The sequence below is a fragment of the Mchenga conophoros genome, linkage group LG4, assembly GCF_057382185.1.
Source record: "Mchenga conophoros isolate Kocher_MC1m ecotype Shallow Benthic linkage group LG4, M_conophoros_male_GT1.1, whole genome shotgun sequence".
NCBI classification, from domain to species: Eukaryota; Metazoa; Chordata; class Actinopteri; order Cichliformes; family Cichlidae; genus Mchenga; species Mchenga conophoros.
The window spans coordinates 25873396-25999860 of NC_140529.1; the positions used below are offsets into that span (position 1 = coordinate 25873396).

At 40.4% G+C, this 126465-nt stretch overlaps 4 protein-coding genes across 4 annotated transcripts; 2 read left to right on the plus strand and 2 right to left on the minus strand.

The window, feature by feature from the left end:
- Positions 1–17294: 17294 nt before the first annotated feature.
- LOC146576187 (dexamethasone-induced Ras-related protein 1-like) lies at positions 17295–18653 on the plus strand. The gene is made up of 2 exons (XM_085271267.1): positions 17295–17646; positions 17763–18653. The coding sequence occupies exons 1-2, from the start codon at positions 17376–17378 to the stop codon at positions 18284–18286; spliced, it is 795 nt and encodes a 264-aa protein (XP_085127393.1). The 5' UTR covers positions 17295–17375; the 3' UTR covers positions 18287–18653.
- A 257-nt stretch (positions 18654–18910) lies between these two features.
- On the minus strand, positions 18911–19710 carry med9 (mediator complex subunit 9). The gene is made up of 2 exons (XM_085271268.1): positions 19592–19710; positions 18911–19384 (listed from the first exon to the last, which is right to left on the minus strand). The coding sequence occupies exons 1-2, from the start codon at positions 19669–19671 to the stop codon at positions 19165–19167; spliced, it is 300 nt and encodes a 99-aa protein (XP_085127394.1). The 5' UTR covers positions 19672–19710; the 3' UTR covers positions 18911–19164.
- A 6940-nt stretch (positions 19711–26650) lies between these two features.
- Positions 26651–56143, plus strand: LOC146576189 (ubiquitin carboxyl-terminal hydrolase 22-like). Its single transcript, XM_085271269.1, has 13 exons — positions 26651–27121; positions 43292–43424; positions 44720–44833; positions 44931–45032; positions 46659–46825; positions 48334–48493; positions 48985–49087; positions 50237–50395; positions 51664–51790; positions 52889–52980; positions 53388–53450; positions 53851–54000; positions 54086–56143. The coding sequence occupies exons 1-13, from the start codon at positions 27002–27004 to the stop codon at positions 54126–54128; spliced, it is 1533 nt and encodes a 510-aa protein (XP_085127395.1). The 5' UTR covers positions 26651–27001; the 3' UTR covers positions 54129–56143.
- Positions 56144–57257: 1114 nt separating this feature from the next.
- LOC146576190 (somatostatin receptor type 2-like) lies at positions 57258–62482 on the minus strand. The gene is made up of 2 exons (XM_085271270.1): positions 62212–62482; positions 57258–60791 (listed from the first exon to the last, which is right to left on the minus strand). Exon 2 carries the CDS (start codon positions 60746–60748, stop codon positions 59636–59638), a length of 1113 nt encoding a protein of 370 aa, XP_085127396.1. The 5' UTR covers positions 60749–60791; positions 62212–62482; the 3' UTR covers positions 57258–59635.
- Between the last annotated feature and the right edge of the window lie 63983 nt (positions 62483–126465).

A 126465-nucleotide genomic window follows, 5' to 3' on the forward strand; every position in this document is an offset into this window, starting at 1 on the left:
TTCATGAAGTGTTCTTCTGACACAGGCTGAACATGGAGTAATATCACAGAACAATTTCTTTGAAATTACATTTCCATGTAAATGCAACTGAAAACTTAAGTTCAGTGCAAAAATGTGAGAGGTCTTTTTAAAAGAAAAACAAAAAGGTTTTAACTTTAAATTCTGAGTGCTTGTTGAGTGCTTGATGTTCAGTGAAAGCAACCTGAGTGACACATAACTATCTTAGGAAGAAGGTCGTTTTAGAGCTAATTAGCATTAAGAAGATTTTATGCATTGCTGTGGAAAATTAAGTTCATCTTTGAAGCTTCCATAGGAATGAAGACATTAAGTAGCAGACAGGTGCTGCTAATGAAATGTACTTGACATGAAAGAACAATTAGAAAAAGACTGAACAAGTATTTTCTCGGAAGGGTTGTTAGGAGAAAGCTTCTTCTCGCTAAAAAGAACATAGCAACACAGCTTAGGCTTGCAAAACTGCGCCACGAGACTTCTAAAACAAAGGCTTTTGGACATACACGACCAAAGCGGAGATGTTTGGCTACAACACATAGTGCCACTTTAGCACAAATACTTCACCCAACTAATAAGCATGATTGTTTTTGCAGTCACAAGACCAGGGCACCCTATAGTAACTGAAACAACCACAACCCCCCTTGTATATATCCAATCAACAGCAGAATGGCTCCAGAAGAAACAAATCAAAGTGTTGCAGTGGCCCAGTCAGTGGTCAGTCCAGACCACAACTTGACTGAAATGCTGTGGCAAGAGACCTGTGCATCAACAAATGCCCACCAAACTCAAAGAAATTAAGCAGTCTTGTAAAGAACAGTGGGAGAAAATTCCTCCACAGTAATGAAAGAGATTGAATAATTCATACATATACATATAGATGGTTCTAAAGGTTAGTGAGTTATGGGGTGGCTTTTTGGGGTTAAAGCATTTGGCAGGTGGGGGAAAATAATGACTTAGAAACAAGTCATTCTTTTCAAACATAATTTCTTTCTTTTGAGCTCCAATAGATGTCTCTTTGTGTGCAGGTGATGATCAGCTGACCTGTGCTGCTACACTGATGTCCAAGTATAACACACAGTGAAATGTAGCCTGACACGCTCCTCGGCATGTGCAAAAATGGGGGGGGGGGGTGTAGAGGAAGAACATTATATATATATATAGTATATACATTGGGTGAATGTGCAGTAGTAGCAGCAACCAGATGAATTCTGTACATTAATATGAATAGACATCTGACTATTTTACAGAATAGACAATATAAACATATTTAAAATTAAAGGAATTGAAATGTACATTGTGCCTTGGTTTAGAGTGTCTGGAAGAGTCCTGTCTCAGTCAATTATAGATGATGTGAGAGGGCGGGTGTGTGTGTTTAGGGCCCGGATGGCTTGGGGATAGAAGCTCCTCTTGAGTCTCTCTGTCCTTGCCCGGAGGATGCGGAACCTTCTACCAGATTGCAGAAGTTGGAACAGTTTGTTGCCAGGATGCGACGGGTCCTTCAGTATCTGCGCTGCTCTAGTCCGGCATCTCCTGGTGTAGGTGTCCTGAAGCGGGGGGAGAGCAATCCTGCAGCAGCGTTCTGCTGTACGGATTACTCTCTGGAGAGCTTTTTGGTCCTTCACACAGCTGTTCCCAAACCACGATGTCATGTTCTATGTGAGGATGCTCTCCACAGAAGGTGATACAGGCGCTGCCTAGCCTTTTTGGTCTGGACCTGAATGTGGGCAGCCCATGTCAGGTCTGAGGAGATGTGGACACCAAGATACTTGAAGGACTGCACCCTCTCCACTGGAGCTCCATTGATGATAATGTGCTTGTAGTCTCTGTGCTGACTCCTTCTGAAGTCCACCACCAGCTCCTTGGTCTTGCCGACGTTCAGCTGGAGGTGGTTGTCCTGGCACCATGATGCCAGATTCTTCACTTCATCCATGTAGGATGAAGTGTGGATTGTGGATTTAGCCAACTGAATTCAACAAACAATGAGCAGTGAGCTATATGGCTGGTTTGTAGTTAAACAGATATGAAACTAGTATAAAGGTAATCTAATCAGCACCAACACCTTGCATTTAAATTGATGTCTGATAATCTCGCTAGCTAGAGCACAAAATTGCCAACAAGAACAAGAACCTGCACTAGTCCATATGAATGCTGCCTAGTATGGATTTAAATGCAACTTTTGAGTAGCACAAAATGTGTACTCTTCAGTAAGCTTTTAAAGGGGTTTCACAAAAGTTCAATTCAGCAACAGACTATGTATAGCAGGGGTGGGGAACTCCAGACCCCCCCCACCCCCGCCCCGCCCCGCCCCGCCCCTGATGTATAGATTCAATATCTGATTAAAGCCTCTAAAATAGTAAGTTATAAGAATTAGTAGTAAGAATTAATGGTATAAAACATTTTTTGTGCGTTTTTGGGAAAATGATGAAAGGGTTAGAGCCCTACTGTAATACTCCATGGATTTCCATAAGGATATCCATAGAGCATCCATGGCTATTTTCTAATAAGCTAAACTCTGTTTAACTTTTCAAGTACTTTAAGAACTATCAAGAAAATAATAAAATTCCACTTTAAGCATTAATGAATTATATCCTTCTCATCACAGCCAGGAGAAGGTCTTTCCAGGTAATACATAGTTCAGCCAGATACACGCCTGTACAACTTGTCCTTGCTAAGGCTTAAGTAGCCAGGTTCCCTGAGGTCAGAGAAAAGCTGGGTGCACGGGATTGATCTTCTGGGATGCTGATCACTATCAGGCTCCATAAACATGGTGGGTCAATTTAAGATATGAAGAATAGCCTGAAAACAAGAGTCGCTATGATGCAGATCAGAATGAGATTGCTCTTGGGTTCAGGTGACAGCTCAGGTAGGCGAGTGCAGTGAAGGTCAGCATTTGCATGTGTGTATGAGTTCATGTAGAAATCTATGTGCATTTGTACATGAGTTATGTAAATCGCCCGTGTGTGTTTGCACCTGTTCAACTCTGAGTTCAGTCTCACATTACAGAACATCAGTTTCTCGATAACGTTCATCCCTGGAGTCATGGTGCCAGTAATGCACTCAAAGCAGTGAGGGCCAATTATACATAATTAGCTCGGTGCAGCAGCAAGGCTAACAGGCTGCCAGTATTGACCAAGTCTGTCATTTTCTCAGTACACCCTGTCCTCCTGCTGTTGGTAATGGCTCTTCAGGGCCCAAGAGGTGCAGCTAGGCACTGACACACAGATTGCAGGACATGACCTTGTGTTCTATTGTTGTGCAACTTGGTCCAGACATAGTTGCTAAATTTAACAACAAGAACATGAGAGGAAATTCTATTTTGGTCATTTCCACACAGACAATGGGGTTTGGACTTTTCACACCATTTAATCTGTTTGAATAATCACATCTTCACTGCAATCCCTCCCTAGATTTGTGTTGAAATATTGAATGGTACTGTATGTGTATCTGAGTGCTCGTTTCTCTCTTTATTGAGTTGTCCTTGCATTTATCATTAGACTGTGTGAATCAAGTGACAGAAGAAGGGCAGACAAGCAGAACTGTCCTTGCTTCTTTATTGCATAGCTCAGCAGCGTTATCCTCTCCTGGCTCCAGGGTCAAAAATTCAGAGGCCAGGTTTAGATGAATAAACTATGAGCTCCATAAGACAAACCGGGTGAAATACTCGACTTATTATAAATCATTTAAAAGTAGGCCTCTGTCTATATCAATCAAATCAATGATTCAATTACAGATACTCCTGATCTAAACTCATTATGTATATAAAACACACCTGCCCACAGAATCAGTTTCTGCAGTTGCAACCTCTCCACCATCATGGGCGATGTCACAGGACATCAGGGACAAGACCGTCATGTGGAAGCTTAGGTCTGCCAGCGTAACGATGACCTAAAACAAACCACCAAGGCAACAAAGGAGTGGTTAAAGAAGAAGCACATTAAGGTCATGGAGCAGCCGAGCCAATCTCCAGACCTCAATCCTATAGAAAGTTGGTGGAGGGAGCTGAAATTTTGAGTTGTCAAGCAGCAGCCAAGCATCCTGAAGGATCTAGGGAATTTCTGTAAAGAGGAGAGAAATGTGTGGAAACTTGGTGACCAGCTACAAGAAACATCTTATCGCTGTGCTTGTCAACAAGGGTTTTTCCACCAAGTACTAAGTCACATTTTGCTCTGAGATCAAATACTTTGTTCACTCAGTAACATGTAAATCAATTCAAAACTTTAATGTAATGTGTTTTTTCTGGATTTTTGATATTCTGTCTCTCTCCATTAAAATGAAACCACCATAATATTACAGATTGTTTGTTTCTTTTTTTAAGTGAGCAAAACTACAAATCAGCAGGCCATCAAACAATTATTTCTCCCACTGTATTAAAATTGTGAGAAAGGTCAAAGTTAATAATAGTTATAATAGCTCTTCAGGGTGGACAATGAATTTCCCATGAGAAACCAAAAAGTTTATTAAGAAATAAGGTTAATATTCTGAACTCAGTCCTGCTCAATATTAATTTTATCTCTTTATAAGCTAGTTGGCGCTGCCCTCTAACGCAGCCCCAGTTTCTCATTTTCATTTAGGTTGTAAAGTGTAGTTGCTTGAATAAATAAAGAATACATTTAAAATCAAACTACAGCACTTTCCGGTTTATTTTGTACTTTAAAAGATTTTAATGTACCAGTGAGAAAAGTGCTGGTGTGGTTTAACAAATTATGATCTCTGATGTCAGATAAGCTATTTCAGGCCTGGTGTTGCTCATGTTGGCTCAGTTACACAGTCAAGAGGACACTTAGGTTAGAATAGAGTTGCTATTAATATTTTTAGCAGCAATTGTGCTCGTCCTATTATGACAAGTTTGTCTGCTGTGCCAGTTGCACTGCAACAACTGGGGCATAGCAACCAAAATGTATTAACAGGCAGCCATGCATCAACAGCAGGTTGTCCTAATGGGGTTGACATGATCATGACCTAAATGTTGCTGCAATGTAATTGGCTGATTAGATATTTGTATTAACAAGCAATTGGACAGGAATACCTAACAAAGATGCTGGTGAATCTAAAATTTCATTATGTTTATATGGAGGATGCGAGTTCTTTAAACACTGTATGAACTAAAACATGAAATTATTTTCTGATTGACATTTGGCAGGAAACAGTGGCTACATGGTTAAGCCTTTCACACATAGTGGTCACTACAGTGGACAGCTATTCAAAGGCTGTTTTCTTGTATTTGTGTCAGTGTTGATGGTATTCTTGCACATAAACTGCTACATTGGACACTGATGGTATCACGTACCCTGCCACGCACTGGTCAGCCAATGAACTGACTACGTGGACATGTAAAAAAAAAAAAAAAACTCTTTGAAAAGTATGTTTAAAAAAATGAAGCTCAAAAATCGTTTTTTCATGGCTAAAGATAAACAAAAATACTTCAGAAAAAAAATCCAGATTGTTGGCTGTCATAATTCATGCATGAAAGAGTTCAAACTGAATGAGGTAAGAATTCAATATTCACTCTGCTTCTGCAATAAAAGAGGATCAAAGGTGAGAAGTCTGGTTGTGAACAGCAGGATACAAACTTGTCATGCTGTGGACTAATTAGCTGACTTGCAGCTGAGCTCTGAGGGCAAAACTTCCTGTAATGCTTTGTGCTCTCACTGACCTGCTGTCAGAAGCCACTGACATTTTCCTAAAGATGTTACTCAAATGAAATATGTCTTGCTCCAGTAACACTTTTGTATTTCAAATTCACTCCTACGCAAAATAATATGTAGCTGCAGTACCAGGCAAAACTCTGGATCATTCAAGACATTTCTTTTGCAGATATACAGTATTATATGATCTTAAGTGTCAGATATTTTAATGAAGAAAGACCAGAAAAGTAAGACACAGAATTACTTCTGCTGCAGAATACGAGTCCAATTCTTGCTATGCGAATTCCCAAAAGTGGCATCGCACTGATTTCCAGAGTTCAAGTAGCAAATCTAGCATTTCATCATCCACTGTTGGGAGATGGCTGCTTGAAATAAACCTTTCTGTTTGAACTGATGCAAAGAAACACTAGTGAGGAGCTCAAAACAAAGGTGAGAACTGCTTGGACTAAGTGAAGTTATTACATCAGTGCAAATTTGTATTTTGATGCTTTTTGGCTTCAGGAACCATGCACGTTTTTGTTGCTGGTCATCCTGTTTGACTTACTATTCAAGACACAATTATTTGGTATTTCTAAACTGCAACATTCTGAAGTGACCCAGTGTTGCCTTTACTGGGTCCATCACTTCCAAACTACACCTCCAAGTTATGGGCTAAGGGCTATTTTCACCTATCACCCAGCTTTAATATCCCCCTACATGATTTCTCATATGATTTCATAGTTTTGTTGTTTGTTGATTGTTTGTCTGCTATCACCATATCACCCCGAATAATCATAATATATATCCTCCACACAAATATATTAGAACTATGTGTTTTCAACTATTTTAAGTTTTTCACCCAGTCCAGGAGTAATTTGTTGGGTTAATCTTATAATCATTGGAGCATGCTGTACACGAAAGGACTACATATCCTTTTTTCATTAGCCTGCTGAGCCCCAAACTTCTTCAAGTGCCTTATGAAATCCAGCTAATACACAAGGTTCCACAATCAACTAGGATTACTCATACTTTGAGAGTGCCTTTCCTTTTTCCATTATGTGGGATAATTTCATATTGGTAATTCATCTAAATCAGCCACAAGAGACTGAAACCACAGTCTCTTTCCTGTGAGCCCAGGGCATTGTTTTTCATGGCACCTTTGTGTGTTAACTGTTCAAACACTTGTCAGGATTGATATATCTCTCCGGTGTCCTTTCTTCTATGGTTGCAGTATTTCTACCCTTGCATCTTAAAGTGAAGTTACATCAGAATTTGAAGTAACTTTGCAGTTGTTTTGTTGTAACATGTATTGACATTTTTCCGAGAAAGTAAACACAATTCACTTTCAAACTTAAAGTGTAGAGTGAATGTGTTTTACTGTAATTTATGTGTGCTTTGTGATGCGTTTGATGCCTTCTTATTTACACAGATAATCTCTCTCTCTCACACACACACACACATATCAGAGCTCATTAAGAAGGGTGAATTGTGTTCAACTTGAAGGCCACTATGCATGGCTGTGCATAATGCCTATGTAATTATTTGAAAAGAACATGCATATATGCCTGATTAGCTGAACAGTAGGAATATCCATGTTGGCTACTTAGTACTCGCCCTCTCACTAGCTTGTGAAATGGCATCATACAGAGTCCAAATGGGAGGCAATAAGACAGTGCAGGTGTAAACAAAAACAAAGAAGATGGCCAGAACAGACTGCTTAATCCAACCATCCATCCACACATTCATCCATCTTCTTCTGTTCAACCAGAAGGTAATAGAGGGGCTAAAGCCAGTCCCAGTTACCACAGGGCAAAGGGCGGGGTAAATGACACCTGTGATAGGTCATCGCTTATTGCAAGGTTAACACAGACAGACAAACAGCTAGACATTCATGCTCACATTCATGCCTGTGGTCAAAAAACCTAACCCATTCATGCCTGTGGATTAAATGGAAGCCAGGTTATTTCAATATATGTCAGCTTTTACACATAACCACTATGAATTCTTTTGGCTTTTGTTTAATAGTCAAAACTTTTATGTGATGATGGGGTTTTAATATTAACTGCAACTGAAAATCTAATATTACCATCACGAATGACTCTGACACAAATGTAATATCAGGCGCAGCATTCGATGAGTAGGCTTTTATCAGGCTAGATCGTGACAAGGTGTGTGTTAAATGATGATGAGCTCCGTGGCACACAACCTTTGGAGACTCACAGCTTAGTCAGCCTTGGAAAGCATTTAATAATCATTTAGGTGTTAATGTTATCAGTGACCATTTTAGGCAAATGTATGCAAATGTTGCTCTGGGGAAAAGCACATGGAGATAAAAATTAATAACCTTTTAAAATGAGTTGAACAAGAAAATATTTCATATTCCCTTACACACAAATCTGTTAATAAAGGCATACGGAAAGTAATGACATATAATAGCAAATTTTCATCTCTATAAAAAGAAATAGATTAGGAAACCTAGAGAAATGCAGTTAATCCCTGCAAATTAGGTTTGTGTGATTAAAAACTCCTCAAATTCAAAGCAACAGAGGGAATGTGTCCTTTTCAAACCTCTGGTGTTTAGGCTGTGGCATTCTCTGTTGTGTGGTGTTATCACACTCATTTGTAAAGAGCTGTGAGTCACGTAGAAAAAGGCTAAATTAGTATTGATCACACAAGGTATTTAAAGAGTTCTGCAAATTATTAGATATAACTCATTCCATGCAAAAAAAAAGAAAAGAAAAGAATTGTAATGTAATTTTACACGGAACCCAGGTTGTACACAACAGCAGCGCAGGTACCTGGTGGGAGTTTATGTAATATTTGCTGTGCGTACGTGTGTGTGCCTGTGGGTTTGGGCGCTCACAGAGGGGGTTAAATGTTGACATAACAACCTGGAGGGTGGCTCAACTGATTTTATTACTATTTGGTATTACAAGGGAGCCTACGTGAGTGTGTGAGGTGAGGTTAAATATATTAATCCTTGCTAAAGACTTGCTACCTTTCTCTCTTTCCTTTCTTCTACCTTCCTGCTCTTTAGAGAGAACTATTACAGTTACGTAAACAGTGCTGCAAAGGGCAGCAGCTCACTGACGTCTAAGGTTGAGCATTTATAAGATCACTTCGTGTAGACACATCCACTGACTGCACTGCTCATTGAAGTAATAACAATTTTGTAATGGACAGTTACCTCTGATACAAGTCGGTAGGATGCATCACGGAAAAACTCAAGTAGTACCTCAAGCCAATTTTCCAAAAGGTGCACTGAGCTCCTTTGTTTGCAGACAAAACTCACAAGAACAAATTAACTTATGTTAAGAATATCAAATTCAGCAAGGAATTGGAGTAGGATAGCTAGATACTACTCTTTCCCTAACAAACATTAAACTGTCAAATAAAACTTATATTCTCTTCTTTGTCATGATAAAGTAATCTTCTGCCCTGGTACCCCTGAAAGCCCACTGTGTTGTTTTACTTTGGGCAACGACCCAGCTAGTAAATACACAGATATATTGTGATTTTATTCAATTCAATTCAGTTTTGTTTAAAAGCACCAAATCACCACAACAATTTCCTCAAGAATCCCAAACAAGAAAATGACCCCATTTGAGCAAGCACTTGGCAACAGTAGGAAGGAAAAACTCCATTTTAACAGGAAGAAACCTCAGGCAGAATCAATATATATTTTAGCCATTTTATAGCTGAAATGGCTAAACATTTCACAAAGCTAAAGAAAGATTAGCATAGAAACCTTGTTTTTATTCCTTTTTGGTCTCCATCAACTTTATAACTAACCAAAATGCTAAGATGCTTTATATTGACCTATGGTTCCTAATTTTAGATAATAATTGGTGTTAATCAGAATCAGAATACTTTATTAATCCCGAAGGAAATTGTGGAATTTCCTTCATTAGGCAGCATGCAGAGCAGAGATGGGCAATTAATTTTCCCAAGGAGCAATAAGAGAAACTGTAACTGTTCTGGATGGACCCAGGACTATTCTGAACTGAATTCTGCTCAATATTATTTTTATCTCTTTATAAACTGCTACTGATAAGAGTATATGTTATAATTGGGCAATGAAAATGCGAAATCTGTCATAACCAGTGGAGCAAGCAGGATTCAAATGCTGGACTTATGGGAGAGGTTGCTGGTCCAAACACAGATATATTCTCTCAGAAACTCGTTTTTTCTGCGCAGAGAAGAAAACAGCTGAATACCAGTTCTCACAGAGTAATACAGAGCAAAAATATAAACACAAGGAACCGGCTTCACTAACCCTGTGAGTTTAATGCTCAGGTGATTATGGAAGGATTTCCACTCATCCATGACAAACAGGTGAGCTCTTCATCTTCAGGTGCACAGGAACAAAGGGTGGGGAGGCAGAAGGAATCCCGTCCCTGAAACACAAAGGCATGGTTAGGTCTTCGCACAAATACACATGAACACACACAGAGAGAAAGGGAGAGCAACAAAGAGAAGATGAAACAGCACAGGATGACAACCAAACACAGAAAAGGCCTCACAATTTCATCAAAATTCCTAAAATTAATTGTGAGCAAAATGTACATGCTTTTGCAAAAATTCTAAGAATTTCAACTTTATACAAAGTGCTATTGCAGTTTTATTTGTAGTTTATTTCTCAATCTTCAGTTTTTCAGGGTTTTTTCTTGTTCAGTTACAGAATTCCTGTTTGTTTCAGCTTGAGCAAGTGAATTGCAGTCAGGTTTAGTGTCTGAGGTGGAAATGAGCAGGGCGGCAGACGGGTGATCATCACAGGATCTGTATCTGGATTTAACTTTATAGTAGGATATCACAGCTCTTGTCCAGAACCAAGAAGAAAAAGTCAAGTCCTTGATCCATCATTGTTACCATTCTCCTGGAGAGGGATGCTCTAAAAGCGCTATACAAATACAGGCCATTTTTTCTCAGGTACTATTAGCGTGACAGAGTTCATCAAACACTCTTTGGTATACTCTCCAGAGAATGGCTCACTGTTTTTAGTGATTTGTTGGGAAATCACAAAGCTGGTGTTGACAGCTCCATCTCTGGATGTGTAAAGCTTGGATAAAAATAAGTCCTTGTTACTTTTTCAGGTTTGCTGGCAAAGGCTCAGATGTCACTATCGGTCAAGTTGTTGTATTTCTCTTCATGGGTAGTCTCATAATGGTGATTCAAACTGTTAAACACAGCAATCTCCACAGAATAAGCACTCAACCTTACTTCTAACTTCAGCAGATAAATATTTAGGAGTCTATGTCTTGATAAAAACTCCACATTGTGCTTCAGTCTGTCTTTATTTTTAGTGTGAGTTCATAGTTTTCAGGCCTACAAAACTCACATTTAATAAAAGTTATTTGTATTGCGTTTACACTGAAGTTGTAGTCACTTGTACAGATGTGCATGTGTAATCTTTTTTTCTTTGAAATCCACCTAATGTAGGCTGGTCAGGGACAACCAAAGGGTCAGATTTGGCCTGCAGTCTGGTGAAGAGTGTTTATCTGAGCTATTTTTAAGAAAATAACTGTCCACACACTCTGGAAACTGGGCTCAGGATAAGTGATACTGAATTAAAAAGGCAAAATTGGAATGCAAAGCATTGATGTGAACTTACTTAAAGACTGACTCTATATTCTCACCATTTTCTGTGTTTTATATCAGCTGATGAGCATTTGGGATTTATTCCAGGCTTTACTGTTTTCTAAAGGGAGTCATAATAATTGTGACCTGAGAGAGAGTCTAATGTTTTATGGTGTGTTCAGGTCTTTGGGTGCACATAATGAGATGTGGCTGTCTGTACATTTACTGCCATGAGGAAAATAACCACCAGACAAGACAATTTCCAGGTCAGATGGGTCAAAAAACACAAACCTTTTGAACCACTGTCTGTTCAGTGTATGTGAAATCATTAACGCCAAATCACTGATTACTCACAGAGAGAAGCTGAAGCTACATTGCTGATAGAACAAGTTGTTCCGTCCTCGTGGACATCTCTCAAAAGGATATAATTTTCTTGTTTTATTTCCCTCCTACTGTGATGCCCAGCAAAGTCCTTAAAACAGGTCACTAAATGCCATAAACACTGGCGTTTTCCTACCTATGACTGGCAGCCATATTATCATATAGGGAGATGTTTTGTTGTTTCATATTTACAACCGCGTGTTCTACGTCATGCAGAGAGCACGACATCAGCTTGCATGTTGTTGTAGATAATAATGTGGTTGACAGATTGTTAGATTGTTCAAACATGAAGGTGGCTGGCAAAGTAAACTTGCACTGAGTCCGGTGCTCTGATTGGCTCTGAAATATGAAGCTTTTGTACTGGAAATCACAGGCCCCTGTTTCATTCAACAGGTTTTCTCTGAGATAGCTTGGGCTGACACGCAACAGGCCCAAGCCTCACGCCATGTAAACACAGTTTGATTCTAGTATTTAAAAAAACAACCAAATGACCATCTTATAATCATCATCTTGTGATTGTCACTTATAGGATCATTAGCACATTGCTACATATTCATCTTTAGTAAACAGAGGCAAATTCCATGGATAAATACACAGTACTTTTATTGGAGTATGTAACCTATTATTTTGCAAAATGGAAGGTTTGAAATGGAGGGGGGAAAATTCATCAAATATATCTGATGGGTCTTTGAGGAGCATAAAGAGCTTCAGAAGCTTTTAAAAATAAAATTTAAAAAACCTGCAGGCCCAACCATCATAACTCATACCTGAGCTAAATCAACTGTTTTCCTGTAGTTCTTTTTCTGTTTTCAATAACCCTGTGCATAATGGAGTGTGCATGAACTGCCTTGTGTCTATACACAATTAAAACAAAAATGTTATCTAAATCTATATTTTGATGTCATCTCATCCAATATGTCCTGCTTGCAACAAATGTAGAAGCAGTAATAGGAAATTTTACTATGCATCCATCCATCCATTTTCTTCTGCTTATCCGGGGCCGGGTCACGGGGGCAACAGCCCAAGCAGAGAAGCCCAGACCTCCCTCTCCCCAGCCACCTCCTCCAGCTTATCCGGGGGAACACCAAGGTGGCCAGGCAAGGAGAGGCCAGGCACCCTTCGGAGGAAGCTCATTTCGCGATCTTGTTCTTTCGGTCACTACCCACAGCTCGTGACCATAGGTGAGGGTAGGGGCGTAGATCGACCGGTAAATTGAGATCTTCACTTTTACACTCAGCTCTCTCTTCACCACAACAGACCGGTACAGCGTTTGCATCACTGCAGCCGCTGCACCAATCCGTCTGTCGATCTCCCGCTCCCTTCTCCCATCACTCGTGAACAAGACCCCGAGATACTTAAACTCCTCCACTTGGGGCAGGAACTCATCCCCGACCCAGAAATTTAACTAACAATTTTTTCAAAAATGGCTTTATATTTTGGGGGGGGGGGGGAGGGGGGGGGTTGCTAGTGCTGTGCTGCAGTGATTTGAATCAAGGCTGACTGGGGCTCTGTGTGGGTGTTGCATGGTCTTCCTAAGCCTGTATGCTCTCCATGAAACAGACCTGCTTCGTGCCACAAGCTCATCAGGTCAACTTGGCATCCTAAATTAGCTACAAGTCTGTCCCTCTGTGTTAGCCCTCTGACAGATTGGCAACCTAGCCAGGGTAGACCTCGCCCCAGAGTTATTCCTAAACTTCTTAGGCTTCAAGGGCAGATTAGTCATACAAGTCAATATGAACCAACTCCATCTCTTTCCACCAACACACTCATTCACACAATTATGTGCACACACATTATGTGCACACATGCTCATATTCTTGTCAATTATTAATTAGTCACTAAGTAAATGTGTGTTATGCGTGTACGCTGCCATAGAAAAGAATGAGGATGATGACATAGTGCAGAAAATCTTAGTGTTCTGTGTAGTTTCTGGCGTAGGGAGTTTGATTCTACAGAAGTAGCTGCAGTTTGTGAAATCAGCGAGAGTGCTTAGGCTTCCTTTTATACATAACATCACAAATGAGGTCAAGCCACAAATCACAGTGAAAATTATCTGCAGCTCCTCTCAGCAAAAAGACTCAGACTGTGTCGCCACCGTCTGCCGCAGCTGTGTTGTCAGATTTTATGGTGCTGTCATTGACAAAAATAAGGACACTCGAGATTCTATTTTTCTTAAACTGGACTGGTTTCTTCACAATAAAGCATGCACTTAGTGCGCCTATTCAGATGCCCAAAATAACACCAAAACGTAGGTCTGTTGTGAAGAGTTCAGTCCTCTCACCAGACCAAAATAACACAGTTTTGTTTTTACATTGCCTATAAAGCATTCTGTCCTCATAGAGAATCACACTATCTCTTTTTTCCTTTTTCCTCTGTGTTCTCTTTACTAATTGATGAAGGCAAACATGGCTGAGAAGGAAATGAGCCTAATGTGTGTGACTGGCCGTGGTCTGAGTGGGCTGGAGCTGGTGTGTTTACTCTACCGACAGCCATGTAGACAGGTCAGTGCATGCGGCTCATGTTTTATGACAAGCGTAAAAACACATGCAGAGACATGGTGCCTGAAAAAACATGTTCTGTGTGTTAGTATGTTCTAGGACTGACCCTGAGCTAGCTCTTAGATGAGCAGCCTGGGTCTGTGTATCTGTCATTGAGCTTCAAGAAAATTCACTGTGAAAATGTTGATGTTTCTTTCCATCTGGCTAAGCAAATAAGCTCTGACCATGACCCATTCAATGTGAGGTTTTACCAAGAAATGAAATTATTTGTTAAATATCTATTATGAAAAACATATTTCATTATGAACTTGAATTTATTATGAACTTACTGAGTCGCTTAACAAAAACATTGGTTAATGCTTAAAGATAAATCCTTACTTATCATTTTTAAGGTAAAATCACATCTCTTACTTCTCACCCAGTGTCAGCTGGGAAAGTTTTTACCTGAGATCTGATGTGCACTTAAGAGAATCAGTGGATGAATGGGACAGCATCACAACTTCTAGAGAAACAGGGCTGTTTCAATTGAAATCACACGGCTCTTTCAGAGTCTGATCGTCAACAAATGCTTGATAAATATATCATGACATGAACAGAAGAGACGACTGCTGACCTCTGAAGAATGTGACCTATATCAGTCCGTATTCAGACAGAGTGTGTACAAACCCTGTACAAATGGAAAAAAATTCAATTACATTGCGCTCCAGGCATGACTGAGAGTGCATAGTCTGTGAGGTCACAGGGACCCAAGGTAACTTCTATAGAATGTCTCGCACAGGCTAATGTTCATATTCACCATTGTTATTCAGTGGTGTGCATGGCAGGGCTATAAGGAAACAGACACGCCTCTCACAAAAAACCCAACTACCCAACAGCAAATTCCAAGAAAGTGGGTCATAAAGTGAGATGCTGAGAACCCTCAGGAAAAATAATCATAAAAACAGATAGCCAAAGATAAATAAAGATTATATTTTTAAATAGCTGAGTCAAAGTCCCGATATGAGTCCAGCAGAAATGCAGTGGAAATACTCTGATAAAGTTCATCAGAAAAAAAACAACCGAAACCAAGAAACGTCAACATCTTTCAGTGTATTTACATTCTTCATACCATCTATTTTGGGATTATGTGGAACTATAATATGCAGAAATATTTTGATGCAACTGTAATTACTTAATCAGAACTCTCGAAAACAACAAGAATAATCCCCTGCGAATAAGAGTATTTAAAATCACCCATCAGATTTTCATGCACGTCTTTTTATTGAAGCCTAAGCCTGGACAAGCTATTCCTCACGTGTCATGTTATACACATCACTGAGAACACACTGGCTTAATTACTGACCAATAGTCAAGGGTCTAGCACTGTTCACTCCAGCCGGGTTACACAAACCCATCACTGAAGCACTGAACAACCAGGCTTAGCTACACCTATCTGATTTCGTTCCTGCTACCCCACAGAATGCTAACAAAGGTCATCAGTATTTGCAAGTTTTAGGATTTGTGTGAAATGAAGGTAAATATCCAGACTTGTACCTATAGGGTAAAATATAATTTATTATGTCAAGCATATTTAGCGTATTGGGCAACAAGACTGAATATATCAACACTGTGAACCCTGGTGGCAGCTGTGTTGCATCAGCTTAGTGAAGCTACACTCATACAAGAAATGAAAACTTAAGAGTTAAAAAAAAATCAGTTTATATATAAACTGAATTTCTGAATAAAATAAAGATTATAAATAGAAATATCATTATTTTTTAACGTTATGCAGAATTAGTTGGGGTTTTTTTTTTTACAACTTTTGTCATATCATATTACTACTTGCTTATAATTTATTGACTCTTTGAGTTTAACTTTTCAGGCTGCTATTGAAAAAAGTACATAAAATTGTTAATGTATTTAAAAAAACACACACACACACACACACACAACAGCAGCAACATTTGTAAGTTAGACAAATCAAAGAAAATTGTTTACACAGTAAATACCCAAGTGAATAGTGACGAGCAATTCCAGACAACACCCAATACTTTCTTCCTTTCTTTCTTGAATCCTCTCTACAATGATTCCCAGGTGAGAAGACAAGTGAAAGGTGATAAGGGATTAAACTGGTAAAGTGGAAAAGCAGAGTCTGAGTCACAAACCGAAGGCTCTATCTTGGGCTGCTTCGATTAATACCTAGCAAAAAATCAATAGAAATGGGTATCGATGGCTTGCAGCGCACCAGGTACACCCAGCTGCAGCCCACTTCAGCTGGGTACCTGATGAGTACGTGTGTTCCAAATCTTATGTAGCCTGAATTACTTGCATTTGTGATGATCTCACGACCTAAAGATATTTAGCAACACAAATAAACACGTAATCATCTTCTAAACAGGCTGACACACAAGGTGGTTCATGCGGAGGAATATACTGACTAAAATCCCCCCCCCCCCCCCAAAAAAAAAAAACAACAACAAACATTTTAGTCACCCCTTTGACATAAGCGTGTATCACTGCGCCCCTCTCAGTTTCCCTAACCTTGTTCCATCTGTTTTCTGCTGATGTACAGTCTGTTTACTCGCCAGTGGTAAAAGAGAACAAATAAAGCTTTTATTTGCAAGAAATTTGACTTATGTCTGAACTGCCCGAGCTTGGACTGTGTGGTTGAATACTCATATGAGGTTAATGCTTTAACCCTCTCAGGCTCAAATTAAACTTTTTGTTGCTAATGCACAACCAAGTCCTGCAGTGGTACTTCTGAGTAAAAAAAACTCATAAAATATGTATGTGGGGTAATCAGGTTGTTAGTTTTTAACTGTTGCAAATCGGCAACGCCTGCCTTGAGAGGGTTAAAGGCAGTAATGTTATTGCAGTCCCATGCCTCATTATAATGCACACACTGTGAATAAATGTGTGAATAATTTGATTGCCTTTTCTAGATTTGTATAAACAATGTGAAGAAAAAAGTAAACGAAATGTGTGAAATTAGGAATATTTGATGGCGAGACTTTGAAACAGTTAAGCATTATATCTGAAAACAAACTCGTGTTTTCTTTTGATGAGCGGTAGAAAGGGCTGACGCACAAAAACAGTACCAATTCCAGGTCTTGCTCCAGCTCTGAGAGCTGTAGGGTGACGCATGACGCACTGGAGGCGCGGCAAGCCTTCTCCATAAATTCTCAGCCTGCTCTCCTCTGGCTTCAGACAGAGAGCGAGGTTAGAGCCCTCACATCACTGACAGGATTTTTGAACGATCGCTTTGACAGAGCACCATTTGCCAACGGGTGCATCTGCTGCAATCATGATTAAAAAAATGTCACCGCCCGAAAACGAGTTCGACATCCCGGCCAAGAATTGCCATCGGATGGTGATTCTGGGCTCCACAAAAGTTGGGAAGACAGCCATAATTTCTCGGTTTCTCAACGAGAGGTTTGATGACCAGTACACGCCTACTATCGAGGACTTTCACAGGAAATTCTACAGTATCAAGGGAGACGTTTACCAGCTGGACATTCTGGACACATCTGGGAACCATCCCTTCCCAGCAATGAGGAGGCTTTCAATCCTTACTGGTGAGTTGAGTTTTGCAGACACATGAAGCTTTGACCATGCATTTAATTAATTACAGTCAAATATTGTTATTATAATTTTATTTGATATTCAAATATACCTTCTCTTGTATTTCCAGGTGATGTGTTCATCTTGGTTTTCAGTCTCGATAACCGAGACTCCTTCCAAGAGGTGCAGCGCCTGAAGCGCCAGATATACGAGACCAAGTCCTGCCTGCGAAACAAAACCAAGGAGAACGTGGACGTCCCGCTGGTCATCTGCGGCAACAAGTGTGACAGGGACTTTTACCGTGAGGTGCAAGACGACGAGATTGAGCAGCTGGTTGGCGGGGACGAACATTGCGCATACTTTGAAATCTCAGCAAAGAAAAACACCAACGTAGACCAAATGTTTCAGACTCTCTTCACCATGGCCAAGCTGCCAAACGAAATGAGCCCCGACCGACACTGCAAAGTTTCCCTCCAGTACTGCGAGGTTCTCCACAGGAAGTCGTTCAAAAACAAGAAGTGCAAGGACGGGAACGCATATGGAATAGTGGCGCCGTTTGCACGGAGACCAAGCGTGCACAGTGACTTGATGTACATAAAGGAGAAAGCTGTAGGCGGCAGCCAAGCCAAAGAGAAAGGCTGCATCATATGCTGACAGTTCATTTGCCAGTTTGTGAAAGACTTTTCTGTGAGGGTTAGGAGCCGTGGTGGATAGCCAGTTTACTGACAAGGAATATGTAAGCCCATAAACTGACACAGTGGTGCAGCCTGGGCTGAGACTTGTGAACTAGCTCGGCTCATAAATCTCTGTGTAGTGCAGTAGATGCTCTGAAAATGCTGTAAATCTGTCTCTATTTTAACTTTCTAAGAGCAGCATTTGAGGAAAGAAGAAACATGTTTACACTTCACTGTACTTTTTCAACCATGGTGAAACTTGATTGTTCCATTATGATCAAATTTAATGCTAAATGTGTATTTATTGTCTACCCAGACTTTTGCATAAGAAAATAAAACTTGTTACTTTTATAGTCTGCCTTCCCCTTCTTTTTCATTTCAAGCAAATCTCCAAGAAGTTGCATTAAAAACAAAGCTTCACACTCTTCACAGATCTCCGTTTCCCTTAACTAGAAAAATGTTGTCCATCTGTTAAAATGCACTTGTTGCGTCATCCTGACACGTCATTCACATGCAGATTAAAACTGCAAGAAGCCCTTATTAAGAAGCTCGCCGTGGTTCATAGTCTGTTTTATGTATTCCGAATAACCTTAAAGGACGAAGCTTATACAAAATACAATTTATTACAACGTATCAATATCATGGGACTCAAAAAAGCGAAAAATCCCAATTTAATACAAATATCATATAAACAAATTTGCGCTGTGGTAACACAAAACAAAGACAAGTTCAAAACATGTTGCAGTCCGACACAATTAAAGAAAAGACGGTTATTATTTCAATGTCCATCCGGTGTTCCTGAATCACGCCACCTCCATTTACTTCCTCCATACTGCGTGCATACCAAGTCTTTTAGTCTCACGATGCTTTTGGCACGTCAAACATGCACAGACTTTTATATTTCTGCAGCAGCTGGTTCTTGGTGCGAACCTGTTCCCGCAACGTGGCCAGCTGCTGCTGCTGCTCCAGCGGGCTGCTGTCTATCCCCGGCATGTTGGAGATCTGCTCTCGAGCCTCCTGGATCTTTGCCTTTAGTTTACCAAGTTCTTGGAGGACATCCTGGTTGTCTTTGTCCATGCTTTAAGCAAATGGGGGAAAAGAAGAGTGCGTCATCCGTCTGCTTTGTTATTGCAGACACTTAACGTAACATTTGTAGCTATCGGCATTAGCTTCAGCTAACACAGCAAACAACATAGCAACTCCACCAAGCGACTGAGACAAGCAAGTGTTGTCCCGTGCATACAGCACACAATGTGACAACACACGAACCAATAAATACTCTTACCATTTAATAATATCATGAACTAAAGGCAGCAGAGAGCAGTCATCGCTCTCTTTGTCGAGCTTCGCCTGAGCTGTCGCCATCTCTCTTCAGCTTCCCGGCGCAGATTGTTTACGTCAGCCACAAAGCTGATGACATCACTACATTCGAATTGTAAAAAACTAATAGAAATATTTATTTCTGTTCATTCGACCTTTTCGAGATATAGTGCTATACTTTGTAATTGCGTGGATACGCACTGTGTGCTGTACGTATTTTCTTCAGTTACCTGGAGCAGGGGTGTAAAACATAAGCCCCGCGGGGCAGAACCGGCTGGCAAAGACTGCAGTCCGGCCCACTGGATGCTATGTGTGAAAGAGTGCACAATTTTTTTGACTTTTAAATGAATTTTTAAAACTTTTGCATGCCTCCCTCCCATCCCCACCAGAATAAATAAATAGTGAGTGGTAATTCATAATTAGATAATTACAGGCCAGTCTGGGCAACTTTCTCTGTAATTTTACACATTTTTTTTCTTATAATTTAAGCCCAAACAATTCTGCTGATACATTTCTTTCATTTACTACAGCAGCATTTCTTTATCATGTGGAAAAACCGTTGAAGTCGCTCTCCTTTTTCTAATATTAAGATACCGCTGTGATTAAATGTGCAGTTAAAATTTAATTCACTGGCAGAAAGGCTCAACCCACTTAAGATAAAAGTGAGCTGTATGTGGGCCACAATGTCAAATAAGTTTTACATTCTTGACCTGCAGTAAAGTTCATAAACAAACAGACACACATACATTATTTACAGAATGTATTTTTGTGTTTTTGCTATACAAGTCCAGGTTGAGTGTAAAAACTCATGAAAATAAAGTAAAAAATAAATAAGTCTAACAAAACAAAACAAAAAACAAGAAAAAGAGCAATGAATGAATGAATGGACATGCAGACTATACAGGTAAAGTGAATCACACTGAAAGGCAAAATAGAGGAGATTAGTTTTTCATTCATTGCTAAAATGTTTGAAATAAATAAAAAAATAAAAAGGCACAATTAAAATTATGTAATTCCTTTTGCTGCCTTGGGTTCTCTTTTGAGCACCCAATGAACTATGAAAATGCAAAAGGGAATTATGACCTTAAGCAATATAGGCTGAAAAAAGCTGAGGGAGAAATGATGTCAACATCATTTACTTTAAAGTGTCATCATTGAATTCATTACACAGCATCAAGGAAACAAAGTTGCTGTCTTCTCATCTTGAGTCTAAGGTGTTAAAGTGGTGGTTAGCCTAAAGCTAACTGTATTTTAAGAGAAACCAATGAAACCTATTTTTTTCCTACTGTTTATGCTAATAACTTTCCCCAGGTGTTTTTTATTTTGAATGAAACCCACGGCAGCACACATTGGCCCTTAAATAAGCCCAGATAATCCATTAATACACCGAGCAAACAAAGCTGACCTGCAATGAGTGGGAAAATTTGCTTCACATCACAATACCTAGCAACCTGAAACATCTATTTCGGCAGTAAATGCAATCTATCCCTACAAGTGTAACACATGTCATGCATGTTGAGTGAAGCATGGCAACCCATATAAACTTTAACATGCACAAATATAATCTAATGGACTACAATGTATCCAACTATATTTATATATTATATTCAACTTATAGAGATTAATGCAGAATAGTGGCATACGATAAACCTAGAAAACAGGATGGAATCAATACCTTTTTAAAATGAATTCTCAGGAACAAATCACAGTATTGTCATAACTGTGCAAATATAAAACTAATCTGTCTTGTCTTCCCTTACATTGACCCATATTCCTGGGAGATCAGTCACCAGCAGGTCTCTATGTTGGCCTCATTAAATGTGAAGTTAAATCTCAGTAAAGATGATCTTAAATATTCATTGGCTGTGTCACAGAGGTGGTCTCATTGCTGCAGTGACTAATGAGAATGCTTCCTTATAGTGTTTGCTACGTGTGGGTAATGAGTGTGCCAGGTATGGGAAGAGGAAGGGAGCAGCTGCTGAAATTAAGCTTTGATGAAAACAAATAGCCATGAAAAAATATAGGTCAGCAGGAAACATTTTCTCTCATACCTCAGTGTGTGGCATCATTGAAGATCCTACCAGAAGCTCAGTCCTCACACTAATTTCCAGTATGACAGAGTGTTACATACTGCTCAAACTTACATGAGTTAGTACAGGTGACCTAGATTGAGTTTGTTGGGCATTATGTTCCCTAAGTGTTTTACCATTTGGGTCAGGGAAAGCTCTGACACCTTATATTAATACATTTTAAAAAGTGGGTCATTTTGTGACCCAGCATTATTAGAAAGGTATGAAAATATCCCAATGGCTAACACGCACAGTAGAGAGAATAAATATCCCATTATTATATGAACACAGGAATTTAGTTCATTGACTTTTATTTGACTGAACATTTTTTATTTGTGGTGTGGTCTGGTTTTTAGGCTTCGTGAACATTAGTGACATCTTTAGTCCTGTTCTTGATACTCAAGTGACTATTCATTCGGCGAAAGCAGTGACAGTGATAACATGAAGTTAAAAGTCTATGAAAAGCATTTAGAAATGTAACATTTTAATTATGACTTATATTTTGTTTTATTGTAAGTGGCCTGCTTTCATTACGGTTCTTTAAATTAGTTGTTCCATATATACAGTGACTGCAGAGCATGATAATTAACACATCTACTTACACTTGCTGTGTTAACGAAGCATGTTCTAGCATAAAACTGCAAAATCAAATACCTGTTGTCAACACCTTGTGATGCAACTGAAAGTAGAAAAATGTTGATAGATTTAAGGAAAATCCATGTTAATTATTTTTTTAATGGCTTCTGTAATCCATCTACTCTAGTCCGTTTTCTTCTATTTATCCAGTTTAAGACTGGAGCCTATCCAAGCTGCCAAAAGGTAAACTGTGGAGTACTCCCTGAATAGGTCACACTCTACTGCAGGGCAAACAGAACGATAACCAATGTGGCAAATTTAAAATCACCATTAATGTAACCCCTTGGACTGTGGGATCAGGCCAGAAAACCCATGCTGACGCAGGGAAAATGTGCAAACTGCACACAGAAAGGCTCCAGCCAGCCAGTGGATTCAAATCCAGGACTTACTTGCTGCCAACAGCACATACTAGTCAACAGTGCTGGGGCGTGCTGCTTATGCTTATATAATATTTAGTGAAAATGTCAGTGGCTCTACTTTCAAGTAAAGTGACTGAATGCCTGCAGAGGTAGTGAGGTTTTATTAAACATCACAGGTAGTCGTGAAGGAATAGTGATTTGTAGATGCAGTCACATGTGTTCTGTAAGCTCTAAACATCACTTTCAGCTCATAGATCTATTCACACTTGCATGATCCTTCATAGTTCTCAAAGATCACAGTTCTCACATCTAGTTCATCTCAACAGCAATAGGTAGAAGAAGGGAGAAGTCAATTTTCAGATGTGAGGTAGGCTGAGGTTGATATTTACAACTGTCCTCTGTGAATTTCACAGAGGACAATTGTAAATATCAACCTCAGCCTTCCTTTAATAAACATTACTGGGAAGGATATACACTATTTACAGTGTATATCCTTCCCAGTAATGTTTATTAAAATGGAGTATGCATTTACATATTTATGGTTAGCTATTCAACAGAAAAAACTCTTCTAAGTAGTTCTTCTGTTTTGTTTTCTGTTTGGTTGTTTGCTTTTTTTTTTTTACACAAAGCTCCTATTTCATTTCTTACTTAAAATTTCTTGAGAAGTAATCATTTCATCATACTTCATAACAAAATGTGATTTATTTATTTTCTAGCTCTCAATATAGATTTCTATGTAAGAACTCCAGCAGTAAAACTTTGCCCTGGAACATATCTCGTGTGGAGCCCAGACTAAACTTGTAACTTATAGCTAACAAGGGAATTATAGATATCTTTTAAGCCTGGGTGACTTTAGGACACTTCCAGTTGAACCCATATATAGGAGTCCCAGAGTGGCTTGCCTTTCCCCACTCAGCCTCTGTAATGACGTGAATGGGCAGCTGACAGTTTCCAACAGATGTGTCACCTCCCAGCATCTCTGACAGGATGCAGATGTCCTGTCTGCTAATCTGTGGTCTAATCTTAGCATGCATCTCTATATGAAAGACACAGTCACTGAAGCTGTGCATCATTAAAACAAATCGTTTCCCAATAAAATGAACCTTTCTTGTTATTTAGATTTAGGGCAAAGTGAAAGTTTTATTTGACAAGAGATTTGTTCCCATCATGTGAATCCTGGTTTCATAAAAGTTTCTAGGAAAGATGCTTTCACAAAGAGTCTTTATGTGCACCAAAGAGCTAGCCGGTCAGCTGCTGGTCATAATCCAATCCAAATTTGCATTTAATTTAATAAACACTACTTCACTGCCATGGATACTTGAGGATATGTGCATGAGATAGATCAGGGGTCAGGATTCAGTTGTACTAGTCAGCCTCTGTGGCATGTAACATGAAATGCACATTTGCACTCTGTCTGTTCTTAGTTGTTGGTCTATCCAAAACAGGAGAACATAATAAGCTGGTGCAGCTATTAATTGATTCCTGCACTTCATTTGACATTTTACTGTTCAACATCCTGATTATAACCAGAGTACGTTCATGCTCATCGTCTCTTATTTCCAAGAAATCTGAAGCTCGGTTCCACGAAGCTTTGGGTTTTTTTTAACAGGCCTCTTTGATTTCCATAATTGAATTACAGATGGAGTCATTGCTGCTGAGGACTCAGGCAAGGTTTGAACAAACAGTATATTTTCTGCCTGTTAAATGAAATAAATTGGGCACTGCGGGAAAAAGGTTTTGACTGTTTTCAAGATAAGAAGGGAATTTGTGCATGTCTGCATTTGAAAGAAAAAAAAATAAAAAGTCCAAATGACAGATAGGTAACTGGTAAGAAACTGGTAAGATTGATGAATGTCGTAAATATGAATAGTACAATGTGCCCGAGGCCTGTCTCAATATTGGACAGTAACATATTTTTCTCCGTTTGGTTGAGGATAAACAGCATCATCTGAACTGTTATGTCTTCAAGACAGCAGGTTACTGAAACTTAAAACAGGCATGCTGTGTCAGGTTCACTGCTGCATACTGAAAAGCTACTATTCGTGATTGAAAAGGACAGTCTCAGGCCCAGTGGTGCTCACCTTAATATTATGTATTTCTTTTAACTAATAAATGATTAATAACATGCATTCAGAAAACATTAACGTTTTGGAAAATGTCTTCAGGGAAGTAGGTGCAATTTCAAGAAGAGTTCATATTTAATTTGTTTCTACATGCAGAGAGTCCACCATCATGACATGCCCACAACGTAAAGCTCACAAAAGCATCATAAACCTTTCAGTGTAGATTTTTTGGAACCATACAGTACCATTTTATTCATGAAAAACAATTCCACTCCTGTGGAATGACCACTACTGGAATAGCAGTGCATTTTACTGTATAACTGGAATTAAAAATATTCCTCAGGAAATCCCAAATAGTGTAATACAGCCTTTGTTTGGTGTCAAGCAAAACATCTGGTGGGTAATAATGCTGATACAACACCTTTTCCTTTTCTGTGTGCTTATGATCAGACTTCAAAGTCTGTTTTAATTTAATGATACTGGGGAAAAAAGAGATGTTATAAGCAACAGGGGATGCAGAGCAATGACAAGCTTGAGGCTTGCACAGACTTCTCCAAAATGGGCTGTATTAAAAAGAAGAGATATTAAATGTGGGAATGAATTCATAGTTAGAAATCAGTATATAAAATCCAGAATTGTGGGCTTTGTTGCGCAAAATTAGCTAACACTGCCCCCAAGTGAAAAATGTAAGAAAGTAGCACTTTATGAATCAAAACAAACAAACAAAAACATTTTCTGTTCTTTTTCAACCCTCTCATAAATATTAAAAAATAAATCATAAAAATAAATCATGCAAATCATACACAGGCTTTCGGAACACAGCCTTGGGTTCATAATGTATAAAGGTAGTAATTAGTGTGATAGAGTAGGGCTGTACTGAGACCAGCTGCTTGATCTTGGTTGCCGTCATCTCAGGTGCAGATACACTCATTTACAACTTTCTCCACCACCTTTCCTAAACACAGCACGAGTATGAGAACATTATAAGTCACTATCCACTAAGCCACCTCCTTAATGCTGTGACTATTAGGTATTACCAACGCTTTTGAAGGTCCTCTGTTGCCTTTGGTGATCGTGGGTGACCAGGATGCTGTCAACAAGACCACTGGATCCTGTTGGTTGGCTTCCATACAAAGCTTATAAAAAATCTTAGGTCTTCCATATGGAGTTTGTCAAGGCTTTAAATGCTGACATACAGTGTACCATATAGTTATATTTAAAGATTAGCATTGCATTTTTGAGCCCTCAGCCAGGGGTAATTATTCCCTAACTGTCTTACTTTCATGTCAGTCATTTCGGCATAAACATTTTCAAATTTCCTTGCATCCTTTATGCCCATGCACAATTTATCCACTAGGTGGTAGGCTTCAATTGTTTAATTTAAAGGGGTTACACGTTTAATAGGACTGCACCTTCAAATATGTGCTGGAGATTTTTGCACATGTTCAAATAAACAAAAATCCACTTTACACTATTGCTATTATATCACACACTCAACTGCACTGCAATCATAAACTGAAACTTTTACATGAATAAAGAGTGACTATGTAAGAAAGAGGCATCGCCTCAATAGAACATCCTCTAACCGAGGCGGACATGATACAGGACAGCAACAAATAGGTTTTTCTTTTTTAATATTGCTTATTTCAGAAGCAACAAACCCTTCCACTCATGGATGTAGCGTGAACCATTCAGAATAACGTTCTTGTAAAATTTGGTTCAGTTATATACTCCACGTTATCCGGGACAGGAGGCGTTTGTCTCAAGCCTGTGTCATCGACGAAGTCAATGGTTACGGGACACTCTAGGTTATAAAACAAGCACACCATTCGAGTTCCAACACGAACGTAGTGACGTAATTTTTTGTGGCAAATCATAACGCAGGCTGGGCGGGCATTGTGAAGCTGTAGTTGAGTGTTAGCAGGCTAACTAGAGAAAGAAAGCTAACTAATCGTGAGAGTGGAAGTGGAGCTAAACGAAAAGCCAACTGTCAAAACAGCAAGGGGAACAGAATTTTAGTGAAGTGATAATTCTGTTTGATGACTACATGAAAAGATTTAGACCTAGTTAATCAAAGACCGTGTTTGTCAGATGCCCGAGGAGCATTTTGGATACTACATCGATTGTCCCATTTCCAAACGGAAACCATTTCTGGACAGACAATTCGTGCTAGCTAGCCTAGCTAAGTGAATAATCCAGGAGACTTTTCATTGTCACCTAAAAACCCATACTGAATGTTTTGTCTGTCATGAGTCCGGCCGGGTGCTCCCATGTGAACGGTTATAAGGTGGATAATTGGAAACAAAATCTTCGAGTCATATACCAATGCTTTGTTTGGAGTGGTACTGCTGAGACCAGGAGACGCAAGGTAAAAACAAAAAAACAAAAAACACAGGAACTGCAACGCTAGCCTCACAAACAGAAGTGAAATAATTTTTAATGTGGCACAGACAGACAAAGAACTGGAGTGCAAATGGTGTCCCACACGAAGCACAATCACAAAATCTTAATGAAAGTACTCTTGCAGCAGCAAATGTTGCCAGTACTATGGTTAGCCACCGGTAACTTAGCTAGCAGGACTCTGCCTGGTGAACTGCGGATACTGTAGGATCCTTAGCAGAATTAACTAAAACACTGAAATTGTCTTTAATAAGTGAAACAATGTTAATTCGAGAAAATCTGCTATTAGCTGAGCGTTTTGCTGGATGTCTAAACTTGGATTTTTTTTCTTTCCTTTTTTTGGAGTTGTGGTCACGGGTTAACAGTAACCACACCAATTGGGACCTATTGTGTCTTCGCACGAACACACAGAGTCCTTACGTTATTAGCGGGTTTCTGTTGGGCTTACTAGGTCATTGTTTTTTTGTGTGCGTGTTTCTTTTTTTTTTTTTATTTTGCTCTCTTCTCTACCCTGGCCATGTCGCTTTCAGGGGCTTCCGCTGATTGCTTTATTCCCAGTTTCTTTTTGGGCTCATCCCACACCTGCTTGGCCTACACAGCTACGAGTATCTCTCTACACTGATGTCATCACTGGACCGTGCTGCAGTTTCTGTTATTCCCACCCTTTCACTCCTTTTCTTTCTTCTTTTTCTTTCCTCTTGTTTTTTTGAGCCACTGTTTTCACATTGTCTAGCTTGGCTTTGTTTTCACCTTGCATTAGCAACAGTTTGATTGTTGCTTGCTTATAAGCCATCTATGCTTCACCTGCATGTTGTAATGCATATTTATGCCGTTGTGATAAAATAGGTACTTCACAGTGATGCAGGATGGGCAGAGCTGGTGAGTTGATGCTTTCCCCCCTCTCCTCATCTTCACTGACATAATGCAGGTAGTTCAGATGAATAAGAGCTGGCTTGCTTGCTTTCCTCCCGCTCACCCACCCGCTTCAGTGCCTCCTTCATTTAGTGGACATAATATTGGATGTAAACCAGTGTAGCAGGAGGCATCGGCCCCATCCTTTTATCGTTTGTGATGCACTGTTACAGCCAGAAATATTGCCTGTTGGGGAGGGTGGACCATGAGTAGAACAGCCAAAAGCATGGCTCAGTTACATTGCGGGTATGTTAGAGCAAATAGTGCTAAATGGCCAGTAACCCTTTTTTGCTTATACAGTGTTGAAATGACATGCTTTAACTTGAGCACAGCGCTCACCCTGTCTGTCTTAATTCTTTTTTCACCCACCCAAGACGACAGAATTATAAAGCAAAACTGTGAGAGAGCATCTGAAAATGTATACATGACGGTATAATGGGGGGCACTGCTACAATTTATTTTAAAAACCTGTTTGGTTTCTTTGGCACACTACAGACAAGAAAGCGCTCAACAGCAGCTCAAGTCCGTCGTAAAAGTATGACTTGTCATAGGTGTTGCTCACTTCTCAGTGATGTACAGAGTTATGGCTAAACTCCTGTTGTTGTGTTTAGTGGTGGCTAATCTGGTTTGTCCTATACATTTGGGAGGAATCTTTCCGTATCTGTTTTGCAGCGCTCTCTGTCTCAGCAACATTCCTGTCAGCTCCACACAACCATCTTTTTTGCAAGATAATATCTTCCAGAGTCTCTGAATCAGCAGCAAGCTCCGCTTTTCACATAAAAAGTACGTCTAATAAATCTTTCCATGTGTCTGCAATGTTGAGACAAACACAACAGCAGTTTATCAGAGGTATAGTGATGTTTCTTTTCCTATTTTTTTCCATCAATCCTGCGCCATCTGTGCTTGGTAGTATGCTGCATAAATAACAGTCATCCAGGCCCAATCCTGCTAGATGTTAAGTGCTCAAGGATAGATGACGGTTTTGCATTGAAAGTAGTGACAAGCAGGTTTCTGTACAGTTTAACATTTTCAGTTCCAGACTGGATTGCATTTTAATTCATGCTCTGTGCTCCACATTTCCATGTGCTTTATCAGTTCAGTTTTTCATTATAATGTATCCCCCTAGATTCTCTATCATGTCAAATTATCACAATACGCCTGTAGCCTTAGAGTCATGCAGGCTTTTTCCATGTTTCTTGCTTGCTATACCTTGTTATATTTCCTTCATCGAGCATATGACTATTTATTATATTGAAATAGTATGTTTACATACGGCTGAAAGCAGGTAGAAAAGAGAAGTTAAAGTTTCTGCATTTTACTTAGTTGATATATTTGTGCCTTACAACTTGTCACTGAGCCTGTTTAGCTTCTAACGAATGTAACATGCAGAGCACTACTGTGCTGGTTCATTGGTACAAAAGTAAAGTTGAGACCACTTTGTGTTTGTTCTTAAGATCATTAGATACCAGTATGACTTTATGTTGAATACTTATTGCATCAAAATGGTTTGATTAGATGACACTGACACTGATGGATGTTGTGAATGTCATATTCATTGACTAGATAAAAGCTTATCTGTGCAGTTCCTTTTGCATATTCATCTTACACTGGTGGGAAGCCCTGTAAATTAAGAGGCACCTTCTAGAAAGATGAGAGTGTGGTTTTGGTTTTAGAAGTGCCTTATAATCTTGTAATCTTGTATTGCATTTTTCCCATCTTCTTTTAGAAGGGACTGTCCTCAGCAGCCTTCCTGTAAGCTGTCACTCTTCCTACCTTAAGCCAATATCAATTCCCAGGTGATGCATTTACGCTGTCGCCTGTTCTGAATGTACAACCCTTCACTGGTAAAACCCGGTAGATTGAACATCAGGAATAGGACACTGCAGGAGAGATGTGGTGACCCAGTGTGGCCTGGGATTCTGTGTGTTTCATTTTGAGGACCTTAGGATTATTTATTTTTTGCATTATGGTTCTAGAGCAAATTCCCCATTCAGCTGGAATGACAAGTACTCTTATCTGCTGTGTAATGTTCTGCAATCTGCTACTGACACACAGTTGAAATATTAACCATAAACTCCACGTTTAATGTTGTTATTTTTTGTAGACTCTGTCACGCCTGAAGCCTGGTGTCATTTTGTTCTAAAAATGTAGCAACCGTCTTCTCTGCACAATCACAAATGGCCTCTAAATCATTTCGTAATTGGGACACAAACGGTCCATTGAGAAAACAATTAAATACAAATAAAGGGGCGTTTTGAAGATGCCCCGTGAAATGAAATGGCAAGAATAAACAAGTATGCAGTGTTGTTTGTCTTCGGGGTGGATTTATTCCAGATGAATAAGTCTGTGGTTCATTGTATTTAGCCTTGAACAAGAACCTAGATGCTGGTTAGTGGAAAGATCTTCTTTAGCCATACTGGGTAGCGAAAGGATTGGAAAGGAAAGACCATTGTTTTGGTTTGCTTTCCCTTCTGTCTTTCAAATCCCTTCTGTTTTTGATATGCTAAGCTAGTGTGCTTTAAATTCTGTGTGTGATTAAAATGGGTATGTCGTGTGGGACCTTTTCTGTGCTGTTTCCTGACATTTTATTTCTCTTAATTGCCAGATTTCCATTTAAGTGGACTTTGACAGAACGGTGTCAGAGCAGCTTTTGTGTCATTTGATTGAGGCTAATCTATTTCAGTTGTATTCAAAATTTATAGTTTGTGAATGGCCATGGTTGTGAGTGGTAATGCCTCTATTCATACTTATTTATCTTGACATTGCTTAATCCAGGACGATGAACTCTTATTTCATTTACTGGACTACTCCACAGTGAGGGTCTGTGCAATACAGTTAAACAAGAGATATTACCCTAGGTTGAGTGGAAACGGGGTAGGATGAAAGCAGAGTGGGGTGGGGTTGGCAGAATTTTTGCAACCATAACTACTTTGAAGATTGTGCTGTTACTTAGATTAAAGAGTAATGATTAGAGAGCTGACAGTAGTGAACTTGTATTTTCTAGTTTTGATAAATCATATATGATCTGAGAAACCACACCCCCTGCCCCCCAGCCTTCCTCTACCTTTCCCATAAGTGCAAACCCCCCTTTGTGCTTTTCTGCTTTTGATGAGAGAAGATGAGAAATAAATCATTTGCTAGATGCTGCTGGAAATTTCAGAAAACGGATATATTTTCAAGGCTTGACACAATTACGACGCCTGTCTCTCCCTCCTCTTCTTTCAGTTGGCATGCACACATGCACAAAATCACCGAGGCACGGCCCATCCCAGAGAGCGCCTGATTTCTGTGCTATGAGGAGATCTCTTTGTCAGATCTGCCTCCATCGCATCACAGGCCTGCTCCTTGACTCATCAGCATACGTTTCTAGCGCCAGGATCTATTCCTACAGTCTCTTCTTATCACGCTTTTTTCCTCTTCTGCGCCCACGCCGCTGCTGCCTGCTTTACCTTGACTTTATTTTATTTGTAAACCTTGCTAAGCCATGGTTCTTCTAAAGTCTAGCCTATTAAGTTTGTTTCAAATACTCTTTTGATTATTCATATTTTATTTAACTTTATTGGTGTGCAGTACTGTACAGAAATCTTCAGCAGCTACTCATTTCTTTAGGTCCAGCTATTTTTTTTAAACATCTACATACATGCCTGGAAATATAGTGTATATAAAGCAAAAATAGAATTTGTACAATTCTCAATAGGTTGAAGGACAATATTTTGTGTCATCGCTGTTTTTCCACACAGCCTGAACCAAAAATCGATTTCTTTTGTAGTTTGGCATACCCCAGCTTTTTCTTCCAGTTTCCCTTCCTTAAGAATGGCTTCTGACAGTCACTCTTCCACTGAGACCATTTCTGATGAGGCTTCAGTGAACAGTAGATGGATCAAAATAAGGGCCACATACATCTCTCAGGTCCGGTGTGAGGTCTTTGTGGGATCCCCCCCGTTTGTTAAGGGCATGGCTTTTAATACTATCCATCTTCCCTGGATAGTTTTTAAGTCTGTCACTTCGTTTTTTTCAAGCTTCAGTTGTCACGTCTTAAATTTTTAAGGACACATTGCACACCATGACAATATATGCCAAATCTTCCAAGTTTTCTTTTGGGAATCATCTTGTTGGTGTAAAAATGCTATTTTACACAATTTAAAGGGTTGTATTGTTATGTGTAGTTAGAGCACTGATTTATCCCTTGAGTCGGGTGCCTTTTTATACTTGATTGATACATAGGTCATTATGAAGTGGTTTAACAATCAAACGCACAAAAAAAATATATCACATTTCTTGGTCTGGTCAGATATAAGGACTGAAAAACCTTGGGAAGAACTGTTTTTCAAAACTACTTTAAAAATTAGAAGAAAATCTGGCTACTTGGAAATGGAACAAAGAAATGGTTGGGTTACTCAAGGCTTATGCTGAGTATTTATTGGAATTAAATAAAACATGGGTTGAATTATTATTTTTCGAATTATATCTTTATCTGAATTAATTTGATTTTGTGGATCCTGGGAAATGCATAATCAAATGGTCTATTTTTCTGTTAGTTATTTATTTATTTTTTTTCCTCTCATCCGATTGGCTTGCAGGCAACACTCTGTGGCTTTGGTGATGTCAGATTTTGGTTCCTGGGCCCCTGTCCAGGCCTGTTTTTTCCATGTCTGTATGCTCTCTGTCACTCCTTGGTTTCTTCTTATGTGGGTTTCGGTCTGTCAAGCACCATGGCTATGGCTCAGTGAGTCAGACTAAACAAATGGTCTGTAAACCCCTCCCAGAGTAATCATGGACCTGGTGTGTCACCTTGTGGTGCCCCTTTCACATGCTGTTTGCCTCCCAGTTTTTTAGTCATAGAAAGTCTTGCCTCATAAATACTCTGTGTCCTGAGGGAACTGTAACATACTCTGTGAACTTCTTTGTACTGTACCCCTAGGTGCATTTTATACTATTCTGGGTTTTTTCATTTCTGGTAAGACATACCAAAGGACAAATGTTAACAATCTTCCACTTGGAAGCAATTTTAAGTAAGTAGGTACAAAATTTACAAATAATAGCCACATATGTAAAGTGTTGGTTAAGCATATGGGTAGGATTTTGCATGAAAGTTTGCTCTTAGATAAACAATGGAGAGGAACATTAAAAAAAAAAATAGGTGTTTACAAAACAAAAGCTTTTGTGTTGTGGTATTATCTTTTGCAATGGCCTCATTGATCCTTACACCCGAATATTCAGATATGGGAGTCTGTGTAAGTGGAAAAAGAGCATGAGTTTGCAATTTCATTGGTCTCATTCCCCTTTGACTGATTCCCTCTTCCTCTCCCACAGACTGTTTCTTTTCATTGTCCTCCCTTCAACTACACTTCTCATTTGACTGTCCAGCAGGCTTTGGAAAGGCATCACTGCCACAAAGCATGCTGTTCGTGGCATGAGCCAGCCAATGAGGCTGCTGTCCAGCCCTCCCTTAGTACCACCATCTGGCTAATGAGCTGTCAGTCACTCTCCAGCGGCTGACCAGAACCAAGAGGCAATCAATCTCTTTTTTGTAGACACTTGGTCATTCCCTATAGTTAAAACCTTTCACTGAAGTGACAGCTTTTCTTGGGATTGACATTATGTCTACAAAACATTCTCTCTCCTTGTGAGAAAGACAATAGCATCAGACACTTGGATGACAATTACTTGGGTCTGTTCTGTAATATCACTTTTAAGGAAGCTATATTGCAATAGCTCCATTGTGGCTCTGTTCAGTGGTGCTTATAGATTTTCTCGCAAGTGATGGTTATGGCATATTGGTGCTGAAGGGAAAAACACGCAATTTGATGATTAGTCCAAGGGTGCCATTCAAAACAAGCTGCTCATCAATTTCTGATTAAATAAATAGTTGTCTTATTTTGGTAGAGCAGGCTTTGGGCATCTGATAGCTGCAATAACCATATAGCAATTTGTTAGCTTGGACAGTTAAACATCTCTGCAGCTTAACAAACTTGTTCATAAATTATTATTGTTTTTAAGAGGTGAATTGAATTAAAGTTGGCTTTGTGCTCTTGTGTGATGGAGCTTTTTGCATTGATTCACAATGACCTTTAAAGGGAGTATGGCTGGTTTCCAAGTATATGCATATTCCAGAAGACGATCTCTAAATACAGTATTACTAATTAAATACCATATTTCATCTTTCACTGCTGCATTCTGCTTCCTGTTTTCTCCCACATCACTTAATGTCTTAAATAAAAGAGTAAAAGAATAGAGAATGCAGACTGTCACTCCCTTATTCAGTGATCTTAATTACTTTCACATATTCATTATGTAGATTATCACGTGTTCAGCAGGCCTAAAAAATCTGCACAAATCCCCAGTATGGAGTTCTCCTTCATACACTGTTTATTCAGGTGTGTGTGTGTGTGTGTGTGTGTGTGTGTGTGTGTGTGTGTGTGTGTGTGTGTGTGTGTGTGTGTGTGTGTGTGTGTCTTTTTTTTTCATTTTCCTGGGAAAAGTAGACTCTGTACACTAAGGGCTTAGGGTTTAGCTTTGTGTCGTTATACCACTATATGTGACAGTATGAGGCTAAACTACACACTCTAACAATCCCTTATGTCTCCTACAAGTTAAAATTCATATGTATGAGGTGGGAATACATTCTCAAGCCAAGACTACACAGCATTCATATCACTTTCAACAGGCCATGCAATGAGCTGACGTGAAACCGTACAGATTCATGTTGTGTATCTCTAGGGCAGCTTACTGAAAGTGCATGTTGTGGGCCAGGCATTGTTATGTGAAAATAGTGGGGGTGGGGGGTTACAGCATCATTCTGCCAAGACAGTGTCAGGCAACAGCCCCATGAGGTCAGTCAGAAGCAGTGCGGTTCTGGAGCATCACCATCAGTTTCCTTCCATAGTCTCTTGTTGACTTGCTCCTGTTAAATATGGAGTCAAAGAAGACTCGGTATATGTGCACACTTGTGTCCAAGTATCACAGCAAATGTCTAACAATGTCTGTGTTTGCTGTGTGTGTTTTCAGGCGTATTTATAGTATGCACTTTTAATGTCAGTTACGGTTAATGTATGTGTGTGTGTTGAAAAGCATGCATGGGCTTATGAGTGCTAGGCAGCATGGTGAGTCACTGTTCTCATATAGCTTTGCTCTCTAGTCTGTATTGACTTTGTTGCCCCTCCCCTCCTTGCTCCTCTCTTTACAGCAGCAAGAAGGTTCTCCGTTGAGCCAGACCTTTGTCCACATCATAATTGTTGTCATCATTCTCTCTCCTCCTCAGTTACAGCTCATCACATTACTGGCTACGTTTGAATAACTGAATGCATTACCCTTAATGCTTGGAGTAAGTGTGACGTATTGATGGCACTTTTGTGAAGTTAGATCTAGAGCACTGGAGGATTCATATTTATTCCATCATAGTCATTTTTTGCTAGTAGCCCCACACAGCATCGGTGGACTCCACAAAGCATTATGCCCTCTTTTGCCCATGCTAATAATAGATTGGAGGTATAGTTGTTTAAATCGGTGGTTTTCTAAATCTGCTCTTCTATGAATCAGCAACTTTGCGCATCATTTCCCTTCACTCAGAGCACAGCCTAACCGCCCTCAAAGAGCGTGCATCCCAGGTGGGAGATGCAGCCTAGCGCAGCACGAACATGAGCTTGCTACCTGCCCGACACTTGTTCCAGTCATCTGAGCCAGCGGCTGATCAATAGCTGATCTAATAGAACATTAAAAGCTCCAGGTGCAGACAGAGATGCAGGACTGCTGACACTGAGGAGTAGACAGCCTGTGAACTATTGTAAGAGGCAGAGAACAGGGATAGATTTTCTGCCCAATACAGATGTATTGAGGTAGGGGAGGGTGAGGAGTAGGGTAAGGCGTGGCATTAGCAGGGTTTCTTGTTTTTGGTGCTATGGTGCAGTGGAGAAATGGGGATTAACATCACTGCTGGTGGGATGAGTTTGGACAGGCAGTTAAAAACATGTTATTAATATTAAGTACAGTGAGTAGCTTTTCTTACTGGTGTATTTAGGGCTTAATTTATACTCTAAAAACGGAACTGCTTCTTCACTCTATCTGTTCTACTACTACTGTCTCCCATTTTACCTTTTATATGTTTTACATGCGACCTTAAAGATTTAGAGTTTGTTGTAGATGTTAGTTTTAAGTGACGTAATTAGTTCATTTCCTTATTCACTCACCAAGCTCATAGAGCTTTTCTTTGGTGCTGCCCCTTCTGCCCATTCAAAGCTGGCTGCCTCACAGACCAATTTGAATAAAAACAGAGCTTAGTGCCTGCAACCGTGAATATCCCCTCCACTGCAATAGGGCTGCCACGATTTGTCGACTAGTCACGATTACGTCGACTATCAAAATCGTCGACGACTGATTTAATAGTCGACGTGTCGTTTGAAGCTTTGTAAGATCGCAAAAGACGCAGGAATAATAGCAGGATTTAAGAGTGTAATAACGGACTGAAACAGAAGATGGCAGCACAGCATGTACAAGGATGCCAGCTGCCGTTAAACCCCGAAGAAGAAGAAGCAGCTGTGTCCCAGAATTCATAGCGCGGCCCAGCTTAGTTTCCAACAATGGCGGTAGCTAGTTAGTTTTAATATTACTCTTATTATTCTTTCTGGGTCACAAAATAAACGTTTAACATATTTTCAGGCGAGAATGTAGCTGTGTAAACCTCAAATATCTGCTCAGTTTATCAGGACACCACATATTTTCAAAAGCGCTCCGACGTTTTCGGAGACGTCTGTTACCCACTAGCTCGATAGCTAGCCGGGGGCTAGGTCACTAGCGCCGTGAGAACACCAGACTCCCAGCAAATTGTTTTCAAACCCACCGCCGTCTTTCGCGACTCAGGTTAAATATATATGAGTCACTTAGATAAATTAAAAATGTTATTGTTTGGCTTTTTTTAGTATTTTATTTGTTCCTGAGTAAATCGGTTTGGCTGAGATTAAAGTTATAGTTTTTACACAGCTGAAGCAGACAGCTGATTATCAGAAGTGTGAGATGCTGGAGAATATCCTCCGGTGTCCTGTTATATTTTAGATAGCAAGGAGTTTATTAAACTTTACCGAAACAATCTGCAAATTTCATTAAAATTGAATAAACTATCATCTTGTCTTTATTTTTAGTTAGCACCTTAAAAGCTTAAAGCTGTAAGCTAATGATAGTTATATAAGAGCAGATGCTGCTGGTGCAATAAGCTGTAGTTTTATGTCCAGTGGATGATGATCTGATTAGTCGACTAATCGCATAAATAATCGGTGACTAGTCGACTATCAAAATAATCGTTTGTGGCAGCCCTACACTGCAATGTCATCACAATCTAGCCCATGCCTACTAATGCTTATCCAAAACATAGACCGCACTGGGAGTTCTGCTGGCTACCTCTGTGTCATTGCATGGTACTGTCCGCATTGATCACATCCTGACTAGCATATTTTGTTGCAAATCAGATAAGTGAATTTTGAATTCTTTTCTCTTCTGACAGAATTTTGCACAGGAATGGTATTTTTATCCTGCAACCACTGGCTCCTACACAATTTGTGACCATTTCTGCCCACTCCCACTGATAAATCATCTCTGCGGGGATTCAGGTCTCAGTCCAAATGTTTTTTTTCCTTCTAAAAAAACATAATGCCTCAAGTACAGTTAACAGCGGCATTTCTGTTATTGTTAACATATGAAATAGTTGTGTTAACTTCTGTTGTTAAAATTCTGTTGCAAGTAGCTGACAAGAGAAATGATAGAAATAGAGGGTATCAAGTATTAAATCTGGATATGTGCTATAGGTGGGAGAATCATTACACTGCCACCCAATATCAATATTTTTTATATAAATTATTGTGTATGTAGTCCAAACTGATTTTTTTTTCTTTAAATTGACCAATCCATCACTACTTTATAACTAGTCATGGTGGTATTCATTAAGCCAGATTAAGGTGAATAGAAGGTAACTAATCAGTGTTGGAGAAGGAGAAGAAAGTGACTCAGGTAATTCATTTGCCATTTAAACAATAAAAAAAAAGAAAAAGACACGTTACACATTTGATAATGCTACAGTGAATAAACCATCATTGTATCATCAGGATTATTTTTTCCCCATTCCCAGGTATACTTTAAAGTAAGAAAGAGCCTTTCATTAGAATGGAGGACTAGGTTCAACAAGAAAATAGGTCAGCTGATTACCTGAATATATTGAATAACCAGGTTTTTCCATCATTTAAATTTTTTTCTTCCCTAAGCTTATTTTGTGATGACAATGCTAAGATTCATCGGGCTCAGCCTGTGAAAGAGGGGTCCACATAGCATGAGTCATTTTGACACATGGGTTAGCCATTAGAATACAGACCTCAGCCCCACTGAAAAACCTTTGGATGTGCTAGAGAAGATGCTTTATCTGAGACTGTAGCAGCATAACTACTGGTTCAGAGGCACCTGATCTACCATTAACTATAAGCTAACAATAAGCAAAAAGGAAAGTTTATTGTACTGAAAATGTATGCTGCATCTAATAATAATGCCTAAAGGAAATATATAATGTAAATGGAGCAGACTGTCTCTAGGGGCGTTTGGCTTTTGAAAGTGACTTGCTGAATTTGTGGGCTTGTGGCTAATTCAGCTTGAGGTGTTTTCACCATATTGGTGATTGCGAATTTTTTTGTTTTCTCCAGTTGTTTCGAACAATGGTGCAGATGAGCTTCAAATCACCATTTGCAGGAGTTGTAAGGATTTTTTTTAAGTACCGTAATTGTCGGGCTATAAGCCGCTACTTTTTGCACAAGCTTTGAACCCTGCGGCTTTTAGTCAGGTGCGGCTTTTCTATGGATTGTCCAAGATTTTTGTGATATCGTAAGAGGATTTATTTTGTTTGTTCCGCTGTTGTACGGCACTACGTTGACTGGCAGGAGGGCATGTGATCAGACACACAGTATCGGGGTTCAAGAGTGGTATGTTGGTCACGTGTCCATCCGCCAGGCAACATAGTGCTGTACAAGTAGCGCGAAAAACAAACTTCAAATTAACGCTACGCGTTCAGCGGGAGTCGTGGATGACGAGCGGCAATAAACTTGCGAAAAGCAAGTTATGCTCAACTCCACCGGTGGAACCTGACAGCTTGGAAAAGTGTGAAAACATCCATGATCACCAACGGATTTCAAAGGGCTGGACTGCTGCATTATGGAGAGGAAGACACCGCCACGGCCCTTCAGAGGGTGTTCGACTCTGACACTGACAACGAGGATTTGTTTGGTTTTGAAAGTGACAACGAATGAAAGAAGCTGAGAGTGGATGACGTAGCCATCCTGAGCCTGTTCGTATCAGACACTGGAGGAGAGGACTTTGGTGGTTTTAGTGCGCAGGAAGAGAAAGATGGTGGTGAATGACTGACTTTTCTTCTTGTTAAAGCCGTGTCACTGCACCTGAGCCTAAAAGGTAGTCCGAATCTATTTTTCTGGTGTGCTGTAGGTTATTGTTATGTACTACATTTGTTACTCATTTATGAAGCACAGTACATGTTTCGTACTTGTAATTACCGCTACGTGCACATATACCTAAAAAGTTATGCAAATATGTACCCATAACTTGTTTTTCAAAATATTAATAAAAGTGATGTCTCCAAACAGCCATCTCTTTCCTGACAATTCCCTTTGTGCATATTCTCTTACATAAGTCAACATTGAAACACCTGCGGCTTTTGGTCAGGTGCAGCTAATGTATGTACAAAACAGGATTTTCCCCTGATTTTAGCTTGTGCGGCTAATATTCAGGTGCGCTTTGTAGTCCGGGGAAATACGGTATTTGTCTCAGGAAGTGAGGTCTAAATATACTTTCTGTCCAAATATCACATGACAGAAAGTTAATTTTTAAGGAAGCATAAAAATGTTGCATTTCACCTTTAGGGGCCACTGGAAACAAAATGCATAGCCATACCAAGCGGCGAGATGAGATTTTAGCAACTGTGCCTTGCTGAACGGCGTTGTTACTTGCAGCTATAATGTTAATTTCCTGAAACACAAAACCTGTACACAGACCTGAAACTAATGTGCCCGTAGGAGCCCAATTCAACGTCCCACTTCTTTGCCCAGTTCTTTGTCATGGGAACAAAGTTTCACTACAGAACATATTTACAATTGTAGTTAGTTATTTTAGGGATTGCATTATTAGTGGTATCTTTGATAATTGTGTAATAATACCATTTCATTGTTCACTGTTCTAATATGTGGTTTGTCCAGGAAGAAGAAGGCAAAACTGACTGGACCTCTTTTTAAATTCTTTTTTATTTCTATGGCACAATGATGGTTTATGTTTTTCAGAGTGTCTCAGGTTATGCTTTTGAATCCCAATTCAAAGTTAACAATAGGCAGACAACATAACGCGGGACCGCTGAGTTTATATGCAGTAGCATTAGTTATAAAGTAGAGGGTGAGGTTAGTTTCACACACTGTGCCTAAAAGTGTAAAACCGAAAGCTGTCTGGTCAGTACTTTTTCCTTTTATTTTCGGTATCTTCACCTACTTCACAGCTCTTTTTGTGCTATCTCCCCTCTAAGTGGGTGACTCATTGCATCAGGTCTGCACCCTGAAAGGCTTTGATTAGATTGCTTTCTTTCTCCTCCCTTTCCTTATTCAATTTCTCCCTTTCAAAAAGGCATGCTGACAACTTTCTGCTGTAGTGTCCTTTAGATTCCTAAATAAACAAACAAAGATCAGACAAAGCTCTGATTTTAATTAGATCATTAATACTGCATTTATATATTTATTAGGGGTGCAACGATACACAAAATTCACGGTTCGGTTCGGTTCGATACTTTGGTGTCACGGTTCGATATTTTTTCGATACAAAAAAATGTTCATGCCTTTTTAATTTGTCATTTATTAAAATTATAAATATATATTTTAACTCAAAAGTACAGTTTTTAAATTTAACCCTAACCCTTGTGCGTGTTTTTTATTTTGACAGCGAATGCGCACCTGCGGACCACTTATGTGCAGCCCTGGTTATTTAGCTCGTCATATTGCAGCCACAGAAATTATTTTGTCCATGAAACCATAAAGCTGCACTTTCTTTTTGCCTTATAGTCTGATTTGTCATAACTTCTCCGTTTTGTGGTAAGCTTTTCTTTGGCTGTCACGTCTTCACCCTGACCTGTCTTATTTGGCTCAGCAGAACTAAAATATATATCTGTCTGTGAAGGTTCTCAGTCATCCAGGTCATCGTAGTCAAATATATATCCTGCTGCTTTTACACACGCACTCACATAAGCTCAGCGATTCTCTGCGCGATCAACCTCTCACATGTTTAAGCTGCGGGAGATTTCACTTGTCATGTTTGCATAGTAAGCTAACGATTAATAAGACGATGTCAGAGGAATTGGTGCGCAAATTATCATCACTCACCAATCAGTGCTGTAGCTCTCTATACACAGTTCGCACGATTGCAAAGTGAAAGCAAAAAAGCAAGCGCAAATTCAAACGCGATTTCAATATGTCACATATTGACAGTGGCTCACCGATGCCAATTACATAATTACCCAGCTACATTTCTGAAAGAATGCAAAAGCATTGACATATATTTTTCCTTCCTACAATAGCCCGACGGGCAGGGCAGAGATAGATTTTGGTAGCCCGACTGGAAAAATCGCTAGCCCCGGGACGTCGGGCTAGCGATTTTGCGAGCCCTGTATCTGATTGAGGAATCACTCATCTTTGGAAAAGAGTTTATTACAGAGAAATGTCTCTTTCCAAAATAAAAGCTATACTATCCGCTTCTTCTGGGCTATATTCTCAGCAGCATATTAAACATATCAGGTCCCCATAAGGAGAATCATGTGCTAACAGCTGTCTAAATGACTCGGCTAAAGTTAATAGCATGCTTGCTTGTTTTTTTTCTGTTTCCACTTGTCTTTGCACTAGGATGATGTCGGCGTAAATGTGCAGTCATATTCGTTGTGTTCCCACTAGTGCTTTCAGGTTAATCTCGTTGAAATGACATTAACGCCACAACACGGCAAATCTCCGTTAATGAGCTACCGCCGATTGCCCCGTGCATGGGGCTAGATGGCCAACACGTTAACGAGCTAACTGCGCTAACACACTAGCTCCCACCCATGTAATTGAGCATTGCGTGGCACATCCAACATACTGTTTTACTTTAGTCCATGACTCACTTACCTTCAGGGTCATACGTCACATGAAAACCAAAATAATTCCAAACGCCAGATCTGAATGAGGGTGGGGGAGGTCCATGTTGCAAGGAGAGCTTAACTTCTGTCTCGCTAGCTTGCCCTGCGCTCTTCCTTCTGACGATGCTGTCTGTGTTGAGCGCTCAGTGGATCTGCATTCGACTACTCCGCCTAGGCTGCACTGTCGAGCCTAGGCGGAGTAGTCGAACGCAGATTCACTGAGCTCTCAACACAGACAGCATCGTCAGAAGGAAAGTTGATAAAATAAATTACAAATTTTGTATTGTTCGATACATATGCGTACCGAACCGAAAGCACTGTATCGAATGGTTCAATATCAATACGAATATCGTTGCACCCCTAATATTTATTTATAGTAGTTTCATGTTGACCTTTCACCCTTTTTAAATGCTTGACCTGCATGTCAAGCAGTTCTGTCCTACTCTATTGCTGATCACATTATTCAGGACTATAGTTCTACACATTGTGTTCATAGAACAGGTCCTTTATCCTCTGTGTCACTCATGCTCTTTAGCATTTTAGCTTTATAGTTGCTGCTTATTATTCTACATTGATTCCTTTAAGGAAGAGTTTTTTGCATGTTTGCCAGTTATGCCATGTTATGAATGAAATCACTGGCAACACACCTATTGCTGTTAGTGAGTTACCTGCACATTGTTTGCATCCTCTGGTGTGCCTGTCAAGCATCAACACCCTTTATGGCTTGCACATGTTTAATACAGAAAGATTCACTGTGAAATTAATTTGTCGCTGTGTTTGATTTGTCAGCAGGCCCAGCAGTCTTTAGTCTGTCCTCCTGTCAGGTTCATTCAAGCTTTGTGTCCTCAGAATTGTTTGTCTGACACTTGAAGATAGAACTTTATTTTTCTGCTCTTTATACTTTTACTAGGCCTCGAAGCTCTGTCCTGCTTCAGAGGATTTTCTCAAAATTATGGACTTGTCCTTTCCTGCCTTGATCTTAATTCCTTTTGTCCCCTGTTCTCTCCCAACCCCCGTAATCCCTTGGGTCCTTCTCCCCAGGCCAAGTCGTGTATCTGTCACATGTGTGGCGCCCACCTGAACCGACTCCACTCTTGTCTCTACTGCGTCTTTTTTGGCTGTTTTACAAAGAAACACATCCACGAACACGCAAAAAACAAGAGACACAATCTAGGTAAGTTGCTCACTCTCACGCACTCTAAGACCCTAGTTGGTTATATTTAAATTATTCTCACGACCAGTGGCAAAATAGATGCTGACTGCATTGCATTACAGTTCCTGTGGGAGTGCCTAGTCCCAGTCACATTTAAACTGGCAGTCTTCTTCAGCAAGGGGATGGTAGACTTTTGCTAATCTTGTGCTACCAAAAAGAGTAGCTTCAACATTACATACCAATTATGCTAAATAAGACAAAGGTATTAAAGAGCAAGATTTTGACATCACCCTGATGAGCACAATTAAATGTGGGAACAACAGAGACAATAGAACAGTTTTGTACACATCTTAATGGCTTTAATTGATTTAATCCATTTCAGCAGTTTGGTCACACACACACAGACACACACACTCCGTCCTGTGTGCGGGGATGCGGTCTTAATTAGCGTTGAGCTTTCCACAGGTGCCTCCCTGACACTGGCACTCTGTTCCTCTCTACCTCTAATCAAATTAATCCAAACTCCCTTGTCTGCTCCACTGCTAGATGTCAAGCTCCCTTCTCAGTGCTCTGTACCCATCATTTTCACTTCCCGTTCTTAGCAGGCTCACTCACAGGACTTTGCTCATGCCTTCTTTGTCTGCTTATTTTTCTATCAACCTCATTTCCCCACCTCTTCATCCTCTTACTGTTTTGCTCTTATGCTTTACTCATTTCAGCACGAGTGCTGAAATGCTTCTCATGCCTTATGCAGGACCTTGTCTTCCTCCTCTCTCTGCCACTTGTATTATTCTAATTTTTCTTCATTAACCGGGTGCTGTTGTATGCAGTGGAGCATCCTGTTTCTATATATATTTTACTGTCTTTTCTTATTTCACGCCCTTGCAAAACACTGAGCAGCACATATACACCGGTTGGTTTTTCTACATGATGCATTAGCTCACCTTCTTATTGTGAGTAGCGCCAAAAACAGAAAGATGTCCGGTTAATCTAAAAATAGGTTGTCACAGCAACAGAGCTGAAATACTGTTGCTGTGGAGTTTGAAAATGGAAGAAGTTGGGTTGTGTTAATGGGAAGCACAAGTGGGGGTGGTAGACAAATACACCTTTTCCATCACTGCCTGCCTCACATCTGTCATTTTTCTAGTGGAAGCAATAAGATGGTAACACTTGGTTTTATCAGTGGTTTTAGACAGCAAAGTAATCATTTTAAACCCCCCCCCCCCCCAAATGTCTATTACTGTACAAAAAAAAAATACTTATAATTTGATTGCAATCTAATACTCACTCTCTTTCCCCCTCCTTCCTTCCTACAGCAATAGACCTATTATATGGTGGAATATATTGTTTTGTGTGTCAAGACTACATTTATGACAAAGACATGGAGCAGATTGCCAAAGAGGAACAGAGGAAAGCATGGAAATTGCAAGGTATAGCATTCTGTTTTCATTAATACAGTTTTCTTTCTTTTCTCTTTTTTAAACTAAAGCAGCCTGGTAATCTCTGCCCCGTCACATTTGTCCACAGGCATAGGGGAGAAGTACACGACGTGGGAGCCGACCAAGAGGGAGCTAGAGTTATTACGACACAATCCAAAGCGGAGGAAAATCACTACAAACTGCACCATAGGTGGGCAATCGATTGCACTGTTTATTCTGCACGTCTTAATCTGCACAGCTTTTCTTCTCATCGTAGTTGTGATTGCTGTGGGTTTTCTCCATGGCTCTTTGTGTGTTTGTGTACGTGTGTGTGCGCGCAAGTGTGCTTGGAGTCACTCATGCATTTAGGTGTAATACTCAAGGTCAACCAGACTGGGCAGCCCCGCAGGCAGTGGACTGGGAGAGGCAGGACACAGTGTTCCCTCTCAGATATATGCACACTACATCAGAATGTGTGTCTATCTCTACCCAGAGCTTGTTTTCTCTTTGTTCCTTTTTTGGAGTTATCTCTTGCCATGCTTTTACCCCTCCTGTTGTTTCCATTGTGTCTCTAATTTTGTACATGTAGTAATTTACCCTTTTTCCCCGCCCCGTCTCCCACCAGCCTTCACTCTCTTTATACCTTCAAACAATTTGCTTGGTCAACCTGACTGGGCAGTGGAACTGGTGTCTTTATGTGTGTGTGCCCACCATGACCAGTCTAAATTGTTTAGGCGCTCACTGAGCACTCTTATCAAGAACCAAACCTTGGTCAGTTGGATTAGACCCAAGATCTAGCTGTGTCTCACCTGTTCTTCTGGCCATCATTTCTCACTCTAAATGAATTCATTCAAAGCTTTGGGAACACATCCAAGTTGCACACAGTGTTGCTGGCATACCTGACCCAACACCATATTAACTTTTCAGCCAAACAAAAATGGATCACAAAGCATTGGTGGCTTTTATGCATAACTTCATTATGTTTAAATACATGAACCAGCCTTTTATATATCAATCTAGTGTTAAAAACCAAATCTAACTCAATTTATTAAATGTAAAAGAAGTGTTCAAACCTTTTACTTGACTTTATATTCTTACAAGGTGCATTTGTTTCACAATTTACACTACATGCCAGTACAAAAGCGTGACATCCAATTAACTCTTCAGAGCTCTGTGATTAAAATTCTGTCGAGCCACAGCTCAGGTTAAAGGCATAAAAGCAACGCGTATTCCCAGTAGCATAGAATTTTGATGTGTGTCATCTTCAGAAGTCCTTTGTAGGGATATATCGCTCAGTAAAAGACACATGACAGCTCACAGAGTTTACCAAATGCCATTTAAAGGACTCTGAGATAAATATTTTACTTTCTGGAAAGAGCTCTTAGTGAACATGAAGCACTGCTCATCTTCTGGTCACACCTCCATGGTAGAGCATGGTAGTAGCAGTATGATACTATGGAATTAGTTCTTAATAACAGGCCCAGGGAAACCCAATGCAACTCAGTGAGTGATGAATAGTAAGTAATACACCTTTTAGCATGAAGATAACCCAAAGCTAACGGCTAAAACATTGCTGAATTGGGTTTGGAATAACTGTCTGGCTAAGTTGAGCGAAAGCTTAGACTTTAAAATGAGAGAGCATTGAAAAAAAGAAAAAGACTTGTAAATAGTTTATGTACTGAATTATTTTTTGAACAAGGAAGTTCACTGTAGTCCAAAGATAAATATGATTTAAAAATCTCTTCATCGTCACCAGTGCGAATTGGAGTCACTGCCGTGTTTAACCTTCAAAGCCCTGATGTTCTCCCTCTTCTTTTATTCCCTTTTTGTTCCGCAGGTTTACGAGGGCTAATAAATCTGGGCAACACGTGCTTCATGAACTGCATCGTTCAGGCTCTGACACACACACCACTGCTACGAGACTTCTTTCTCTCCGACAGACACAAGTGCGAGATGCAATCAAACTCCTGTCTGGTGTGTGAGATGTCGCAGCTCTTTCAGGAGGTACGACGCACAGTCGACATGTGCAAACTTGTTAGATAGGTTTGGTAAATGGCACAAAGAAAATGGGTTTGTGAATGTTTAGTTTTTTATCATCTTTTTTTTTTGTGTACACAGCTATAATTTTAGAGATTTTTAACAACCATGCAATACAGAATGTTTTCTCTGCCATAAAAGGCTGAGTCACTCTTGTGCTCTTTTGTCAAGTCCAAAGAGGGAGGCAGAGACAAGGGAAGAAATGCTGCCTGAAAGGAATGTAGAGTGCAACATACAATGCAGTAATTATACACCTTTATTGAATCTGCTCAGCCAGATTTAAATTACGTAGCCCTTAAAAAGTCTTAACTGTTTATTCTTCATGCAACAGAAAATAGGCATTTTACATCTAATAAACTCAACCCAGAGTCTTACGTAATGACTGCCTGCTCTGCTCCCACACTGTCTCACTTCCTTCTTACATCCTCTCATTTGCAGTGTATATGGGCACACAGTTGGCAAGTGGTGTTATAATATATAACGAGTTGAATCATCAGCCCCCCACCTCCGCAACACACACAGACATGTCTGTCCTGTCTCAGTTAGCTGAACTGTTCAGTTGTATTTCACATGAAGTGTCTTTGAGGCATAAAATTCAGGATTTTACATTTAAACAGTCCCGGGCACGTGAGCAGTCTTTTTTTTTTTTTTTTTTTTTTGTGCCTAAGCCTTGTTTCATAGGTTACATCCAGCTCCCCTCTGTATCTTCATCAAAAGTCATCTTGTGGCTCTGTAGGCACCTGCGTGATCTCAGGCAGCTTTTTTGGATTGAAAAGGGGAGGTGTGGCCTGCTTTGATCAGCGACTCTCTCCTCTTCCTCTCCCCTATTCTTGTCTTCGTGTTGTCGCGTAATTCGTTTGTCAGCCACCTTCAGACTGCCGAAAAGGAGAAGAGTCTGTAAGATTCAAAAAGAGACGTCAGCTCAGCATTTTTTTTTTTCTTTCACCGCTCAATCAGACTTCAGAGAAAACTGAGGAGTATAAAGCGACGTGCGCGCATTATCCGCACGTCGAGATGTGAGATCCTCTGGCATTAATGAGGTCTTGTTGGAACTTCGTTGCACTGTTTTTGCACCCTGCCTTGCCTTGTCACTTGCTTGTCCATCCTGACCTGCCCTGAATTCTCAGTCCAATTTCAACAGCAAGCCAGAGATCTCCAGCACATAACAGATGGATATTTTTGCTGCACACTCTCCCTGTTTTTCCCCCACCCATCTGCTTTGACTTGCCTCTGTTGTGTCTTACACTTTCCCTCTCTGTGGATTTGCTGTCATCAGAGCTGGTTCTGTTTTGTAACTTTTGTTAGAATTCATTTATATCTGGCAAGACCTGTTGAATGAAGTGCTTACAAAAGAGCCAAAAGAGACTGGAATGAAGTGGATAAAATAACACACCTAGTAACACCTGGAAAAATAGGCTAACCACCTTTCTTCTTCACCCTCACCCACCTGTCCCATCTTTCATCCCTTCTCCCAGTTCTACTCGGGCCACCGTTCGCCCCACATTCCATTCCGGCTGCTGCACCTGGTGTGGACTCATGCACGCCACCTCGCAGGCTACGAGCAGCAAGATGCCCATGAGTTCCTCATTGCAGCATTGGATGTACTGCATAGGCACTGCAAAGGAGACACTATCAGTAAGTCGTCCTTAAACACAATTAGTTTAATGGGTTTATTTATTTATTGAGTTTGTGGCCCATAAATACTTTAGTTTGAAATTCCAGTTCGACTTAAGTGAGTAAACGCAGGTAAAAACAGTGTCGGCTGAGATTGAGGGGAGTGTTAGGAGACAGAGCCACCTACTGTCTCTGATCTGGCATATCGAATTATACCTAAAATCTACCGACAGACAACAGTGCCTTACTTCACTGGAAACATACTGAAGGAGACTTACAATGTACCAACGGGACAGCAAGCAAGTAGTGTAAGGAATGTCAATAGGCCCTGCTGCAGTGCAATGACAGGTTGACTCAGTCATAGCCACAACGGAAAGGCTTACCCTGATTGGCTAGAGAGAATAAAGAGCTGTGAAGTGGGAGTGAGGCACTGTGAAGCTTTTAAATGTGCTAAAGAGGTGGGCAGTGTGCAGTCATGTGTGTTCATATTGTCTCCTCTCTCTGGTCAACAGACGACAATGGCAAGAAAGCCAACAATCCAAACCACTGTAACTGCATCATTGACCAAATCTTCACCGGGGGCCTGCAATCAGATGTTACCTGTCAAGTTTGCCAGTAAGTGTGTGTGTGTGTGTGTGTGTGTGTGTGTGTGTGTGTGTGTGTGTGTGGGGGGGGGGGGGGGGTCAGATAAAACCCCCGTCATGATGCAATGGAAAGGGACTGCTGAAAGACAATCCCACTCGAGATGTTCACTAAGCATTCATGTTGAAGCAGCATCACGCCTTCTGTCTTTTTTTCCCTCCAACATTTACTCATTCATGCATCCTCCACATATTCCTGTCATCTTCAAGTAGTGGGGGAACCATTGGTTTTTGCGCTCTTATTCAAAGACCCAGTCCCTGCAGAGCTGCTTTAATGGAGGTTGTCTAGACAGCAGCGCAACCCAAGCATTGCCTGCTTCCCCCTAGAGCTGTCCTGTCACATTAACACTAGCACGCTGCACTGAACTGGAAAGCACCTCACCCAGACTTGCAGGCAAGCCCAGCCCAGCTTACTGTGACATTACCTGCCTCCACTGTGAAAGTAGAGACTGCTGATGCAGAGCTGCTCATGACAGTGCATCACCGTGGCAGTAAATCACGCCCCTTCATAATCATTAAAATCACTTTTTGAATATAATGGGTAAGCTCTTAAGCAATAAAATGCATCAGCAAAGGCTTTCAAACTAAAGTAGTGCCATACTGGTGTCAAATTACTGCAGAGCTGATCTCCTATTGCCATAAATGCATGTCTGCTTGCCTTGCTAGCCACCCACTGGTTGCTCTGGGTATTGCAAAACCATGACTCATCTAACCAACATTGATAATGTTTGGCAGCCCACCCCTGTGCATATATATTTATGTATACTCTACACATTTTGCACTTGAGGCCTCTGTTTTGCCTGGGCTGCAGTCCATCACGCTTATTGGGCTGTAATAATACAAATTCTTTACGCAAAGCCATTTTCTTTGACGTAACACATCATTGAATTGCAGATGAACCCGGAACAACTGTGTAGACATTATTCACATGCGCACATTCAGTCTTCCATCAGCCTTAAACAAAGACATGATCAGAATCTCAAGGGGGCTGTGGGAGTTTAATCTTACTCGTTACCATCTATGTCATCATCCTGCCAAGTGACGCCAAACTACACAAAGCCACACACTAATAGTTAAACATTATAATTGAACTCCCTTCTTCTTCTTCTTTTTCCCCCTGTAGTGGGGTTTCCACAACGATAGACCCTTTCTGGGACATCAGTCTGGACCTTCCTGGCTCTTCCACGCCTTTTTGGCCCCTCAGCCCTGGAGGGGATGGAAGCACAGTTAATGGCGAAAGTCACCTGTCAGGATCCACCACGCTCACAGACTGCTTGCGCAGGTATATATTCATTCATTCATACATAAGGTTCAGTCCAGGTTCCCCAGGAGTGCTTTCTTTTGCTTTGTGTTTTTTAATGCAACACTTTAACATTTTGAAAAACTGTTTAAAGCCACTGAAAAAAAGGCCTGCTGGACAACTCCATATAAGGTGCAGATACTCCCTGTTTATGTCTAGACATGGAAAACTGATATTATGGATTATAGTGGCAGCGGCAGGGCCAACTGGCAGCATGGTGCTGGAATTAGTTATACTGTCACCTGCTGATTTTGCAGGCATTTTGCATTTTAAGTGTTTTTTGACATTTTTATGTAAATGAAGGTTTGTTTGTTTTGTGTTTTGTTTTTTAATAAATGTTTCTGTGGGCATTTTTTCTCTTTTGGAGAGTCAAAGAAGAACATTTTTTCTTGATTTTAAAAATACTTGTGGATGTGTCAGTGAGTGTGATGTAAAATACATAAACAAAAAGCAAAAGCAAACCAAAACCCTTCTCAGGTTGGATGCTACATGTTTATCGGGCTCCTAGTAGGCATATTAATCTGCGCTGATTTAAAAGGAAATAAGCTTTTATCAGTCCACCTGCATCTTTTCAGGAGCAGTCAGACATTCACCCCACCCCTGCACATGTACAGGGGGTCACATATAGTTTCTATTCAGGCACAACAGCCGTGTTATCCTTGAATCTCATCTTCTCCCATCACCAGGTTGACCAGGGAGTGTGACCTCTCATATCTCCTCTACTGCCTCTTCATTTTTTCAATTTGTTTTCCTCTTCTCCTTATCTTATTTCATTCTTTTCCCGTTTGCCCTCACTCTCTACCACTCACATTTGTCTCATCCTCCCCCTCTCTTTTTCTCACCTCCTCTCCTGCTGACTTTTTTTTTTTTACTGCAGCTTCTCACACATCTCTAGTTGCTGCAGCAAGTCTCTTAAAGCTACAGAACTGGTTGATGTTATTGCCATGGTGATAAAGGCGTTGACGACACCACATGGGCTTTTGCGTTAGGCAAACTGACATGCGTATGTGCTGCAGCAAAACCCTGCAAGCAGGCATATTATACAGACCTTCATGTTCTTCCACTGATACGGAGAACAGCTTAGTGCGCTCCACATTCAGAGGACATCTAACACAACCAGAAACACTCCACGCAGAAATCTTTCTTCCTGCTTCTCGCGTTTCATGCCTCCGTTCCATATCCATTTTCTGGCTGCACGTTTTAACACGTCATCTCTCCCCTCTCTCTTTATTGCATTCTTCACTCTGCAGGTTTACGCGACCTGAGCATCTAGGAAGCAGTGCCAAAATAAAATGTGGTGGTTGCCATAGTTACCAGGAGTCCACCAAACAGCTGACAATGAAGAAGCTTCCCATCGTAGCATGTTTCCATCTCAAAGTGAGTCACCCATGCGCTGCCAATTATCACTCGTTACATTGTCTGTCACTGTCTGACAGTTTGATTATTTAAGGCTAATCTGAGGATCTAACATTCGCACGTCTAATTTTGTCACCACTCCGAAATAGTTAAAAGAGCTGTGTGACTTAAAAGGAAAGTTCACCCTTAAAATCAAATGTGTGCATGTGTTGATGAGATTCCTGCATGCTTTTATATGTAATTGAGCTAATAAGTATTTCCTTATAATGCTAAGGTCTCATCCCCTAAAAACTTGAGCAGCAATTTGAGCAGTTTTATGTAGGAACTACTTTTCTTTCCATCGTGCTACCCATTTTTTTTTTTTTTTTAGCTTTTTTGCTGCACGGAGGAGAATCTTGAACCTGCCCTCGCTCGTGACAGGATGTAAACATTAATGCCAAGCTATAAGGTTGACTAGCTCTGTGTTTCCTTTAGTTAGAGACTGCACTGCAGGCCAGAGGAAAACAAATGCATTTGATCTTGACGTGAACTTTCCCTCCTTTCCGCCTTCATGCCAATGCATTCTGCTGTTCAATTATCTGTACTTGTTCTATATTGCAGTGGCATTAATATATGATTCATTTTGCTCTGTGTGTATGCAGCCTTTCATCTGATGTCAGCAAGGTTCACATTATGCAGTGCCTTAGCTGGCTGGTACATGTGCGTAGGTGTGTTCATAATTCAATTTAGCTGTTGTTGCCTCCTACAGTGTTGCACCTTTGTGCAGTGTCCCAGGACATTTATGATTTTTAATGACTCATATGGTGCTCCATTATCTTCATGTTTTATTTATTGCAATACTGGAGACCTATAATGTATTTGTAGGCTGCAGTAATGTTGTCTTAGATGGATATCAGCCTCACTTGTTATCTCATTACAAATATGGAAATGTTTGAGAGCCAGGGTGGAAAACATACATTTCACTCATGTTTTTTTTTTTGTTTTGTTTTGTTTTTTTGTAAAAATGATGCCTGTTAATTCTAAACATATAGTATTGGTTTCCCCACCCCCCGCCTCTCTCTCTTGCCACTTCTCCTTTTCCCGTCTCCCTTCTCATCAACCCTCTCTGGCCCTCTCCAGCGGTTTGAGCACTCTGCTAAACTACGGAGGAAGATCACCACGTATGTTTCCTTCCCCCTAGAGCTGGACATGACACCCTTCATGGCGTCCAGGTTAGATGATCGCTGAAGTCTACATGTTTCATTTCTACTACTAATGAGGCCCTCAGCTTTTCTTTTCATATATATTATAGTAAATATTTGGCAGCTAAGATCCAAATGGGGAAAAAATACTTTTCCTCGTATAGCCTTCACCTTCCCAATTCATTTATTACATTTCATGACATGCTTTGTGTAAATGCTCCCTAGTAATATACACTGTCACTAGAGCATGCAGCAGCAGTCTTGCCCCACCCCTGAATGTTGCATCCATTCAGCTCCGCTCATAGACTGAAACATCATTAGTGTTACAGGCAGAGAACCAACGTGCTTTCATTGATTGTAGTATTCTGCCACCTAGTGGATTTTTGAGGAAGTTTATACTTGCCTCAAACATTAACTGTCTTCTTTGTCTTTTACAGTAAAGAGAGCAGAATGAACGGGCAGTATCAACAGTCGGTTGATGTATTAAACAATGACAATAAGTGAGTACCTTGCATTAGCAAAATTCACGAAATATCACTAAATTATCAGCATTTGTTGCTGTATGACATCAAAGACTCTTACACAGTAGCACATGCTAATGACCCAAACCATCCGGCTGTGACTTCCCCTAATTAAATCAATTTGAAGCCTATTAAAAGCTGCTTAGTTTTCTTCATCCATTGCAGCTACAACTGCTTTAATTTTCCAGGACATTTATTGGGAAGATACTGTGTCGTTTGTGAAAATGTTTTTTCCTTAATATCTCTATAGTGTGAAAAATGACCTTAAAGTTTAATGGTACTGGGTTTTGAACCGAACGAGCTCATTTACTGGTGGGATGATGGGATATTCTTGCATTAAAAACTCAGTTTTTTCATTTCTTTTCTTTTTTCTTTTTAGGTATTCCTTGTTTGCTGTGGTCAACCACCAAGGCACATTAGAGAGTGGCCACTACACCAGCTTTATCCGCCAGCACAAGGATCAGTGGTTCAAATGTGATGATGCCATAATCACCAAGGCTAGCATTAAGGATGTACTCGATAGTGAAGGGTAAAAGTCAAAACACAACATTAGTGGTACACAGTCTGATACAGTGTGATACTGTAATTCATTTTGTTTTCTCTTTTCTTTCTAGGTATCTCTTATTCTACCATAAACAGTTCCTTGAGTATGAGTAGTCTTTGTGACCAATGACCATGAAGAACCACTTGCTTTTAAATGAGACAGTCATGTGACTGGCGACAGGATGAAACACACAAAGCTACCTGAAACTTTCTGACTACCAGTCTGCTCCTCCAGTTCTTGAGGATGAAAACAAACAAACAAACAAAAAGAGATGTGTAAAATTACACATACTTTCAAAAGAAAACAAAACAAGCACTGAGCTACTTCTTGGCATCTACTTGACAAAACTGAATAAAGAGGAGGAGGAGGAGGAAGGGTCAGGCACCGCCAGTTCCAGGCTTGGGCAGAGGGAAGAGGCTCCACACCCCGTCGCTCTCTCTCCCTTCCCCTTCCTGCTGCAGGGGCAGAGTCTGAGCGTGACCGACTGTCACGCCGATTGGTCATATCTGGATTTTTTTTTCTCTCACAGTATTCTGACCCCACACCCCACCCTCTGTCCCTCTCCACCTCCCACACACTCTCCATCTCTCTCCCATGGTGCTCTCATTTCAGCTGACCAAGCATTTAACTTAGTGATGATGGAGGACAGTATGTTGTCATATGCATAAAGGACTGAATGCAAAAAAAAAAAAAAAAAAAAAGGACAAAAAAGGAAATATATAAATCAGCGTATTATGAACTTTGCAAGAACATTTTTAAACTTATGGTTATGATTCTTATCATTTGTGAATTTAGTTATGAAATACTGTATGAATCTAGTATACATCTATTTTTTATGGGCAATGAAATAATGGGAGAGCTTGGAGACGCTGCCTTTGCCAGTAGCTGGGGAAGCGCTGCCATGGAAACTAAACAGATTTGGACCTGTGTGTTCTCATGTTTCATTATTTACTGTGTTGATTGTTTCATTTTTGTTTTTTAAAGTCTGGCTGAGGGCAGGGAATATCTTATTTTTTTAGCGACTCGTTGAATTTTTGTTTACTTGTTTTCTTTTCAGTGTCTTTAATTTTTTTTTAATTGTTATTTTCAGTACATTCATATGTTTCTTGCTGTCCTGGTACTGGAAATTTCTTTTTTTGTTTTGACGTATTATACTTTCATTCTTGTGGAATTGTTGGTATAATGATGGTGATGACTAATTGGCTCACCTTTTGCTGTTTAGAAAGTGTGTATGTTGAATGTGAGCTTTGGGTTTTTGTACTGTATGACAAGAAGATTCAATACACAAAACTACAGATCAGGTCCTGTAATATGTGAGGCTGATGTGTTCTCTTCGAGTTGAACACCTTGAATGTTTCTGTGCAAAGGAAAAAAAGAAGCCCTGTTAACAGCACTGCATGCGATTGGGCTCTCATGGTCTTATATGTGAAAAATTGCCCTTAGTAATGGCTCGAGGCTTGTTGCCCGTCATGATTTGTTTCTTCTGTACTTTTGGGTGAGAAGGCTGTTTGAGATTTCTAGTGGATTAAACACATTGCACATATATGGGCCCTGTGCGACCGCAGTCTGGCTCTGCATCCATCAGTATTAATCTTCTCCATGGCAACTGTGGATGGTGTAAACCAGTTTGGCTTACAGTATGTCTTGCCTCTGCAAACCTAGTGTTCTATTAAATTGTTTGTCAACTCAGACTTTAGGTAACACACATATGTGTCAGGGTTTTGTGGTCACTGATTGTGTGTATTAAAAAAAAATTGACGGATTGAAACTTGTATTTTAAAAAAAAAAAAAAAAAAGAAAAGAAAAGGGGGGGAAAAAAGAGGACCAGGGCCCTAACCAATCACAAAGTAATGCCACATAAAGAAGAAAAAAAGGAACCCCTGTTTGTTTAGCTGCTCTATTGAAAACCAACATGCATATCCTTTGGTCTCCTGCGTAACCTCAGCTCGTAGACAGTGAGGAATTTCTGAAGGGTGAAATTGAAGACTTCTGAAATGGTCACACTGTGGTTTTGTTCTGTGGTGGAGCAGTTGAGACCGCCCAAAGGACATTCAGGGACACAGCTGAAACGAAAAGGAAGAGGAGAGCTTCATTCGTTTCAGTGATTAAACTCAGAACAAAACTGGAATATGGATATGCTGTCTGTCTCATTTCTTTCTTTTTGTTTTTGTTTGCACATTAAAATATATTTTCAGAAGTGAAGCGCTGCCGTGCATGTACTGTTATAGAAGAACAAGGACAGAAACAAAAGTGGAGTCTCACTTTGTCAAAACTTAGACTGAACGCTGAAACACAGCTGATAGCTGATAATCACATGCCTAACTGATCAGATGTAGGCATGTGATTATGGCTCCACCTTGTGGTCACATTTAAAACCGCAACACAAAAAAAGAACAAGCCTGGTCATGGGCATTTAACCACATCCTGCACTAAAACAGCACATAAGATGAGGTTGTATCCCTTCACTACTTTACATTACTTCATTATTTATGACATAAGTGAAACTTGTCTCGTATTTATGATTTGCTAAGACAGTTATTTTGTGTTAATTTGTGTTAAGCGACTATAACTTCCGCCTAATTAAAACAGTTTAAAGTAAATTGGATTTTAATTTAACATTTTGTATCCTTAGAAAATTGGTTGAGAATTAAATGAGTGCACAAATCCCTCATCTCCATAAACACACATTAGGAAATAAGCCGTAGCCACCTTGTAACAATATTGAAACACAAGTCAGCGAGGTAGCGTATTAATAAAAATAAAGTCCGGTTATTACAACACCAAACGTGCTTAATTTTAGTGGGTATTGAGACCACTCACACATGCTTTGTGCAGTGTACTATAGTGGACTGAGCCAATGTGAGGTTCATGAGGGGGAGTTCAACTTTCAAAATAAATTATCTTCCAGTCTACATTTAAACTAATAGCTTTCATTGGGTTTAATAATATTTAACATGAAATAGTTATAATTTAAAGTGATAGCTTGATGATTGCAATGAGCGGTGCTATACCCCTTTAATTTCCACCCATGATTGCACTGACATGACCACATGTCAGTGCATGTCAGTGCAATGGACCCTCTCCCTCTCCAGGGAGGGAGAGGGTCCAATCAAATTTCCCCTTTAGCCACACCTCTGGATACCTTTGATATCTAAGTCCCAAACTCTTCATAAACAACCTCTGTGTTTACCTGCTCATTCATGCTGTGACAAAGGTCAGTTTTAAAAGACTGCACCAAATGATTTTTGAACATATTCTTTATTTAGTTTCAACACAACTATACGCAATCTCATCTCATCTCATTAGATAACTATTTCACTTTAATTTAACTAAACAGGAGCTGGGAGAACATATATATCCCAAAATACAGGAATGGTAACATTCACAAAACAAAGAAAAGTGAAATAAAACACCAATAGAACAGGCAATGTAACCAATTCAGATATTTTAAAGGAAAAAATGGATTTTAAGAAATCAGCATTAATAAACAGCAGTAACACAGCTCTCCCTTGATATCTGCTACCATGATACTTAATGCAAGGTGTTTATTTTGCTCACACATACTAATACAGACTATAAGCTTTCACATGTATATCTGATGTGTTTGGTTTCATAGCTCAGAGATGGTGAGTTTTTTTCTTCTTCTTCAGTCTTCTGAGCAACATCTAGTCATAATGTATTCCTGGAGTCATCTCTCTATTATTGTCCTGCTATAAATGTTTCTATGCAACCAATACCAACTGGTCACTGTTGCTATAGAAATATAGGACACTAGAGGTGCTCCATGTCTTTCAATGCTAATAAGAAGTTGCAATCCTGTTAACATATGCAGCAATAGTGCAGAGAGAGTGCCAGGCTGGATATGGAATTTGGTTAGTTATGGATGGGGTGTGACTAAGTGTGTGTGTGTGTGCACTTCTGCATATCATGTAAACACTCACACAAAGAAGTACATATTGAACTCGGCATGCTTAAGGCAGTAGTAACACGTATTTTACCTCTTGTTTGCTAGAGAGTGCTAGCTGACATGTTCACATCAACACATGGGCAGTCACGATTCTTCATGAATTAATTAAAATCTATCAGTAGCTTTGATGCTTTTGAAGAAACCTCCACATCTAATATAAATGTTTCATAAACACAAAGATAGTAATCCGACTATAGGAACAGAGCGGTCACGGGCTGCCAGAAGGAACTGTGGACTCCTGGAGCAGCACAGTGACGATTTAAAAAGGAACACCACAGCCTCTTTAGGATAAGTGTTCTAGCCCTTCACAAATTCACAACACGCAGACACAAAGTGTTAGAAACCACACTCAAAATGTAGCCCCAAGACGCCACGGGGGACGATGGGTCAGAGTCAAAGGATACAAAGTGTTAACTAATAATATGTGATGTGGAAGCTCAGCCTCCAGATACAGGAACTGATTTAAGATATAGATCAAGTCATCTGTACCCTTTGATGCGCACTGCAGTTCCTGGGAAACCGGTGGACAGAAAAAATTGCAGTAAAATAACTATAAATAAGAAATTATCTTAACAGGTTTCAGGTTTGGAAAAAACATAATAAAAAGACTCTGGATTCATTCTTGATCATTTAGAAACAGCTCCCCCAAATTTAAGCTAATTGGTAATTATTACTTTGCAAACAATGACAGCAAGATTATTATATGGTAGATGTCGTTAAATAATAAGCAGTGTTGTGAAAAATCCAGTAAAACAGGAAGGTAACATTGCTCTATTTAATACCACCATGGTACTACAACCCTACGAAATGTCTATACATCTTAGCAGCACTTTGGTTAGAAGCTTGCTTGATAAACTGTCAAGCCAATACCCTTTAATGGGACCTAAATTATATATGTACATAGTGTAATGCAGGGAAAAAGTGACACAGGACTAAATATTTGGTGGCCTACTGAACATTCATATTTACATGAGATACATTTGTCTTCCAAGGAAAATCACTCACAAAAATAAGAAAAAAGTAGCTATTTACAGAACATAACGACACACAACAGCAGTGACATTCGTTATGTTCTACAGCTGTTTTGTACAAGACAGGATCGAGAGATTCATATATTTATATACATTTTCTGACTTTCTTTAAATACAGTTTCTATTTTGTTTACTGTCAAAATACTTCCAGAAAAGAAGCAAATAATCTGCAGTTACACAATATCTTGAGCACACTGTTCTCTTGTTATTTTCAGCCAATACAAAAATGTGTAAACTTGGCACAGCCTCTCTGCTATAAACTCTGTACATAGTGCTGGGTCTCTACTACACTGGTTAATTGGGCACATTTGCAATTGGGTGTTGACGTCTGTTTAGTTACTTCAGAGTTAATACACTCGGGACTGAGGAGATTAAATTTGCATTTCATCCACAGCCTAAAGACAGCATTTATGAATTTGTGTTATTATGTTATAATAGATTTGCTTAGAACCTGATAATACATCAAGAGGGACACTGCAGTTTGGCATGCCTTTGATTTTTCCTCTGTGTTGGTTTTTAATAAGTTTAATATTTAATAATGTTCTTCCTGATGAAACCTTAGAGAGATTGGTAACTGATGACTGTTTCTGAGAGTGTGTACATGAGTCCAATCAGCCGCCCCTCAGATGCTTGTCTGCAGGTCCCCATTGAGGAGAGTACTCTGGGTCTCCGTCGGGTCATTCATCATGCGAGATTTGTCCTGTCGGCTATCACTTCGATCAACCTCGTCCAGCCCTCCCACATTTTTAAGACACAGGACATTTTGGAAACTCTTCTTGAAGTTCTCTGATAAGAAGGCATAAAGGATGGGGTTAGCACAGCTGTTGGCATATCCTAGAACCACCACGAATGCAAAGGTACTTCTCAGAATCGGGGTGGTGCTGATGGTGCCCGTCACTGATGTGACGTTGAAAACGTAGAAAGGCAGCCAGCAGAAAACAAACACTGCCACCACGATGGACACCATCCGGGTGACTTTCCTCTCTGAGCGCTTCCTCTTGGAGGAGCCCACACGGATGCCCGAGGACTTCACCTTGATGATGATGCACAGGTAGCAAAGGCAGATGACCATGAGGGGCAGGAAGAAGCCTAGAATGAATGTGTAGAACATGAATGCTGTGTAGTAAGCCTCTTGAGGTTCAGGCCATACGATGGTGCAGAAGCAGCCATCATGCTTTGTAATTACACCACTGTAAATAACAATTGGCAGGTTAACCATCAGCGACACCCCCCACACTGCCAGATTGATAGTCTTGGCCATGCGTGGCTTCCTCCACTTTGTGGATTTAATGGGATGCACCACAGCCAAGTAGCGGTCAATACTCATGACCATCAGGCAGAAGATAGAAGTGAACTGGTTGAGGGAGTCGACGGTCATCACAACCCTGCATAGCACAGGCCCAAAAGGCCAGTGGACCAGGGCCAACTGGATGGCAATGAACGGCAGGCCAAGCATGAAGAGCACGTCAGCCACCGCCAAGTTGAGGATGTAGATGTTAGTAACTGTCTTCATCTTGGCGTAGCGCAGAATGACATAGATGACGAGAGCGTTTCCACACAGCCCCATAGCACAAACCAGAAAGTACATGCAGGTGATGACCACCGTGCTGGTTCTGTTGAAGCTGTGGTCTGTGTAGTTCCCGTGGGGGATGGACTCATTGTCCTGCATGAAGCTGTCGTACATGAGGTGCTCCGACAGGTTCGGAGGGGATGACGGGAAGATCCACGAGTCCATGACACCTCAGTCTCTCTGTGTCGCACTGATTATGACATCCCACCTGGACACAAGCACAAGAGAAGCTATGTTGCGGACAGATGATATGAGTGGCTATTATATGGCAGAAAACTGTCCACATGCGAGCACACGCTGTAGTAATAAGAAAATTTGTATTTTTTCCACACGTATGGCCAGCAGTTTATATAGGGAATCTAATAGTCTACACCGTGATTATCTGTATCTCTGTTGAGAACAGACCTGAATAACAGCATGTCTTAGGAGGAATATCTTCTCATACAGAAGCTTAGATGCTGCTTTCTACCTGAGGTTAGACCTTTGCGCATTTATTCGGTCAGGCTTACTGCTACCGAGGGAAATCACTCCACACCCCCTAAAGCCATGAGCTCTCCCGGGGGAAATTCTTTCATTTCACACGCTGCAAAACGATCAGCTGTGACAAGCCACCTTGGATTGGTTGTTGACACATTTCCCCCCCACCCCCCAATTTATTAGGGGGAAAGCATGGATGTAAATTTATCTCAGCTTAAGTAATTGAATGGGGGGAATCACGGCACTGCCAATAGCCTTGTTGCAGTGAGACTGAAGTGCTTTTCACTGCCAGTACACAGGAGGCAAACGTGGTCTGACAACTTAGTTTGAAGCCAAAAAGATAAGAGGTTTTATTATGCCAGTGCATCATTTTCTCCATAGCAGCAGGAAAGGTTGGACTCTGCCTGCAGTCTTGTATTTTGGTAAACAGCCGACCACATGTTACTGTTGTTCGGGTGCTTACACTGTTGTATTACCTATCACTTGGAAAAAGCACATTCCCATCGCAAAGAATAAACAAGATTAGTGATTAGTTCTATAGAGGCAGAGCACAGACACGATTAACATGGTGCCCAAAGCACTTGTGTAGATGAAAAATGAATCACCACCTAAACACTGCAGGTGTCTGGTATATTGTGGAAAAAATGCTGTGTTTGAGGTACTGTGCAAACTGAGCAACAGGTATTCTCTATCTCTCCCTATAAAAATATACAGCCAAGAGCCAGCACAGGAAGAAAGGAGTCAGGAATGCAGTTTGCTTCCAGCAAAGATGGTAAAAAGAGTATTTTGTAGCTAAAAGCCTTCAGGAACCTGTTTTTGTTTTTTTTAGCAGAAGACAAGACAATGACACAAATCTGGTTCAGAAAAGACAAACTGAAAGAGTGAGGTTAAGTCATTCATTAACAATATTAGGAAACTCTGTATACAAACAGGATAGGATATTGTTTGGTTATGTGTGTTGTGAAATTGCGCCTGTGTAAACAGTTAACAAAATTACCACAGCCCACGGAAAACGGGCGAGACATTTCTTTGGCTCAAGCACATTCAATTTCCCGTTTTTAATTCATTAATCCGTAAATCTGACTTCTCCTTTATTTTCGTACATTTTTTAACACATCCCTATCAGTTGCTCTTGGAAGTTATTATCTTACCTGTAACTGGGCTTTTTTTTTCAGCATTCACAGAACACACCGCTTCTGTGTGGGTTCAAGTGTTTTAAGTGTCCACGGCAGGTTCATCTTTAAATATTCCCCAAGTTTGTCTCATGGGCGAGATGGAAAACCACTGCGTGATGCAAAATTTCGTTTTGCATTAAATCCGTACTGTATTGTGTGTTACGCAGCAAGAGAAAAGGAGACGGATGCCCTCGTGGTGTGGCGCGCGCAGTAACTGTCTCCGGCAGGCGGTCGCGGGGATGTTTAAGCAGTGCCGGGGAGGTGCTGAAGAGACTCACCTCTGAACGAAGAGGGACCGTCTACAATGATGCAGATAGCCAATCCCACATAAGATGGAGCTGATCTGCATGAAGCATGCTATAATTTAACGACTCTGGTGGCGAACGCCCTGCGCCACCGTGGATAGGATAGTTCTGGGATGTGACAATAAAGTTGACACCAAGACTTAAAGGAGGTCAGTTCATACCAGCTTATCATCCAGTTATCATTTGACTTTAACATTTTGGTTACAGGATCGAGGCACGAGTTCTTTTTCATGAAAAAGGTTATTTACTTATTTACTAAAGTTTATTTACCCGATCTACATTTTTTTTTTAATTTCAATTTTATGTAATTTCTGGGTAAAATATGTCAGAACGCATTTCCTTAAAGTCAGACTAGGATTGGCCAGGAGACGGTCTGTTGTCCCAAATTTTCCCGGAAGCTACAAACTCAGATTTTTGATTGCGCACAAAAAAAGGAGCTTACCTTTGTGGTGTAATTGCATTGTACAGTAGATGTTAATGCAGCCGGTCAGTGTAGTTAGGCTGATGGCAGCTAGAGGGCGAGACCGGTGTGTTTCTGTATAGAATGTTATGTTATGTGGGGCAGAGCAAGAACAAGAAAATAAAGTGTGGTTATGAATCGTACAGTGGACCCGCGTATAATTGAATAATACGACATGGTGTCAGAAGTCCTGTACTGATCCATATAACCTCGACTGAACGAACCTGTGTCTGGCGGAGCTCGCGGGATAACGAGGGGAGAATATGGCGGATGAGACTGCACAGAGAGCACCGGCGGGGCCGAGCGCGACATTCAGCATCCAGCCACCGGAATCCTTCGACTTTTCAAAACCGCAGGAGTGGTCCAAATGGATACGGAGGTTCGAGAGATTCCGTCTCGCCAGTAATTTGAACGTCAGCTCGGAGGAAAACCAAGTCAACACGTTGATTTACTGCATGGGAGATGAGGCGGACGATGTGCTTCGCGGTCTGAGTTTAACAGCGGAGCAAAGGACAACGTACGAGGGGGTACGTGATGGTTTCCAGGCTTTTTTCATTGTGAAGAAAAATGTGATCTATGAGCGCGCCAAATTCAATATGCGCCGACAGGGAGACAATGAGACAGTGGATGCTTTTGTGACAGCACTGTATGCGCTAGCAGAACATTGCAACTATGGAGTGCTACATGATGAGCTGATACGTGATAGGCTCGTTGTCGGTCTCACGGACAAACGGCTGTCAGAACGCATGCAGCTTGACCCAGATTTGACTTTGCAGAGGGCTATCAACATGGCGAGGCAAAGTGAAGAGGTAAAGCGACAACAATCCTCCTTGCGAGGTGACTCTAGAGGTGAGGCTAGCGATGCTAAGTCAGTAGATAGAGTGCATAAAATCAGTCGTAAGCCTGTTAGAACCAAACTGCTCCAGACTGATAGTCGTCAAGCTAAAACACGTGGATTCCGAGAAGATGGCAGAAAAGGGCCAACCTGTCAGAAATGTGGTGGCGCTCCATCCCATTCAAAGCAGGATTGTCCAGCGAATGAAGTGAAATGCCATGCATGTGGAAAGAAAGGACATTACAGGCGTGTATGCAGGGCACCAAAAACAGTGCATGAGGTTGAAGAGGATGAACATGGTTTGTTCCTGGGCAGTGTTAAGTGTGAGGGTGAGCCGTGGACTGTCGACTTAAGCATAAACAACAAAAACGTGTCATTTAAAATTGATACAGGAGCCGATGTGACAGTCCTACCCCTTAAGGTGTTTAAGGAGCTCTACAGACACAACCACCCCCCCAGTCTCCACAAATCAACCAAGGCTCTGCTGGGTCCCGGGAGGAGTCGTTTGGATGTCGTTGGTGTCAGTGAGCTTGCACTGAGGAAGGGAGACAAAGAAATACTTGAGGATGTCTTTGTCATCAGACACCTGCACACTGCTTTGCTGGGGAGACCTGCTATTAGCAAGCTGGAGCTTGTGGCTCGTCTGGAGAGCATAACTATAGAGACGCTTAAAAAGTGCTACCCAAAGCTGTGCAGTGGTCTCGGTGAAGTACGTCAGCCGTACGACATCAAACTGAAACCTGGAGCTCAACCTTTTTCCTTGAAGACGCCACGGAGAATCCCGTTGCCTCTGATGGACAAAGTTAAGCAGGAGCTGGCCCGTATGGAAGAACTAGGGGTGATCAGCAGGATTGAGGAGCCAACTGATTGGTGCTCAGGCATGATGGTGGTACCGAAGAAGACAGAAGATGTACGCATATGTGTCGACCTTACACACCTCAATGAGTCTGTGTGTCGAGAGAAGTACATACTGCCATCGGTGGAGGAAACATTGGGCAGATTGGCTGGTGCCAGCATATTCAGCAAGCTGGACGCTAACATGGGGTTTTGGCAGATACCTCTGACGGAAAACTCAGCCAAATACACCACTTTCATCACACCGTTTGGGCGTTATTACTTCAAGAGACTGCCCTTCGGGATTGCTTCAGCACCGGAGCATTTCCAGAACAGGATGGTCACAGAGGTCACAGATGGTATGGAAGGGGTGGTTTGCCACATGGACGACGTGCTGGTCTGGGGCAGAACGCAGGAAGAGCATGACTCTCGCCTACACGCTGTGCTGGGCAGGATCCAAAAAGCTGGCATCACCCTGAACATTAACAAGTGCGACATCGCGAAACAGCAGGTGACGTTTTTAGGGCATGTTCTCTCAGCCAGCGGTATCAGCCCTGACCCAAGCAAGACCCAGGCTGTGAGGGAGATGAAGGAGCCACAAAGTGTGAGTGAGTTAAGGAGCTTTCTGGGAATGGTTAACCAGCTTGGAAAGTTTATCCCACAGCTCGCAGAGAAGGACAAACCTCTAAGAGACTTACTGTCTAAGAAAAACTGCTGGAGATGGGACATTGACCAGGCTAGAGCATTTCAGAACCTGAAAGATGCGCTCACATCACCGCCAGTGTTGGCCATGTATGACCCAAGCCGTGACTGCAAGGTGTCAGCGGACGCATCATCGTATGGCTTAGGGGGTGTGCTGCTTCAAAGATGGGACGAGGAGTGGAGACCCGTTGCCTACGCGTCACGCTCCCTCACTGCAACAGAACAGAGATACGCTCAGGTTGAAAAGGAGGCTTTAGGTCTGACCTGGGCTTGTGAGCGGTTCCGCAACTTTCTTATTGGCAAACACTTTCAAATGGAGACAGACCATAAGCCGCTGCTAAGTCTGCTGGGGGCACAAACTCTGGATGCGCTCCCTCCCAGAATTCAACGCTTTAGGATGCGCCTCATGCGATATTCCTACTCGATTTCGCATGTACCAGGCAAACACCTGTGGACAGCTGACACGCTCTCACGATCTCCAGTGAAAGCAAAAGAAACACTTCAAGACAAGGAGTTGTTGGAGAGCACAAATATTTACGTGGACATGTTGATGGACAATCTGCCAGCTAGCAACAATTTCTTGGAGCAGCTGAGAGAAGAGCTGGAGAGGGACAGCGTATGTGCTCGCGTGATGCAGCTGTGTGAGGAAGGATGGCCCACACATTTCAACAGCGAACCAGCGCTAAGACTGTACTGGGCAGAACGGGCGTTCCTCACCGTACATGATGGTCTGCTAATCAAAGGGGACAGGTTGGTTATACCTGCAACTATGAGAATTGATGTGCTCACCAGACTGCACGAAGGTCACCAGGGAGTGGTTAAGTGCAGACAGCGAGCACGACAGTCGGTTTGGTGGCCAGGGCTAAGCCAGCAGATAAATGAGCTTGTCCTTAACTGTCGGACATGTTGCCAAGTGAGAGAAAACCACACAGAACCGCTGATGCCATCACAGTATCCGGGGCAGCCGTGGCAAAAGCTAGGAGCCGATCTGTTTATGCTGAGAGGGAAAACCTACCTTCTTGTCGTGGATTATGCCTCAAGATTTGTTGAGATTGCCCCTCTCACACCTTCAAGGTCAGAGGACGCGATCCATCATCTCAAAGTGATTTTTGCACGACATGGGATCCCCGAGCAGCTGGTAACAGATAATGGGCCACAGTTTTCAGGGGCAGCTTTTGAGACATTTGCAAAAGTGTATGGCTTCTGTCACATTACAAGCAGCCCGAAATATCCCCAAAGCAATGGCGAAGCCGAACGAGCAGTTAAGACTGTCAAGAATCTATTGCGGAAAGCTGTTGATCCACACTTGGCTCTGCTCGCTTACAGAGCCACCCCACTGCAGAATGGCTATAGTCCAGCCCAACTCTTGATGGGGAGACGGCTTCGCACCACAGTGCCAATACTGCCATCTCTGCTAGACCCCGCACTTCCTGATAGTGTGGTTGTCACCCGGAGGGAAAAGGAGAGGAGGACTAAAGAGGCACAGTCATATAACCTTCGTCATCGCGCACGCAGCCTCGACAGGCTCACTCCAGGCCAAGAAGTGTGGATAACAGACCAGAGAGCCAGCGGCACCGTTATTGGCAGCCACTCCACACCACGATCATATCTCGTGGAGGGACCTCGTGGGACAATTAGGCGGAATCGTCGGCATCTTGTTCCCATGAAACACTCTCCAGACCAAACTGAGAGCAATAATGGGGAGCCAGAATCTGCAGAAGCCGGGGAGCAGTGCTCCACGGACATGCCAGAGACAGTTTCTCCAGAGCTTCCATCTACACCCAGAACCAGATCCGGAAGAGTGGTTGTGAGACCAACCAGATTGGACTTATAACGGATAAGATGGAAAGGACTGTTTTATACAAAAATACCCCTCTTTCGTAGTATTGTTTGCACAATATGGGTAAAAGTGTAAAAGCTAAAAGGTTGTCATTTTCAAATATGCATGTTCAGAAGTTGGGAAATGCAGGGGGTGTGACAAGTTAGCATGTAAGAATTTGTGTTACTTAACGGGTTAATTAGAGTTAAGATTTTCATTATATAGTATTCCTTACAGGTAAGCGCAGGACCAGACCTTCCAGCCACAGAGGCAGAATAACCCTCTAAGGTCTGGTGAGTCAATGGTAGTCTACCCATTGATTCTAGAAAGGGGAGATGTGGTGTAATTGCATTGTACAGTAGATGTTAATGCAGCCGGTCAGTGTAGTTAGGCTGATGGCAGCTAGAGGGCGAGACCGGTGTGTTTCTGTATAGAATGTTATGTTATGTGGGGCAGAGCAAGAACAAGAAAATAAAGTGTGGTTATGAATCGTACAGTGGACCCGCGTATAATTGAATAATACGACAACCTTTAGCTGAAACCTTTAACGCATGCGCTTTACACGTGAAAACTCTGTGGTTCGAAACCAGGAGCTAACACAAATGGTACGACACCTGTCCCTCAAGCACAGATAAAAGGACGGGTTGCGTCAGGAAGGGCATCTGCCCTTAAATCTGTGCCAAATCAAACAATACGGATCCATCCGCTGTGGCAGCCCTTGGGAAATTAGAGCTAGCCGAATGAACCAAACTTTACAGTCTGAGCAATGCGGCATAGGCATTGCACAGTGAAAGTCAAACTGTCAAAAAGAAAAGAAAATGGAGTGACTGGAGTGAGACTTGGATGTCATCCACAAAGGAAAATATTACTTTCAGCCAAAAAAAAAAAGTGTCGTGCAAGTTCATGCCCATACTTTACCTTTAGTTCAGCTTTTACCCTTCAGGGGGCAGTAGTGAGCACAGAGCTGCAAAAACAATCAGGTGCTGCCGAAACCTCTAGCACTCATGCAAAGCTAATTTCATCTTGTTTCCCGAATGTGGTAAACACAATACATATCTAGCAGTCTCAACGATGCAGGATGTAGCTGAGCTGGTTGCAGAGTAGTGATGTGATTTCCGTCTCTTTTTAGAGAACCGGCTCTTTCGGCTCGGCTCACTAAAAAGTGCCGGCTCTTTCGGCTCCGAACCGGCTCTTCAGGCTGTTTTGTTGCTTTAATTAATTTATTATTAACAATAATATAAAATTATGCACAAAAGGAATTTAAAAAAGTGTTTTTATTTATATATGTTTATATATAAATATATGTGGTGGCCCCTAGAGACAAAACACGTACAAACTCCAAAACACATTTCTAGCTTGAACTGAACTTCCCAAACAGAACTACTAGATCACTTAAATTACACAATTGAAAGCATGAAAGCATATGTGTATTGCATAAATACACAAACATTCATATATATTCAAATAATTTAAAAAAAAGTTCATTTACCTGTTACTACCACACACTAAATCCAGTCGTTGGTACTTGCTGGCTTGTGTAGCCACTAGGTAACAAAAGCTCAACACTGCACCTAGCATTCTGGAGCACTTCTGTTGTGTTTTGTACGTGTTTTGGAGTTTTTACATGTTTTGGAGTTTTTACTGCTTCGGGGTTTGTACGTGTTTTGAAGTTTGTACGTTCTTTGTCTGTAGGGGCCACCGTAAATATACTTTTATTTATTCACTCCACATAAAATGTAATAAATAAATCCATAAATTAATACAAATACAAAAAAATACAAAAACCAACTATTCACATTTCAACCTTTATCTATTTAAATTTTCAGCTTTTTCCTTTTACAAATTTAAAGTGAAACAACACAAAACACTGCAAACCAAAACACAATTAAATATAAATTATAATATGAAAACAAAAAGAACATGCACATTCTCTGTCATATGGGCCTGCATGAATAAACTTTCTGAATCCTTTATCATCCGCAACTGAAAATAGTTGTGGATGATTACTATACCTTTCTAATGTGACGTTGTTGTCCCTGGCTCTTTCTCTCTCTCCCTCCCGCTTCCTGTGCTACTGAGTGTAACTACACCCCCCCCATCCCAGCATAAAGCACAAGGCTCGCATGCGGAGTGAAGCGGCAAAAAAGTGCGAGAGAGAGGGTGAGAGAAAAAAAAAAAAGAACAAAACCCACAGCTCGCGATAAGGAGCCGGCTCACGTTGTTCAAGTCAAAGACCCGGCTGTAAGAGCCGTTTCGTTCGCGACCGACACATCACTATTGCAGAGTGCTTCACTTCACATCTGTAATACCCAAGCGTTGGTTTTGAAGTTTTTTGATGTTCTTCAGCAGCTCTGCATGATGGGAGAGGGACAAATCCAGCATCCCAAACATCTACTCGTCAACCTGCGGGTGACAGTTCACAAGCCAATCAAATCATCCATCGCATTATGAGTGAGTCTTCTGCACAGTTAGAACACAGTATTAATGTTTCAGAAAATCATATTCTAATTGCAATTATATAGTCTATAAAAATTCAATGTTTAGTTTGTATAAAGTGGTTAAAGAGACATATATAATGATTTTTTTCCATCTTGCTGATAGTGACAGAGAAAGAGTACGGAGCCCCGCAAGGGACATGGCAAAACTTTTGCGAGATCCCGAGTTAGTTTTGCGAGATCTCGCAAAAGTTCATTGTAATTTTTTTTTCTCCCATGTCCCTTGCGGGGCTCCGTAAAAGAGAGACACACTTTTATCACTTTTATTTTTAAGCATTTTGTTTGTTAGTTGTGTTTTTAAGCACTTGTACCTTGTATCAATGGTACTGCAACCTCTGGTAAATGGTACGGTACTTGCTGTAATCTGCATGGGGTCAAAAGAAGAGCAAATGATACCCTGTAAGTAACAGGCTGGCATGAAAATTTGGGGGCATTATTCAATATGATAGCATAATACTAAGGTGCCACTTTCTTTGCAAATGGATGAATGTGGGTTTTTTGCCACAAAAGCCATGACTAGTAAGCTGACAGACCTGCACTTTCTGTCCTAACACTACTTGTATTACTCATGACACATGAAACAACAACCAATCTGGAAGATGTCAGACTACATCGGGTTTAAAATTGGACTTAATCTACTGTGTCTGCCTTGTTTTTCTTTTTCGTTTAAGAAAAGAACTTAGGGAAGTGCAATGTTTGTAACATTATTTTCAGATTTAGGGTGGCCGTTAATGGCTTAAAAGCATACTTTGTTTTACATAAATAGCAGTTCTGGGAAAATCTAGTACTGGGTGCACTTCATCGTCAATGCCTGTCTGCTAATCCTGCATTTAAAATTCGCATGAGTCCATTAAGCAGTTATTGATTGGATATTAGGCTTTCTTTTTTCTTCTTTTTGTGAAAGCCAGGAAACAAGCACATGTTGACTGTCCAGAAGAAAGACAAGGAAAAGGAAAAGGTCATGGGGGAATTTAAACTGTAATTTATTAGTAGGTACCTTGCCGTGACAAAGAATCAATGACCCATCAACTTGGTTTTGTGTACAATGCAATATAGTTAAATTAAAGTGATCTATTAACTTTTCTGTATGATTTTAACATTGATATTGTAGGTAAAGCTGTGGTGTCATTGAAACCTTGGCATTAGACAAGTGTCTTGGGATGTTATGGCAACTGAAGGAAAAAAAAAGATTTTTTCATGAGGCCTTTAGGCACTAACACTTATTACGGGTATTCCCTCTGCGAAAAATGCATGGCAGTACATAATAGCACTGAACGATGTGCAGAATGAAATCCTGACTTGGCTTTGCTGGGTAGTTCAGGTCTTTATTTGCTTTCTAATTACTGAGGCATGATGAAGTACCTCTCTGGTCCAGGCCCTGAACTGAAAACATTGATTATACATCGTACCATGGTGAATTGACAAGCAATTAGAAGCCCGAGGCAGCTGTAAAATATTTAATGAATACTACTGATGCTTTTGGCAATTATGTAATGACTGTACCACCAGTGACAAAAACTAAACAGGTGTTTTTGGAACCTGTTTATATAATAAGTTAGCAAACGTGGAGGAAATTAGGCTTCATTCAGAGACTGTTGACATATTTTGTCCTTTTTCTGTCTTTAGTGTTTTGTCACTTATAGTGCTGCAAATTGTAAAAGAAAAAAAAGGTTACTACTGGACTGTGTAAAAGTCTGGCGCCACCTCTCATTCCTATATTTTGCTAGAAAAATGGGAAATATGGGCAGAAATTTATTGCAACACCTGCAAACATACATGGAAATACAGTATATAAGCCAAAAACAGTCTAATGAATGAATTTAATGAAGCCACCTTTATTGTTCACCACAGCCTGAACTCTCTTAGACCAGTTTTCTTGTCATTTTCAGGAATAGTTCTCCTGCCTTCTTGGGAGACATTGAATGTTGGCTACCTTTTGTTGGACTCTGGGGAGGCCAGTCCACGAATGATGGTGTTCTACTGTGTGATTTTCTATCCAGATATGCTTCTGCTGCATTGGCAGTGTAAATCATTGTCCAGATTTTTTCCAGATAATATTGCTTTTTGGACCAAAATCTCAAGATATTTTTTATGATATGTTCATAATTCCATTGATTTTAGGCTTCTTGAAAAAATGAAATACATTTTGTGAGGGTTTTTTTTGATAAAGTTTCTGTGTTTACATGTTTTGGATCTTTAAGTGTTAAGTTGCTTAAAAAACAACATTCCCCTAAAAATAGTCAGATACAAGGTTTAGACTGGCAATGAATAAAAAAGACGCCAATGCCCAAAGAGATCTTTGAAAGACATTTATAACCTGCTAAAATTATTTTTAACTGATTTTAAAGCATTAAATAAAAAGGACTAAATTAATTTCTCAGACATTCATGAACAACTTTGCAACACACAACTGTGTATGGAACAAAACAAATGAGATGAGTTATTTATTTATCAAACCAAAGACTTTGTGTTTAAGGCATTATAAGTCTTTTCTGTGACTAAGGCACTCTCAGCCATACGCCTTGCCCGGTCTGTGCCAACGGCTCTATCAGTAGTCTTAACACACTGCGATTTATTTACAGAAAATGACTCTGCCTGCTGCAACAAACTAACTCCTGTGAGACACAGTTGTGGTGACTAAGGTGATTCTGAAGGATAATGATCTGCTTCATGTTGCTCCACATAGTCTATTACAACAAACTGAGCACTAAGAAATACAGACGTTACCTTGAAACACACCTGTTGGGACATTTAGAACACAGTAGTCGGATTTGAGCACCAAGGTTCACAGTTGACATTGGAAGGCTTCAATCATATTGAGTATACTTTTTCAGCTGTATCCAGAGTGGTTTCAGTGGGATCTCACTGTCCCCATCTTCATTTGTTAAAGAGTATTTAACACAGATAAGATTTGGTATTAGATGCCGTGACTGTTAATAAAAACTGAGACAAACCTCTGATTGCTATTCAGCTGAATTTTGCTGTCAGAGGTATCTTTTATTTTGCTGGCATGATGTCACCGGACTGTTCATCTTTGTAGCAGGAAGCACAGGTTGTAATCAAGCTGGGAATAAACAGTGTGGGTTGATGCGCTCCACAAAATGATGGATGATTAGGAATCATTTAAAAGTCAGCGCAAATCACTGCGCTTGACAGACGTTTTAAGTGCTAGCCATTTCCCATAATAGCTGTACCAATGACATTTGACAAAACGCGATGTAAAATCCAAATTAATTACTATGTAATTCCTCTTGTATAATTCATTTATGAATGCTTTTTGTGATTGAAATAGCTGGTTAAGTTGAAATGATAAGTTCCTGATGTGGCTGTAAATGTGCTTTTAGAGCTTTGTCAAAGGATGTTATCTGGCATGCAAACCAGTCACTGCTCTCTTTTCTGTTGATGGAACAGAGCTAAAGAACTGCTTGTTTCAGAGCTGTGTAGTGCGATTGATTATCTTTGCTGGAGACTGTTCCACTGGATTTTTAGTGCTCTCAGGTTCAGTCCAGAATTTTCTTTAATTGCTTTCTTATGAGTTACAGATAGCATACCTTTTTCCATCTTATCCATTTGCACACAAATACCAAACACAATTAAGGATGTCATTTGTGTAACATGATAAAAACTAAAAAAGAGCTAAAGCTAACGTTTGTGACTATTGTTTATTGTGCAGGGTAATCTTCTCCATAGTCACATTGTTCAGTCAACACCATGTGAGACTGTCAATACCCAATATCAATGATCTGGAAGGAGGGCTGTTGCTACAGTGTTTCCCTTCGGTCGATTGCTTTGGAGCATGGCAGCTGTGATGGTACTAGCAGGGGACTTTGTACCACTGTCACCACATTCATGTGGCCTTACTTTCACATGTTTGATGTAAGTGTCCTTCCATCTTTGGCTCTAGAGTGATAAATACAGAAGGTTTTATTGCACTCACTGTCACCGTCATTAATTCAAGTAATGTTTTCTACATCTGTCTCTCTTCCTTTTCACACCTTGCCCTCCTTAGATAAGGAGTAGACCCTATTTCACTGACACACACACAAGGAGAAAGACACGGGAAAGGAGCCAGCTCACAACCTTTAGAAGTACAGTGGTACATCGTGCTGATATGGGACCAGGCCCCCTTTTACTTTCAGAACTGCTTTAATTCTTCATGGCATATATTCAACAAGAGGCTGTAAACATGGAGCCATGTTTTCAAGTTGTTTACAGCTAAAATCTGACCCTATCATCTGAATGTCGAAGCAGAAACTGAGACAATGTTTTTCTAACCTTCTTTATTCACTGTGACTGTGTGAAATGTAAACTTACTTTAAAAAAAAAGATGTTTAAAGTTCAAAAAACACAGAATGCTGGAAAGCAGAACCAGAGCCATGACACTGAAATGCGTTAGCAATGCATTTTAAACAAGAAAAGATTGTCTGTAAACTCCAGAGATGCTTGTGTGGGAAGTAAATCATCAGTTTCTGAAATACTCAGACTAGCCCAACAAAGATTGAAAAATTCAGAGTCATTTAAATTTTCTTTGAATTCTGATGCTTGTTTTAAACGTAACAGTTTGTTTTGACCATGCCTACATGGCTAAATGCAGTAATTTGCTGCCATGGGCAGTTGACCCAAACACCTAATGAAGTTAGCGTTCCAAAATAAAGGCTGGATTCTTTATAGAGCACTGAAAGCTTGCTTAAAGACACATTTTCTTTTCATGTTCTGAGTATTTTCTGTTCCTCTCGAAGGTCCTTGGAATTGTTTTCTTCCACTTTTCAAACCAGTCTTCAGACAGAATTGTATGCCCTTCACAGCTGTAACTTTGTGACTCATATTCTCTTTCAAGTGTTGCCTGGTTGTGTGCTTACATGTTTGGGAAGCAGAAGAAACTTGCTGTGAGTTAAACGATAAAATGAAAACTAGAGGAAATATATTTTGAAATGATCAAATATAATTTTTAACTTCAGCAGGTAGTTATAGAGTCAAGCATTACACTTTTGTGGGCTTTATTTTAAACACAGAGGCGTTTAATGAATCTCTTGAGCCTTCCATCCACAAAAAGCCAGTTAACAGTTTTCAATCAATCTTGCAATCTTCTAATAAACCTTTTTTTTTTCGACACACTTTTCTGCTTCACAGCTGTGTGTGAGGGTAAAAGCTGAGAGATGGAGCACCTGGTGGTCGTGTGGTACTTTCTAATCTTATGAAACCAATTGGTTTTCACTCTACTTTTCAGAGCCCAGAGATGAGAGATAAAATAGCTCATGGAGGGAGACAGGTGTTGGATAAGATTTCTCAGGTAAGCTCTGTCTGAATAAGCTGTCAGTGCTGCTTTTGTTGCATTTCTGTGGCGCGCTGCTCAGTGTCTGACTTTCCCACTTTAAAATTATAATCGTAGCATCAGTGCTGCTTATTGCAGATAAACAGTGCCTCTTGATTTAAAATGTAGCTTTGATTTTTATTTCAGGTGTCATTTTCTGCCTGATTCCTGGGGCATTATGTGGTGTGCAAAGCTTCTATTAAGGGTTGAAAATTTCTGCTGTAACTGTGCTGTCCCATTTTTTGACATCTAAAGTAAAGTCTTTAACCCTTTAAATCCCAAACCATGAAATAATTGCCAGAAATGTCTAATTTATCTGGATATATTAGCTCATTTGTATCAACATTTTGTAATTCCAGCATTTTTTTTTTTAATAAATTGCTTAAAAATGTATTCTTCAATTTCACCTCGTTTTTTTGGAGTGAAAAAAAAAACACTGATTATGTAGATGTCTCAAAAACTCTCAAAAACGGACTTTAAAGGGTTTAAAAGTTCAGTCTGTTACTGGTTTGCTTTTGTTTTGCCTGTTCTTTCTCTAGTAAGTGTTGTGTAGCGTGCCATATTGATGATGGTGTGAAATGAAGTCATATAATTCCAAATACATTTTCTTCTTGTAATTATCTTGGGATTGTAACAGTAATTTCATGACTAAAACAACAGCTGCCATTATGTTATTTTCTTCTCAGATACATGACAGTTTAGGAGATGAGAACTAAATATTAATGAGTAAATACCAGATCGCTAATGTTGAAAACTGCTTGATATTTCAGGCCAACTTTATGAAAGAAATACATCTTAATCTCACATACAAACAACAGATAAATTGACAATTAGCTTTTACAACACTGTTCGCAATTTTCCCTAGTTTTATTAGAGAATCATTAGGTGCTCTATGGGATTGAGAGCTGGCGACTGTGGAGGCCATTTGAGTACAGTGAACTTACTCTCACATACAAGAAACCCAAGATAAATTTGAGCTGTGTGACATGCTGCATTATCCTGCAGGAAGCAGGCCTCAGAAGATCAGTACGCTGTAGTCATAAAGAGATGCGCATGGTCAGCAACAACTGGCTGTGGTGTTTAAACGATGCTCAGTGTGCGATTGTTACGCCTCCGCCAGCAGCCCCAACCTTTAACACAAGTCAGGATGGAGCTGACGTTTTATGTTTTTTACACCATGTTCGCCCGATTTGTCAGATCAGGCAACTTTTTCCAAATTTCAGTGACCCTGTGAGAACTCTACCCTTAGTTTCCTGTTATTAGCTGATTGGAATGACACTTGGTGTGGTCTTCCGTTGCTGTAGTCCATCTGCTTCCAATTTCAACATGTCGTGAGTTCGGAGATGCTCTTCTGCATACCCTGGTTGTAACAAGTGATTATTTGACTTACTGTTGCCTTCCTTTTAGCAAGAACTACTCTGATCTCTTGCATCAACAAGGCATTTTCACCCAGAGAATTACTGCTCGCGAGAAATTTTCTCTTTTTAAGACCATAATTTGTAAAACTCTAGAGATGGTTGTGTGGGAAAATCCCAGTAGATCAGCAGTTTCTGAAATGTTCAAACCAATGAGCTCCAACGAACAATTTAAATCACTTTTCTTTTCAATCCAACTTCTTCTTTTCAATTCAATCCTTTTCACAGAGCAGTTGGATAAATGTACACACAAATAAGATACAGCAACAAGTGACTGTATTAAAACTACTGACTCATAGAGCTTATATATATTTTGTTGAAGACAAGGGGAGCCTTCGCTTGAGATTGTGGGTTAGTTTTTCTTTTTTTGGACATGTGCATAATTGAGTGTGTTTTGATGAGTACTATCATCAGTGGGGGCTGTCTTGCACTTAATGTATTAGCTTTCAGCCTGGGGAAGGCCTAGGGTATCTGGCTGCAGCTCTGTTCTTCAGAGGAAGCGTAAACAGAATGCACAGCCATCTGCATATTACAGACTTCTTATCAACTGACCACAGAAACACCTGCTAGCATTTGGAGTTCTTTTACATAAATAATGTGTAAAAAACTAAACTTTTTTTCACACCACTCTTTGGGAGTTTGATTATTTCAACATGATCTGAAAACATTAAAAACACTGATGGTTAAAATAAAGTCCTATGCAGTGCAGTATTTAGCTGGGATACTCTTGGATTTGACATTTAAATTTCCGATTTCCCAAGGTTCTGGAGGGAGAGTGGAGAGGCATAGAATACAGGATTTGAAGTCCAGGGGTATAGTTTCTGCAGTCTGTAATGATTTGAGGTGCCATGTTATCTGCTGGTGCAACCCCATATCACAGCAAAGTGTGTAATAGACACAACAGTCCACTTTTTCCAGTTGACTCTTTGCCTCTCCAGGCAACATCATTTGTTTTTCATGCATTATATATGGAAAAAAGCTATAGAGACCATGTGTTTGAGTGTCGGTTAGTTGAGGTTGGACGTAAACTTTGGAGATTGCTGATGGCATGAGAGATCCTCCAAGCATTTTGAGGCACATGGCTGGTTGGATCTGTGTGTGAATGTGCTCCTGAGCCTCCTCAGCTTGGCAAAGGATAAGAGGGGTTGTTCATGAGTGCTTTCAGATTTCCTTTCATCCCTTTCTCTGTCACTGCCTACATACTGCCCAGTTCCATCCATGTCACAGAGCTGGCCTTCGTCATAAGCGTATTGACATCATAAGGCCCAAGGCCACCTCCCCAGCAAACCATAGAAAATACAACACTGACCACTGCAGATTGGAAAAACAACCACAGCAGACTGTGCATGTCTACATCAACTGGACATGGATAGTAGTTAATGTGGCCCAGTAGTCTCAGTTTTGCTCCAAGCTAGGTAGGCCAATCTTAAAGCATATCTTGCTTTATTGTACTATGAAATGCTAATTGATTATTTATAAAATATCAATAACCACCATTGCTCTTGTGCAGCTTCCCAAAGTCCCAGCATCCCAGTGCATGATGTGGATGACACTGTGCATCGGTTGAATGGTAATTGGTTGACAAGGGAAGGGAAGGACTTGTCTCTTCTCCTCAGCTGGCTGATGGACCAGCAACAGCACGAGCAAGAGTTACCCACAGACTGTCTCGATCTGACAAAAAACGTTCTCTGCAGGTAGACTGTGTCTGTATTTGCCTCATGGACTGCCAACTGACTGCCCACATGCTGCGTATGTGCTGCCCACGCGCTACTATCACTGAACCATAATTTCCTCATGAAATACGACCTGCTGGCTGTTCAAAAGAATGCAAGTTTAAGGCATTTCTGCATTGGCTTCACTTTTCTGATATTATATACAGAATTTGTACTATTCTGGTTTTCTATGAGGTGCAGTGTAAGTGAATCTTTCACTAGAGAGCAGGCAGGGTGCAGACTGTTTAACAATGCAGTGCAGTCTAACTGCTTTCTCTGTCTGGTATAGTTGGAAAAAGTTACAGTGACTGTGCGAACGCATCTTGACATTGTTGTTTAATTGCACTGTCAAGAACTGGTAAATGGGCTCCATCTCCACTCATGAGCAGTGCACTGGGTTGCTATGTATTGGCCTGTGACTGTGGAATTAATCATGTCACATGTGCAGAGCACTGATGGCATAATTTGAACAATGATGAAAACTCCAGTGGTAAATAGTATGGCCTCAAGCCAGTGCTGAGCATATTGAGTAAACAAAGCTGTTAAGCCCTTCTTACTGCTTTTACTGCTGTTTTTCTGCAGTCACCAGAATTAGTGAGAAACTAGCTGTTCCACTGGATAGTCTGAAATTTCCCTCTTTAGCCATGTCTCTGTCAGATCTATGTTAAGTATATGTTACAAAAAACTTGTTACATATATTATATGTAACATATATTGTAGCATCTTTGGACATGTATCTATTATTATATCATTTCCATATGTTCCATAATAATCTTCTAGTGATTTCTTTGCCATCGATATAGAAGGCTAAGGGTTGCAAGCTTCATCATGTGAAAACACAAAGCGATATCAGCAGGTAACGGAGCTTTTCTGGAATAATGGAAGGTTTCTTATTAAAGGTTATGTTTATATGTTTTGATTTGACAAATAGAGGTATTCAATATATTTAATCATGCTGAAAGAAACAACAAACTTTGTGCAGCATAAGTGGCACGTACAGATGGGAATAGATGTATGTTTCTACGGAGAGGTGTATTTCATTCACAGCTATGATTTTTTACTATTTTTGTAGTATTAACCCTTTAAGACCTACCATAGAACCAAGTCCGCCAGAGCTTATCTTTATATTTTTACATGCTAAAGTGCAATTTCTGGGAGCATTTCAAGTTGCTATACATCAATACACCCATTATAGCCCAAATTCTAGTAGTATGTATGCATTAAGTGCATAGTAACTACATAAATTGCAGAAAGGTGTAATAAACTACAAAAAATTTGAAAATTGTTTTTGTTTTTTACATATATTTCTAGAGAAATATATGTAAAAGAGAAATTTAAGAGGTTTATCCCTCAAAACTGCAAATACAAAAAGGTTGCACAAAATAATTTCTGAGTGTCTTCATAGTTTTAATTTTGAAATACACCAATTTTTATATCCTGCAGGAAAAACTAAAATAAATGTTATATTGCAAATTTGTAAAAAAACAAAACAAAACAGCATGTGCATCAAAATAAACTATTTCCAGCTGTGCAACTTGAGTTCTAAGAATCCCAGAAACTATATAGAAAAGCATAAAGTCAAACATGACTTTTAAAAACACCAATGAAGGCTTATAAAGCCCTGAAGGTAAAAAACTACATTTTCCACAAAAATGACGTCACTTCCGGTTTAGGTTGGTTATGGCGGATATGCAATAGTTCATGCTGACGTCAACCTAGGAAGTGTTACGAACAGCTGATCGGATCGGCAAAGCCTGTTTCTGGAATATTATGTTTTTGTTGCTGCAAGTGCTTTTTATGCAATTTTTGCAAAGCTATATGTGGAAGGAAACTGTGACCTAGGGCAAGCTGATGGGATAAGATGTAGGTACAACTCCTGTTTCATGTGCAAAAAAAATTATTGCGTGAGCTTGCATGGTTGTAGTTCTAGTTACGCAAAATGGAGCGTGCTGGCTCCGACCTGTCTTAAAGGGTAAAAAGGCATTTTATTTAGACTGGACAAATCCTTGGGGGTATCCCTCATTTATAATATAAGGATTTATTTGAATTATTAACAAACATTTAAAAATAGACAAGATGAATTAAATCAGATACAAAACACAACAAAACAGAATATTCAAATAGAAATAAAGAAATAGAAATACAAGCTTCAGTTATGAGAAGCAAATTAATGTAAAAATAGTTAAATGGCTTGTAATCAACAATTTAAACTTAAAGTTAATTGATAAGTCATGCTAAGAGTGTATTGGCACTGGGCTATCTAAAATGAAATAAAGCATCAAGTGTAGATAAATACCCTTTTACAAGTCTAATGTTGCCAGAAATTTACAATAAGTTACTGAAAAATAAAAAAAGAAAAGAAATTCTAAATAGGGAGATTGTGTCTGAATAAATCCACCACTTTACATACAGGCCGCCACCACACTTTTACTACAAAGCGGAGCTATGGTCTTAGAAAAGTAGCTTCAGGAGATGCTCTATTCTCATTGGGGTACATCACCATGGTAACGTAAGGTGCAGACCTAACCTGCTCTTAAACAGGTTAAATGATCGATGTGTATTAAATCACACCTTACTAACCAGTCAGTTCTGCAAGTGGAGCATGATGCTCATCTTTTCCTAAGCAGTAGAGGTTCCTGTTGCATGACGCTGCAAAAAATGAGTTAGTGTGGTTCAGGTCATAAAATGCATAAAGAAACAGGTTCCCAGTAAAACACAAGCTAGTGGGTCATAAGAGGCAGCAGTTTAACCCTTCATACTGTACCATCATGACAGTTATGGAATATAGAAACCTTTCGGCAGTGTTAGGAATTTCTTCCAAGCCACACAAAGTGTAGAGAAGTAGAGAACGATTTTAAAACCTACTGAATCAAAATCTCTCTGCAGTTCTTCAACTGCTGTGTCCCCATGGTGCAGTCATAAAAACAGCTGGAGGAGACATAATGAAACCAGGGCTTCCACTGCCACTACTAAACTAGATTTTCTTTTTCACTGAATCCCCCAACATTTCATATTGAACGTTTTCCTTTCATTCATTCCATTCAGTTTTTCAAAGAGTTGTTTCAAGGTCACATTTTATCAGTGCACTATTCGTGTTACATAACGAATAGTCTTAGGTGGTTTGTTAGATGTAGAACGTGGCAGCAGTCACATTGTCAGATGGTCATAATGATTCTTTGGTACCATCCATTTCCGATCCATTAAACGTGTGAGAAACGCACATAAAAGCCCAACAGATCATGTTAAAAGGAAGGTAGTGGAGAGAGAGTTGATCACCACGACATAAGGCTTGTTTGGACATCCAATTTAATAAGGTGGGTGAAAAGTAACCTGCTTCATGACGTTCTCTCTCCATCTCTGTCTGTCTGAGATGACTCAGTCTTGGCTTACAGTCTGCAGCCTGTTGCCCTGCAGGGATTACATCGAGTGCCATGAATGTGCATGTCAGTCCTGTTTAAATGAAACAGCTTTGAATCTTTTAAACACATTGGTAAATCCTCTCATTTTGGGATGAAAATGTATATTTTCTGCATCAAATCCTGGTTGTGTTTCTGTGTGTCAGTGTTTTTTTTTAGCAAGCCATCAGTATATAATAGTGGTCACCTTTTTCTCTTGTGGAGATATGGATTTTATGAAAGATTATGGATGCTCCAAAAGACATTTGATAGTAATTTTGCTGGGAGCACATACCATATTTTGATTGTGTGAGAGAGGCTTAGGAAAAAGTTACACCACATATTGTTTGTCTGACACTTTCAGGCACTTATGCTACTAGTAGGTTGTTTTGGTTTATTTTATTTTGCTTTATTCAAGCTTGCCAAAGCTGTTCTTGCTCCACAAAAGCAGAACGAAATCCACAAGATTAGATTCTCTCTAAAAGAAAAAAAATCTTTTTGTGTTTTTTTCCTTTCTTTTTTTTCCAGCATCATTGATTTTTCAGAAGAAAGAGATCTGGAATACCGGTGTTGTGTATGTAATAATCACAGTACTGGTACAATGCTGCAGCCTAGCACAAATTCAGTATCAGTAAAGAGGAAGTTAATCACCCCTAACAGATTGAATGCTTTTATTTATTTACTCACACGTTTATTCAAAAGTGTTCTACCAGTAGAAGAGGTAATCATTTGTTTATGTGGATAGGCCCCAGTGTTTCTCATGGATTGATGTTCGAAATCTGTAGCAGTGAGTCCTGCTTAATGTTTGTTCAGAAACCCATAACACAAAACACACAGGCTAGGGACAGATGGCTGTGTAAGGAAAAAAAATACAAGTGGCAAACCGAGACAGGGAGCAGCACAAAGTGAGAACGCTGCTTTCCTGTGGCAGCAGCAGAGTGTTGCTAAAGACAACCAGAGACGCAGTGACAGAGATGGAGAGCTTAGCCGCCTCCGGCTGCAGAAACAAACCATGTTTCAATAAAGCATTGCCTGCCTCTTAATGAATGTTTAATATTGAACAAACCATGAGTGTTGTTGTTATTGGAACCCGCCACTGGTTTTGGGCTGTGTAACTGAGGAGGAGATTTATAAATGGTTTAGTAATGAAATAATAACAAGCTGGAATTATATTAAAGCACAACAAATGGCAAATAGTACACTGTTTGCCACTGTAGCTAACAGGGTTTAATATTCAGTTTATAGTGCTGTTTCTTTTCATATGAAATTATATTTTCGGCTGCTCTCTTATTTATGAGGATCATCAGCACGGGTAGCTGTGCATGTTTGATTTGTCAGATTTTTACGCCCTTCCTGACCCAACCCCAAAGGGATTTATGTCTCCTCCTGGAACCAATGAGGACCAAACCAAGGATTTTTTTCCCCCCTTTTGCTTGTTAGGCAATAGTGTGAACAAGTACACTGCAGCGCCACAGAACAGATAAATAAGAATAGCTTCATATTGTATGCAACTAACAGCTTTATGAATGTGAGCGAATAGTGACGAATCAACACGGGAAACTGGGGATGTATATTACAACAGCTTGCACTTCTGAAAGCAATCCTCGAGAGAATAGTCTGCCCACTCTTTTCACACCAAATGCTACACAGTACGAATGTCTTCAAGTCACATTACCCGAGTAAGAGTAAAAATCGAGCGCTCTGTGTTTGTGTTCACACCGCCGTAGGTGTCAGGTTGGTGGTCTGACCTGCCTCTGTTGAGGGGAGCTGAATGTGAAAGGATACGTCTTAACGAGCGTAAATTAAGAGAAGAAAACAACAGGCGTGTCTCTTTAGGCCTGCCGCGGTGCTGAAGGTGTTGGTACATTGTGTGCTGATCTCTGTCGGGAGTGCCTGTGACATGCTCGCACACACTTAAGTACACTTATTCAGCTTAAAGACAAGAACATGGCATTCTTGGTCATTGTTCTTCTTCTATGGCATGGTAGAGTGTGATAAATATGATATCTTTGAGTTCTTTGTCCTTTTAAACGGTTGTTCTTTCTTTATAAAGCCAAGACAATCTGCAGTAGAAGCTCACTGAAGTCCTGTGTTTCATCCTAATATGTTTTTCTGGATTACAGTTGGGGTCACTTTAACTTGTTTCTCTGTGTTTCCATATCCTGGATTTAATCTCTTGTATGATTGCTCAACTCTAATTATATATGGATTACAGTAAACCTGAGCAACAATATCAGCTCAGATGGACTGTTCCTGATTTATGATGAATAGGCAGGAGATTCATATCAAAGTGGGCACTCAAAAAAAAATAGAATTTCTGCAGTGCTGTTGCATGCAACCATTTATATCTTTGTTTCTTTGCATTTAATCTTTTTCAAGCTCACCACTCGTTCTCAAACTAATCCTCATTTGAGTATCAGAGATGTTATGTGACAGTAAGGAATACTTTAGTGCATAGCTGTAGGGCTATAATGCTCTTCAGTTTTGATCAGACCCTCACAAACGTAGTTATGAATTCACATATTTTGTTGGAACACTGCGTGCACACTCCAAGTCTGTTTTCTGTATTTAAAAGAGGGTTGAACTGGAGTACTCATTGGAATAACCATCCTGCCGTGAGCCACCTAATCATAGCAGTTGTGATTTAGGACTTAGTGTACCACGCTCAAAAGCACATCTCAACCCAGCCTTGTCATTTTTCCAAATTAAATTGTAGAAATGATGAACCTGAAGATTAAAGGATCAAAGCAGTCGTGAAACCGCTCATCTGAAGATTGAATCTTATTTAATTGAGACGTTTATAGCTGCGACACTGAGATGAGTGACTGGTGACTGCTGCCGAGACGAAGCCATATGGCTCTGCAAACAAAAATACAACTGACAAAATCACAAGGATTTGTCTCGCAGCAGAGAAAACCTAGAGTGCATACTGTTTGCAGCACATAGTGCTCACAGCGAGACAGTTAGAGGGAGAATGTATATTGGAAGTCTGAAGGGTTGTAGATGTCACAGCAGGGATAGGTTCATCCCCCACTGTTGGAATTGGAAGGTGCGATTGAAATTGCTTGATTGCCCAGGGAGCTGTGGTGGTGAAGGCTTTCAGTGTTCAATGAGCAATTGTTGCTTGAGTTGGGAGTTTTGAAGGACTTTGTTAAAGGCTTACAGGGAAGACGGCTAGCATGTTGAGATGAGTGATTTGTGAGACTGAGAGCTGTGACACGAAACAACATGAGATGTATTAACGTCGCTTCTTTTTGTGTCTGGTAATTCTGTTTTCACTTGGGAGATATTTTATCTTTTGTACTCAGTATAATTTTATTTTTCAAATTTTATTTTGTAGTGATTTTGTTACATTTGCAACCGGCATTTAAACCGATTTAGGGACAATTTTGGGCTAAAGCAGTCAGTGTGGTTTGAAACCATACCTCCCCCAAACTTCCCCAAAACAGGACAACATAATGCCACCCAGGTGACCCTACTTACTTGCTCAAATATTATGTGTCTCTTTGCAAGGCATCGTTAAGACTGCAGTCACTGAAGACAGTAGTTGCATGGGCATAAAGCTGTGCTGTTGGCATAATGAATTGTTAATGAAATTTCCTCAGCTCTTTCTTCATCAAGGTCAGAAGTGTAACCAAATATATCCAGGAGTACTGCTGGCTCTACTATCTTCAATGGATACTTTAAAAAATGCTGTCTATTTGACTCCAGCTACAACTCCTTTTCCATTAGGGGTGGGAGATATAGTCTCATAATGCAGACACCCTCTACAGAAAAGGGCAGAGCAGGCTGTATTTGCTGCGGAGACTCAGATCTTTCGGAGTGAGGGGCCCACTCCTGAACACCTTCTATTACTCTGTGGTGGCTTCAGCCATGTCTGCCTCGGTGGCAGCATCTCTGCTGGGGACAGGAAGAGACTGAACAGGATTATCCAGCTCTGTTCTAGGATGCCCTCTGGACCCAGTGGAGGTGGTGAGAGACAGGAGAACGGTGGCTGTCATCCCTGTTGGACAACATTTTCCACCCCATGCGGGAGACTCTGACAGCACTGAGCTATCATTTGCGTTTTGTGTTAACGCAAATGATACAATATGACACAGCCCTAGTCGACATACAGACTGCACGAGAAAAAAAGTCTGCTTAATAATGCAGGACGGGCATCAGTTTTGTAAACCATGAGGCTCTCAGAAAGAGAGTTCTGTTTATTTGCTTTGTTCGATTAGGTTTGGGCAAAGCTACTTGCTCAGGCTTACAATACAATGATGGTTTGGGTTATATAAAACACGCGTTCACAATGTTAAGTCTCCACTTTTTAAAAAAAAGTGCACTGAGGGCTAAAGAGTGCATTAAAATGGAACACAGAGGGATCTTGAACAGATGTCCCTATGTGAAAGGCTTAGGGTGAGACCAGTAAGTCTCCCTATCATACATCCATGTATTAACCTTCTTCTATTGGCTACTCCCTTTAGGAATCACCACAGTGGATAATCTCCCTCCATCTCATCTTATCACTCACATATGAAAATCTCATTTTTGATGATTTTCATATTTGATTTGGAAACAATTTAATGCCGAATGTCCTTTCTGAACCAACCCGACCCAGGTATTCGGTCTAGAGACCAGCACGCCACAGGTTGTTTTTTGATCTAAATGAGGTTTTTCAGCTTTTAATATTATTATTATTTTAAATACATTAAAATTGCATAAGAATATCTTTCCGTTATAACTTGGCTTAAGTTATATATTTTTCCATGTTATGAAATATTTACTACTGCTTTATAGGTTAGTTATAAGCCTTTGATGAATCTCACTCAAATAGCAAGGTTGTAGAAATCAGATATTGGTGACTTAATAATATGTTTAACACAGATGCCATTTATAATATATCACTAATAGATAAATTAATAATAAATTACACAAATTCACAGCTAAACAATTGGCGTGGAAAAAAAATACCTACAATAAGCTATATGTCAGTATAAAAAATACGTGCACTGCACCACCATTACCACTTAACAGTGTATAAAGCATCAAGCTACAGATATTATAGGTAAATGATGCCCACAGAGGACATTTGCACTATTGCACCTTGAAGACCTCCCTCGTGTTTTTTGGAGGGGTTTGATTTCTCATCACATTTACGCCTGTGAAAGCTCGCTTTATATGACCTTGCATCATTACTGACCCCAATTTCCTTTCAAAAGCAATAGCAGCAACTCCATACGTTTATTCTCCATCAGCAATCATGCTGACCCTCGATTGCAGCATTAATTAAGAGTCAGAACACTTGAGTTTTTACATTAATCCATTGACCTGCACAGATGGGGCTGAAAGGAAAAGAGGCACGCTTCCACCTCTCAGTGGAAAACAAAAACAGCATGTGTCTTAGATCGGCATGAATTTGAGTGCAAAAAGATACTTGCTAAGAATTATGAATATCAATAAGCAAGTGACACTTTTACAAAAATAGCTTTTCCACCTTAAGCAAATATTAGTTTTAAAATGAAACATGACAAAATCCATGGTCTCACTCTGGAATGTGCTTAAAGGAATTAAGAGACTGCAGGCAAACACTCTACTTTCTCTTTTCCTTGTAGAATAAGGAATTCTGTGCGAGACCTCTTTGGTGGCATGTCTTGACAGCTCTCAAACATGTTATCATCAATTAGGAAAAATTTCACTGCCCTGTCCTATTTATACATGTGTGTGTGTGCACTACATCTGTGTTTGTGTGTTTTTTGCTGAAATGTATTACAGTATCAGAAGAAATAGGTTTAGGCTCAGGGGAGTGAGAAACATGTTTGGGATCATTAATCAAGTGTCCAGCAGACAGAGCGCCAGAAGTCCAGACTTTGCTCAGCAACTTTGATTACAAATAAAGTGAGTCGATTTGATAGAAAACCGTTTCTCTTATGGGAATACCACAAATGATTAAGTGTAAGCACATGATGTCGCCTGGCCTTTGTTATTTAATAACAGGTGAAAAATAGCACATACACAGTTGTATACATTATGATAATTTTACTTTTTACATACTTTTGATTGCCTATGTGAATCGAAGAGGCTTGTTGTTTGAAGACCACACAGCAACCTCTGTATTCTCTTCCAGAGGGTAAGAACAAAATGGCATTAACATTTTTGTACATCTATAACAATTTACTGATGAGTTTTCAATCAAACAAGGAGTAGGTTTTCTTTCTCACTTTTTTAACAATAGTTTTGTTTTTAACTTTTGATATGAAAAGTTGTGTTTTTCTCATAAATGAAGTGCACTTTCAGACACAAATGGGTCTTCAGCAGAGATCATTACAGTCCTCATTACCATCATTCTAATGGCTGGATAAATTATTTTTATGAACATATTTTTCATGCAGTGCTCTGCATGAACAAACACAATATTTCTGGATGCTTTGGGTCTAATTTAATTGAAAATCTAAGCCAGAAGGCTCACCCAGACCATACCTGTTGTGAAAAGATTTAAAGCTTTAGATCTCAAATGAGTCATCCGAGAACGGTTTGGGATTCTCTCTGCATTTATTGCTGCACTGTGGGGGGCTAAACATCTGTGGTTCACGTAAGTGAATGTATGATTTCACTGTCAAAAGAAACTCGTGACATTACGGGATTACTGCAGGGTCTTTCTTTTTTTTGGTCAGATAGACTTGGAACATTCAGCTGCATCCACACAGGGAGTGACCCACAGCAACCTAGTGACCAGCGAACATAGAAACTCAATGACGTTCGACAATGTAAAGAGAATATGGGTGAAAATTTTAAAAACCAAAATCACAAAATAAAAAAATGTGAGGAAATTTTAAATGGGTGGGCCCTGAGATAAATCTTTCTCTCCTTCAAGGTGAGTGATGGCGATTGATATATGGCAAGGTAGGTGATTACATTAGAGGGTTACCTAGGCAACCAGAGCCTGGCATGTGATCCACAAGCAAAGTGCCCACTGTGTGGATGCAGCTTAAGAAAAATGAAGGTTTTAAACACTTGTGTAACGGCTTTAGGTTTCATGGCTGGAAGCTGCATTTGTCTTTGGATTGCTCACTTGTCTCGGAGTGATGGCATTAACTGAACTGAAGGGGAGGAGTTGCTATAACAGGCCTTTGGTCGGACTGGACCTCACTAAAAATACTGAGCTGCTTTTTATTTTGCATGTGTTTCTTCAAATCTTTGCAATGAGTATACACTTATCAAACAGACACATTTTACCGGTGGTGTTTTTGACTTTTTCATCTAAAAATTCAAAATTATGCAAATTCCGCAGCAAAAGACCTGTGGTAAAATATTCAAATGTCAATGGATAACTGAAGAATAAGTGATGACTTATGTCTAACCTAAATGATTTACTTAAGCCTTCACTCTGAATTTATTTACATTGCTACATTGCTCCTATTTACCATCATCATATATGATATCATATATTTTCATTGAGATACCAGACTGAATTTGATTAAAAGGAACATTTCAAAAGGAGAAAGTCAGTGAGAGCATTCCTCATCACACTTTGGGAGGATTAACTGGCAACAGATGCTGCTCAAAATGTCATTCTGATAAGACGGCGAAAAGACTATTCTTTGTTCCCCTTACTGGTCTGGTGTTTATTTCTAACTGAGAATCTTTAGTGGATTAGCAGTAACACTTTTACATTTGACCAAAATCTAAACAACGTACTGAAGCCTCATAACAAGTGCATGTGCAGTGCTCAGTGCTGAATGCTTCTCATAACCGCTCATGTCATTCTGGTTATTTAACAACATTATTTGGTACAGTTGCAGAACAAGTGATCTCTCCTATTATAGAAGAAGACGTGACATGTTATGGGACCTTGCTCATTAGTCTAGTTTATTACGACACTAATGCGTTATGCGGAACAATAAGTATGTATATTATATTAGAGGACATTATGTTAGCATCATGTGGGCGCTATTACTTTTATATTCTGAAAGTTTTCCACGTTTAATTTCTCACTAGCCATCCACTGTCACCAGCAGGGGAAAAATGTGTCTCTGGATGTTCTGCTGTTGACTTTATCCTTGCAAGTAAATTATCATCTGCGTTCAGCTCGGACGCAGCAGTGGAAAACAGCGCCCGATGCCCGTCGCACATCTAAGATAAAGGACCATAAGGACACTTCTCAAATTAAAGCACTTGTCATTAGCTCAGTCTAACTTTGTGGTGAGAGAACCGTAGAGTGAAAAGTTTGTTTGCAAGCCAAGTGGGGATATTTTCTCCATCTGAAAGGTTGGGAGCTAACACTTTGTTTCTTGTCAGGGCAGATAGCAGGCTTGAGGGAGATTTGCTTTCATTAGAGCTTCCAGTCAGCTGTGTCCAACACAATCGATATACGAGAGACCAGCTAACAGTATAACAATAGGCTGTGATTTGCAAGTTGATAAGGCTTTGTAAAAGTTGCACTGATAACATGGTACATTTTGGATTTCTATTCTAACTGTTATAATGTCCTTTATCATTTGTATTCATTTAATCTGCTTTTCATCTTCTAGTTGAAAACAATTTGACATCTGCGTAGCAGCAAGTTCTTTTTCTTTGTTTTGTTTTTGTTCTGTTGCGGCTTTAAGGTTTACCACTCTATCATTAGCTACAATAGATCTTCTACTGCACATACTGTGTGCATGAATGATACGCAAGATTGATAATCTCTCAGTTATCTCATGCACTTACTTCACTTATGTATTTGATTACAATTGTATTTCATGCGCTCATTTCTTCATTTTCTTTATATTGCAATTGCTTCTGCTAAATCATTTTTATTAGCCATTTGATACTTTGAAGTTTTACTGCTGAAAATATGAAAAGCACTCCAAAACATAACAGTGTTATCTCCTCTCAGCGTTGTAATTTCTGAACCTTTATCTTCTCTGGTGGCAGAAAGACTTCTAATTAGTCATATAAAAAAGGTGATAGTCATTCTGCAGAATTTTGATGAGCTCTTCTGTGCTCTCTTGATTCAAATGATCATGTTTGTTATCCAGTAATATACGATGAATCAGAGTGTGAGCACATTGATTATAAAATGTTGTCTAGCTGCCAGTGAAATATAACTCAAGCTCAAATTAGAAACAGAACATGTATAACTCTGAACGTGTCATCTGATTTGGCATTACTGATATGAATTTTGAATGCAAAACCAACAGGGTGGTGTAATTTTTTTCAGTAGTGCTTGTAGAGGGACCTCTATTTGTTTAAAAATATAATCTTTATAATTCAGTAAGTCTTTTGATGACATAGTATTTCCAGCCCAACTGAAATACTATGGCAGGACCTCAGAGAGCTGTATGTAACTTAATGCCTGCAAGCCTCAATGACCTGAAGCAATGTCGTAAAGAAGAATGGGGCCAAAATGAGTTATTAGTTAGTAAAAATGTCATGGTCCTGGGTCGTGTGACCCAGTGTGTTATGCTTAACCTATTTTGATGTTTATTGTTTGCTTAGGTTCTTTAAGGTAGTCCAGCCCTTTTTGTAATTATGTCACCCTTGCATTACGTCTCCCTTGCCCTTCGTGTGTTTATGTCTGTGTGTCTTGTACTGTCAAGTTCATGCTGTCAGTTATGTCACCTCCCCCTGTACTACGTTTCCCCGGTTCATGTCTCATGTTTCCTGTTTTACTTTGAAGGCCTGCATTCACTGTCTGTGTATTCAGCTCACTCCTCCTGTCCTGTCGTTAAGTTCATGTGTGTCAGCTGCGTTCCCATGTGTGGCCACTTCCCCTGATCATCCCTCATGTGTATTTAGTCTCTGTGTTTCTTACAGTCTGTGTCGCGTCGTCTGTGTTATCTCCCCTACCCCTTGTCATAGTTCCCCAGCCTTAACTAGTCCTAGTTTGTACTTTGTTTAGCCATAGTTTTCCCAGTCTATGTTCAGGTTTTCCCTCAGTTGCTTTGCTGCCTTGTTCCTTAAGTTTTCGGCCCTAAATAAAGGCTCGCCTTCTGTTAAGTCCGGTTTTTGTGTCCTCACCTCTGTTTGCTCTTGGGTCCTCCACTCACTCCACACGGTCTGCCCCGGTGGCCCGTGACAAAAAAGTTACTTCTGTTAAAAACTGAGTACACTGCATCATGCAGTGTAATCAGTTTTTCACAGGACTACATAGACTCTTGTGAAAGCTTAATTTTTTCATATGACTGTATGTCACTGATTCCCCTGAGTAGATGTTTGCATTCCCTTTGGCATAACTATATCCGGCCACATTTGGCCCCCTTTTGTACAAATCAGTTTCACCACTATTTAATTTCCAGTATCAGTTAACCCTTAATTATACAAAGGTTGCACAGTGAATCCATCTCTGTTGTGTTTTCAACAGGTGTCAGCAGGGGAAGAGGTGTCAGGATCAGGTGATGAAAGATTAAAAATGAAATAGGCTTGATATTGGTCTGCAATTTCCTGGTAATATCCTGTTATATCTACTTTACCCTCGAGAGGATTGTCATTAAATTGTTGAATGATATCATACAGACAGATCTAGCTTTATTGTTCCACAGCATAGATATTTATCTCTGGCGTGTGTCTTTACACATGGGATATTTGCCTCAAGAACGATGTCTATCTGTAATGACTGTAATCTGTATGCTCTGTAGATGGCAGTACTGTACATATTGTATACCTGAAGCTTAAGAACAGAACTCTGCAAAAGGAAAAGGCTCAGTAGGTCCTTCAGAGTTACTTGTAGTGCAACCCCTGCTTTCAATACCAGTCTCAGTGATCCATCTGTCAATCTTCCTTTGCAGCCAATATATCCTCAGCCACAGTTCTCACACTGTATTCCTTAACAGTCACCAAAACTGAAAGACAGCTTGACAGCAAGCTGAGGCATCGTCAGAGAGCAGAGAAGAATCAATATTTTTCAAGAGTGACTCACATATCTTCCTCGTTTGGAGTCGGTATGTTCTTTAATTGAGGAGCATCCGCTTTGTGAAATATAGTAAACTTAATGAACAATGCCAGGGCGAGTTAAAATTCTGATGTAGTGTTAACACATGCATTTATTTATTTATTTTAAAACTATAGTGCAATGGAGCAACTTCACTCTGGTGAAGCTGAATTCAGGTTAAATAGGCTGCACAGTAATGACAAAAATGATAATCACAATATTTTTGTTAAATCTTAAGGTCAGTGTTTCACATTACACATTCATTTCACATTGTTTCCCCTCTTTGAATATGATTTTGTCCTCGTTAATGTCACTTGCAGGACAAGCTCTTTGGCGTCCGCTGCGCCAGACGTCTGAATTTTGTTGTAAATTTGTCGTTCATATGTCATTCATTACACCAGTCCAGGAAACTTAAAGCTGTGCGGTGAAGTGAATAGATGTGAGTAGATCAGTGCTGATTTAGAGAGTGCTTTATTTGCTTTCAAATGTAACAAAAAACAAAACATTTTAAGGTCAAGTTTTTGATAAAAATGCTTGTCTTGCTAACAGTGAGCAGTCATATTTTGCCCTGTGTTGACTTCTCTGTATTGCTTTGTGTTAACAGATTACTCCTACACTGACGTTACATCAATAAGTAACAGGGATGATTTTAATGATCAGAGCTGGAATCCTTCTGTGACCTGAGACCTTTAATCAGTTGGAATCACCCTCATTACTTCACATATGAATTTTAATGCTGATTCTTCAAATCCTCACTCTTTAATCCATTAGCTAGCTACTAGTGGTGCAGGTACATGAATTGGAAAGACCAAAGGTCTTTGGTCACTGTGTAAGATCTATAGTAATTTTAGGAACTCGTGCGTGTATTGAAAAAATATATTTTATATTTTATCTGAAACTGATCCCAGCAGCATGTTTGAAGTAAGTCTGGAGCGGAACAATATGAGATGGGGATAGCTGTGTAATCCTAAAAATAAAACATAAACCAATACTTTCTAATAGTTAATCTGACAACTGATTAATAAGATGATCAAAAGAGCTCCCACTCATTGAAAGACTGCGTGGGCAAATAGTACAATAATTTAATAATGATAATATTCTTCGGTGCCGAGATTCTGTAAGAAGACAATCTGTAACAAGATTCAGTATATTTACTGAACATGCAGTATATTTTTGTCTTATATACTGTATTTCCACTTATATTTGTTCATATTTTAATAACCTGATGTTTGTATTTTCCTGGCAAAATGTAAAGAAACGAGGGGTGGTTAGGGCTTTTGCATAGCACAAAGGTGCAAAGAACAAAATGAGCCACTGGCGAATGACAGTCTAAGATAATCACAATCAGCAGAGAAGCACCCAGACACACACCTTGTCACAGTGGTTGTTGATTTGTTTGGGTGCTTTCCTCTGTCCTGCATGACTGGGTATACTTCCACAGTCTAATAATAATAAAACTCTTCACCTCACTGTACAATACCTTGTGCAATACTTTTTGTAAATAGTCAACAGTGCAATAGACTCAATACTTGAAATGTGCAATTCACTTGTATTTTTATTTTTTATTCCTATTTATTCTATTTATCCCCTTTGTATATTTTATTTATATTTGTCTCTGTATTTATATATGTGTGTGTGTGTGTGTGTGTGTGTATATATATATATATATATATATATATATATATATATATATAACAATTCTGTAACTGTAACTTCGGTCGTTGCTGTGCTTTTTGGAAGTCGAATTTCCCAGAGGAACCCACCCGAGGGATTAATAAAGTTCTATCTTATCTTATCTTATCTTATCTTATCTTAATACTTGGCTGAGCTTTATTGCCTGAAGCAGAGTCAAAATGATCTTCACAGAGCTGACACTTTATTGGCAAACAGCAGCTAAAGCAACAGGCTACTTGAGGAAAATCTAATCAATACAATGAATTCATCATATCTGACAACCAAAATGGACCAAATGTCACTTGGGGAACATTTGTTGATATTATATATATATTGTTTTCCAGTTCACTACATTTGAAACTCTTTCCTGTAAATTGTAGATAAAATCACCTTCTGAATAGTCTCATAGGCCGTTTCTGACCCAACTCTGTGCTTGACATTTTAATGTAAACTACATCAAGATGTATTTTTTTAAATCTAGAAGTTTCCTTTAAGAAACCTCATCACATCATCATCTGGTCCACCGCTCTCTAGAGCAACCAGCCAGTGATCCTCACCTACTCGTGGTATATTGTTTGTTTGCCACCTTTACTGATAATTACTTGGTGATGAAGCATGTGGGCAGGAGATGTGAAACAGAGCTGTTTATTTTCTGTGCTTGATTTGCGGTTGTTGATGGAAAATGAATCCATCAACTTATAAACTTTTTCATATGCAAACCTTTTGCTATAATTTCATTCATTCTCTTAATACCTGCAAGCTTTTAATGTTGTGCTGTGACAAGTGAAGCATTCTAACGGTGCCGGAACGACACTATTAGTCAAAGAAGAATACATCACTGGTCATTATTTTATTTTCTGCTTTTCTAAAGTTTCTATTTGTTCTCCACCCACGCTCTTTTGTTGTGTGTTGCCTTTGGACGCTCTCTCCCATTTTCTCTGCAACCAGCTTGGAACACATCTTGTATAAATTGGATGAACCCTGTCACATTTAGTTTTGCAGTGAGTCTCTCAGTCTTTATAAGAACATTTGAATCTCCTTCAGTAACATTCCTCAGGGACTTACATTTATGCTCATCCAGATGGGTTTTAATGAACTTGGAGTATTCAATTATAGGAGACAAAATGAAAGACTGTGGCTTCCAGCTATGCCCATGACAATCTATGCTGTTTGTTGGTATACGACAGCATAGCAATTACTTATGAACTCAAATGACAGGGAGCACTGAGACCGTACAACAGCAGGTTATTAAAAACGAAATACCAATCATGATGTCCCTGTGTCACTCATTCCTGTCTCTTGTGGTGCAAAACTGCTTAAGTCCCGCTCAGGTCACTGAAACATATCTAAATCTTTTCACCTTGCTATCTTCTTTTTACCGAGCGTAGCCGATATGCTTCTGCAGTTTTAAACCTTTGCACGATTTGCTCACAGTTGTTTCTGTATCTTTAACTCACATCCCCAGATTTTAATTGGCGTGTAACATTTTTATCAATCTTTCAATGCATTTTTGCCATTTTATTTCAAGCAACTAAAGGTTGTTCTAGAGAAATGGTTAGTGGGTTTGCAAAGTCCGCAATTAATCCTGAGTCAGTCACTTATTTCACCAAAACAGATGTGCACTTTTGGGTTGCTTAGATTAAAAGTCACAAGGATCTGTCATCTGTTGATGAATGCCTGCTTGGTTCCTAGCCACTTTGAGCTGAACAGTGCTGTTCAGACCAACTACCCAGCAAATTTCTGTGCTTGCTTTTCCTCCACAGGGTTGTGAAGGCTATAGAGACTACCGTAGGTACATCCCTCATAGACAGCCTATAAACAAATACTTCATGTTGTCTTTTCCAAGAATCTGCTTGAAAATAGAAACAAACGCACTCTACGCAGGAACACAACACATGCCTGTTTTTAAGTTAGTGAAAGATTTTGTGTGAGGTGCTGTTTTGTTGTTGTTGTTTTTTTTTATTCCTTCTCACTGACTGCAGCACCGGAGTGATTCAATGAACCAATTGAAGAGTTGAAAAATGAGGCCTGCAAAATGGACCAAGAATTGTGGGGTAATTCGACAGAAGCGACCTCATACAGCAACATCGCTCCCTTGTGTTTCCCCACTTTATTGTTGAAATCAATGAAACAAACAGAAGAAAAAAGAAAGGAATTAGACAGAGAAAGACAGATGGTGGTTTTGGCCGGTGGATACTTGGATCAATTGTCAGAGGAATGCAAAGGCTCAAGCTTACATCAGTTACAGCTTGTTAAAAATGAAGTGTTCCCTTCATTTGGGACTGTTCAGTTTAAATCATGACCCAACATGGAAACTATGTCTTAATATATACACCTAACCCCCTTTTCAAACACCCGCCACGACCTCACAGATTACCATATGCAATTAGAATAAGTGAAGGCACAAGGAGTCCCTGCAGCCTTCTCCATATCTAAGAGGTGTTCTAAGTTTTGCCTTCCAGACATTTCGCTCCTGTGGAGTGCACTTTGGTGATGTGAGAAATCACAGGCCATCGGTGTGTTTTGGCTGCACATGCAGAGGTGTGTGATTAGAGGCCCACACATCAACAGCACTATCTGCACGTCTTTATAATCCACCATCCGGTGCCCAAGCTGTGGCTTTTGATAAACCAGCAAATAAACAGTTACAACCGGCGACAGATGCAACAAATGTCTCCATAAATACTACCACTTTCAGCTGGAGTAACTTATAATAAGGACCATAATATCCCCAGACATGTCTAGATGTATGGTAGTATTGATTCCTTTTTTTTTTTTTTTTTTTTCTAAATGACATCAGAAACAGCAGTATGCGACATTACGTGATGGCAGTTCATCCTTTGTCATTTTTTTTTTTTTTTTTTTAATAAATAGGACAGGGGGAATGAATGAGAGAAAGAGGGGGAGAGAAAGAAAGAAAACCAAAGGGGAGAAGAGACGGTGAGAAGGGGGGGGAAGAGAGAGAAAAAAAAAAAGAACTCCTGGGTCACCTGTATGGAGAAAAAAAAAAAACAAACAAAAAAAACAAACAGAGGAGACAGCAAACAACAAAGAGCAACATAATAATAGAGAAAACAAAGCACCATCACAATAAACTAGCTAGTCATAGATATCAATATTTACTAAATAATAAACGATATTGTGCAGCACGCAAGATAGACAGCGCACAGTGTGCTTTGAGGCAGCAGCCAAGAAAGCTTTAGTCCGCGTCTGTGAATACCCATGTGTGCATACCTGTGTGGATCAGCATGCTTGCATTCCAAAGGTTTCTCCATGTAATGATCTGCTAGGGAGTGTGGGGGGGCCACAGCCCCGTCCTCCAGGGTGTGAAGCGGGTATGGAGGAGATCAAAACTCCAGACATCCAGAGGCCCCCAGAACACAAGAGACCATGGAAGACCAACAGAGGGGCAGCCGCGCCACTGTTCCAGTAAGAGCTGAGGAGAGTCCCAGATGAGGGCTTGCCCAGCAGCCGCGGAGCAGAAGTCAGGGGGAGTTGCAGTGACGCGCCCGTGAGCTCCGCCGGCCCCCAGCTGTGCCTGAGTGACCGAGCCCCAGGCCGAGAGGCCGGGGGCACCCCACCTCCAAAGGGGCCCGAGCGAGCCCCAGGCCCCAGGCCCCGACAAGCGGCCGCCAAGGAGTGAGCCGGTGTGTACCCGGACGCCCACCCCCAGACACAAAGAACCACCAACACACCGACACCTGAGGGAGTCCGCCACCGGCAGGGGAAGTGGTGGTGGGTGGAGATAGGCCTCCAAACCTTGGAGGGCCTGAGGTGTCCCCAGAGAGGTGGCGTCTGATACCCAACCTGACATATAGACACAGACATACAGGCACACAGACACAAACATCCATTCCCACCCTCATGCTCTCATATGCACTCACTCCACACTCAACCAACGTGGAGACAGACATAAAGAGACGCTGTACACACAATCACACTCCCCAAGCGTACTCTACAAACCGGGTCTAGGTACCCTTGCCCCTGGAGGGGGGAATTGCACCCAGACCCAGGTGGTGTTATCCTTTTCCCTGCGGTGGGGAGAGGCAGACCACCCCGACTCCGCAGCAGCAGGGAGGCCCCACACCCCAGACCGCAGTCGGACGGCCAACTCCTCCTACTAGCCCTCCCGCTCCAGCAGGCCGCAGAGAATGGGGGTGGGAGAAGACTCCAAACCTCCCTCCACCCGCTCATTGTAGTGTTGATGCATATGTGTTCTAAGGTGCAATTAAAACCCAGGAGGGCATGGAGCTACCTGCCAAGGAGCAGCAGGTAAGCGCATAGTCCCTCCTGCTAGCCCTCAATGACTAAGTGTATTTAAAATTGAGAGGTGGGCAACGACGTCAGGGGTGAGGTATACACCCTGATGGTAATTTGGACTCCGTGATTGTGCCCACCCCCAAGATCCTATATGTATGTGTAATGAGAGTGTGAATAATGTGAATGTCTAAGTTGTGGGATAAAATTGAGGCAGAGGCAGCCAGAAGGGGACGGGGGGGGGGTAGCCTCCTCTGCACCCTGGTGACATACCCCCACTCCAAGGCCCTGCATGTGTGGGTGGTTGTGGAGGAGCGGGAAGAGGGAGGCAGCTGGAGATGGGGAGGGAAGGAAGGGAGGGGCAGGTAACCCCTCCCTGGGGCCAGCTCCCCCGCTGACCCCAGTAGGCACTCCCACCCTTCGCGACCCGCCAGGGAAGGGGGGCCCAGGCCCATCAGACCGGGGCCCAGTGCAGTAGCGCCCTCCGGCTCCACAGAGCCCTGGACAGTCCACCCAACCCCACCACAGAGAAAACTGCACCCACCCCACCATCCACACATCTTCCAGACTACATAAGACGGTAAACGCCCAGGCTGAGATCTTCCTCCACCTCTCCTGTATCTCCCCCTCCTGCAGAGAGTTCCTGAAGAGAAGAAAGCTCCTGCAAGATGTGACCATCCCCCCCACCAGTTGAAGAGCCCCCCAGGCGGCTCGACGCACCGGCGGCACCCTGCTCCAGGGCCGGGCCCCCATGCACCCACCCGCCCACAACCCCGGCAACACACCAACCAGGACCCAAGCCCCTGAGGCCCGGCCCGGGCCCCAGCCCAGAGACGGAGTGCCCCCAGAACCTCACGCCCATCCCGGACCCACCCAGGGGCAGCCAGGTTGCCAGGTCAGTAACCCACGTCCGTCAGCACAGACCCTCCCCTAGCCCCGCTGCACGCAGCCGCGAGGAAACAGTCACCTGAGAGCCAACAGAGCCCCTAACCGGACATGACCGCTACCCCGGGTTGAGCCCCCCAAGGAAGATACCTCCGGGGAACCCCCCGACGCCCTAAGCCTGTCCCTACCCCCACACCAATCACAACAGTGAAGGCGGGACCAAACTATGACCCCCCACCCCCACTAGGTGATGGAGCTGATAAAAGGGGCCCAGAGCAATTGATCTAATGTGGTGGCAGAGGCTGTATCAAGACTAATGTAATCTAATAGATAATTTCTATATTGGTTAGAATTAAGATTATTTTTATTTTTCCAGTTCATGAGGACTATTTTCTTGGCTATGCATAGGGCAGTGAAGATCATATGGGCTATATTCTTTTCTGAAGTGACATTATCTAAGCTGCCCAGTAGACACACTAAGGGGGAAGTTGGAATGTTACATTTCAGACACTTTGATAAGTCTTCACATATCTCGCGCCAAAACTTTTGCACTGGTGGACAGAACCAAAGAGCGTGGATGTAATTGTCTGGTGTATTGCCTTGACAGTGTGAGCAGTTGTTGGAAGATGTAAAGCCCATCTTGAACATCCGATGACCTGTATAGTGCACTCTATGAAGTATTTTGTATTGTATTAATTGCAGACTGGGATTTTTAATTAATTTAAAAGTTTTTAAGCAAATCTGAGACCAGAAGTTTTGGTCTAGGTTGACTGATAAATCTGCTTCCCACTTTGCAGTAGGAAGGGATATTGATTCATCTAATTTAGAGAGTGTTCTGTATATTTTAGATAATAATTTGGGGGATTTAAGAGTAAGAAAATGTGCCGCACTTAGTGGTGTTTGTAATTCAACTTGACTGAGGTTAAATTTCTTTTTAACCTCAGTAGTATTGATTCCAAGAGCAAAAGATTTACAAGTAACACTTTTCAGTCCTTTTAGCAGGGTTATTTTTTTTCTGGCAGGCGACTCTTATAGATCTATACATCGCTCTAGGAGATTTGTTCCATCTGGGGCTCAGAACTCACAGCCTATTCTAAAAAGCTTTAGAAGACTAGAAGACTGTCTCTGCTTTTAAGCTCTGTTATCAGATCAGAGAAGAGTAGGGTTTCCTTGCAGGCCTAAATGGACGGCTGTGATCTCCTACCGAGCTGGTGAAACCCTTCGAATGCGAGATGATCTCTCGCCCTATCTTAGCCTGCGCTGGATTTTTGTCGAAAGGCTTGCTATGCACTAAAATGAGATTTAAGGTTCTCATATTTAGACAGTCTTCCCACATTGTTTTTGTTTTGTTACATTTTGTCTTTAAGCAGGAACTGAACAAATATGCAGCGACAAACTTGTAGAGCAATTTGGTGATTTAATCCTTGGCAAGCGAGTATGCTGAGAAAAGGCACAGATGGCCTCTGGCGGTGGTGGTGCTGTTTTATCAGGCATCTTTGGAGTCAGTGCAGAGGTGGAGTGTGTTGCTGCAGAAGATGATGAGGTTAGAAAGAAAACTAGTAACTAACAGTAGCTGTGAGGTTTGTGTCATAATTTAAGACGGTTTTCATGTAAGTAAGAGCTTTAGAGATAGTGAAAAACATGTAAATATTAATGAACTCTTCACATCTCTCCTGTACCATGATGCAAGATGCTACAGGATGATAGGCTGAGCCGCAGATGACACATTCAGGAGTTATTTAGCACAGTACAAGAACAGAGTGTCTCTGATGTCACATCTGAAGAATGATTGATTTCACTGTCTGTGAAAGATGGAAACTCTAAAGAGAGATGACTGCATTGTGGGTGAAGGTCAACTCAGCACAGAGATTTAGTGATGAGCAAGTAAAAGGCCGTATTGTTGTGCTCTTAGTTTGTATCCACCTGCACTGGGAAATGTTTGAAAGTCACAACAATTCTGTACAGATGCTGTTTATTTTCCTATCCCACACGTACGCATATCCCAACTTACCAACAAGACTTATCATTTCAGTACAGGCACTCTTGCAAAATCTGTCTGAGTGTTTTGTGTAGACGACCGTTAGTCCCTGTCTACTGTGTAGTAATGCCACCTACTGGATTAACCGTGGCTGCACATTATTTTGTGATCAAAGACTAAACCTAACTTCCCAATTCGACTGTATATTTAGTCAAAATGTGGGTTGCTCCTATCCACAGAATTAAACATTTCTTTCTTGGCATAATTTTCAGCACATGCCCTTTTGCAGCTGTGTCTCGGTGCAGGTTTCACATAAACAGTCGCTGGATTCAGAAAAACTGGAATTCATTCATTCACGTGCAATGTTTTGACTGGACCCGATGAAGTGATTGTCTGCTGTTCCTAGCAGGTGTTGGGTGTCAGTGTCAAAGCCCTACACCTGCCTTGGATTCAAATGCCTAATCAATCCCCCCCCCATGGTAGTTCACCAGCATCTGTGCCCAGTCTGGGATATCCTGTGTTTTTAAGAATAACTAAACATCAGAGGAACAAAGGGCACACTGTGTCTGCTAGAGATATTTGTCATATGTGGTAACACTATGATGTAGTGGAGCTGGGATTACATGAGTTTAGGAATGTGAAGGGTGACAGCTTGGACAAGATGACTATTGTTGAGAGTAACACCTGAACTGGTAGTAGGAGTGAAAACTGATCAGGAGGAGATGGAAACTGGCTCATCTCTGGCCAAGGAACAACTCGTGTAAAAATTTGATCTTTCTTTATTGAACGGAAAGCGCAGGAGAAGTGCGTCAACGCTAAAAACATAGATGTGTATATATTTCATTGTAGCACTATAGCAGGCCGACATAAATTCTTTTTGCAGAATTTATGGCAAGAAAGATTAAGACAGGAGTAGTAAGGTGTGTGATAAAAGCAGTTTCTCTGCTTGCCTTATTTTTTTGGCTTTGTTTTTGCTTGTTTTTTTAGTTCAAAATTCAAAGACAACACTTTTTGTCTTGTGATGAAGACACACAAAGCACCCCTTTTAGATCATGCGATGGTAAATCTTCACTAACTGTCAGTAGAACAAAGCTCGTATTGGAACAGCCAAGGTTTCAACATGCTCAAGAGTGCGAGTCCTCTGCAGAGCACCGGTGCAAAGATAACAGCATGTTCGCATTTTTCAAATAACAAACCTCAAAACCTCTCAAAGCCATATCCCACTAGAATCAGCTGTAATGGATCCAGGTGGGAACTTTATGAGCAGTGAATAGTATTACTTTATTTCCAGACCAGATGGGATGCATTAGGGAGTAGGCCTGGTTAAAAATACAAAACTTTAAACCCCTTACACCAAGTTTGTTCCCAAATGCATTAGGTGGCCAGCAGCTGGGTTTTAAATCTTTCACTTTAAAAACAATGTGGAATAACATTTGGTGGGCTGGGGATTTTTTTTTCACACATATGTAAGGTGTGTGTAATGCTGGGTGGTGAGTGGAAGTGTGTAGAGCAAGTGAGAGACTTAAACCGCTGTGCAGATGTGAAAAGGGAAGGCGTTATGTATGGCGATGTAGTGGTGGTGCCTGAGGTGGAACAGCATTTAGGGTTGCATACATGTGCACATACTGCCCAACTTTCAACAGAACAACACATTTTGTGTATTTATTTTCAGCGTTATGATGATTTTCTGTTCCTTCTGTCATTTAACAAGTTAAAGAGATAGACTTTTATTCTCAGGTATTAATTATTAATAAAAGTTCGTAAAGCTGTGCATTGAGTCTGTTCCATAAAGCATATAGTTAGGGCTCAATCAATTGACCCTGAATCCTCCCTTAGTTATGCTGCAACTCAGTTTGTGTTTATACACCACTTTGCATTTAAACATTAGTTATTATTAATCTCTGGCTCTCTTCCACAGTGTGCCTTTTGTCCTTTCGTCCTCCCATCACCTCCAGCTAGTTGCGCCATATGGCTTCCCATCCCTGGTACATGTTCTGCCAGAGGTTTATTCTCGCTAAGAGGGAGTTTTTCCTTTCCACTGTTGCCATGTGCTTGCTCATAGGGGGGCATGTGATAGTTGCGGTTTTCTCTGTATCATTTTAAGGTCTTTACCTTACAATATAAAGCACTGTGAGGCAACGTTGTTGTGAATTGGTGCTAAATGATTAAAACTGACTTAAATTTAGTTGGAATATCAAACAATAAAATCGTGTGTATGCCATTCTTGAGACACATAAATATTTTGTTTATGTAATATTGCATGTAGTTAAAACATTTTTCTGACTGAAATTCTTCCTGGTGCTGCCAATTTCATAAACCCAAAATCTCAGTTTGTTCCTTTTCTTATTTAGAAATATCAGTTCCAGCTCATTGTTGCTTAATGTCGACTTCGTTTTGTATGTTTTTTCGCATTTACACATACACATTTGCTGTAATGGTGATGAATGGGGAGCACAACACTGAGGAGGTTCTATTAAAAACGAATGTATACTCAGGAAAGACACTTTAGTCCCTTATATCATACAGTCCACCGATGAATGGTGACGCACGTGTTGGAAACATTGATACAATCTAATGTTTTGACCTGAGCATATATTTTACACCTCAGAACTTTTATAGATAAATGGAGAAAATGTCCTTTTGTGTTCAGAATCTGGCCAACTGCCTGATGTGATGTCACTTGAGCTAGTGGCAAACTTGGAAAAAAAAAAAGAGCTCTGCTCTATTTTAAGACATTTTCAGTTTTTTTGTATGTTCCATTTCTACCAGGGTTTGTCTGTGTAGTCAAGTGAGTTCTGATATATCCAGATAGAGACATTTTCACTGAAAAATGTGAGATAACAAATAGTATGCATTTTCTAGATTGTGTAAACCTTTACAGTCAGCATATCTGACAGGCACGTATTTCTCTTTTATGGTGAAATAATGTTGAGATCGGCGGAAAGATTTTAAATTGGCTGGTGGCTTCTCACATGCCGATCTTTATGAAAATGTGCAGCACATGAAATCTTTTATATTGCCGTGAGCTTTATTGATGGCTTTTCCAATAAAGTCTGCTGTTATTGTAAATATGACAGGCCTACTCTGCACTTCTCAGAGATGTTTTTTAAAAGGGAGTGGCTCATACACACACACATGAACATACACACACACAAACCCTTTTCATTGTAAAGGCAGTGTCGGCTGTCCACATATAATAGATGAAATTCTATAAAGGTTTCTTGTGTGAGTGCGTGGGTGCATCGCCGTGTTGGGGTGTATCCATATTTTCGACAACAAGCAGTTGCTTGTTTGCGGCTCCACGGTGCATTGTACTTATTAAAGTCAGTAAGAAAGGAGTCTTTGTCACAGCCATCATCTAAACCCAGTCACACGGACCATCTTGTGCCAGAGAGCCCAACTCATTTTTACCACTGCATTCCTGGGCTGTTTGGTAAGCCCATGGGGGTCCTTTTCCCTTCTCTCCACCTCCCTCCCTACACCTCTCGTCTACATTCTTCATTCCATCTTCGTTTGAGTCCTAATGGGTACATTAGTTTTACAAACTTGCCTTCACCCTTTAAACTGCCCAGTTTAAAAGGTGGCCAGCAGCTTTCAACAGTTGTCCTGACTTCACTGCCAGCCCTAATCAGAGTGTTGGAGGCAGAAGGTGGCAAAGATCGTTTCTTTCATTTTCTCAAATGAGATCATCTTTGCTGTTTTCGCCACTTATTTACTTTTAAAGTCAGCAGAAGAAACATATTAAGTGAAACAGAACTTCAGCTAATGTAGTGCTTTAGTCATTTATTATTTTTTTTGTGTTGCTCCCCACATCGTTTTAATGGCAGACAAACAAACAATCCATTCACGGGATGCCCAGACTTCCCCAAGAAACTAGACTGTATGTTTATACATTCCTTCTATTTGCGAGGCTATTTGTGGTTGCGTTATTCCAATATTCCATGTTTCACTGTCTCCTGTTGTCTCTCTCAAACATTTTCCAGGTTTTCTCACTCCTAGTCTTCTCCTTCTCTTCCCTGCATCATGTCTGTCTCTTGCCTCAACACTGTTATTTTCTATAATATAAGATTGTTTAGTTAAGAAGTTAGAAGTTTTAATAGTCTTTTCATTACTGCCATCTGCAGCTTTTAGACTTGGAATAAATTCTTTTCTTTAAAGATACAGTCCCTGCTTTTTAGCTTTAAAATGTGGGGAAGTGAAATGCTTCCTTACAAATGAAGTAGACGAGCACTCACACCACAAAAAACAAAACAAAAACAAAAACAAGCACACAAAAGCAAACCAAAGTAGAGATGGGAATCGAAAAGAATTTAGGGATTCTAATTCCCTTATCGATTCTTGCTGGCTCCAGTTTGAGCGTTAGTATCATCGCTAAGCAGCATATCAAAGACATATTTGTGCAAATTAATTGTATACTGTGTGGTCAAATGTTTGTGCATATTGGAGGCATTTCTCCCCTCTCTTTGTTGTGCACACACACACAAATATTAGGGTCAAGAAGTCGTACTCCTCAACCCACAAATGCATTTTTCTTATAAACGTGGCAAAATGTAAAGGGAAATACACAGGCTCTCCAACAGTATAAGATTTATTGTCAAGAAGCATTTATACAACAAGGAACTAATCTCCCAAACATAAAAGTTTATGTGATTTAACTTAAAATGTATTATTACATTTCAAATTTTACATTGCGTTATTTGCTTTGATTGATCTGTATCATTCAGCCCTCTCGGTTTCCTGAAAGTTGGCCAAATAGTGACTCAGTTGTAGCCTGAGTCATAATACGTCTTTGTATACACACACCCTGCAAATTGCACTTTCTTGAGCTCACACCTTACCAGTAATAGATCTTCATATAATCACATAAGTAGTGTAGTACACCACAAGGCAACTATAGGTCATTTGGTATTTTTGTAGTTTGGGACTTGTGTTGTTATATTAACCAATTTCTGTGTATGTATAATAACAAATGCATCCATTGTGCAGGGACTAATGAGATGAATGCAGCTTTTAAACTGGATAACGTGCATCAGACACCACATATTCTGCAATTTAGCATAAAGAATAACTTCAGCATAAATTACAAAAGGACTATTCTCAATTTTAATCCAGGTTTTTAAGGCCATAATCCTCTCTGAAGTGATGATGAGCTCATTCTGCACTCAGACACGGTAGGATGGTGGCAGGGACACATATTGCTTGTAAAGCATCAGCCTTACACAAAAGGAACATTGTTTTATTTTTCACCCAGCTTTAGTCATTCATAGTCATAATATTTAGTATTTATAATGGCCAGATTTGGCCAAAGATTTAGATAAGTTGATCCTGTTTTTAAGATTACTATCCCAGTTCCTGGATTTCTCTATCATAGACTTTATTAGATTCATCTCCTTTACAGCCAAACCTAGTCATCGGGATTAACTCAATTCTTGAGGCCTAACTCCTGCCTCAGCATGCCAATCATTTGGTCAGGCCTGGACATATATGGCAAGAGGCTTTGTGACTCGATTCTCCCTTGTGTGTCTTGGCAGTGTGTTCTTCTTTGTATTATCTGTTATACCAACCGGCCTTTTCTTCTTTTGCAACTCATCAAAATTTAGGGGCGACCGTGGCTCAGGGGGTTGGGAAGCGCATCTGTAACCGGAAGGTCGCCGGTTCGATCCCTGGGTGATGGCCAGAGGGGCTGATGGCGCGATATGGCAGTCTGCCCCAGGGCAGCTGTGGCTACGACTGTAGCTTGCCTCCACCAGTGTGTGAGAGTGAATGAATAGTGGAATTGTAAAGCGCTATATAAATGCAATCCATCATCAAAATTAGACACCAGAAAAATGGATAAACATTGACTGGACTGATGAGTCTTGGTTTCTGCTGCAGCAGATCGTGTGATCAGAATTTGACATGAACAACATAAAAGGATGGCTCCATCTTTCCCTTTCAGGCAGGTGATGATGTGCAGTGGAGAGTTTTTGGGTCTCTTAATACAAATTTAGTGTAATCTGAATACCACAATCTCCCCGAGTTCTGCTGCTGACCAAGCCCATCTGTTTATGACCAATGAGTAGCACACGCACCATGCCATGAAGCTCAGATCATCTCAAACTGGTCTTTGAACATACTCAAAAAACCTACCGACCACATCACCTTAGGTTATATTATTTCCAGCACCTTGTTGAAATTTAGGGCACTTCTTGTCAGGCAACCTTCTAATGTGTTTTTCATGGCTGAAGATAAAGAAAAAGAAAACATGCCCATTTAATATTACCATCGTTATTTAAAAAGTACTTACATTACTAAAGAACATATGACTATGTTTGACTTGCGCTCAACTGGGATTGTTGACTTACTGGCCTTTGGTGACGAACCAAATTTTGTTTTATTTGGATAGAAGTGGCATAAAAGTAAACGATATAATCTCAGTGAACTTTAAAGCCAACATCACTGCATCATAACAGCCTCTTTATTTGACAGTTACTATTGTGTTAGTTATCTATTGGCGTTTATTGATAATAAGGTTTTTTTTTTTTAACTCAAGAGTCAACGTCCTTTGCCAGGTACATGTTACTATAAAATGTTAACGTTCGGGCTGATTTGTTAAAACAACATGTTTGATTTTCTTAGTTTCGCAGTTTACCTGAAGAAAGTCCCACCCCTTCTTTTCTCGTCACAAAACCTGTTTGCACAGACTACAGAGAAATCTTTCAGAGCTGAACACTCTTGGGATATTGCTTTCTTCGTTATTTTAATAAAGCATTTCAAAGCAGGCCTCCAAGACTGTGAATGCACATTCTGTACTGCAATAAGTGAGTTGTTGTGCTTCTTTGAGTTGCGGAAACACAGAGTCACTTGGTTCCCTTGACTCTGCAGGTGCTCTGAGTACATTTCATAAACACCTGCTGGGAGTGAGAGTGTATGAAACTCTGTGACCGGTCAGAGCTTGAAAGTGTTTGACTGGGTTAGCCCTAAAAAACAGGTTGCGCTGTCTATTAGCCACTTAGGTAACTTTGAGGCAAATAAGTTATATTTAAAACCATTTACCATGACCAGTGGAGCAGTCCTCTGTGGTCCTTGAGAGCCATAATTCTTTACAACACATTTGACATTTCCTTGACCGTATTAGTCAGGGGTGCTTGAAATGTTTCCGAGGACAGGCTAACTATCTGCTTGAGTTCCTGGATTGACTGCAATGACAGCACCAGCCCTAACCTCAGCATCAACCCTTCAACAGTTTACAGAGTGAGAGGAATGAGCGAGCTGACCCAAACTTCCCAGGATGAGAAAACTTTAAATCTAAATGTTATTCTTCTGGGTCCTCAAAGGATACATTGTGTAGGGATCCAGAAGGACATACCAGGCAGTGAAAGAGCCTCTTTCTTGTTTTCTGCCCATTGGCCCCCTCCCAGTCTCTCCGGGGCGGCCTGTCTCTCTCTGACAACAGCTGCTTGCTGCCTGTGGAGGCCGGGGGTGAGCGGCGCAGCTCCAGACATCTGTAGGCCCTGAGTTTGGGCCGCCTAGGTCTCTCTTTCTTTTTCACATACACATACATTGGAGCCCACAGTCTGCCCAGCACAAAGGACCACATTCATCCCTCTCATACAGTCTCTACTGGTGAAGAGGCTGTCTGAAGCTCCCAAGCTCTCACTCTTTTTTTTCTCCTCGCGTCTGTATCTCCTGTCATTTTCTCAGATATTTCACCATTTTCAAACTCTGTCTCCATTCCTTTATTGAGCTGAACTTTCTTCATTTTCTCTATGTGACTTACATAATCACTGAGCATTATGAGCTGTGAATGGCAATGGAGGCTACAGGTTGGCAAGTAGTAAGGCGTATTCTCCATTTTGGGAATTATAGCTACCTGTCTTTTGCTTTCAGTGATGTTAACGTGAGGTGTGTCCGAGAAATATGTTGTGGGAAAACATGCATATGTCTTTGTGCATCTATCTTTGTGAATTTTACCTCCAAGAATAGGCATTCCAGTCAGGAGGACTGCCGACTTAGTTCACAAAAGGATACTGAGAGAGGCCAGGCCGAACAGAGATCCTTTGTACAGAATGAATGTGGCCATGAAAAGTTTGGGAACAGCGTGGTTCGAGAAACATCTAAAAGTTGCTTTCAAAAAGCTCCACTGGTAGGAAACCATCTACGTTTAGGTTTTAGACGTCACGGTTGGCCACATATTGCCTTTGACAAAGTCCGTGACTCTATAAAACACACACATTGTGTTTCCCAGAACATAAATTTTAAAAAAAGTACAGAATCATTATATAACGATCATAGCGAATCTATATATATATTTGGCAGTTCAACTGAGCACCAAACTAAATGTCAGATTTTAATGGTGTGTCACAATATACTGATATTATAAGATCATACTATGATGGTCATAACACATGTTTGTGTCCATGTTTGTAGTAATATATAAGTCAGCGTTCTCCCAGTACAATCCAAAGTATGTTTGCGGTGGCTCAGCAAATTGTCTGGCAGTGACAGCGATTAGATGACACATTGTTCAATGGCACACTCTGTTTAAACCTCGTGATTATCCCTGCGTCTGTCTTGCTAAGCTGCCCTCAAGCAACACAATGATTTCTGACCACTTCACTGCATACTGTCAGGTGGCTGACAGATTTTGGTTGCAAAATCTGTCAGCCACCTGAACAGGTTGCTTTCTAGGCAGTGTGTTTTGCAGCCTGTCCCAGTTTTGTTAATATATCCCTCTGGACCTAATAAATGAATTCCTTTCATAAAGTTATTTCTCCCGACTTTTCATTTGAACATTTTTTGAGGGTCTAAGCTATTGTATTTTCTGTGTTATTATTGGACTTGCGGAAACATAAAACTTGTTCTCAAAATTCCCGTTTTACTTCCTCATGTCCTCAGTTTTCATTTTTAACAAATGAACCATTGATCTCTTGGGAGCTGTAACTCTGTTACAGTTTTACTATTAAATTATTTGTAAAGGAGACTGAAAGCTAATGTCTTTGTGCCATGTTCCCTCAAACCATTCCCATTAGGTTCAGATGATAAAATGACTTTGCGGTTGTTCTTTAGTTGACCTTTGGGTGGCAGATGATTATATTTCCTCCAGTCTCTCACTATTGCTGTTTAGCGCTACCTATTTGCATTTGCATTTGATGACACCAGAAACCATCACTTGTTTACAAGTGCATGAGGCACTGACCTACCTAGATTTCCCATCCTCTGTTTTTATCACTTCCTCACTGGCTAACTACGCATACAGTAAAGTACTTAAATGTGCCAAATGTAAATCTATATTTATGTTTCAGCCCGTGTCATTTTGAATAGAAATGATGATGACATGCAGAAGCCACACACAAATTTGTGAATAATTTGCTGACTGTGGTCGTAAAACACAACACTGACCAGAGTGCATGGTTTACATCAGCATGTTCTGATATCTCCATAAACTTTGTTTTTAACCTCAGTCATATCCCGCAGGTCCACAGTAAAATCCATCTAAGCTCTACACAGTCAACCACACATTCATGCTCGCACTCATACACACAGTTGGTGGAAAGCACAGCTTGTCTGCTCATCTGCTTTTGATTACTGATGACATGAGTAATGCCAAATGGGAGATATGGATCTCATTCGTCTGCAGACAAAGCCTTATTCATTGGCAGAAGGCTCAGATGTGGGAAGACAGTTTCTGTAACTTGGACTCAAGCCGGTCTTGTCCTTCAGGGTCTCATTTTATGTGAACAGCGGGGACGACCACATGTGTAAGAGTACATCAGACGCTATGTTGTATTCTTGTCTGAGGAGAGTAGAAAGTGGATTTGTTTTCCATTAGATAGTGCTGATAATGAAACCAGAGTTAATCTGGCATCTTATTGATCTAAGGGAATAATGTCAGATATTTTTAATCAAGCTGAAAATCAGGCACATTTTGTAAGTGAAAAAAGAAAGAAAGGAGATTCTTCAAAGGCACTGGCCCGTAGATCTTGGAGGCATTAAATAATTGTCTATATTATCTGCTGATGTACTTACAACCATTCTTTGCAGTTAGCGTGCAACAAGCGTGTGTGCTTTGGATCTCCTGCAGCATACCAGTAAGCTTTTTATCCATATTTTTTATCCATTCTTGTTTGCTAATGATCTGTTTGGCCAGCGAGATATGTTCTAACCAAATGTCAGTGCGTGGCTGCAGAGCTGGAAAGGTGATGGCACACCTTGAGAGGTCCGGCAACCTGCTGATGACAGCTTAACCCTTTTTTTTCTAACTGCTTTCTGTGTGACTAAAGAGGAAAAAAAATCTACGAGTGCCAGTGCTTGGATAAAACCTTAGGCTCCACCAACGATGACTAATAATTCAAACAGTCACAAAAAAAAAAAATCAAACATCAGAAGCACACTCCTGGGCACAAACGTACGCTCTTTACAGTTTAAAACAGCAGCTATCAGATCAGTAGAAGAGTTGTTGTAAAGCGCTTTACTGCAGTTATCTCTGGTTCATAGGTTCACATTTGAATTGTGGTACAGTAGCTAAATGATAAATGTTGGTTAATTAAATACAAGAAATGACCGAAGTCTAGCGCATTTTTCAATTTTACTTTTATTCCAAGTAGGGCTGAACGATATATCGCATTTGCGATAATATCGCGACATGATCAAGTGCAATTTTCTAACCGCAAAGGCTGCGATTATACTCTGGACATGTCCAAATTCATGGGCTGCATCCTCCTGAGGCCGCATTTGTAGACCAATTACGTCACAGCGACGCGCCGAAGGCTGTCCAAATTACTACCATATCCCAGAATTCATAGCGCGGCCCAGCCAAACTCCAGTTTCCAACAATGGCGGCCGCTACTAAGTTTTAAAATTACTCATACTAATCTTTCTGGGTCACAAAATAAACTTTTAACATATTTTCAGGCGAGAAAGTACTTGTGTAAACATCAAATATCTGCTCGGTTTATCAAGATATCCCATATTTGTAAAAGTGCTTCGACGTTTTCAGAGGCGTCTGCTACCCACCAGCTCGACAGCTAGCCGGGAGCTCGAGGGTTACTGATGCGGCCGAGAACGGCACAACTCCCGGCACATCATTTTCAGATCACCGCGGAGTTTCGCTGCTCGGGTTAAACGTAATATATAAGTCACTTAGACAACCTAAAAATGTTATTGTTGGGCTTTTTTCAGTGTTTTGTTTGTTCGTGAGTAAATCGGTTTGGCTGAGATTAAAGTTATTAGATTAGATAAAATAAAACTTTATTAATCCCCCGGGTGGGTTCCTCCTTGGTTTTCACACAGCTGACTAAACGTCAAACAGAAAACTTATTAAACAGAAGTATGAGACAGTCGAGAATTTACGCCAGTGTCTGGTTATATTTTAGATAGCAAGAAGCAGACGGCCGAGTTTATTAAACTCCACCGAGACAGCGGTGACGCTAATCAGAACTAGACCGTCCAATTTCACGCCTTTAAATTTTAAAGGCGTGTTTGTGTGTGTGTTTATACAATTGCTATTATGTTTGCACTTTATGTGTAATGTTACTGACTGCAGAGATCAGTAAGATGTGTGTATTTTTTATTTATTAGTTTTATTTATTTAATATTATTTTTTAATTGAATGACTGTCTAGTAGTTCACAGATGTCGAAAAACTGAGTGTGGTAAAGCCACTGATTTTGTTTATGTATATTTCTGCAATCTGCACATTGTACTGACTTTCATTTTAATGTTTACACCAGGGTTCCTTGTCAGCACTTTATGCTCAGATGTTTGTAAGCTAAAAATAAACTATTGTGTATGTTCAAATATACTGTTGTGATTGAAGAAGTTAAATAAAAATGTCAGTCATCAATTCATGCATCACCTCATGTCATCATAACAGAGGTCTGTCTTCCAGGAAAGAACAGTTTAAAATTAATGTAATATAGTATTGGCCATACTATATGATGTATTGCTTGTCTTTGTTTAATAATACAGAAGACAAAGACCTTAAAAAATAATCGCATATCGCATCGCAATTGCAATATTGGGGCAAAAAAATCGCAATTAGATTATTTTCCATAATCGTTCAGCCCTAATTCCAAGCATCAATTCTGTTTCAATTCTTTAATTTGAGATTGTTTTTACAGTGTGCATTTGTAGTGTAGTTTGCTAAGACTGGAGATGCAGTCATCATTTAGAGGTTGTTGACCTTTAGTCCAACTACAAGCTCATGAAACAAGGCACTCCTGTATGATTGTCCAGTGTCTTTTCACTATATAATCCCCACAGTTAAACTGCATTTGCGCTCTATATTTCTGTCTCTCTCACTATGGCTCCTTTCACCTCATTTCTGCTTTAACCCAGAAAACAGTCAGCTTGCCAGTACATATAATAAAATGTAATGGTGGCAGTTACGATATTACATGCACATTTGTTAGGCGATAAATGGACATTGGCACATTCATTTCAGACCTGTGAGGCATTATTGATTGTAATGTGTAACTCAAAGATATTCCATTCTTTCCCAGAAACATACAAAACAAATTTAAGTAACACATGACTCTGTTTTTACTGGCTTGATAGGTCCTGATCAACAAAGCCAACAAAAGCTATCAGGCGTACTTGTTTACATACAATAGGAAGGGCTTACTTAGTTTTTTCCACTGTAGTATGTTTTCTCATGCAATGCACCATGTCATATCCTTCTAAGGCGTAACAATTTCCGTCTCCCAAACAAAACATGCTAGCGCCTGCATTGTGAAGTAACGTGGGAGCAAGTGATCTTTTGTCTTTGTCACCATTGTAAATGAAAATCTGTTTGTTCTACTTGATGTCACTCAAGCATAATGCTTTCCCTGTGTCAAGCACACTTTGACATTTTGCTATTTAAACATAATGAAAGAGACTAAAGTAACCTTAGCTAGTGCAGTATAATTGCTAACTTCTAATTAAATGAGTTAGGTATCCCTGCAGCTACTTTAGTTTATGCTCCAGTAGCAAATTCAGTTATATAGTAGCCTTAGTTAATGTTAACTGCATCATACAGTTTTTAACTTGTTTTTATATTACACTTCACAATGCACCAGATTTCTATTACATCTAATGCTGATAGTAGGCCCACAGTTGTAAAGGTCTTGTGCTTGCAAATGTGTCTCATCCACAGTTCAGTTGCGAGTAAGACTTTTGCCCATTTCTACTTCTAGTCCTTTAATCACAGCAGATGTATTAGACTACATTCTTTTTCAAAATCGACCTGACTATAATACTTATCCACACAATCAGTTTGACAACAACTATGACAGATAGGCATGTAAAACAAGGATCGCATTGTGCGATGATGACACATTCTAAAACTGAAAGAGACTCGTGAGATGAAAACACCTCACTGTATATATGTGAAAGGTTTCTATTTGAAATATCAAATCTTTGAAAAAACATGAGGAAGTAGATAAAAAATTATGAAAAAATATTTTGCACTCTTTGTTGCTGGAAAGTCTGTGACTTTCTCTCTTGGCATATATATATGTATATGTGGACTACTTCCACTCCTGTTTCCGTCTTAACCACATAAACCTGTAGTGCATCGATGCAAAAAAGATCGACTACCACGCCACCCGGTTTTTCTGTAATCTCCAAAAACAAGCAAATGTTTCGGGCTTTACTCTCCTGGGCGCTCCCCTCCTTCTGCACCGCATGGAGCAGGGTTCATTTGAAAGCCACTGTTTGTTAAGGCTTTAGCGGTTAGTAAGTGCTTCCTTTGTTTGGTGGGAGCATAGAGACGGGGGTTAATATCTCCCAGAGAGCACATACAAAGAAGGCCTTCAGCTTCCCTGGCCGGAGAGGGGTGGCTAGATGAATGAGGCATGGTCGTGGGGCAAAGGTGCCAGGGAGGGCACGGGAGGGTGGGGAAGTGCAGGGGGCAGGAGGCAGGCAGAGTCCAGCAGGTCACAGGGGTATTAGAACACTGCAGGGGGTCTGAGATGCTGCAGGCTGCTAGAGAATAAAAGGAGCGAAGTCTCAGTTTGGGCAGTGACTCTTGATTCAGACAAGACACTAGGCTGAGATTACCATCAGAGTCCGATTGGTCTAAAACAACCAGACCAGTCAGCAACTTTGTGATTATGACATTTTGACATTCTTCCTCTGTTTGTCTAGATTATAAAAGCTTTATGTACAGTAGTAAAAGTTTGATGACATTATGCATTAGCTCTATTTAAACTATGTTATTTGTGTGATTGCCCTGTCCAAATGCGAAAGGTGGTAGGGCAGTATCTGTGCAGTTGCATCAAAAATGCCTTTGATACCATTTGACTACACTCGGAACAGTGTGTAAGGGCCACATCCCTCTGAGAAACATAGATGTATATGTAAGAAGAGTTGCTAATGAGGAAACTAGGGATTATCACTATTTAGAGCAGGGGTGTGTAATTAATTTTTCCAAGGGGCCACATGAGAAAATGGGGCTGTTGTGGAGGGCCTCATCAATAAGCTTATGAAGTGATTCAATTAAAATTGCACAGAACTGAGTTTCTGGTGCAGCCCCCCACAACAGCCCACCCCTGCTTTAGAGGAAGACAGATAAACTAAAAATGTAAATAAATGCAGTTAAGCCATCATGTGACAACTTATTGAATTAGGAGTTATAATACTGTAATTAATATGTAAGCTTAAAACTTGTCAAGCTCTTGATTTACATGTTCTTGCAATGTTTCCTCTGCTGCCCAGCGCCCCCGCCCATCTTCCCAGAGCTAATCTAGAATCTGTATCCATATGTGTATTTTGGTGCTCCGTTCAACACGAGTGCAGTTTCCCAATAGAGTCTGATTGTGAAGGCTCAGTGTTGCATGATGGAGAACAATGGGATTTCTGTAGTAGTTTTGGATCAGATTCTATTTCATGGGAATTGGTGTGTACTTTGGATTGCTACATGTGTTGGCGTGGGTCATGATACAGATACAAATGGTGGGGGGGGACTTGGCTGTAGGGGATGAGAAGTATTTTGAACTAGGATTTGGCAGAAATAAACTTTTCCAGGTATTGATGTACGAGGAAACACAACTCTAATTATTTCTGTTGTTTGTTCAACAAGAACAGGAAGTCTATCAAATGTGCGTGTTAATAATTACATATAATGTATTCCAGAGTTCCTCAGAACAATCTTTCTTTTTTAGTTTCACTTCCTTGTTAGACGTGTTGCTAGGCTGCATATCTTGTGTTGGTTTGAAATTATGCTCACATTGTGTCAGTGAGGGCTGCTTGTGAGGATCTTTTTTGATGTCTCCTTCTCCTCTTCTCCGTCACAAACTCATTGAGAAGAGAGAGAGGGAGATCTGTCTCACTGAGCTGAGTATTCCCACGGAACTCCGACTGGATTCATGCTGCGTCTCAGCCAAACCAATGGTCCCTTTGTGCCTGTCCATCCTAGATTCTCTCTCCTCTACACACTGCCCTCTCTGTACCCTATAGTCCATGACCAACTATTGCCTCTCTTCCTGCTTCACACCCATAACCACTTCAGCAAATCTCAACAAGTTCACTACCCACCTTTGTCTGCAGGCTGGTTAATCTCAAGCTATGATTTTGAAGTATAGAGGTGTGCTTATTATACAATCAATATTATACTAACTAAAATACAGCTGCAAACACACACTCACTGGCCACTTCATTAAATACACCTTGCTAATACCAGGATGGACCACCTTTTGCCCTCATAATGGACTTAATTCTTAACTCTGATCCTATTAACGTTTTTACCTGTTTACCTGGGTCCCCCAAGAATAATTCAGAAGTAGTCATAAGAGCAGAATAATAACAATAGCAAAACACATTTCTTCTCAAAGTCTTATTAGTTATGTAATTGGTGTCATTTAAAGAAAGAAATTATTGTTGTTACAAGTAATTTGCATAATTTATTAAATAAAACAAAGTTTTCTTTCATATAACTTGCAACTTTTCAAACATGTGCTCCACATTATCACTGTTTAGCATACTTTATTCTGTTATCACTTTGTTTTTCAGTCAGTTCAAGTTAATATTATTTGTGCTGTATATATATATGATGAAGTTGCTAAGAGTCATTTTGATCACTCAATTTGATCCCATGATAAAGTAAGTGAAATAAACAACCTAGAGCTCTAAGGCAGACCAAATGACCGAGCATCTCAAAGGCAGAGCTCAGGCGCACTTTAGAGGAAGCTCATTTCTGCCGCTTGTATCTGTGATCTCACTCTTGTCTGTGACCTGGAGTGGGCACTCTACCCGGTGGATTGCCCACCCTGTTCTGGCTGAGAACTATAGCCTCAGATTAGGAGTTGCTGATTTCCATGACATTCATTTCACACACAGCTGCAAACCAGTGTAAACTGGGGGGGGGGCTCAATTAAGCCATGGGACCAAATCTCTCCAAACAGCAGAGATGGGATCCTGAGACCATAGACACCACACTCGAAACTTTGGCTGTCCTTATTAATTCTGTTCATAGATAATAAGAACAAATTGATGAAAAGCACAAAACTATCTCTCCGATCAGAGTTCTTGCTGGCAGTGCAAACCAAGCTCTCACTAAAGCTGTACAGGGACCAGCAACAACTAAAACAAGTAAAGCAAGTCAGGTTTTTACAAGAAACAGAAGTAATTATACTGTAAGTGTACGTAATTTTAAGTGCTGCATTAAACTTTCCTTGTAATTTAGCAGAAAAACAAACAGTATTTCCACATCTTACATTATGGAACCATGCCATAACTTCCAGGGATTGTACAGTAAAGGAGACACAAACTGAGGTTGAGAGTCAACAACGTGCATTCCTCAGAGACCTTGGTCGGTACTGACATGACAGCATCACAGATTTTATGGAGAAACAATTTTGAGCTTTGCGACCTGCTGTGTTATTCTGCTGGACAGAGTTATCAGTACACTGTGGTTATAGAGGAACAGTACTCAGAAAGTCTGTGGTATTTTTAAGATTCTCCTTCTTACTTTGAAGTCTCTCCATATACATCTGATCTTCTGCACATCGCCACTCCCAGTGTACTCTGAGATTCTAGGGGTTGAGGGGTTGAGGTCATTTTTACCTAAAACTCAGCCCTTTCTAAAATGTCATACCTCAAAAATAGATACACTTATTGTGAAGAAAATAAAAGTATCCCATAACCATATAACACATGATGAGTCTGGATATGGAATGTTATGACAACTTCACTCATTGGCAAAGGCGAGGCAGTATTTCTGTTAATGAATTTCTTTTAATTAAAATAGCAGTCTGTAAATGGTCTTTTTGCATCATCAACATCCCTATTAACATAATCACTTTGCCATTTATGGAGTCAGTTGTCAACAAGTGTTCAACTTAAAGAGGGATTTCCACCAGGTGTGGTTACTTGTGTGTTTAGCACATCATGCTGTGTGACAGTATACAATCTAGGACAGCTAATGAGGTCTTAGCTGTAATTTTAAGGCTACCTGAAAAGTAACAAAAGTTGCAAATGGTCATTTAGCATGTTTCATAAGAAGATTTTCCTATTTTTATGTAGTTGCATTGGCTAAATATGCATTCATATTTAGGATCATTGTCCTGCTGAATGAGGAAATGTTTTCAGGGCATTTTTGTGAATTTGTGTACATAGAATATTCTTCAATTGCACTCATGCTATTTAAAAAGGTATGCATCTGGCCAACCATCAAACAAGCTTTCAGCCACAATGTGAAGACGATTGAAACCTGATATTACATTTCCTTATTTCCACAGAGGAATACACCCCAAAAAAGCAATCAGGATTGGAAATTGATCACAGAAACCTTAACTGGAATGCCTCCAAAAGCTATTATTTCATCTAAGAAAGGTAAACATGTTGACTTATGTTTTAGTCCTCAGCCAGCTAGTTTTTTTCCTCTCTTTCTTGCTATTTCCTGTTACTGCTAGACATTTTTTCCCATTTTTTTTCCCGGGTCACTACAGCGGCATTTTCCCCCCAATGAGCTCATCCAGTCTTCACAGCTTTATGTGTGGTGTTGAGTTCTGATTCAAAGCAGGTCTGTGAAAGAATAATATTGCTCTGTTTAATCCCCTTCTCCACCTCTGCACATTCTCCATCCTACAGAACCATAGGAGTGTGCCAACAATAGCACCCCTCCCTTCTTCCTTCACTCCCCGCCACCTACTCTGCTCTCTCCCAGATAAAGTCAGCGGAATGGGTGGCAGGTGTTTGGGTAAAACACCATGTCCACGGGATAGGAAGTATGGGCATGACTTGGCTCAAAAGAATTCAAGTATTGTGGACCAAATGGGAATGTGTATGCAGACAGATACATTGCTGTCATCTGCAAATTACTTACTGTTAAGTTTCAATTCTAGAAACAACCATATTAAAATATATCACAAGTGTGAATATTCCATTAGAAAAAAAACGTGTTGAAAGGTATCACTGGGCTTTGACTGTTTTGCTTAGCTAAATTAATTTCCTCCAGGTGCGCTAGTGGAGCTCGGCAAGAGAAGCATGGAGTTCTTTGTTTTCAAAATCTGTTCAACTGCACTTTTACAGCAATAGCAGCACCGCTCCAGGTTCACTTAAGTTTGGCAAAGCCCTAAAAGATCGACTGTGACAAGAGAACAGACCATTTGTCACCTGTTGCTGCTCTAAGTCACGATCCAGTCTGCATCAGTGCTGAGCCCATTACACATGCCGTCTAACAACAGTTACCTGTTGTTTACTTTTGCTTTTAATAGAATGGCATTGAGAATAAGTGACATCTGTGCAACCTCGGTTTCAGATAAAACAATCGCATAAAGATGCTCTTTGGATTAAAAGGCTTTTACAGTTTCCCTTCATTCACATTGTTCGAATGTCCTGGCACTGTGAAACGGAACAGTTTGCTCTTCACTGTCATAGGGAAAACCCAGCATAGCTCGAGAATGAAGTGAACTGTTTTGAAAAAAAGGCTAAGGCTAAGGTTTTGGGAGATAACAAGAGTATGTGGACATTAGCTGGATTTACAGAGATGAAATTTAAGGAGGGCATGGCCTTTTGTCCAGTGATTATATTCATCGTGTTTGTACAACTGTCAGGAATGTTTATGAGGATTCCACTAATCTGCTAAATCTCTTTTAGTATTGTACTCTTACTGATGCACACCCAGGCACAAACACTCACAGAGTCACACACCTTTTACTCATACCTGCTACCATCAACAACATAACAGCCGTTACCTTTTGTTTTACCCCCCATCCCTCCTGTCTTTCCCTTCTCACCCTATTGCTTTCCTTTGCTTTCCTCTGCTCTCTGCCTTTCCGTGACTTGCTGTCATTAATCTTCCCTCACTAGGGGCAGAAACTTGACTGTGTGCCAGGAAGCGTTCATACAAAGCCAAGACAGCAATCCAAAAACAGAGCCGCTTTTCTTGTTTCCAGAGCACCACGAAGCTCACACTCATGCTGCCGCGGCCCTCGGGGCAGCACTTCTCCACACAGCAGCTGTAAGTGCCCTTAAACATTCACACCGAGCTTAACAATATTTCTGTATACACATGCAGGTTGCCACGTATGAGGTGCATACCTTTTTGTCACAGTCACTCATGATTCTTTTAATCCATGTCCATTGTGATGAGTATGATTTTGGTTCTATGCATTTCTCAGTCAAATATTTCAGCAGACTTTGTCCACTGATGCACTTCGATCTATGTCCTTTTTTTTGCTACAATAATAATTAAGCTTTATTCAACATCTCATGTTTAACGCTTGATCCCTGCATATTCGGTTGTTTGCATTTATATTTAAGATTAAAATGAGTATGCCTTATTTGTGTTCTGTATTTTTCAGCCAGTGATGACCAGTCTGGGAGGTGAGCCAGAGTTCACCTGGCTGACTGGGGTTTAGTAGGTAAACCAATCCTTGACATCATCCTCAGTGTGTTGGCAGCAGACTCTGGACTTTGTGTCACAGGTGGTAATTGTGCATTGCAATGCTTGGGAGAAGAATGAGTTGTAATTTCAATGTTTGCCCCTAATAAAAATGCAGATCCTTCACCATCATAAAGAGCTACTGTGAGGTTTATAGTCCATTGTAAGCACTATAAATGCCAGCCAGTAGAAAGAGGTGCGACACCCAATGTTTGTTCTGCGTGTGTGTGTCTAATATATATTGTATATCAGTGGCTTACTCTCGCTTATGTATACATCATCCCTTTCTTTATTAATTTATTACAACCCAAACCTCTAAACCTACACCCACTGATTCCTAAATTATTGTGAGTGATGATACTGTGACCTCCACATTGTTGCAGTATCTCATCTTTCAAAAGTAGTGCCCCATTCAGCCCCTATAAACCACACACACACCAAAACACACGCATACTTTACTTCTTAGAATATATCATCCAACCTTTACAACCCACCACCACATACTACTTAACTTGCCCACTTCTCTTTACCCTTAGATCTGTTTTCCCCTCAAACCCACATTATCTCGCAATATGGTTGCGCAGTTAAGTGCTGAGGGTGTATTTCAGATTGTGGGAAATATATACAATGCTGCCACAGATAGGGTTTAGTTGTGCTTTGGCCCTGGTGTTATGTTTCTCTTAAAGTGTCTTTTTCTCTAACACTTTGATAGCTAGCTGAAAGACAGGATTTTATAAGTTTAGAGTTCATAAAAACAAAGACGCATTCATTTTATATGCAGATGCACAACATCGCTAAGGTTGATGTAGACAGGGTCTGTTATCTTATGAGTCAGAAGTGTCGCTTTGTTCTTTTGTTGTATTTAAATTTGACGTGCATCGGTGGATTAATTCATTCTTTTTAAACTCTCTCCGGACTTTGAATGTGCTAAAAAACACTTATTTCAAGAACGACTACAGCATAAAATCAATTTCAAGCACGTTGAAAGCTGCCGTGGACTCTTTCTCTGTTGGGGTTCTGAATATAGATTTAAGGGGCATACGTGTTAGAGGCACATAATGGTTTAAACAGAAATCAGGGGACACTGTATCTACCCAGGGGGAGGGAGAGTATGCTTTTACTCGTGGACTGTGATGATCCTCATGTGTGCACTGAGTCGTATACAGTAAGCGTGATATATCACACAAATTATTGCTACTTGACTTCTTAAATGCAAAGATAACACAAACCCTATGTAATTATTTCTTGAAAGGTGGGCTTGCAAATGAAAACCTTCAAATTGTTCAAACAAAACTTCCTTCTCTCTGTGTTTCATCTCTTCTGCCTAAAGCCAACAGTCAGTCACTCATATTTCCCTGTATTTGCCTGCAGGGAGAACACATTAACCTGCCTCTGCTGTCACGCTAGCTTACAGTTGTGTGAGTCAGCGTCAGCAAGTGAAATTGGACCTCGGCATACCATTCTCACACATCAAAGGCGCATGCTAAAGTGACTCCATACGCTGAGCCTCCGTGGCATGGTGTACACAGGACTCAAAAGAACCAGTCGGGAAAGAAAACAAAATGTTCTGAGGTCATTCAGTTTGCGGGAACCAAAAGGGGACAAGGGTGACAAAATAAGAGCTAAAGCTAATTATACTGATACAGTAAATCATAGTAAATGTTTACTTTTATTTTGAAGTGGTTGTTAAGATATATTTACGATTCAGAGCAAGAGGCCATGTTCCTTTTAAATCAGTAATGCGAAATATAGTATAAGAAAGTGGTGATTATGTCATAACAAAAATGAAATATGGCTTTCTAATTTTTGGTAGTTGGAAATCAACTCTTTTTAGGGTTTTTTTTTCTGAAAATATGCACCAATGATGACAATCACAACACACTTTTTGCTTTTTATTGTTGATTATTTTTTTGTATTCAGAGGTGCTTTGCCAATGTGCTTCTTTTCTTCTGCTGGAGCGTGCCAGAAAGCAGTCATTATCGTCCAACACAACCCTGTTATTAGATGACTGGCTTGTGGGGAAGACTGTTTGCAAACAGCTGCCTGACGTGACCAGAGAGAAAGTGACACAGACAAACAAGACAGCAACAGAACACCCTGAAATTTGCCTTTGTGACAGCTTTCTCTATTAATAAAACATTGGAAAAAGTAGAAGTGCAGCACTCACCAAATTTAACAAAAAAAGAGAGAACTTTGATAGCAGCTTTCATTTGCGTGACTTTCTGTCAAAATTGCATTAGCCTTCTAACTTCTCAAAAAAGCACAGTTTGTATTATTGGCTAATTTTATGGATACATACTGAAATATTTCCCACATGATGCGGGTAATGAAAGGGAACAATGGTTCCTTGAGGTGCCATGTGGTACACATTTACAGAGAAAACTTGTTTCACTGTTTAGTTACCACTTTGTTGGTCTCCCTCCAAGCACACCTTGGGGTGTGAAGAAGGACAATACAGCCCTTTCACAGCTCTGACCCAACCATCACACCTATCCAGGACGGGGACAAAAGCAATTGTTCGCAATGAAAGCAGAGAGAGAGACAGAAATGAACTTAATATGAAACAATGGACTCAGATGGCAAAAAATATTACACAGTTTAAGTTACAGGAAAGGTGGTGGATTGTAAAAATGTGTGGGAAATTGAGAATTTCTGATATTTTCCTTTAGAGTGTTTGTGCCGTATTCAGTGGTCCAGTGACAAGCAGCTGTGGCTGTAAGAAATATCTATTTAGTCTCCTGCACCAATTGCTTCATATCCCCTATCAAACAACCCCTTTGTGTCACTGTTTCGTCCAAGCACAGTGAAACAGTGAGCTGCATTGACGAGATGCAGACAGATTATCTTGTTTGAATGGCTTTTCCAGAGCAGCAGAAAGGCCAGAACAACAATAGGTAACTTGTTGTAGGCACAACAAATCTAATATTCATTTAACATAGCCTTGTTGTACGCTACCCGTGGGGGCTGCTCAAGCTGGTACAGTAACTGTTTGTATTTGCATAATACACTTCACCTCTGCAGGGCTACTAATTGGGCTGGTTGGAGGGAGCCAAAAGCCCCTGATGAAAGAGAGCAGCAGGCACAGTGATCACAGGAGACAACAATGAAGGGATTGAAATAATTTATTTTGTGGCTGTATGGGACTGTCTTTTCCTCTCTGACAGTCTGACTTTCCCAAATACAAAAAAGAGCAGACAGGGGTTGCCTCACAGCATGAAGGTCCCAGGATCAAATTCACCTGTTGGCTGCGGCTGTTCTGTGTGAAGCTTGTGGGTTCTTCCTGGATATGTTTGCCTCCTCCCAAAGCCGTAGCCATGCATGGGGTTGTTTAACTGGTCATTCTAAATTGAGCGTAGGTGTCAGTGTGATTGGTTGTGTGGTCCAGGGTGCACCCCACCTTTTACTGCTATGACAGCAGTAAAATGCTGCGATGCTGAATTGGATCAGGAGAAAAAAAACTGATAGATGGAGGCAGGACTCAGGTATTACATTTATTTATCAATTAATCTGAGAGAATCCTGAATCTTTGTTCATATATGATCTAAGCATACTGGAGAACAGCGATGTGTATATGCAGTTGTCTCTCATGTGTGAACTTTGCAAGCACTTTTGGGTTTGTTACTACGCAGCATGTGAGTATGTGTACAGACATGCACGTTTGTGTGGGTTTCGCATTGTGTGTGTGTGTGTGTGTGTGTGTGTGTCCTTGACATGATAAAACGATTCTCCTTTTCTCTTGCATTCATTTTCAGTGATTTCAGCTCTATTTGATGCTGCTAACATTGGCACAGAGGTTTTGGTTTTCCCCTGCTTAGCCATGACGGTCATTAATCATGGATCTTCGTGTATCGGAACCTGACAGGACTTTTCATAGCTTCACAGTTTGTGGTGAAGTGCAGCTCAAAGGAAGTGCGTGACTGAGGTTGGCAGTAGTACTAGAGCTTGAGTCTGCAGACCAGATTTCGACTTGTTTTATTACCTTCCCCAGGAGTTTAAGTTTAAGTGTTGGATCATAATCATTCACGCACACACCAATAAATATTTTGGAAGTTATTCACACATATTTTTGTATGTCAGTAAAAGCTGTACCAAAACTATGTACAACACCTGAAACAGAAAATTGAAGGTTACACAAGTTGAAAGCGGTTAAAACAGTATAATCTCTTTCTGATTTAAATCAGTGAGAAATCCTTTTTTTCCCCCCTTTTCTCACATTTTGGATTGTCAAATCATATCACGATGGTGGTGCTCAGTAGCATTGCCACCTCACAGAAAGCAGGCTCTGGGCTGTGTTTTCATTTTCCCCTCACTGACCGTACACACTTTTTAAGTTAATCTAAACTGTCAGTAGATGTGGTTTTCTGTCTCTCTTTTATCCCTATGATGGGCTGGAAACGTATCCAGGGTGTACCCCCACCAATGCAGATTATTTTCTAGTGTGCCAAAGGTAATTTTGTTGGTATCGATATTACCAGAAGTGACAGCAGAGCTGGCATGTTCTCATCTTATGAGTCTGTGACAAAATGCGGTTCTTGGAGCACCGACTATCGTGGAAACTAGCAGAAAGGCAGTTTTGCGTAACCTGGCTGGCAAGCTTTAGCATATGGTGCCAACTCTAAGGGATGCAGTCATGGGATGTGACATGCATGTAGTTGGCAATGAAATATTAAATATTAAGTGCTTGTATATTACTATCTAACCTTAGATAAATTCTTGAAAGCTGCAGGCAGAACCATCTAAGAGCCTAGACTACTCTCAGGAGGATCTTGGGGTTTTGTGTCTTGCCCAAGTAAACTTCAACACACCAACCCCGTGTTTATCGGTCTCCGGTATCTGAGACTTTGTTGTGGCCAGTGTGATTCCAGGAGGAATTCTAGTTTTGATTCTGGCAACATTAACTTGAATTAAAAAAGCAAATTTACTGAAATAAGTCTTGTTGGTTTTGTCCATAACTTTGAATTGAATTGAATCTTAATTTTGAACATGTTAAAAAGAAATACAAGCACATAGAAATAAAAAAGAGACAAACTTCATGTAATGTAACACAATATTGCAGGACAAACTGGTTAAAAAAACAAATACAACAAACAGGAAGGAACAACACAGACAAAGGAGACGAACGTTCAGTAACAAAAAACGTGTGTGTAAAGTGTTTGTGAAACTGAATGTTCAGAGTCAATCAGATATTCAACCAGTTTCTCGAGCAACAGAAGGAAACTTCATGTCCTCTATAGGAAACAGGTGCTGAGTCAGTAAGGAGAGGAATTTCAGAAGAATGGGGAGGGAAAGGTAGCGTGTCAGAGGGTGCATGAGCGAGAGACTGAGAATGAGAGGTGTGTGGTAAGTGTGTGTAAAAGAGAGTGTGAGTAAGCCTTGGAGCTGAGGAAAGAACAAGGGGAGGAGACTCTCCGGGG

Excerpts from the sequence above, each read along its gene's own strand:
- LOC146576187 (XM_085271267.1), top strand. The coding sequence starts at position 17,376 with ATGATTAAAAAAATGTCACCGCCCGAAAACGAGTTCGACATCCCGGCC. Across the intron at positions 17,647-17,762 it reads GAGGCTTTCAATCCTTACTG|GTGATGTGTTCATCTTGGTT; the intron begins GTGAGTTGAGTT and ends TTGTATTTCCAG.
- med9 (XM_085271268.1), bottom strand. The coding sequence starts at position 19,671 with ATGGCGACAGCTCAGGCGAAGCTCGACAAAGAGAGCGATGACTGCTCT. Across the intron at positions 19,385-19,591 it reads GTTCATGATATTATTAAATG|CATGGACAAAGACAACCAGG; the intron begins GTAAGAGTATTT and ends ATTTGCTTAAAG.
- LOC146576189 (XM_085271269.1), top strand. The coding sequence starts at position 27,002 with ATGAGTCCGGCCGGGTGCTCCCATGTGAACGGTTATAAGGTGGATAAT. Across the intron at positions 46,826-48,333 it reads TGTCGCAGCTCTTTCAGGAG|TTCTACTCGGGCCACCGTTC; the intron begins GTACGACGCACA and ends CCCTTCTCCCAG. Across the intron at positions 51,791-52,888 it reads TAGCATGTTTCCATCTCAAA|CGGTTTGAGCACTCTGCTAA; the intron begins GTGAGTCACCCA and ends GGCCCTCTCCAG.
- LOC146576190 (XM_085271270.1), bottom strand. The coding sequence starts at position 60,748 with ATGGACTCGTGGATCTTCCCGTCATCCCCTCCGAACCTGTCGGAGCAC.